General features: G+C 40.7%; 5 protein-coding genes and 2 long non-coding RNA genes across 8 annotated transcripts; 4 read left to right on the top strand and 3 right to left on the bottom strand.

The window, feature by feature from the left end:
* The first annotated feature begins 4,644 nt into the window (after positions 1-4,644).
* LOC145437479 (pancreatic triacylglycerol lipase-like) lies at positions 4,645-16,301 on the top strand. Its single transcript, XM_080314735.1, has 8 exons — positions 4,645-4,769; positions 7,043-7,172; positions 8,185-8,320; positions 11,016-11,165; positions 12,151-12,274; positions 12,339-12,548; positions 13,716-13,881; positions 16,101-16,301. The coding sequence occupies exons 1-8, from the start codon at positions 4,709-4,711 to the stop codon at positions 16,189-16,191; spliced, it is 1,068 nt and encodes a 355-aa protein (XP_080170861.1). The 5' UTR covers positions 4,645-4,708; the 3' UTR covers positions 16,192-16,301.
* Positions 16,302-27,035: 10,734 nt separating this feature from the next.
* On the top strand, positions 27,036-34,525 carry LOC145437478 (pancreatic triacylglycerol lipase-like). Its single transcript, XM_080314734.1, has 8 exons — positions 27,036-27,181; positions 28,410-28,548; positions 28,603-28,738; positions 29,737-29,886; positions 30,129-30,252; positions 30,319-30,528; positions 33,943-34,111; positions 34,329-34,525. Exons 1-8 carry the CDS (start codon positions 27,121-27,123, stop codon positions 34,417-34,419), a joined length of 1,080 nt encoding a protein of 359 aa, XP_080170860.1. The 5' UTR covers positions 27,036-27,120; the 3' UTR covers positions 34,420-34,525.
* Positions 34,526-37,715: 3,190 nt separating this feature from the next.
* On the top strand, positions 37,716-43,010 carry LOC145438273 (uncharacterized). 2 transcript variants are annotated; one of them, XM_080315663.1, is made up of 3 exons: positions 37,716-37,945; positions 38,706-38,797; positions 40,114-43,010. In XM_080315663.1, the coding sequence occupies exons 2-3, from the start codon at positions 38,719-38,721 to the stop codon at positions 41,085-41,087; spliced, it is 1,053 nt and encodes a 350-aa protein (XP_080171789.1). In that variant the 5' UTR covers positions 37,716-37,945; positions 38,706-38,718; the 3' UTR covers positions 41,088-43,010. The 2 variants fall into 2 exon arrangements, with proteins under 2 accessions (XP_080171789.1, XP_080171788.1); XM_080315662.1 differs by lacking the exon at positions 37,716-37,945 and having other exon boundaries at positions 38,087-38,797.
* Positions 42,611-62,780, bottom strand: LOC145438264 (uncharacterized). The gene is made up of 32 exons (XM_080315649.1): positions 62,392-62,780; positions 60,514-60,636; positions 59,411-59,533; positions 58,925-59,050; positions 57,837-57,959; positions 57,651-57,773; positions 56,056-56,196; positions 55,386-55,508; positions 55,064-55,186; positions 54,824-55,001; positions 54,358-54,485; positions 53,594-53,848; positions 53,397-53,531; positions 53,205-53,339; positions 52,927-53,055; positions 52,734-52,862; positions 52,481-52,606; positions 50,810-50,938; positions 50,172-50,300; positions 49,976-50,104; positions 49,668-49,796; positions 49,477-49,605; positions 49,275-49,403; positions 48,283-48,540; positions 48,096-48,224; positions 47,410-47,538; positions 47,208-47,348; positions 46,599-46,727; positions 46,409-46,537; positions 44,743-44,871; positions 44,555-44,683; positions 42,611-43,459 (listed from the first exon to the last, which is right to left on the bottom strand). The coding sequence occupies exons 1-32, from the start codon at positions 62,744-62,746 to the stop codon at positions 42,945-42,947; spliced, it is 5,037 nt and encodes a 1,678-aa protein (XP_080171775.1). The 5' UTR covers positions 62,747-62,780; the 3' UTR covers positions 42,611-42,944.
* Positions 62,781-87,997: 25,217 nt separating this feature from the next.
* On the bottom strand, positions 87,998-88,925 carry LOC145438288 (uncharacterized). The gene is made up of 2 exons (XR_013914906.1): positions 88,731-88,925; positions 87,998-88,254 (listed from the first exon to the last, which is right to left on the bottom strand). It is a non-coding gene; the product is annotated as an uncharacterized LOC145438288 (long non-coding RNA).
* Positions 88,926-104,702: 15,777 nt separating this feature from the next.
* On the top strand, positions 104,703-106,089 carry LOC145437477 (uncharacterized). Its single transcript, XR_013914674.1, has 2 exons — positions 104,703-104,852; positions 105,070-106,089. It is a non-coding gene; the product is annotated as an uncharacterized LOC145437477 (long non-coding RNA).
* A 1,660-nt stretch (positions 106,090-107,749) lies between these two features.
* Positions 107,750-112,867, bottom strand: LOC145437475 (epoxide hydrolase 4-like). The gene is made up of 2 exons (XM_080314733.1): positions 111,595-112,867; positions 107,750-108,341 (listed from the first exon to the last, which is right to left on the bottom strand). The coding sequence occupies exons 1-2, from the start codon at positions 112,369-112,371 to the stop codon at positions 107,895-107,897; spliced, it is 1,224 nt and encodes a 407-aa protein (XP_080170859.1). The 5' UTR covers positions 112,372-112,867; the 3' UTR covers positions 107,750-107,894.
* Between the last annotated feature and the right edge of the window lie 12,763 nt (positions 112,868-125,630).

Raw genomic sequence — 125,630 nt, 5'->3', positions numbered from 1 at the left:
AATAAACAAATGAAATCAAGATTGACCCACATCAGAAAGTCATCCAGCTTTCCGTTTGTGAATATTTGGTATTTCGAGCAACTTGTAACAAAGCAAGGTAAACGTTTGAGATTGTCAGGGTGCATGCTCCTTTAGTGTTGATTTTTTTTCACTTGCCAGCGCCATGCTAATGGTTAGAGTGGCCCGCAGTTGAAATACAATAAGAAGTTAGGAAATTGTGATATTGAAAAAGGTTCACAGTGCAGAAACTACTAAGATTCGTTTATGAACGTGAACCTCTAAATTTCCGAGGTTCACACCAGGGCTGTGGAGTCGGTAAATTTTACCACCGACTCCGGCTCCGACTCCGACTCCACACATTCTCAATATACCGACTCCGACTCCGACTCCGACTCCTGAGTCTTTAAACGTACCGACTCCGACTCCGACTCCGACTCCTGGGTCTTTAAACGTACCGACTCCGACTCCCGACTCCGACTCCGACTCCAGCATTATTACCAATTTACCTCGAAAATTATATGCCACATTGTCGGTTGAATGACTATCATACAACCATTAAACATATGCAAACATATGATTAACTGTGGCATGCGGAATTGTTTCATTGTTGCACAGCTCGAATTATCCACCATCTAATTAACATGAAATAAAGATTTGCTATTTTTAATTTTGTCAAATGGGAAGCATCGTTTGGTCATATTCACATATTTTTACAATTTTACAAAACCAGCCGATGCATTTTCTCTGTCACAGTATCATGGTATAATTCCAAAAATTGCATCAATTTTGACTGCATCGCGAAAACGCATCTTGCGAGTTTCTTCCCCTCCGCAACTGAGTTATAATTTGCAAGTCTTTTATCTATATCAGGGGTGGGCAACTTTTTCGGCGAAAGGGACACCTGAGATTTACGAACCATTGCGCGGGCAACGGGAATGTTGATAACCTTTTTTTAGTCGTCGATAGGAGCGAATCGAATTATGAAACATTGCAAACAAGACTTATATTACTACGCTCTAAAATTGATAACATTATGTCATCCGACTGTGCAGTGCACAATCAGGCCCTGGTCGCGCGAAGCGCGAAATTTTTTTGCAAGATAACGACTGAATTAGCTAGCTATAGCTATATCAATAAATATGTCGCTAACATACATTGGGGGTCGCATCTGTATACCACTGGGCTCATTTGGCAAGGACAGGATTATTCGACGTTTGAACATAGCAAAATCGACGGTATCAGTGAACATGCCTCTATCATTTTGTGCAAATGTTTTGTCGACGATCTCGCTGCGAGTGCACAAGCAAAGCCGTATCTCCTAATTGCGAATATAGTTAGACTCAATTCTGTGAAGAATATGTATTTATAATTTTCAAAAGGGGGCTCAAATACTGAATGCAAGAAATCTAGTGACAATGAATCATGCGTAGTACCGAGAAAAATTTCAAGTCAAATAAATCTGCTATGAAATATTCTACTTCATGGTCGTATACGAAGATCTGGGATCAATGTGGCTGACCCCTGGATACGTCAATGCCTCAGAACTGTTGTTTTAGTCATCATCAAATTTCTCGGCCATGCTAATCAAATTTTGGTTGGACTTGCAATTGTACCTGATGTCATAAATAATTTCGAGAATTACCTCGCAGGCCACACCCTAACCTTCTCGTGTGCCAAATTTGGCCTGCGTGCCATGGGCTGGCCGCAGCTGATCTGTATGCTTAATAATAACAGTGATTGGTGGCACATAAAAATTATATTGAAAATTCTTTGAGAGCAAATGTTTTCATGATAGAGAAGTTGGAGTCGGAGTCGAAATCATAGTCATTCTCACAAACTCCGACTCCGACTCCAGTCAGTATTTTCCCACCGACTCCGACTCCGACTCCGACTCCAGCTATTACAGTTTTCACGACTCCGACTCCGACTCCGACTCCATCAAGCGAAAATCACCCCGACTCCGACTCCGACTCCACCGACTCCGACTCCGACTCCACAGCCCTGGTTCACACACAGAACGCAAACGTGAACATCACGTTCACACCATACCTATACCGATTACTATGGAGCAGTGCTCCAACCCAAAATTATCACACAAACTGAAATTCTCCAAGACGCAGGCTGTACCGGTTTATCAATGACGCGGTTGCTACTGAATATCTGGCAATTCCAGACCAATTAGGCACAAATTCTTACAGGGATATACAGGAGCTCAAAAGTTCCCACCAATAGACCATCCAGTTTTTCACAAAGTAACCTCATCGTCGTTTTGCTGCCAACTAGTGGACAACTTCTAGTGCTTGAATCTCCAGGTCCTCATGCCCGATTACGAACCAGACTTGATTACGTAATTATAACAGTACGCAAATATTAATTTCGGCGTGAACATTTTTACAAATGCAGCGCAACAACAAAAATTTGGGAAGCCGCTGTATTTAATATCCTATCAAGTTTATTTCAATCATTGTACACCAGAAAGAGTAAAATATTTTCACAATTCTCATCCGCATACGCTTGTCATCCGCACTGCGATACTTTTCATCGGCACAGATGTCTGTAGCGTACCGCTCCCCGATTATCTTTATTACCCTCGCTGATCATCGATCTGTTGCTGTTGCGAACCAACGTTGGGTCAGTTGACGTTTGGTAAACACTGTCGATGGAGTATTTGATTGTATTAAGATTTTTCTCTTATTTGGATGACAGTTGAGAGATTGTCCGAACAAGAGATGGGCCTTTATACATTGCGCCGCCATTGCTCCAGTCACCTGGATTTATGCCGTGTACGGGCCTGTCATCCCAGCAAAACCAATGGTGGCGAGGGACTAGTGGCCGCAGACACGATCCCCTCAAAGCCTGATTGTTCAACTCTTTGCACCACAGGCAGAGATTTTACTCCGGGTACTCCGGTTTACCCCGACCACCTGACTGGACGCACCACACAAAAAGATCTGAAGTAAACAGAAGTAAACTGGTAGTAACCACGGGCTTTAAGTGCCCAATGGCACTATAGTAACCCTATTACACAGGGGGTGACTACACGGAGTGCAAAATCTTAGCTGTAGTCACACATAATCCCACGAGGGAGGTTGGCTGTGGTCTCTCCGGACCCATAAAAAATAAACACAGTCGTGATTTTAGCTATTTTAATAAAAGAGTTACGCTGACGTGTTAACTATATCTTAACCGAGCCGCGAACCGACAAGAACGCGCGCCGACGACAGAGCACGCTATCTGCCTCTACCATTCCACAGATCGGAAAGCATTGCTATTGGGCATTGGCAATTTGATCGGGATATAATCAAATAAATGCTATATCATGTTTATATCGTATGGCTATGGGGGCTTGGTGCATGAATGCTGAAGAGCCAAGATAGATCTACTCTTCATTGCTCTGATGCATATCCGTGGCGTGACATTTTAAATATTTTGGACGACATTCTTTACTTGAAGTAAAGTACGCCTGATATCCATCTTCCGATCTGATCATAGATCTGTAGACCGCATCACTACAACACCGACTGGTTGCGAGTCAGATACCGAAAGAGGTCGATTCCAGAATCTCTTCCTAAGACTTGGAGGTTTATCCAGGTTACTTCACGCCATCTCATCTGCGTGAGCGGTGTTCTACAACATGTGTGAAGCGAAAATTAGCCGCGCCTTGTCTTCTCCCCTACATGTTGCTGTGCTCACATAATTCTTACTAAAAAGCCGAGAGAAAGGCCAGATCAAGGTAAAGAATGGAGGGAGAGAGAGAGAGAGAGAGAGAGAGAGAGAGAGAGAGAGCGAGAGAGGGGAAGGGGGAAGTCTAAAACAAGAAAGATGAAGACCGACCACCGTTACATGGTGAGTTATAGGCTGTGTGACCGCAGTTAGTCATTTCGGTAACCTATATTATCTATTCATTATATCGCATTTTACATTGTGTGTCTTGGGCGGATAAAAATAGCACCGCCGATTATAACGATTAATATGATGATACCGATTTCAAATGCTCCTCGCTGTAAGTGGGTGTATCTCCGATATTCCTCGAATAGTAAGACACCGATGTTAATAGCACAGAGTAATCGGTACACGTCGGTACTGTGATCTATCTACAGCATTTCAGGATATGCGCATTGCTTCTTCAAAGACCGGTGCAGCATAAAACATGGGATAACGCTTATGTTCAAACACAGCTCCTTACTGGAATAAAAGCCATATGGGCCTTCCCACGCTGCCCGAAAAACAGTCTTGTGACTACAAAAGGTTCGTTTAGTCGTTTTCTGAAACATTATTTCGAGAATAGATTATTCAATTTGCTCTTTGGATATAATTTAATGATCATGCAGGCAAGGAGGAAAACACGGAACACCGACTATTCGTGTTGTACTGGGCTAATATAGCAAACAAAATACTCGTTCTATGCCGTAAAATTTGACCGTGTATCACTTCTAACTTCAAAATATACTATTTTGTAATATCCTACAGTGATCATTTAAAAATGACTAGCAGATTTCGCAAGCAGGTGTCAACAAGCTTTGAAAAGTCATATTATATACCTGGCATAGATAAAAATTCTAACGCAGTTGGCACACTGGCACAAATTTATATTTTGACAATGCAAATGACAGAAATGACTCAGAAAGCCCAAAATTGACTTGAAATTCAACCATTGCTTTCATTTTTCAAGCAGATACACTATAACGCTCCTGGATACAACTTCAACATGTACTCCACCGTGTTGCTGTGTCTCAGCTTTTTCGCCTTTGTGAAAGATATAAGCGCAGGTACTGAGATACATTGTCTGCACATTCTAGGGATGGTGCGAACCCCTAAAAGGTTCGGGTTCGTGTGAACACGAACTAACGACGATCCTACGAACTTACTACGGAACGTGATGGTAATGCTAATTCCAAACAATACATTTCCTCAGGGCATGTACAATAAAGGCCTATAACGAGACTTTAGCAGCAGAAGTTTTATAATACGCACGAACATCACAGATCCATGGTGAAATTCAATATGGTAACGTGGTGATAATCCAATAAAAAATCTAGACTCAACTCGTCAACCTCCGTCAGTCAAGACTTTAGCAACGTATATGTAAGTGTTTTGGAACAATTTCTGTCTATATCCAATCGAAGTAGTCAAAAAGTGTTTCGTTAAATTCTGTGTCACGCGAAATATAAATAACGATGTATGAGTTATTCGCCCGCGATGAGAGTATGTGAATGTGTACTATTAACACATAGCACCACCGGACACTAGTAGTTCTCCTGGGAGGATAATTTTCGGTCCTATTGATTCTATGCACCCGACACTTCAATCTTCATAGTGGTGGCCAATCTGGCCGACCCTTGCGTTGGGAAAGCCTTGTGTACCACCTTCCAAGGTTCATTTGCGAGCGCAAATCTCTGAGATATCGAGGTTCACATACCAAACCGAACCGTGAACTGAATATTCGCACCATTCCTACATATCGCACCCATATAGTTATATACTGCAATTTAAATATTAGTTGTTCATGTTCGGCAATTCCACGTGGTCATATGCTTTTACATTGATGCCACATATGTGGTATAGGTAGGCTGTAATCCAGGGGCGGGCAACTTCTCCAGTCGGCGGGCCGGATATAGGAAAATTAAGTACTTGCGGGCCGGAATGCAGAATCGATACATTATTCGCCCAGTTATCCATTTTATACACGGAATAAATCGTATTTAATGAATGCATTTTAGCGACAGCAATGTCACTTCAAAGTCACTTCTCGCCGATAATGACGAAGACAATGTGGATTTGAGAATCATAGTGTCCTATATGGTGAAGACAGAAGCAAATCTCACGGTTCAGTGAAGTTGGTCTACGTCACTCTTTCCATTTGGCTAAAGGCAATTTGACGGTAGTTTGTGACCAGCTTGCCGAGCGCGAAATTTGATAAAAGGGTATCTATCGAAAGCTATCGCGTTCTTGATTGCGAAAATATAAATTTTATTCTGCTCGTGACCCTGGAAACCCCCCCCCCTCCATCAAATCAGACTCGAATGCTGCAATGTAACGGCGTGTGGTATTATGACGCAACCATGCCGTCTGCAAGCAAGTAAGAGTAGCGCAAACCGCAAGCGCATTGGCCATTGTTGCGCAACCGTCTGAGCAGCTCAGGGGCAAGTTCGCACTAGAGTGAAAATTCTTAACCCTGTAGAATACGCTTGCGGTTTGCGGTTGCTTGCTCCCATACGGCATGGCTGCGTCACAATATCAAACTCCGTTACAATACAACATTCGAGGCTGATTTTGGGGAGTTCGAAGGCCACGAGCACAATGAATTTTATATTTTCGCAATCAGTAGCTTTCGATTGAAACCCGTTTTATCAAATTTAATGCACGTCAAGCCGGTCAAAAATTACCGTCAAATTGCCTTCAGCCAAATGTAAAGTGTGACGTAGACCAATTTCACTGAGCCGTGAGATTTGCTCATGTCCACACCATATAGGACACTATAATGCAAACTTACCAAGATATGAATTCGTTAGGGTTGAGTGTATGGGAAATGCCGATAATGCAAGTCTTCTCGCTTCCACGAACTTACGCGTAAGCTCCACTCTCGCACGCCGCGCCCACATGTATATAATTACATATAGTCACTAAAATTTGACGTTTATTCAAGTAGTGGGTAATCTCGGTAGACTGGGGCCGCGGGCCACATTATCATGTAAGACGGAAAACTGTCCGCGGGACGGAAAAAATCCCGTCGCGGGCCGGATCCGGCCCGCGGGCCGTATGTTGCCCGCCCCTGCTGTAAGCCCACCTCGGGTACATTATATTATCAATTAGAAGAAAACGCACCGATTTGGCATTATCAAGTGACGTACCAGACTGATTTTTTGATTTTGGTTTTGGGTACGCGCTTTATAATAAATCAGAAAACATGTAATCAAGGTAACCCCAATATCCATCAGAAAACATGTAATCAAGGTAACCACAATATCCAGCGTATCAGGAAAGGAACTCATTTTGTATTCGTGATGATCCAATATAATGGTTTGCAATAAATTATCCTCAGGGACGGTCTGCTACGACCATTTGGGGTGTTTCAGCGACGGACCACCATTCTGGGACGTTGTATACAGGCCAGTGCCGCATTTACCGTGGAGTCCAGAAGAAATCGGTACTGAGTTCTGGTTATTCACACAGTAAGGGCACTAAATTTAGAAGGCTATATGTTAATAACTCGTAGCATATACAGCATTTTGTTATATCTAGTATTCTATATATGATACACAAACAATATTGATGATTATTGTCTGGCGAGCGCGATCGAGTCGATGTGACTGTAATATATACCAACTTGCTTACGCACCCGTTCCATACTAATTTTGCCACAATTCCACACCTGCTTACTAAAAGGTTAACACATAACACGTACATAATTATTGCGAATTATGGTGTTTGTTTATATTGTATACTTTGGCGTCAAACCACTTAATTTGCTGTCATTATCCCCCAGTTTGCCCCATTTAACGTATGATTGCTGTTGGTGCTTGTAATCTACAGAAAACGCTTCACGATTTACCGGTAGGTTGAAATGTCCGCAGTGAGCACCCCTAGGCTGCATTACAGCATAGGGTTGCATTAAAACAAAAGTTTTTAACATTGCTTTAAAACAATGCCTTTAAAAAATTTATTAATTTCAAAAGTTGTATTATTATTACTATTGTGTAAATACTTTTCAAAAACATGGGGTATTACCTGACGGACGAATTGCACCCGATATAGTCGACGTATACGCTATGCCATGGTTAAAACCCTCCGAATTGTCGTCGCTTCAAAAGTTATAGCACGTAGATATACAGATCATTGGTTTGGAATAGCTGATCTGATGATGATGACCACCGACCGTAAAAATGCTGAATGACGGTGTACTCCTGGTTGAAGATATTTCAGGTCCGTTCAAGACCGGGCTCGGAATCCTTTTTCGACAAAGGAGCCATAATTACCCTGCATCTTCCATTGTCAATGTCAATCAAATGTGAAGTCAAAATTAAATTTTCGTGACGTCATGGCTAAAAACAACAACAAAAAAAACAATGAAGCTACATGTTTTGAACAAGGGCAATGTTTTGAACATGTGTGTTTTAAATTGATTTTTGTTACAACGTATTGAACTCTATATGTGTGCTATATTATAATATTCCCGCGTTACAGGAGTAACAAGAATACACATCAATCCCTGTCTTACAATGATAAACGGACGATTACGAACTCCAACTACAATTATAACAAAGATACCCGAGTTCTCGTACACGGTTTCAATTCCGCAGGAGAGTCGGCGTGGGTTTTGGTGAGTCGATTGACTGTAAGAAGAATTGGCTAAATGCATGTAGTTGGAGATCAAATTTATAATTTATTCAAATCTTCGAGAACTGAATTCCCCAGTACTGTTATCTATCTCTAAAGTTTGGTACGATCTCAGCGAAACTTCTATTGCATATCTAGATCTTCTGTATGCCTGTAACACACAGATTTTCTAAAGCGGGTCATGCGTCACATGCGCGGTGACACAAGGGCTATATACTATATCGACTAAGCCGGGGCATGAACCAGAGCCGGACTGGATGTTCGGCAGGATTTTTTTCATTTTTGGCCGGAGTCGGAACGGAGCTGGATTCGTACTTTTTTGGCACGGTCAGAATTGCTATTGAGACTATTGATGAGCCTCACAGTTGTAACTACCAACTAAACTTCAGTAGCCTCCGATACACATCTGTGTTCAATACAAACCTGTGGATTTTTATCGTCATGTTTCGTTTGTAGCAATATTTAGTATATAACACAGCCTGAACCCGTACCGTATCATCTATTGTTTTTGTGATTTACTAGAAATAGGTATTCCATTTGATTAATATTATCGGAGTTTTTCGGCGCGGATCTGGTTCATTTCAATAATCCGACCTGGGAGTCGGATCGGCATCGGACCACAAAATTGAAGAAACAGGATCCTAGTCGAATCAGAGAATTTGTCGATCATAAATTTGTCGACATAAATTATTATCGCATGTGACGATCAAAAAAATTATTCCGTTTCCGACAGTGTAGAGTAGTTGCCACGTCATATTTGGGCATCAAAGCTAGAATCAACTCATTAATCATGCGGATGTGGCCAGGAATTCGGTTTGTCCTGCAACATTACAAGTTATGGAATGTGCTGCTAACAACTTTTGATGGGTAGTTAATATATTTGGAAGCACTAAATCAAGCAGTCTTTCTGCAGAAAAAGAGGAACAGCTCATTGCTTTACGAAACGCTGTTACCACAAATACAGATGAATTTTGGCTGTCTGCTTTCAAATCCTATTCCATGATCGGCCTAAAAGCAATCAAAATGATATTATTTGCATCTTTACGGTCATCTTTAAACTTGACTTTTCGGTATGACTGAAATTAGAAGCAGCATGCGAGAGAAACTGCTGCTTGGGAGTAACGACGAAATGTGTGCGTACATTTGTAAACAATGCAAACTCGTTTAAGTTGTAATGTGTGTGTAAGGAAGTATTAGCGCGTGAAAATGGCTTCTTAAAGCCAATTTTCTTTTATTGTAAGTCTGCCGCGAGCGTTAGAAAAAGCTTTTTTCCAGTGTACCACAAGAGCTGAAAAAAATTGGGAACCACTAGCTTATAGCCTAGTAAATCACTCTCTTTTTTGGTCACATTACATCAGGGGTCTCCAACACGCGGCCCGCGGGCCGCATGCGGCCCGCGAGGTCCTATTTTGTTGCCCACGACCTGATTTGAAAAAAATTCAGAAAAACGCTTAGTAAATCATGTTGAAACGCTAAAATTGATTTCAGTTGAAACATAATGCTGTTGTTTTTCAAAGTGAGCCATTCTATGTGCCCACTATCACTATTACTCACTAGTTGATACGGCTTCGGCATGGTAATATCATTCCATGGATGAAGAATTTGCTGGTACGAATGGGCATATTGCCTTGACGTGCAATGGCCCACCACTGCCAAGACCGAGACGCCTGCAAAACGACTTCGGGCGCTCCAAAAGACCATGCTTTACGAGGAGATAGTTGTCTAGCAAGTAGGCCTACCGTGTATAGCTAACCCCAATATTGATTCTTCAATCCATGGGTGGCCAATCTGCAGCAGTAGAAGGAAAATTATGCGGCTGTCGACACTTGTAATAACAACCTTAAGTTTTCGCAGATACCCCCTGCATCAGCTGTATCTGGGAATCTGATCACATTGGCCGAGAAAGGATAAATATTTAATAGTAATATGTGAAACTATACTAATATTTATTGACGAAATTCACTCATGAACATGAAAAATTTTTCGCGCTTCGCGCGACTACAGATTGGTTCTCTGTGGCTCTTTACAACATAACTACTAACGATTTGGTGCGCATAGTAAGCCGATATGTGCATATAGATTAGTTCGGAGTGTACCGGCAATGGACATGGACATGATAACGTGGGTATTTGGCCCCAGTTAGTTTATCACGACTAACCACCGGTATGCGGCCGCAGGCTACATGAGTACGCGAAATGCGGCCGTGAATTACAAAAATGTTGGCCACCCCTGTTTTAGCGGCTAAAGAGTGTTGTCATTGTCAGGTATCGTGTACAGCTCATAGTCCAAAATATAATGACATTGATGATCATGATACTTTTTGTTGTATTTGTGTTTGTTCAATAAAATATTAGTTCTTTTGTGGTGACTATAACCGTCGCCTATGTTAGAAAGCACAGCGTTGTAATAACGTAGAGTTATCAGACGTGGTTGTTGAACTGCGTTGCCTACTTTTATATCGATATTGATGTCATGCGGCCCGCGGCCTCCAGGAATTTGGAAAAGTGGCCCGCGACCTATTTTGAGTTGGCGACCCCTGCATTACATCCAGTAAGGTTCGGAAACGAAACAGCTCATGGCAAATTTTTTTATGGCAATACGAACCGCACGGCGGAATGGGGTACCATCACGGAAGTTGGCTCTCAATTTACCAACTATAAAGGGACTCTGTTCTGTAGAATATGAAAGATCGATTGCTCGAAAGAGAAGATTTGAATATCATTGTCGTTAACTGGGAGAAGGGCGCGGATCCGAATATTTACGGGCAAGCCGCTGCGAACACAAGAGTAGTAGGTGCGGAAATCGGGTATCTTATCCAAGTCATGAAGGTAAGGTATCTCTTATAGTTCGATATGTGTTTGCGTTTGCCTGCAGTACTTCAACCGTCGATTTCGGGTAGATAAAGGATTCTTAGACTGTGGTGCGCCGACTGGGTTCAAGGCGTGCATAAAATCTTACTTTTGTATTTCAAGGTCAATGCAATTTTGTCATGTTATCGATAATAGTATTACTGAGAATAATTATTCTACTCTTGGTCCCCGTGCGGCCTTAATTGGAGGGATTGGATCACCCTGCTATATCTCAGTAGTGTAGGCATATGTTAGGGTTACCATATTTTGGAAATCTGAAAATAGGACACTTTTTCAAAGTTTTCGCAATACCGGAGGAAAATCCTGACAAAATGGTAAATGCTTTGCACTTCGTGTTCGGTTGACTAAAAAAAGGTCAACTTTCTCGCTAAGCTCCGAAAATACAGTTTTCCTTTCACATTAACAGTTGATTAACTAAAAAAGGTAAACTTTTCGGCTCAGCTCTCGCAATAGGCGCCGGTGCGTTACTTCAGCGCAGATTCCCTGTAGCTCAGTCCAATTTTGCCCTATATTTACTCAAAAGAGGACAAAATCTCAAAAAAAGAGGACAAAATCTCAAAAAAGAGGACCTTTGGGCGTCCTCCGAGGACACTTTCAAAAAATTCAAAAAACAGGACAAATCCTCTTTAAAGAGGACGTATGGTAACCCTAGCATATGTGGATGCAGTGGAGAGTAGCCTCATTTTATCGCTGTATAATAGTCACGATGTTTTAGGGTTCTTTTAAATAATACCAACGCTAAGATTTCCACGTATCCTTTCACATTGTTCCTTCGATATTTTGATTGTTTTTGATACTTTGATGCTTAGAAGCAATACTATAGCCACCGACAGCAATTCACCAATTCAGAAAGGGGATTCACATTTTCACACTTTACTACGCATTCACATATTTGAAAAAAGTGTGGCTACCATCACGATAATGCATCATCCCAAAATTTCAGGAAAACAATCGGGCTAACCCGGGAGATTTCCACATCATAGGCCATAGCCTCGGAGGACATACAGGCGGATATGCCGGTCAATGGTTATCAGCGAATCCCGGGCTCTCGTTAGGAAGAATATCAGGTTTACGCAATCATAAAATATATGATATTCAGGGTATACGTTGTTACGCAGAAATTCTGTATAGGTATGGACGCCGCTGGACCGTACTTCGAAGGCACCGATCCGATTGTAAGGCTTGATCCTACTGATGCTCTCTTCGTTGATGCCATACACACTGACAGCGATCCTATACTTGAACTTGGATTTGGGATTTATGAGCCTGTTGGACACGTGGATTTTTATCCTAATGGTGGCAAGGATCAACCCGGTTGTCCTGGTAGTGAATTTGATGAGGGTACGCTTCCTTGGCAGTTTTGAAATATTTCATCCATATACGGATCACATATAATATGGATGAGCATGTTACAGATATTATCCACTATGGTGTTGGGATCAAGTCACTACCTTCGAGTCACGAGTCATCTCGAGTCATTGCAGATTTTGACTCGAGTCAAGTCAAGTCAATCAATCTTCAAAGATGACTCGAGTCAAGTCAAGTCACTCGTTTTTTGGAGGTGACTCGAGTCAAGTCGAGTCAAGTCGAGTCAAGTCAAGTCAAGTCACGAGTCAAGTCACAATTCAAGTCAAATTGAATTTTCGAAGTATGAGTGATGATTCAAAGTCATTAAATTTTGCTAGCTGCGTGAAAGACGGATTAATTTATCATTTATCTTGAATCAAATAACGGATATCTAGTTAAATATACATGCAAAAAGACGTTGTATCCCTCCCGCACACGAAGTACTGGTAATAAAATACGTGAGTAATTGTACAGCGACATGATACAGTCAGTTAATATCAACCAAAATATGGGACCTAATACGAAGCTTCAAGAAGTTGAAACAAATTGATATGCCACAATAGACTACATTACCAATCTACACATCCGTGAGAATTTAAACGCACAAACCATAATTGTTCGATTTAAATCATACAAGAGGGTTGGTAAATGTGAGCACTGCGCAACGTAACCATCGAGCCGTCTAAGAAACAGAGACACATTGCTATTTAGATTAATCTTCTTCTACTACTACTTTGACAACGTAAGCTGTGATCGTTTAGTTTGCGGTCAATTTATTTATGATCTAACAATGGATGATAGTGTAACGTAGAATCAGTTAATGACTATGGTTGCCCTCACAAGTGACACAGGGGTATCTCGAACAATCCGAACATACACAAGATACAGTGATTTATTCAAAATCGTTTACTTGATGACTTGAATTGACTCGTAAATTTTGCTCCGAGTCACGAGTCAATGTACATTTTTGAAGCTCCGAGTCAAGTCAAGTCATATGAAAAAGTTGACTCGAGTCATCCCAACACTGCTTCTCTATAGGCAATATACCACATCGTTTGTTTAAATTTAAATTGCCAACTAAAATTAGGCTCAAGATGAAAAGTGAACGGCTTAAGCCGACGTGAGAGATTGGATGCACAACAGAACGAGTTACATTCACAGGTGCGTGGTGGAAAATCTCATGCAGTCATTCCCGTGTCCACGAGCTTTATATCGATTCGATAGTGAATTCAAACAAACCGATGAAAGGATATAAATGCAGCAGTTACGCGGCGTATCAACAGGGATCGTGCCCCAACTGCCCATTAGGAGGATGTCCTGCAATGGGGTAAGTTACAAGGAGCAAGGACACACACCTCGATTTCAGTTGAAGTTTCAAAACTTTCAAAAGTCATATATTTCATGATTTTACTTTGTATGATAATTATTCGTCGGCTACAATTAGTTTCCTTTACTATCAGATAGTTTTCGATAATTGTAGCTGTTTAAATCGCATATGCGATGTAATATTCCACCTCATGAGGCAATTTAAAAATTACTTGCCTTCACGATAGATCATAACTGAAGGGATTTGAATATGGCCATATCGTCCGCGTAAACTTGATCTGCCAATTATAAACAAATAGCCCAAACCAGTGTTGGGAGATTGTCACTGTCATCCAAGTCGCAAGTCGCTTATAGACAACCAGAATTTGACTTGAGTCAAGTAATTTTCAATCTCTTCAAAAGTCACAGCTCAAGTCACACAAATTTTGGAAGTGACTCGAGTCAATTCGAGTTATCTCAAAACTTTCCTATTTCGAGTCGATTTCAGGACACAAAATATTTTCAGTTTAAGTCATTCAAATTGGTGTACGGTTGCCGATACATATGCATTATGAATATATGGAGTTGTCAAATTGGGCAACGTGCTTCTTCAAAACTGGAATAAGCCATGGATTAGTTGTGTAAGCTTCTGATAATACTGCTCACAGGTTACGCGCTACTGCTAAATACTATAGGAGTAGGTTAAAGCAAGTGACGTGTCATACAATGCTGCATGCAATATCACATATCTCCCAAGATGAATTCAGACATACGTGATACGCAGAAATACAACTTTGCGATCCTCAGCAGATTCCACAAAAACGATAGTCGAGATGTGGTACCGATGGATCAAAAATCGGAAAATGATTGCTAACCCTGAAATGTTCAGCCGAAAACAGCAGATCTTTTGCTGGCTCCGCACTTTGATACAAGCTCTACCTATCGCGCACATATACATGAATATCCGTCTTCTCAAAAAATACGTTCAAAATTTGTTGCTCGAACGTGTCATCGGTCCCCACCCGGTGGGTCCAATGACACACGACCCGGGGACCTATGACACATATACCTTAAAAAACTCGAATGTGACTACTTTTCTTTCTCAGTATTATAATCTAAGCTAGAGCAAGCCAAAGAAGAATGTTTGGTCGCAACTGTCAACAAATAGAATAAATATTAACTCAAATGTTGTCATAAAATCACGTTTCGATTTAGGCTCGGACTTACAAATTTGAGGGTACATACATATTGCCTGAAAATCGACAGGGTGACTTCCACATACCTCGTTATAGCGATAAAACATCATATGCAATTATTACATAAAGATTTTCTATATGTAGGCATGTTTCATTTGTTTCGTGATTAGTATGCTTGATTATTTTGCTTGATTTGGCTATTGTATCATCGGTCCCCACCCTACGAATTTTATACATAAATCGAAAAAAAGTCCACTCAAGGAAAGTACTGAAAAAATAATAGGTGCCATTATATAGCCTGATACAAGCCCTACACTTCACAATAAAAATGATTGCTAGTTTGTTCGTGTTGAAGGTTACAAAGAAAAATGTATATGTCGACCTAAATTTAGTTTACACCCCCTAAAACAAAAATCATCTGTGAGAGACCCCATTGCCCGCGGACGTTTAATTTTTTTGTATGTGAGGAAAGATTTTGCCAGCATGCAATTGTGGAGAAGTTCACGGAGTGCAATCATGAAATGATCACAGAGAATTTTCAAAGTATTTTCGGTTCCAGTGATCCATCGGTACCACATCTCCCCTACTTATTAACTGAAGTTATGCATTTCCAGTCAAGACCATTATGACGGCAGCTACGTGCACATTATAGCTGTTTTGTATGAGATATCGCTGCTGATCGAATAAACAATAGCGCAAACTTTAATGGAATCCAGTACAAAAAGGCTCAAAATTAATAACGCGGTCACCGGTCACTTCCCAGTGTAGCTGAGAGGATCAGAATGCCTTGTGAATTCAATGACCTGAAAATTGATGCGAAAATTTGTCTCCGAGGCACGAGTTATGTCAGATTTCGCATATCTCGAATCCGACTGGACTCACGTAATTCTAGGATAGTGACTTGAGCCAAGTCATGGCATGAGTCATCCCACCACTAGCCGAAACTGAAAGTAAACAGATTTAGTGGAGATGAATTGAAAATATATATATTTGATGTAGATATATAGCCCGAATTGTAGTCTAATGTACTTATCCTTCATTGCAGATACTACGCCAACGAGAATGCAGATTCTTCTAAGGAAAATGTCAAGTATTACTTGACTACGGGCAGTAAATCACCGTATGCAGAAACTTAAGGCTCCGCTTGGCACTTGGCAGTGTATACATCTATATCATAATCAATCTACAATTACGACAGGTGCAATCACAGACCTTGGAATAAAATCATATATTCGAAACGAAACAAGGTTCATTCAGCTAATGATAACTCAAAGAGATTGTCGACGAGTTTGCCTCAAATTTTTATAGTAGAGACAAGTATTTTACGTTGGATTATATTCTCATATATGCGGTTTTGATTAGGGATTTGGAATGACGATTTACTTGAGTTAAGTAAGAAAATACTCCACACCAACTTGGAAGGGATATTATGATACCTGATACTTAAAGTCATAAGCTCTGTTGAAGTTTCGACTTATGTATGTGTGTTAATTTCGCACATACGGCACTTGTGCTTTTCGTCGATTAAGGTCATTACGCCACAAAATGACTTTCATTAATGTTCAGTATTACCCTGCATTAACACAATGAGGTCAGCGTTGAGCAGCCCAGATAAAAGACTTGCGTAAGAGATAGGGATGGAGTGGGTGGAGTTTTCTCGTTCGGGTATGACATGTGAGAGTCACATATCTACAGAGGTGGAGCCAACAAAGCTCTCCTACGTTTGCAGGATGGACTCTCTGATCCCCTTGAAAAAAAACACCAATGATGGCCTGCGTTAGGAAAACATTACCAACATTACCAAGTATATAGTTGTTGGCTATACCGTCAAATTATTAGCATTTCCGGTTCTTCTTGCTCGGCGTCCGATACGAATCCATCCCTAAACTCGACTTGATCAAAATCAGCACATATTATCACTTTTTGAGGAAGCACATCTATAGTTTCTACAATCCATTGCATACGAAATGACAGAAGACACTCAATTTTTCAACTAGACCACAGCATGAGTTGTTGGTTGACCTTGTTAGGTAGCTCAAAGTTGTCGGCTTCCGTTATACCTAAAACGATCTTGTCGACAAGTAGTCTGCTACCGACAGCGGTATCTGATTTCGAGGCTGACGTATACCGCTATCAATTTATGGGGCTACACATATATCCCATGGGGTCTCAAACATACGGCCTGCTGGCCTCATCCATCCCGCAAGATGCTTTCATCCGGCCCGCGAAGCAATTCTGAGTAGATTGAAAAGTACTTGTATTATCCAGCACATTTGTAGCAATTGTTTGGATTTTTTTATATGAAATACTTCGATTGAATAATCCCTCAAGACAGCAAATGTCGAGCATGTTTATAGGTCACATTATGACCGCCGGACTGCGGTTTTGCGGTTTCACAGCTGTGACATTGTCACCAAATTTCTAGAAAGCCGAAAAGTCCACACTCAGTTCACACTTTTATGGAAAGAAACCAAAAACCAGTTATTCACTGACGCGAAAGCGCCAATTAGGAACCTATGAAGGTTTAATGAAAAATATATTAGTTACACAAAAATATAATTCAAATATATGTGGTCGCACTGCTGTATTTCTTCTGACTCAACAGGTACCCGGCCTCAGAGTAACCCGAATTGCGATTTAATAATAATAATAAACCAAATTCCGACGTTCGCGTCTACAGTTACATCTATTTTATTCCTCACAACGCATATGCGTGGTCAACGCTAAATAATGACTGAAAAGGGAGCATGGAAATATGCCAACTTACATCGTGCCACCGTGCTCTATCGGCTAATCATCGCATTTTGTCAATTCCATCCTTCGCGAATTAAGGCAATGCTAGAATAGAACCTCTATGAATGTAATATACTATTATGTGTATATACGTGATAATAAAGCCTACATTAGGGGCATGAGGTAACATTTTGGAATCAGTTGTGAGTCCGGCCCGCGAGCGACATGAACGTTTGAATCCGGCCCGCGACGCAATTTGAGTTTGACACCCCTGATATAGCCGATTTATGAAGACCACCGAAGATAACATTCAAAATCGAGAGTCCGTAACAGGCATACAAAATGATGAGTGGTAAAACAGTGAGTGTCAAATGATGTCCCAATTGTAAAATAGGTATCAGTTTCATTAGCAATGACCGTCGGATGATTTGACTTGCTTTTCGAACCTATTACAAACTCTTCCGTATTCCATGGTAGATGCAGATATACTGGGCATTATATGAAAAGAAGAAGTTAAGACCGCTTGATGAAGTCAAGCAATCAACCACCGACCTTGGCCTATAGATTAGGGTTACCATATTTCTGTTACCCAAATTCCGGACACACTTTAGCGCCCACTAGTGGATTTAAAAATGAGTTATGACGTCACAATAGCAAAGCTTCGCTCATAGACCAAAGGTGATCCGGTTCAGGAGTATGTGTCTGTGTGTTGTGTAACCGGGACATGAACAACATTTTTCAGTCCCTTCCCGCCCAAATAAACAATGACTTTGAGCCCACCATGGGGTAATAGATGTAACTTCCGGAAGCGGGGCTTGCTATATGTATGTGGTCGTTAAATTTTTTTGGCTGAATTCTGTCAATACTATTGGTTGTTCCATATATTGCTATTTAGTTACTACTCTACGCCTACATGATCAGAGTTAGCGGTATAGCTGGTAGAGGATGACGAGTTCGAAAATACAGGGAGCGTAATTGTACATCGTTAAGTCATGTTCATGTTCATGTCCCACCGATAAGATTGTTTATCATCCTTATGCCGGTGCGTACCACAGAGCTTTATAAACACCCCACACACAGTGGTTTCCCACTGTTTATGGTCGCGACTCCATTTCCAATTTGAAAATGTTCCGTGGCCCAGATCAAAATTTGACGAGGTGATTACTAAAAGAAGTCAGCACCTTTGCCCAGACTTACTCACGGGCTATTTTGGAAGCTGATTACGTTCAACATATTCGCGAACCCCAGAATAAAGGCAAACGACCCCCACGTTTGGAACCACTATCTGCGAATAAAGCATTTAAACGGTATATTCCTAGAGATCGTTAAGCATTTAAACGGCCTTAACGATCTCTAGGAATATACCGTTCTCCTATAATTGCGATTACAATTAGGCTTATTCCAGTAAATGAAGGTTGTTTTTATTTATATTTTATTGCAGTTTTTCGAGGGTGGTAGTCCACATATTAAAATCAATAAATGTGATAGTAAATCGCGCGCAACGCGAAGAACAATATCATGCATCAGCATAAATATTCCCCAAAATAATGGTTTTATGTTGATTTACGGAAAAATTATGAGCCTACGTCAGGTCTTCAAAATTCCGGACATTTGGCATATTTTAGAAATTCCTCCCGGACGCTAGTTTGAACAGTGAAATTCCGGACATGTCCGGGAAATTCCGGACGTATGGCAACCCTACTATAGATATAGTAACAAAATGGAAGGACGTGCTCAAAAGATGCATGTACAATGTACAATAGTGCGTTAGGGTTGTTCAAAATTATTTTTTTCTCCCGGATTCCGGCCATTCACTGATTAAATTGTCAGGTTACCCTAAAGTATGCTGCACCCCAAATTTGGTTCAATTCTTGATCGGTGAATAATCCGAGAATTATCAACGAAAAACTCAAATAACTCCGCTTCTACTGGTTCAGGGGTGGCCAACCTTTTTGCCATTCACGGCCGCATCTCGACTACTCATGTAGCCTACGGCCGCATTCCAGGGGATAGTCGTAATGAATGAGCTAGACGCCAAATACCCGTGTTAAAGTGCCTATGTCCATTTCCGGTTAACTCCGGATTAATCTATTTATTGATATAGGCTTACTGGACGCACCGAAATCTCGATCGGTCACTGGTAATGTAAAGGAACCGTTTATGGTCGTGCGAAGTGTTCAGATTCACCGGTATAGAGTTGATGCAGGGGGTGTTTTCGAAAATTTAGGGCAAGTCATAAATTATGTTGCATCTTCGGGTGGGCCAATTGTTATTAGTCACTTTGTTACATGCTGTTATTTCTTGACCTCCAATCAGGATTGTCGGTATAGTGAGGAGCACATGATTCCGAGTTGGTATTCCATATGAGGTGCTTCATTTTCCTCTGCTGTTCGTATTTTTATTGTGGGGCTCTGATTGCAACGGGCGCTACTATATTGAAATCGAAATATGAAGCCATGTTGAATCGCACGCCGCGCGAAGAAAATTTCACGATTAATTAAAATCTTTCAATAAATTGGGAGTCAATTCGTTAAATTCAAATTGCATGTCGACGGCCGCCAACACATACACTAATTGGATTACGTGTCCATTTGTACGTGGCCGCACAAAGTTCCCTCTACGGCCGCAGGTTGGCCACCCCTGTACTAGTTGGAATTGAGTCAAATTTTGTTTTGCATGGTCTTTGAAGACAGCTCAACAATTTCATGGGGTTGACAGAAAAATATGAATTTTTTTTTAATTTTCTCTAATAAATTAAAAATTTCAATTGGATCTGCGGAGTCTTATACTTGGTAAATTTGAACCAGATTTGGTGTGCAACGTTTTAGGGAAACCTGACAATTTATTCAGTGAAGGGCTGGAATCCGGAAAGAAAAAGTTATTTTGAACAGCCCAATTGTGCATTGTGTAATTTTACATTGTAATCTCAAGTCTCAAAGATAAATATAGCTTATGGAATTATCAGAAATTGTGCAAGCGACGAAGGGGCGTGTTACAGGCTATGGTACTGGCGAGGTCGTTATGTCAACAATCGCTCTGGCAATCTCAATACATACAGTGTGGGCTAATTACTGTAAATGTTATTATGCAGGTAACAGTGGTATCTGGTATTCATCGGGTGTCAAAGCATACAACACAACCTCCAGTGACGTGAGGTGAGGTTCATGGCTGGTGGGGTACTGACACCCCCCCCCCGCGCATAAATACACGCGCGTAATAAGGTACCTCATAGAGATACTCAAGGATGTGAATAACAACGTCTGCAAGAGAAAGCGGGTTGACGAGAGCATTTTCTCTGGCCTTTGCTAGCCGTGACAATTTCACATCCCACTATAGTTATATTAATTGATTTATTACAAGTTGCTCAACGAAAAAGATCAAAAGAAAACCAAAAACTATTTTACTTATGGTCTTACGTTCCGTTCTTCTCTATTGCTCACACCGTATCAGCAAAACTAAACATGTCACTCACTGAAATGGTTGAAAACATCATTCAGACTGTGGAAAATCAGGGTATATCCGTAATTGTGGAAGCAGATTTCCTTAGAATAAAATTTGCGAGAATTAAAACCTAAGAGGTTAGCTAATTGAGTGAAGGCGACCTGTTTTTTATCACATTAGCCAGCTTCACACTAAGGCTATCTTCTCGCCATCTGATCCGGTGCCTTACAAAAGCCTATAAGTGGGTCGTGCTGCATGTCAGCAGGTATACGGAATCATGCCCAATTGCCCATGGAGTATCAACCTGGTGTAAATGACTATTGCAGTCGAAAACACCGGCCAAACACAGCGACAACGCAGGCTATATAAGTTGCTGTAACCCACTACAATCATAGGGCCGTATAGATAGAAAATACATAACAGCTACATCAATGGGATGTGTTTGCTCTGCATTACGTATTGGCCGTCGCTACAATACAGTTCATACAGTGAGTAATGTCGGTATCCGAAATCGATAGCGCGTTTCACTGTGTTGCAATTGTCCGATTGTTGGCGAATAATGAGCGAGGCAGATTTGCCGAATTTCATATTCACTGGCGATATTATGAGAGGGCTTGATTGTTAATATTAAGATTTTCGGAATCCGTGCGACAATAGCATTTGATTGATACCAGTTTATACGAATTCTGAGCTGTTTATGATGAATTGCATCGTCGCAGGTGAGGCGCGACCCACCCGTGCCTCATTTGTTCCTCACCACTCCTATAGGTTCGAACAAGAAATATGCATAATATTAAATGGATAAAAAGTGTTCAAATTTAGTTATTCATGAGCATTGACGTTAAAGATCAATAATCATTGGAGGTGTTCACAATTTCCATTTTCTTATCCTGGCGACAGGTGAGGCACTGCCTCCCTTGTTTCCCCTGACCGCACGTCACTGACAACCTCATAATCTCCGAAATATAGTTTAGAACAGGGCTACCGGTAACCAAATGAGTCGCCCGCGGTCGCAGTAGCAAATATTCAAATGAGATGTTTGAAAGTCGAAGGGAAGAAGGATTTCATATGAGCAGCAGTTGAACATGGGTCAGTCAACCCAAAGGAACATACGAACACATTTTTTGATCGGGGCGTAGCTCGTCTTCGCCCACGCGCAGGCTTAACGGAATCAGATTCATATTCTCGAGTCTCGACGCGGAGATTGACGCGCAGTGCGGCAACGCAACTGAACCCGGAGACGCAGTTGTTGTGAGTCCAGGTGAGTGAGAGTTTTCTTTTCTTGGTAAGGGGCGGAAACCCTGCCCAGTGCTTTGATTGTCCAAGTGAAGAAAACCAACTGAGCACAGATAAACGGCGGAAGTGAATGGTAGCCCGTCGCATTAATCAGGACCCAAGAAGTAGCACTTGGTTTCAAAAAGGTTGGTGACCCCCGGTTTAGAGATACTATTTATGGCTTAGATTTGAGTAGTAATTATTATTATTATTCTTTATTCACAGTAAAACTGGTAAATACACACATAATCCGGGGAGCAACCTGCACCCAAAGGAAAATGGCGAGATTGGAGTAAATTTTTAAAATTTCAGTAATACAGTCAAATTGTTATTCCTATGCAATACATGGAGAAGTCAGATTACAGAATTGTAGTAGATGAAGAACTGGCAAGGGTTACAGAGCAGAGGTAGAGATGATTGAAGATGAAGAATCGAAACTACAGAAATTATGCTGTGATTAACAAGTGTAATTTTAGTCCAGTGGTGCATTCAAGGCCTTCCGAAGAATATGCACAGTGCCCATCAATAACGTGATCTTTTGAATCATGTCGAATCGAACGTTACCCGGAATCTGTCGGATATGTCTCGTGAGTTTTTTGCTTACGACCCCTGTAGCGCCAATGACTATCGGTACAAAGTTCAAGTTTATTCATAAAATTTCATCACTTCAAAACATCACAAGACAGCAATACAATGAATGATAGGAAGATGCCAAAACGACTAGGAGTAGTCTTAAGATCAGACACCCGCCTGGGCCTAGGCGACGTAAAGAGGACGCATGCACACTGAATGAAAGTAAAAGAAGCTAATATAAAGTGGCAAGTGACGGAAGGCGAGATCGATATATGTCAGGTCGTGGTCCGGTAAATGGCGAGGGCTGACTAGTATTCACTCAGCAGAAATTGCTTGTATTTCGACTTGAATGTGGACATGCTCGACGACTGTCGGATAGCCGGTGAGATACTGTTCCACACTTCAGGTCCGGCATATTTGATAGAGCGATGATCTTTTTTGTCAACCATATGATAGTTGGACGACGTGGACTCGCGTGTGTCGTACTTATGCACTTTTGATACCGAGGTAAAGAAGTCATTGAAGTGTTCGGGGCAGTGGCCGCAGTGAAACTGATACATAAACTTTGCAATTTCTAGTTTTCGCATATCTTTTATGTTTAGGACACCGAATTTTTTGAGCAGTGATTTGTTGGACACACATCATGGTCCCTTTGGGGCCCTGGCTATAATACGGAGGACCTGATGGTGTAGTTTTTGTAGCGGCTTCAGTGCCGTTTTACTGGCAGCCCCCCAACAGATGATGCCATATTGTAACTTCGATAGGAAAAATGATTTAAAGAGTATCAGAAGGACCTAGACTGGCATGTAGTCTCTAAGGCTGTAGAACATACCACAGTTTCGTGATAATTGTTTTTCTTTCGACTGAATGTGACTCTTCCAGGATATGTTCGAGTCTAGTAAAACCCCAAGGTATTTCGCATTTTCCGAGTTGGAAATAGGTTGACCAGCGATGGTAACGGTTAATTGTTTTTCGGAGTTTAAGGCCAATAACTGGGATTTTGCGGCGTTGATGCAAAGATTATTGTGGGCTGTCCACTCATGCACTTTGTGCATTCGGTAACTGATCACGGCACCCAACTTAGTCTTAGAGGATGAGCAAGAGAGGAGGTGTTTATTTTGCATCGTCCCATTTTCTCACATTCCATTTTGAGGTCTTCGTATTTGGATTGTTTTTCTGATTCTTTTTGTAGTATGTTGTGATCAGCTGGGACAGCCAGTTCAATGAATAAGCACTCTCTCTTCTTTTTTAGTTTGATGATCCTATCCGGGTGGTTGCTCCTGATTTCGCGGTCAGTTATAACTGGTACATCCCACAGAATTTTTACTTGATCGTTTTTAATATTAATATTATTTGGAGAGTGGTGCTTATGACCGATTAGGAATGGTGCGGACGGTCGGTATATCTCGATAAGTGAGGAGAGTTTGGCGTTCGAAAAGGAGATTTAGCAGGTTCTCCAGTGCGAACATATCTGTACAATAACAGAAATTTATATTAATACTCAACAAATGTGACTAAAATTTCTTTCATTTCACTCCCTGTCGCTATAGCTGCATCACGGTGGTATACTACAAAAAGGAAATTCAACACACAAAACTTATAGGGCTTTACTGGTTGTGAATAATGATATGAATCTATTTCGTCACTGTTATACTTGCTGGATTTATATTTCCGCACGGTGACAAGGTCATCATGTCTGATGCGACCAGAGATGGTTCCTGGGTTTCGATGATTCTCTGATGAGCCCTGCGATGCTGGGTGCGAATACAGGGGCCCAATGTGTCCTGAAGTTGGATTTTTGAAAAGCGGGAATGTGCATTTGCACATACATCGATGTGGGCAGATTGATGAAGATGACGCGTCTTTTCGACATGATAGCGTAATTGGGGAGCGTCCAACTTCTTGATTGGTAGGTCGTGGGTTCAATTCTCGACCGGTCAGACCAAAGACCTGATCAGTTAACGCCCCCACTTTGCGCTCAGCATGTCGGGATAGATGGAGGGGCAATGCAAGGCTGACATCAAGGCTACTTCTGCACCGTCCTTATCAAGCGGTATATGTATAGTGTCCTTACGCCTACGCATGTGCAAAGATCATATGTATGTATTTCATGAGTCGGTGTAACATCAATGACAAAAGAATAAAACTTCCTATATTTCTATCCTCATATATAGTAACCTGAGTCCCACGTAATGTGTGGCTGGGTAGATATACTTAGCTCGTGGGTAGTAAGACGCACGTTCCTGCGTTAAGTCCTTGATCTGACAACTTCAACGTGAATGCAACGACAGGATTGCCTCAGATAGATATATTGGTCGAATATGCATGGAATATACAGTAGGATATCGCAGATGAGTCTGGTTTGTAATTGATATGCACGAGCTGAAAATGGTAAGTCACGTGGTAGCGAGAAGAAAGATATAAGTCACGTTATATACAGATATGAGAGAGAAGGGGCCAGAGCCCTACATCACCCCTTCCAAGGAGGCGTGGTTAGCGACAATACAAAATGACATTTACGACATGAATTGAATAGCAGTACGATTACGAAACATAGTAATTGGAACATAAACACATAGCGTGTGGTTGAAGGTGGTAAGGCCTAAGTATGCAGTGAATAAAGTATTGGTAGAAAGGCGATAACATCAATTTAAAATGCAATATTGTGGCCTAATGTTGCAATATACAACATTATAGCAATGAAACCGTATTAGATAGTGTGACGAAAACACGTTAAGGGTTAGATTAAATATAGTCAAAATGCCGAATTGGTTATCTGAGGCAAGGTTTTTATTTTATTAAAAGAACAATAACGAAGGAAAAAAAATATGTACACGAAGGAATTGACATTAGGTCTGGCGAATGCGTCATACGCTAGAACAAATTGGTGGTAACTCGAAAATGAGTGTCTGTTATTAGTAAATGCAAAATCCTATAAGCGGAATCCAGTGTATGGTTTGGGAGCATATTAAAGTCAAAACTACTTTTCAAATTAATCGAAACACGTGGTATTAGAAGATAGGAAGTAACGAAAGTAGGAAACTGATGTCTGGGTTTTCTAGCGACCAGAGACTGCTTTTATGAGTCAACGGAGTTGAATAGAGGAAATTATTCAAATAGCTATCTAGTAGTCGAACCGCGTGAAATGGCGAGATTTGTGGGAAATTTCTTGAACCATTAAGATTAATGACCAACGGAATAGTCACAAAGACCAGGGCCCAAAATTATGTGAGCCGTTTATATTCTCGGCAGAAAAGTGAACAGACTGCTTAGAGTCAAGTGTACCTGTTTGATGCTGGTGTGATCAGATTAGATGACCTTCACGGTCTTATCGATCATTCCTATCTAATACCGAATACTGTGCAAGCATATTTTCTGTACCACCATCACTGCCGTGTGTTATATATTTTGGTTGGATGAAAATAAAGACTCTCTCTCTCTCTCTCTCTCTCTCAAAAAGACAATTATAAAAGTTCATGTCACACATTTTCATATCACTAGATTCTAGGGCCAGCTATCTCAAAGGCGTGACATAAACATATGCCATGTCAGGTATACCGTTCTCGACTGAGTTGATCTAAGTCCAGCATTCGAGTCATGCTGTTATCGTTTGAAGTCCTGCTATCTCCTCCTGTGGAATTTTCGAAAACAATGTACCTACAGCAACCTACGATTGAATTCAATTTTTATTTACTAGCGAGGTATTATGATAACCGACTCGCGTCATCGGAGCACCCCTTTGTATGCCTTCTATTTAAAATAACTAGATATTTACAATACACGGTATCTATACATAGAATGATAGTGAAATACGTCGTTATCACATGTTTGGACCACTTCGTGTGAAGGTAGCACCATCACCTGGGCATTCTCATGCATGGCTATATCTGAAAAACCTGTATCCCTATTCACCATAATCATAGGCCGCGATAAAGGCGAGTACGTTTAAAATGCGATGTTCAAACGGTATAAATAAGTATTTGTGTTTCAGGTTGAATAGCAAAGCTTTTGGAATACTGAATAAGTCTTATAGTTGAGACAACATGTTTCGTCACCCAGTCATAATGTACGCTATTCTGGCATTCGCCGGCAAAGTAACTGCAGGTAATAGGAACATTCGATGCAGTGATGAATCGAATGCTATAATTTCATCCAATCCCCCCTTAAATAGACAAGCATTAGTTCAGGCTGATATATAGGCACATGAAAATCTTATACTTATGACCATGCTCGATATCACTCTCAGAAGAATCATAAAATCAAACTTGAAGTGTTGGCCTAATCTGGTCAGACAATATTTATGCCTTTGCCAGAATGTATCCGAACATAAGTTCACATGAGTCTCCCAATTTCGGTGATGTCTCAAGCGTGAGGGAAGTGACGTTTTCAAGACTAAATCTCATCCTGTATGATCGCTCCGTGCGGAACGCTAGAGCCGGCATTGTTGTGTAGCAGGGGTGGCCAACCTTTTCGGCCATAGGGCCACTTGAGATTAACGAACAATTGCGTGGGCCACTTGACTGTTGATGACAATTTATTAGTCGTCCAAGGAGCGAACCGAATTAAGTAACGGTCAAAGCATGACTTACCTTACTACGCATCAAAATCGATAACAACCATGTCATGGAAACTCAGCGGGCATTAATGTCCTAGCCGCACAAAACATATATTCCGGGTTGCTTATGTATACCGCTGGGCTGATTTTTTTTAAAGGACAGGATTATTAGACGCTTTAACATCGATGGTTTCGGTGAACATGCGTCGATCATTTTGTGCCAAAGTTTCATCGCCGACGATCTTTCTGCGAGTGCACGCGCGAAGTCATATGTTTGCCGGCACGTTCTTTCATAATTGCGATTATTGTTGGACTCAACTCTGGAGAGAGTACCAATACTACAAACAAGGACAATAAATCGTGTGAAATTCTAAGAAATCTATCAAGACTAATAAATCTTCCGCGAAATATACTACTTTATGGTAATATACGAAGATCTACAAAAACCCTTGGCTACAGCAATGCGTCGGAACTGATATTTTAGCCATCAACATCCCAAATTCCACGGCCAGGCTACTCAAATTTTTGATTGGCCTTGCATTTTTACATTAAATTACCTGGGTAATTTTTTTTTTATAATAAAACTAATTACGAAAATTATCTCGCGCGCCACTCAAAACTTTCTCGCGGGCCACGGGTTGGCCGCCCCTGTTATATAGTTATTGTCAGTTTTATCATGGACCCAACCATTTCGTTGGACAGCATACCAATGCTCACGGAGGACAAGGTGTAATTTTGCTATCAGCATCAACATAAATTGACTATTTTAATATTCAGAAGAAATATGCTATACGGAGCCTGCTGATTTGGGATGCTTCAACGACCGCCCTCCTTTCGGCTCTACCCCTAATAGACCTGTTGCCCATCTGCCATGGAGCCCGGAGGAAATCGGTGCGATGTTCCGACTATACACAAGGTAAGCGTTAAAATCAAGACGTTAAATATTACTAAATGTCCTTTTTGTGTCAAGATACAACAAATACACGATGCAGATCTTATCATACACCGACCAGTCTACGATATCTCAGTCAAGCTTCAGTGCATTTAGAAATACCAAAGTACTCGTTCATGGATTTAATTCCGAAGGCGATTCCAATTGGGTGATGGTAAGAGTGCAACTTGATATGTGTTGTCTCATGCCCACGTCTAGTTAAGCTGCTTGAGAACGTGATTCATATGGGTAGGGCGTATCACGCGTAATTGAGATCAATCAATATATAATTCTAATTTTGTTGAACCAATAAATCCGCAAACTAACTCTTGCGTCGAACGGTTATGGCAGGGTGTGCAGCGGGCGCCCAACAATAAGAAATCGTAACAGCCTGCACGGCATTCGTGAGCAGACTCAACTTCATGCATATAGCTCAACTTATGAACTCCTAAAACGCTATGTATATGCTAATATATATAATTGTGCGTGTATTACACGTCCGGAAATTTGTTTGGAGTTCATATTGACTTGGCGCATATCACCTGAAATCCGCCCAGTTTCTGTTGTACAATTTATTTGTACAAATTATTCACACAAATTTTTAAATTTAGCATCAAATTTTACTTTATCAGACAATTAAGTCAAATGGACCAAGAGGGGTCGCCAAAGAAATATTACTAAACGTAAACTTATTAATCTGTATCTGAAGATTTGTATTTGTGATATACTTCATCTTATATTACTTGGTCAGCCTTGAAGATTACCGAAGCACCATGTAACAACGCATCGTTCTCGCCTTCCGTCACATGCGACCTCATTTTGTCGCTTGTCCTTTTATGTTATATTCTTTTACTTTTCATTCAGTGTGCATGCCTCCTCTTTACATCACCTATAGACCCAGGTGGGTGTCTGAATTCAAAGACTTCTCGAAGTCGTTTCGACACCTTCCTATCTCTTCATTGTGTCGCAGTCTTGTAGTGCTTTGAAATGATAAAAGGATTAATGAACTGATAGTATGGTCCTAGATATTTTTTCGAGACTGGCCGAAATTTACAAACAAGCCCGAATGTAATCGTTTATAACACTTCCTGCTATCGCTGTGTAGAGTTTCGGCCACCGGACCTATTTAATGTTTTATGTACGTTTTTGCGTCATCCAACGTCGTTATTACAGGATATGAAAAACGCATTGATAGATGCTCAAAACGTGAATGTGATTGTGGTGGATTGGCGCATCGGAGCAGGTGCTAGTATCTACGGCCAAGCAGCGGCCAACACCAGAGTGGTCGGTGCCCAAATCGGATACCTCATCAAAACGCTGCAGGTGAATGGTTTTACTGTAGCTGGGTAATCTGGAGTAATTCATATCAGCTTGCGTTTAAATGTTCAGAGTTAATTTGGTGTTAACTAAATATAGTAAAAACCTATGATTGCTTGATTTGTAAATCGAATTGTAGTTTCTCTATTATATTATTAAGTACATGCCTCCTCCCATTCTGCTGACATGCACCATTACTGCTATGAGAGTGGATATTTGCTGTATTGTCTAATCACAACACGTTTTAGGAAGTTACAGGAATTCTACCTTGGGATTTCCATATAATTGGCCATAGCTTGGGAGCGCACACCGCTGGATATGCTGGTGCATGGCTAGACGCAAACAACTACCTACAACTAGGAAGAATTTCGGGTGACTACGTGTGAAACCAAGTCGTAGAAGGCCAAACATTGTAATAACTCGATGTCCCGTGTTTAGGAATGGACGCAGCGGGGCCTTATTTTGAAGGAACGCCAGCCATGGTTCGACTAGATTCCAGCGACGCGCGTTTTGTAGACGCAATTCACACAGACGGCCAGCCCATTACTAGTGTGGCATGGGGGATAAACCAACCGGTCGGACATGTGGATTTTTATCCAAACGGTGGCGTGGACCAGCCAGGCTGTCCGGGCAACGAAGTGGATAATGGTAAACTTTAACACTTTTATCATAAATATCTCCATATCTACAGCAGTAGGATCGTCCAAAATTCGGAAAATCTCAAAAATGATGTGATGTATCCACGTCTCATTCTATAGATTACACTGGAGAGCTTCTTGGAGGTACAGAACTTCAATATACAATTGAATAATATATTCATATTGAAATAAACCCGAATATTTTCGGCTGACACTCGTCAGGGGTAATCGTCAGCAACTAGTAGAGAATTGGAAAGAACATTATATATCAGCAATCGTATCACAACCAACCAACATGTCCCCAGATTTATCCAGAACACGTGCATCACGCTCAGTGAAAAGCTCACCCTTAACTCATCCGCTTAAGATTGATGCTGATAGATCAAAGGCCATTAATTCTGCCATCGGCAAACATCTGTTAGATAATCCGATTTGTGCGAATAATTATCGAGACGACCAATTTCGAATCGTTGGGCGGGGCCGTTCACAATTCCATTTGTGTGCCTTGGAGTCGACTTTTATCAAAATACACCAACCAAAGCTCTGTCAACAAAAGGAGTTCGTGTACCACCTAAAAATAGTACATTGAACGCTCTCTCTTTCATGCTGGTGACGTCATATTTTGTGATACGATTGTTGATATACAATGTTCTTTCCAATTCTCTACTAGTTGCTGACGATTACCCCTGACGAGTGTCAGCCGAAAATATTCGGGTTTATTTCAATATGAATATATTATTCAATTGTAGATTACACTGGGCAACAATTTTGAACGAAAAATTTGTTGACTTCGATTTTGGACTTGATTTGGGCTAATTTTGGCGTGCTGATTCCAAAAATGCCGCTGGTTCTCTTCTATCACGTCAAGATTTTGCTCTCGACATATTCCCAAAGTATGCAAATTTTCACGAATTTATCCATATTAATTTTTCATACCATATAGAAATCCACACTTTTATCATAAAATAAGTTATATATCCAAAGGGTCAATTGAATTACTAGGAAAAAAGGTACTGGTATCGATCTAGGCCGATGCTTTCATCCATTTTTGGTTAGAAGATGCAATCATCCGAGGATATTTCAGACACATATTTGATGCAAACTGCAGGACATGGAAAGAAAAATAAACATAACATTTAGTATCAGCTATAGGTCCAATGCCCCTTTCAGCTTACCCAGTGTAACTTAAAACTTGGGATCAAGATGAAGATCTTAGGGATAGCAGGCCTAATGATGAAAAATTTGAAATCGAAGATGATTCTAAACGTAGAGTTCTCCATCAACACAGGTTAAATGATCTAACATAGACTTTCGGATTTGGAAGAGAAATATTCGGAACTTTTAGCATCCTTGCGAATTGAGAAAAGATTACTTGGCAAGAGAGAGATATCACACTTTCGATCATGAGAAACGGCGTTTTCATCGTAGGGCTACTTTCGGTATAGCTCTGTGTATTGCCGTGACACTGGCATTGGTATAATACTGTTACCATGGGTTGCTGGAGGAGTTCGGAAACCGGAATTACAACTCAAAAGAATGGCAAATGTCTATTGGTAACTACAAAAGGATCCTATAGTGTGGCATTCTCCAAAATGGAAATATATTAGGTGCATTACCAATAGCACACTCAGTTAGTCGTCCTGAATGATATTGAAACATTGAGAATAATACAGAACATTGAATTGTTGCAATATCACAAGCACGATTGGATCATATGTATCAGCTTTGAAATATTGTGTTTCTTAGTGGTCCGACAATAAGGATGCACATGTAACCCTGATAGACATGTGCCACTGCCATATGTTTATGTCCGACAGCAGACATTAAAAAAATAATTTACCAGAAAACCTTGGCATAGTCAGCGAGGGGCAAAGAGAAAGTAGCCTACCCTTCCCCCAATATCTGAAAATGATGTGGGTAAGATGCCAGAGTAGATGGTAGCTTCGATATGTTGGCTGACTATTGCTCGAGACAACCCACAGAATTATGAGTTATTAGCGTAAATTTGGACCCTGAAATTCGAACTTTATTAGTCCTGCAGACGCAATATCAGTTTAAATCAACCAAATAAAGCAGTGCAAATGTTTATTTGGAGTCTATTGATCTACTTTCGACTACTCGTGATTTTTGAAACGTTTTATAAAAGAAATACAAAATACTGAAAGTAGTACTTTTAGGTGTTTATGAGCCTATGTGGTGGGTGCCTAACCGAAAAACTTGACGTGATAGAGAAAAACCGAAGTCATTTTTGAATTCAGCGTCCAAAAGTTAGTCTGTCAGATCGAAATCAACAAAAATTGTGTTGACCAGTGTTATTGATAAAAAAACGTCAGTAAGTCACTAAGTCTCCAATAAGCTAACAGGAATGTCGCTAAGATATGGCTAAAAGCGTTTGAAAGTTGCTGCCGAAGAGTGGGCGTGCCACCGACCATAGAAAGGCGAGAAAACCAGTAACCACAAAATGACGGCGCTTGGTTGGCTAATCGGCTATGTTTCAATGATCACGACTGTGGGGGTTGCTGATCAGCTGTTCAAGGAGTCTGCTAACGGCGGTGATTCTGTGAGCGCATTGTAGGTTGGTCAGCAGGTAATAATTTAGATTAATTTAGGGCATGTTGAGTTACGAAATACAAAAAACAGTCGCTTCACAAAAACTTGACTGGCTTGTTGTGTGTAGATCACCGTTGTAGAATGCATGCCTTGTTTTCATCGAGGGATAGCATAAAAATACGCGAAGATCTATAGAACGGGGCATGGATTGTGGATACGCGTCATCTTTGAGATTTTCCAAATTATGGACAACCCTAATATGCAGCCTGATTGATAAAATGCACCATCATTTATAATGTTAACATCTGTATTCTTTTCCATCATAATTATTTACTAATGACAATAATGAAATATATTATGACGTCACAATTGTCAGAGGTGGTCAAAGAAGTCATCGTTGCTATTCAAGTAGATGTGGAAGTAATGATGTCTCAGTTAGTGAAAATCAAGTATTCTAAGCCTATGGTTTGCCTATAAAACAAGGAAAAGTCAAGTAGACGAAAGATAGTTTATAAACATAACCACTCGAGAAAGTAGTGGAAGTAGGAAAAATATACTTGAAGTAGAAGTAGAAGTATGTTGTTACTGACCACCTTTGAAATTATTACGTTGATATGCCCCAGGTTTCTGAAACTGGCGAGGCTGAAAAGTACCGCTTGCTCGCGTTTGCAAAAGCTATCGGCTGTATTAGTAATATGGACACTGGACAGAATGTGAATACTTGAACCAACGTAGCCTACTGTACATTTCCAGTCAAGAGTAATTAAAGGGAAAGAGGATTTTGACAGGGCCAAAACGGAACTGTTAATCCTCATCTCATATCATCTATTAGACATTGCAACATAATGTTATGATGGACATTCACACTTCACAGGACCGTGGTGGAGAATATCATGCAGTCACTCCCGCGTGCATCAGCTATACATCGACTCTATTGTGAATGCCGACAAGCCCATGCTCGGATACCAATGCGACAATTACGACGATTTTAAAAGTGGAGCGTGTCCAGCAGTATGTCCAGCGGAAGGGTGTCTTACACTGGGGTAAATATATTTCGCATAGCTCTCATGATCGCATCGAAAGTATGAGAAATTAATATAAAGTGACACATCCGAGTAGTTGTAACTCCTTTATGTAATCGCTGAGTGAATGTGGCCTTGCACTAGTGAATGTTTGAAGTGCACCACTTATCCAAGGTACTAGGGTTGAAAATGTATGTTGAAAGCTCATAGCATGCTTACCGATCCCATTTCGTTCCAGGTATTACAGTGATATAGGGGCTGATAAAACGGAAACAGAGGTCCTGTACTATCTCTACACTGGAAGCGAAGCACCTTTCAGCCACAACTAACATGCCTGTGACGACGCACCAAGGAAGCAAACAGCTTACCCTTCTCGTTTAAATGACTGGTTTGGTGAAATTATATTATCGTGTTCAAATATACTTCTAACGAATATACGTAGTAATTTGCAATACATTCGGGTCGATATCATCGATTTAAGAGGCTATAATAGAATTGTGTGTCAGCATGAATGAATGATACGCCAGGATGTGGATAAGTAGGCCTACTCGACGTCACTGTGGCATTACGCCACTCTGAGCACTTCGTTGAAGCCCACTAGTGCATTATATTGTGTAATTGTTGTGAATCAAATACCATAGTAGCCAACAGGACGAGTGGCGAACCTCTTATGATTTGAGATGAGTTGCATGAATTCGCTTATGGATGAAGTAGCCTAGGTTGTACGTATTTAAAACTGTGCGCCAATGACTGCTTGATGGCTAAGATGATACTCTCACCGGGGGTCCCATAGTAATACCGAAAATGCTATTACCGACATAGACACGACTGAAAATGCTATTACCGATAATAGACATTACCGAGAACCCGGGTTGTAACCAAGTCACAAGTCATCCGCACTTTTATTATACTTTTGACTCGAGTCCAGTCGAGTTATTGTCAATTCACCACCGAGTCAAGTCCGAGTCCCAGTCAGCGAACAGAGGGTCGGAGTCCAAGTCATGGTATTATGACTCGAGTTCGAGTCTAAGTCATTTTGTAGTCTTGACAGTTTCCAGTTGAAGTCTTGTTAAACCCACTTTTTATAACTCTGTTTGGTGATATCGAATATACGTATGGTTCGCGTTTATAATATACCAATTTTCCTCACTTTTTGCAGTTTCTGGTCGCATTTTCAAGTACCAGTACTAATAGACGAAATCCCAATAGTGTGGTTACTTTACTATTCTTCGAAATTACAACGAAATGTCGGTCTTGGCCGTCTGAGCATTGAGTCATATGACTTGGTTCGAGTCATGCGCAATGACTCGAGTCCAAGTCGAGTCAATAGACAGATTGACTAGAGTCGAGTCGAGTCATTTTGGTATTTTGAGAAAATACCTCGAGTTAAGTCGAGTCACGTGAAAATCGTGACTCGAGCCGGACTCGAGTCATTACAACCTTGCCGAGAATGGACATTACCGAGAATGGACACGACAAAGAATCGACATTACCAAGAACGGACATTACAGAGAACGAGATCGATACCTGGGATTTGACACCGCATGTACAGTACACACACATAGGGTTTCGGTAATCTCAACATCTTTGATCAAAATTCCTTGAATTTCAACTTATTCTCAGTGGTTGTGTCACGGTGGCAGTAAAAATACAGTTTAACGCAAAACTGAGACTGAGCTTGCGTCATTGAGAATAACGCACCCGTTGAAGACCTTCGCTTAAAATATCATACTCTTTTGCTTGTGGATAACAGTATGACTCCTTCCCGCCCGCGCTACAGGCTTGGCCAGGCAACGAGCTAATTTTACACTAATACCGAAATCGACAACACCCGCCTATCATGTTACAAGACAACGCACATGCTCGCATTAAGAACTGCCTTCGCGTATACATAACCCATATATAGTAAAATATAGGTCCAGGGTCGTACGTAACTGGTTTCATACCTATAAACAGGGAAAGCGAGTTACGATTAAGTAAACATGAACAATTGAACATACATGTACAACGAAGCAGAAGATCTCATCGACCAGGACTCGATATCATAACAGTCAGAACCCGATTTCACCGATAATTATATGTTCAAAGCGGAATTGTGATATCGTGATAAATTTTGAAATGATTCCCTTCGCTTGGAAGAATAACGTCTTCCCGACGTTTTTATTCTCTTTTACTTCTGATTGTCCAGCTCAATTATTCTAGATAATGAATTATAGGCTCCAATAATCTTAACAATAGCGTGGGGAAACAAAACCCGACAGCACTGGCCGTGCGACGCATCTCGCGAAAGATTTAAATTTCATCGTTTTAAATCCCGGTGAATGTTTTTTTCTTCTTCTTTTTCTCGGCAATGTCCATTCTCGGTCGTGTCTTTCTCGGTAATGTTCATTCTCGGTAATAGCATTCTCGGTATTGTACATACATTTGGTGATGTCAAGTCTCGGTAACAGCATTCTCGGTGATGTTCATATTCGGTAATAGCATTCTGGCTAATGTCCATTCTCGGTAATATCATTCTCAGCCATGTCGCTGTCGGTAGTAGTATTCTCGGTAATAGCATTCTCGGTAATAGCATTCTCGGTAATAGCATTCTCGGAATTGACCGGACACGCTCGGCGGGATGTCTGCTTTTAGAAATGGCAATGGCATGACATGGCTTAAAAAGTAAGCAATCTGTATTTAAAAACCCCGATTATTATGGTTCTGTTTACCCGCAGTTCCACTGCATAGCATCACCATACCTCGGTGGTGTTACGGTCAACAGTTCTGCTCAGTTTCCGATTGGTATTACAGTCCGCAGCTCCATTGCTCCGCAGGGTGCAACGGGCAGCATGTGCGCAGCAGTCATCATTTTAAAACACCACAAGACTGCGGTGCAATGAAAAGATAGGAAGGTGACGACTTCGAGTAGTCTTAGGGTAGGTTGTTACGGTTAACTCGGTCCGTAGCTCCGCTCGGTTCGCTGTTTAACATTGCAAGTTTCACTTCTTCCACGGTCCGCTCAGTCTGCCATAAAGTCTTGGTCGAAAAATACTCCTAGAAACAACAGTGACGACATTATTCTAACTATAACAGGTATCAGGATACAACTAGGGTTGCATTTAAAACAGACGGTGCTTTAAAACATGTTTTAAACAGTGTTTTAAACCAAGGCCTTTAAAGAAAAGTTGGGTTTTTAAAGTTGTAAAATTATGCCATAATTGTGTAAATTTTTCAAAAACATGTTGTATGAATGAGCCATTACCACCATATTTAGCCGACGTATGGTTGGAACCCTCAAAATAGTCGGTCCAACAGTTATAGTACAGATATTTCGTCAAAGGAGTTATATTTACCCCATATTTTTAATTGTTAATGTCAATCAATTATGACGTCACAATTCAGTATTCGTGACGTTATGGCTTAAAAAGACATGTTTTAAATAAGGGCCTTGTTTTAAACATGTTTGTTTTTAATCGGTTTTTGTTTTAAATGCAACCCTAGATACAACTATCGAGAGAATGAATGACGTAGCACCACACAACGGACGTCCCCGCATTGCGTAGGCCTTTATGTATCCCATATCATGTTGCTGTACCTAATATTAATATTGATTCAAAATTCCACTCGCTGTCGAAGCGAGTAGATCCAATGTCCATTCGAATGGAGGAGAGTTCTCCATGTAATCACAACAACGATTCATCCAAGCAGTTTCAATCACTCGCAGCGCGTTGAATATTGGAGTATCCTCGGGCGAAATGAGTTACATGTGCTATCATGTCGCCAGAGCAATTGTAGTAACCCGTAACTGACATAAATCTAATTGGATGAATTGGTAAAGACAAGGCAGCGAAGGCGAATATTTGTACCGGTGAGGTGAGGTCAAAATTACGTCATAAATCGATAGTGAAGGCCTTCTCATAAACTCGTAATCAACAACTACTAAAACGGTTGTTGTCGTGTCTGGATAGTGGATATTGAAATGTGCATAGTGCATACGAACTAGCGATATCTAGTTTTAGATATCCCTGGTACGAACATATAGTCAAACGTGAAGGATTGGATATGTTCAGTTCATGGAATTGAGATTTTGTGTCAGTTGTTGTCGCTATGTACACTGTACAGTGAACGAGAGGGTATTTAGATCGAATAATGTTCGGTACCTGTGGGTGTGGATGTATGGGCCTTGGACCTATAGGCATATGAAATGAACCCGTCCAGTATAATCAGGTCAGTCAGTGCACACCACCTGATGACTAAACGGTATGTGAAAGGTACCAGACAGTAGTTCACCCCCAGTTCACAATATCTATGATTTTTCATTTCAATGTGGAGAAAAGCTGCCGTGTAAGCTATTATGGAGTCAGCTACTGTGAAAAGATTTATAACAAAGGTTCGAATGACGTCACTGAATCCTGTATTGTCATAATGTCCACAGTACCGATATCTTCAATGTACAGTTGAATTCTTTAACTAGACGGCACCGTACTGTCTCTTCAACTGGTTAGCTATACGTCAAGGAATTGTAATTGAAATATATATATATATATAGGCCTACAGCGGTAGATATCCAAGTCGACCTTGGAACTAGCTGCGGAGGTATAGAATAAGGTATACAATATCTTTATCGTTGCAGCATACGGCGTAAAATGGGGTTTCTAACTCGTAAAGAAGTAAAGAGACAAAGGAAAAAGTTGACCATTGACATGCGTGCGGAAGCATTGCAAGGTAGGTATTGTATGTGTAATTCTATATAGTTTAGACCGGCGATTCTTAACCGCCGGTCCGTGGCAAGTTTCCTGCTGGTCCGCCAAACATATTAGAACTTTATATCTCACGCTTGTACATTAACTAAAGAAATTAAATATCATATTTTAAATTAATTTAGTATAGTAGGGAACGTATTTTATTTCATGGTGTCGTCGTGGTCGTGGTCTACTGTATTTTGGTCGTACGTCACAATGGTCCAAGTGCGAATCTATTTAAAAGTAGCATGGAACTCGTTTCGAACAAGTTATATGTGAAGGCTACTAAGACCATATGGAACCTGAAAGCAATATTCAAGTTTATTACCGCCAGTCACATATTCAAACTATGGCATAATTTTACAACTTTTATAAATCAACACAATTGTTTTTTTCTAAAATGGCATTTTTTAAAAACACTGCTTAAAACGTAACACCATTTGTTTTAAATGCAACCCTAAATGTGCTGTTGTTTGCATCCAATAAGTGCCGCTGGTTTCAACTTTACTAGCGTTCGGGGAAATCACGATGTAGTAATAGTATAGGCAGAGGCATATTATTTTCCATCAATCAATCCATGTAAGAGCCGTATTTAATTGATATAGGGGCGGCCCCAACGTGCACGACACGTTGCCAGCAAGCATAACTGATTGACATCCGCTAAACCAAAACTATAGGACCTGATACCTCTTCAAATTTTGAAGCATATGGTTTCGGAGTGACTAGACCATGGTCATACGGCAGTGCTTCTTAACCAGGGACCCGTATTAAGGTTGCAAAGGTCTATGAGCGGAGTGTTAATGGACCGAACAGAATAGTAATATTCAATTATTTTAACTGTATGCAGGGCAGCAATCTGTCGGCGGGAAATGTTGTAGATGATAGGCTACGTACAGGTGTGTTAAAATCTAAACCACGATAACACTGTGCTTTCGAGCACAACAGACAGCAGTTAGTTTCAATTTTGTATAATTAATATTTAATAGTATTGAAAGCGTAGACGTGTAATGGTATACGAAACACTTCTAATAGTAACAATTTATCTTTTAGCTATATCTCAATATCATTCGATAACAAAATTACGTTTAAATTTATAAATACCAACGTATTTAAGCAACATGGTTGGCTAGAGTACATTAGCTGGGCGACATTTTGCGTGGACTCCGTGCGCATAAAAAAATAGCTGAGCACCGTGAAGATATACGGTGATTGCTTGCTATGTAATTATATTAGTCAACCACGTCGATGTAACATTGATGTATATGCAGCCCGGATGATCAACTAATTCGCATGTTACAGAGTCCATACATCACTACATGCGCAATTGCAAGTACCTCGAAGCCATGCGGGAAATTAAGGAAATATGGCTTCTCAAAACGAGACCTTGGATCTACAGCTCGTCAATGGAGACTTACATTGAATGCCTCGTTCGCGAAGGCAGAATAAGAGACATCGCGATTGTAGAAAATCAATTGATGGCATTTTATCGATCGGTGATGGACATGTCACCCAAGCTGTTGCTGGGTTTCGCGCAGGAAGCATTGACAAAATCCTCCTCCAGGCGAGCGGTTTACGGAGCTTTATTATCATACCACGCATCGATGCTGGCCCGTAATTCATCGAGAATGGAAAAGGCTATGCACATCGCCGTGGAAGCTGCTCATCTCATCAAACAAGCCACCCAAACTCTGAATCACAACGAGCTAACTGTAACTGAGTATTTACTCAAATTGATAGAGGATCTGCGTGATAGTATAGCCTCTCATCAAACAGCCGATGACAAGAAAATTGCCGCTCAGGAGCAGAGCATTAAAAGCGTAAAGGCTGCTTTTCGCGATGTTTCTGATTCTATAGAAAAGCAGAAAGCGCTGACTAGATCTAGGACCTTGCAGCATAACCGCAGGCCGCACAGTAATTACTACCACGACTCTACCCCCTCACACCGATTACGTGAAACAAGACGACAATCTTGCGGTAATCCGCAGAAAACTGAAAGATCAACTCCGTCTCATCATACCTCCGAGAACCGTAAGCGGCTACCACAAACTGCACGCTCTTCCTCTGGCGTGAGTTCGCGGGAAACACATAGACATTTGAGGAGCGAGTCTAGCTCGCCGTACAAAAAGCAGGACTCTTCATCCAACGAATCATCGCGGCGTCCGGAAACAGGAACACCGAGTTTACGAAGTGACGATAGACCAATACCATATGAAATTATAGAAAGACATACTACTGACCTTGAATGCTGCCACGAAGTTGCTGTCTCACAATAACCCTTACTGACAGGGCTGAAACAGCACTTCGTCAGTCCCCCAAAACGTTGGTGTTGCCCCCCACATCCATAGGATCATAAATCAACCCCCCTTTCGCGACAGGCCTTTTATGACTACCAGTAAGCGCAGTTGGACTGTTGCAGGGGATCTGTGTAAAAATAGCCAACATGTAGTCGCGCGAAGCGCGAAAAAATAATTTTCAGAATGGACTTTTGTCTATAATATTGGTAATTGCATGTAATGCTAATAATTTTTCATCCTCTCTCGGTCCACGTGATAAGATTTACTGACAGATCCGAGTTCGTGACTTCAGATGGCAAGCGCAGGACTATTCCGCGCCTATGCAAATGGACAATTGGCGATATATATATATATATTGATAGCTTCGGTCATAATTCGGCGGTCATTTTCGCCTAAGGTTCTATTTGGTAACACACTTCGCGAAGACGCCTGTTGACCGAAACTTCAGAAGTCTTAGTGTGTCGTGGATCGTAATGACCGCCGCTGAAATGCCCTTTTTTATTTATATATGACACGTAATTTTTTCTCGGGGTGCAGCGGGTGCCCATATTAAAAGTTGGTATTTCAGTGCGGTAGAACGCTCGCAGCCCAAAGAAAGTTTGGAAGTAGTAGGAAATCTCCCACAAAGTAATCTATAATGTATGTTGATTTGCGAAATAATTTTGGGCCCTCTTCGGGCTCGACACCCCGATTGGGGGGTTTGGAGTGCGGTAGTGACGGTCCTGCTCAAATATTGTACGTATATCGGTCGTCAACGAGGTGCAACCATTACCAGTGTGTTTTACGACTTAAAGATCGAATATGTGATCACTGTGTCCGCCTGGATTAAACTGTGATACAACATTATGCAACTTTTATGCAATACCTGTCGGTTTGTGTAGTTGTTGTAAGCTATAACCTTCTCCTAATTTAGACCCGCTGCATTGAATAATCCGGCTTCTATTTTGAGTCCACGCAGTCGCGGGATATAATGATTATGCCTATTTTGCTTACATGCGACCAGGAATTTATGAAGAATGAATCGCACATTGTCGTGTCCTACTCCAAGGCAGACTTGGACAAGTGGATAATTCTATATGTCTAATTTGAGCGATGTGCCGGTAATCTAATTCTAGTAAAATTTGTGAAATGTTTTTATGCTCAAATTTTAATACCCATCCAATTTCTGGTTTTCCTGAAAATGCTACAGGTGAACTGGTTAGTGCGAAACGAGCCAAGCCGGGTGTACAGATATTTGCAATTATCATGCTTATGAAAATGAACTAGCTAATTTGGCAATAACTGTGCAGCTTTAACTCAAAATCTAATCTAATTTGGGAAACCTGCGAATTGTTTGGCTGTCGGAATTTGCTGGAAAGTTCCATGTAGTGGCCAAGCGACCTTATCATGTATTGGTCGTTATATATCCCATGACTATCTGTCCTGTTCTTTAAGCGGTCTGCTTGGAGGGTATAACGACGATCACTGTCTGATACAATATTCAACTATCAACATAAAAAGCGTTGGGGCGATCTTTAAACATCTATTTTCAAAACCATAGAAAGATACAGAATGAAATGAGTGAATGTTACGAAACGGAAGTATCTGAAAAAGAAGATCAAACTCAATCCTATACACGGGACTTCATATAAAATATCGAATTGAGATATCGTCTGTGCCTCATAGTTCTCAGCCGTTGGATGAAGTGTCGCTGAAGCAATAACAGTCGCAGTATATCGGCGACGTTGCGTGACGAGGTATGCCTGCCTAGGCTTCGTAATCTCATTTGTTAGTCTGGAACGGCGTGTTCATGTTCCGGTAAGCTTGTTTCGATAATTGGTAGCCGAGACCTCATAACTACTGCGAGTAGTACCTCCTTCGTCCTCTGTAGTACCTGTTCAGTCTGGAACGGCCAGAGTATCGCCGAGCGCTGGCTTGCCGAATGCGAGCTCGCAGTTCTTGAGCCCGGTGGCTGAAAATCCTAGATCGACTTGTGAAGGCCGCGTTTGCCACCGGTACTTTCTTTGGTTCTTCCAAAAGTCTTACCGGCTTCCTTGTAAGTATTTTGACAGGCCTTGTTACGAATCGTGGGCGAATAGTAGACCTTGTGGTAGTGGGTCGTGTTGATGTTGTAGTCGTTTCGGCGGTTGTTGTGGTAGTCGTAGTCGGGACAGTGGTGGTTGTTGTCGTTGTAGTAGTGGTTGTGGTAGTTGTTGTAATTTCTGGAGGCAATAACCTATCCCCTTCGCTACATGTGGCTCCGTACCACCCCTCGCGACAAGTGCAGCTGCCGGAAGCGGGGTCGCAAACTGCCCCTCTTGCACACGAACAGGAGAACGCGCAGTTTGGTCCATATTTTCCAGTTGTGCAAACTAAAATAGGGTATCATAATTAGGAGACATTGTCATTATCCGCGTATCTTGGATTTGGCACTGCATACAACAGTTTATTGAGTCAAAATCACTTCTCCGCTGCCTATGGTATAATAATTTACCCAGTGGTACTCGTGTTAGTCCAGATGAAAATTTGGATATAGAGGGGTAAGGTATAGGGAAGTTTTTGAACAATATCGTTACGTCACTGATATATCATGACGTAATCATGACAGTTCGTATATCACTGGAAAATATCCTAGATTTCACACTGCAAAGCAGGGTTGTAATGACTCGAGTCACGATTTTCTCAAAATACGGAAATGACTCGACTCGAGTCAATCTGATTATTTGACTCGACTTGGACTCGAGTCATTGCGCGTGACTCGAACCAAGTCATACGACTCGGGACTTAGACGGTCAAGACCGACATTTCATTGTAATTTCGAAGAATAGTATAAAGTAACCACACTATTGGGATTTCGTCTATTATACTGGTACTTTAAAATGCGGTCAGAAACTGCTAAAAGTGAGGAAAATTAGTATATTATAAATGCGAACCATTCGATATCACCAAACAGAGTTATAAAAAGTGGGTTTAACAAGACTTTAACTGGAAACTGAGCAGTCAACACAATGACTTGGACTCGGACTCGAGTCATAATACCATGACTCGGAGTCGGACTCGACCCTTTGCTCGCTGACTTGGACTTGACTCGGTGGTGAATTGAAAATGACTCGACTTGACTCGAGTCAAAATTATAAAAGTGAGATTGACTTGTGACTCGGAACCTTGTGACTTGGTTACAGCCCTGGTGAATATACCGCTTTACAGAGTCCGCCGCCTATGATATAGTAGCTAAATTCACTTATAGTTGATTCCTCCCACAGTTACGGTGGTAGACAGGATGGAAATTTGGAGTTATATCGTGAGTCGTGACATAGTTATAATAACAGTTGACTTAGCAGTGTCGCATTCGAAAATTAGGCGGTGTAAAAGATGCCATTAGCCCGTTGGAATTGAGCTATGTGACACGAATGGCGTATCTAACTTGGTTAGTGGAGTCATGCGTATGTATTGTGTATTCTATATACCTTGTGCGCAGTTGGGACCGAAATATCCCGGCGGGCAGAAGCATTCTCCAGTCTCCGCGTTGCATTCTTCGTTTTCGCCGCAATTGCAAGTCTTCACGCACCCAGCTTCGTAACTTCCAGGAGGACAAGCTGAATGTAAGTATATATGCCAATGCCTGCCGTTGAGAGGTTTGATTTGACTAGTTTACCTGTTTCGCAATTGGCACCACTCCAGCCGGCGCGACAAAGGCATTGTCCCGTTTCTCCGTCGCATTCAGCGCCGTTCAAACAATCGCAAGCTTTCGTACATCCAACGCCGAAGAAGCCGGCAGGGCATTCTGAAATAACAATACGAGGAGTTTAAACAAACGTAACCGGAGCCCTCAATTCCGAACATTCTTCCAACGTAGCAGAGAGGCTCCGCGCGAAGTGTTATTTAAATGGAAATGGAAATTGTGGGAAATTCGAAGCGGGGTCTGTATACCAGAGATGAGCATGGATTAGGATCAGGTTTTGAAAAATCAGGATTTGTGAAATTTTGTCGGATTTGGATTGGATTAGGATTAGAGATTTTTTTCTGAACGGATTAGGATTGGATTGACCGATATTCAGGGAGATTGATATGTCGCGTGACGAATGGCGACAAACTTTATTCAGATCAGTTATTAATGTACTTATGGTACACAGGTATACACTCGATGCCAATGAGCATGAGAGGTGCAGCCACATGCCAAGTTATCGTAAATCAAGAGAAATGGTGGCTGTGAAAGTAAAATTCTCAATTCCTCCCTTGCACAAATTAGCATTTTTTCTGAATTTCAAGTTGCAATCTGATTAGGATTGGACATGGACTTGAATATACAAAAGTTCTGGATTAGGATTTGGATTAGGATTTGAAGCTTCGGATTTGGATTGGATTAGGACATAGAAATTCCAAATCCGCTCATCACTGCTGTATACATTATACAACCCTGCGAAAAGTTAATATCGCTTCGAACATGACCTATAGACAGGTGGTATTTAATCACGATTCTCTGAGAATGATAAATCTCACTAATGACATTGCTTACGGGTGCGATTTCATAAATACATTCACTTACGGTGATACAGGGGCTATTCCGTACAGTTTGTATGAAAATCGAACTCGCAAATGTGATGCAACAAATTGCAACATATCCTAAAACAGCTTTCTACTTTACACCATTCGAAGCGTATAACGAAAGTGGTCTTGCCGCCTGAAAACCACTAAATCGAAGTGGAAGCAGCCTGGAACATTACAATTTGAGCTAGTGGTCAAATTAGGCGATACCTATATTACATAAATAGGAAGTATGTCGTTACTGACCACCTCTGTACAATGCAAATAAGTAATAGAGCATTGTTCTTAATTACTTGACTTGACTCGAGTTCAGACACAGTGGTGGCTTTTGGGGTGGGCGAGGAGGGTGGTCGCCCGGGCTCCCCCCCTGGTCGAAGGCCCCCCTATTTGGATTTTGCGATTTTTTTAAGGAGAATGACGAATAAACATGGAAATCCGCGCACCAAGCAAGAATATGATTCCGTACACATGTGTCAATCATCATCAAATCACTGCATTTGTTAGAATAGTCCCGTATCCCGATAATCATCACGTCTCTGCATGCGGTAGAATTAAATAGTTTTGATGTAGTCTATCCTTACACACCTGCAACATAGACATGGCCGAATCCAGCACCTGGGCAAACCTTTGTGGTGGTGAAAGATAGATAATAATAACCGATGCGTAAGGGGGGTGGAGCTCCCCAGAAGTTACGGATAGATACTTATAGGGCCCCCCGGTAAGTCTCGCCCATGCCCCCCCCCCGTTCGTAGGGCCACCACTGTTCAGACACTAACCGTATTGACAGTTTTGTCCGTAAAACCCGGCGGAACATGTGCAGCATCCGGTAAGTCGATCGCATTCCCCTTTGTTGTTACATGAGCATTCGTGTTCGCAGCCGGGGCCCCAACTTCCTTGCGGGCATTCTAAATATATCAGGAGTCACGTATGCGATACGCTGCTGAATTGAAAATGATTCGCACAAACCCTGATCGCACAGCTCCCCAGTCCAACCTAAAGTACACTGGCATTCTCCGTTCTCTGGATTTGTTACAGCACCGTTCTGGCAGCTGCTAGTTCGCCGACACCCTTCGCCCCAAGTTCCTTGACTGCAACCTTTAATGTATATATGTTTGTCAGTGAGACATCGCGACATTGCGGCTGGGCACAATGATCGGACTACTAGAATCTGATGATTGACTCGAGTTGTGGTAAATGATTCTGAGTAATGGAAATATACGCTCCATGCCACTAAGAGTGAATATATAGTTTCGATACCAGTTTCCACTGTGAAAGCCTTGAAACCCCCATAGGTCGTAATGCAGCATACGAACAATCGATCACGCGATACAAAGCTATGCATAATAAAAGAAATGGCATATATGTGAAGTCGTGACCAACTTACAACGTAGTCACGAAGTGCGCGGTCGCATGAAAGGATCATATTTCAACTTTCGCGTCATTCATACTGATATATCGTTAAAATGAGCGATTCTCGACTACTCGGCACAAAGATTTATACTCGATTCAGAATTAAATCACTCAGGATCTTGATTTTACTCGGCCTTAATCAAAACGAGACATGTTTATACCCACCATGTAGGCACCCTTCCCCTGTCTTGCCAGCCGGGCATTGCGTGTTGGACAGACACAGTCCGGATGCCGCATCGCACGCGCCGTGTCTCGTGCAGTTGCATTTCAGCGAGCACCCGTCACCATAGTATCCGGTTGGACACGCTAGGTGCGGAATTCAGCATTAATTTCACATGAGTTAGCAGCAATGGTGAAGCGATCCTACCTTCTTCGCAGAAGGCTCCGATGAATCCAGGCCGACAGCTGCAGCTTCCGTGTACCGGATCACACCTGGCGCCGTTTTGACATTGGCATCTTTTCTCGCAGTCTTCTCCATACCTGCCGGGACCGCATCCTGAATTCAAGAGGACACGGGTTTTTAATAATAAACAACCACCGTCTGTATAATGCCATTTCTTTTAGGATTATTATCGCGAAATGAAACAATAATTCAGTATCTGTTAACAGTGTTCAGTGTTCACGGTGTACACATACTGACATACACCATTAGCCTACTATGTACAATACATTAGCTGTCTGGCGTGCGTATATTCTGTTGCCTCTACACAACAGACTGCGACACGTGTAGTCAACTAGAGACGCTTGAGCATTTTGTTACTTCATGCAATCGCTACGATCGCGCCAGGGTCCACCTAATACAATCCGCACATAGACATAATATTCCACTTTCGCTTATTTCGCTATTGAAAAGTCCTCACACGCTACAATCACTGTTAGACTTTGTTATATTGTCCATTATATTATCCATATATTGAACAAAAAAGGCATGGTGCAAAAGGCCTGAGTTAGCCGAGAAGCACCCCCCTCCCCCCTATACATACAACAGACTGCTCTACACATTATCTTCGAATTCCATAGTCTGCGTTCTGTAGTATTCCAACGATATATTACCTATTTGACATGCTCGCCCTCTGTAACCAGGTCTGCATATACACGATCCGGTGACGGAATCGCAGTACGTGTTTTCGGAGCAAGTACATGTGTTTTCGCAGTTGATTCCGTATCGTCCGTTGGTACATTCTGCACAACCGATCACAAAATCAGCATTTTGAAATATGAAATCCTTGGATGCTCATACTTAGCTGGCATCCGGATCCGGTGAAACCTGGTGCGCATGCACATTGTCCGGTCACGTGATGACAAGGTTTGCCCGCGGCGCATGAGCATCGTTCAAGGCAGTCTCGTCCAAAGTATCCTGGCAGGCAAGGCCGCTCGCATTTGTCCCCTCTCCATCCACGATTGCAGTGGCATTGCCCGGAGATGTGATTACACCCGTCCGAGTTTTCGCAGTTGCATTTTTCTCTGCACGATTCTCCGTAAGTTCCATTTGGACATGCTTAAAATAACATGCTCCATTAGTAATATGCGACCGGCGCGGATATTTGCATTGGAAGGAGCGCTCTTTATAGCATAATCCTGGCCCGTTATGAGCAATTTTACTTTTATCATAGCAATGTAAAAGGAGAAGGCAAGTGTTGTCATCAGGAATGTACTGACGTACTGTACATTATTGAAATACACAAAAATCTAAATCCCTTGAGCTAGGTAGCCTACAAATAAGGCTTATAGATATATAAATATCGCGCTTGTATATTATTGTGTAAGTTTCACATGAGTGCAGGCATACCACACCCCATCCCGTGACGCAGGTGGCGAACTTACATCGAGGTATTGACACATTGTCACATTAGTTCCAAATGCTCCGTGATATGAGTAGCGCGGAGAATGCGCGCTTGTTTTTACAGGTGCGCTAAATGACGACGGGCAGAACAGTTTAGCCTATACATATACACAGAACCATATGTCATAGCAATTGATAAAGTCAATCATATATTTACTACATCACAAAGAGTAACTTGAGGTGCAAAAGTCCGTGTCACATGCACGCTATGCGTAAGGTTTCGGGTTAGCAATAGGTTGTTAGCTAACGCATAAAAATGTTGCCATACTGTTATATGTGTATAAGACGCCGTTTGCAGCGACATGATTCAAACTTGTAGATACGCCATAGTTTGATTGATAGATATTTTGGAGATATATGATGGATGCGTACAGAGGTACGAGACATACCTTCGCTACAGTCACTTCCTCTCCACCCTGGGGCGCAACTGCATTCTCCTGTCACGGGTGAGCATGCTCCCCCGTTTCTGCATGCACACACAGTTTCGCAGCCTGATCCAAATTTCCCTTCGGAACATTCTAGAAATTGAGAATCGGATTCAGAATGGAAGTCCGTGTTTCATAATTTCCTACAGTTGAGCGAGAAACATACCCTGTTCACAAGCTATTCCGGTCCAACCGGGCGTGCATGTGCAATGTCCAGTCACAGAATCGCAAGTGCCCGAATTCCTGCAAAAGCACCTCTCTGCGCAGTTTGCGCCATAGAATCCAGTCGGGCAGTCTTGAATAACAAACACGGCCGTTAATGTTTATTGGATATGAAAATGGCACAATCACGCTTACTTCGAGTGCATTGCGCACCGTCGTATCCAGGCGGACACAGACAACGTCCAGTCACGTGATCACATTTGGCGCCGTTTTCGCAGTCACACGATCGCGTGCAGTTAGCTCCCCAATGCCCGGATTCGCATTCTAAACGCAAAGAGGGGTATGCAAAACTACCTTTAAAATCGAAGGTCAGTATTTATACGTCGTCGGTTGGCGTTTGAAGATTGCCGATCTACGTTTCATAATTAACGGCGATGTGTTGATTAACAACAGCACACCTAGGGGTAACAGTAACTCTATCTCGCGTTAATCGGATAACTTACTCTGATTGCACGCTTCGCCAACCCATCCAGCTGGGCATGTGCATTTTCCAGTGACGTGGTGGCACTTGGCGCCGTTTCCACAAACGCAAATATGTCTACACTCCTCTCCAAAGTAACCACCAGGGCAAGCTAAACGCGAAAAACACGCCCGTTCTAGGTAACAGCCTAAGCCGATTAAAGCATGTCGATATCTCACGTTTTTCACAAAAGGTTCCGATCCAGCCGTCAGCACACGTACACGCACCGCTGACGTGATCGCAGGATGCGCCGTTTCCGCACAAGCATTCCTGGGAGCATTGAGCGCCATAAAATCCGGGCGGACACGCTGTAAAAGATATATATCACACTTAGAATAGGATTAGACGCGACAGCAAATCCGTTTTTAAGGCTTATCGAAGAGAGTTCTAAAGACGTATACACTGGAATCGGAATAATATCTAATCTGAAGGAGCGGCCTAATTATCAAGGAGGGTATATGTGTTGTTCAATAAGCAACACCCGAGTTCATGCTGATGCATGTATGAGTTTGTTGTCGCATGCGATGTCATCAACTACTACGCCAATTACGGCGGTATCACGACATGGCTGACGACATCCACATATTTATCCATTGATTGCAGGCGAACTTGCTGTAGTTCATAGTGTAGCGATATCAATTGAATGATACTATAGTTTGCTGCCAATGTGACATCGGGGATCTATAGTGTTGGTCCTGATATACTGAACTTTCGGATGAACAGCACAATATCGATGCATGAATTAATAGTATTAAGCGAGTATAGGAATATTCGTTATAGCATCTTCAGGAATCCGCAGAACTCAAACGGAACCTACATTGATCGCATCTTCTTCCTTTCCATCCTGGTGCGCAGTTACATTCGCCATCAATTGGATCGCAGAATTCTCCATTTTCGCAATCACAGCGGTCGGCGCAGTTCATTCCCCAGAATCCGTATCCGCATGCTAAGTGCAGAGAGGGTTGTATGTTATGTTTGAGCTGACGACTCGTATCATCATTATCATCCTCGTAAGTTCATTATCAGATGCAGCAGTAAGGGCGGGTTTGTCCCACTCCCACATACATTAAAATGGTCGGATCACGGCTAGACTATTCTGAAACCACCTTAAAGCGTGTTTCCATAACACACACCTCCTCGACTTCGCACCCGCTGCAAAATAGGCCATTTAATCCATATATGTTAACCTATTGTTCTAGACCAGGGGTGGGCAAACTACGGCCCGCAAGACCGTTCTGTGCGGCCCGCGAGAGTCTAAAGAGACTTTTTTTAAATATTGATAAAATGCGTACTAAAAATCGAAATAATGCAGGGACTCGATTAAACTTTTTCTTAGTATATTTCAGCATGATAATTCAGTGGTTCTCAAACTGCGGGTACCCCCTTGGGGGCGTGTGAAGGGGGCGTTAATCTAAGCTCAACTGAAAAAATTTTCGCGCTACGCGCGATTTACATACAATTCAGCGTTTTTGCTCTGTATTAAGTATCAATTTCACATTTTCAAATCTCTCATCCACAGTCGTAACCTTCCATGTCATCAAACTATCCATTAGCTTTGCTTGCATCCTGGCTGCGTTTTGTGATATGACGATGAGGGATGCGCGCAATCTTTCACCATCATAAGGGGGGGGGGGCGTGTCTTAAAAAGTTTGAGAACCACTGTTCCAAGGTTAATACTTCCTATATTATTTTTTATGTTTAATTTTGCTGCGCGACAGCCCGATCTCAAGGCCCACACAGTTTAAAAGGTTTCAACTGCTAAACATAACAGAAATCCTAAACGAGATTGACATAACTCGGATCGCGAGTGAGATTTCAGATTGGCTACTCCTGTTTTAATTATTTCAGGGATGCGCGTATAAAAAACGATTCGCTCGAGTCTTAGAGGCACATTCGTTCTGTGTATGCGTATAATTGGGGTATTAATATTCTATCTACACCTGCGTGTTTGAAGCAAACATGGTTATGGTGCTGTCAGCATTGTGTTTTTTGGAATTTAGGCAAAAGTGGAATCAGTAAATCTATGAACAGATCGTTGCTCACAGATTTAAATTTCAATCCTGTTCTAAAAATCGGGATAACCGACTTTCATCTCAATAGTTTTGACAAATTGGTTATTGAGATCGGCCAGCCAGCCAATGAAATCTTGCGACTATGTTTCTGACGCGTGTACGATATCAACAAAGCACATATACTATCTTAATATCCTCACTATATAATCAAATACCAATATTGCGTTTTGGTTTATAATCCCAATTTTATATAGTGCGGCCCGCGAATGGATTCAGATGTTGAATGCGGCCCGCGAGCTCAAAAGTTTGCCCACCCCTGTTCTAGAATGATTCAAAAAAGACTTTGTATGCTCATGTTGCTGCGATCAGTTTACGTTACCAAACATGATTGTTAACAATTTCTTGGTAAATATCAAATATAGTTTGAAAATTGTGTTGATCAGTCACTCTACCAAACTACCTTTACAATAGCTTACTTCTTTGGCAGTTTCTTCCAGCATAACCAGGCTGGCATTGGCACGCTCCAGTAACAGCATCACATTCACCCTTTCCACAGCTGCACCGATTGCGACAGTCCCTCCCCCAACGTCCTTCCGGGCATCCTACACAAATACCATCAATCGTTAGTCATAGAGTGACATGAAAGCTGAATAATAGTTTACTGTTGAAAATCAGCCGCTATTGTAATATGAATAATATGACAAGTTAATATTTGCAGTTGCCACTTACTGCTTTCACATCGGGCACCTCCGTATCCTGATACACACCGGCAGCTACCGGTCGTTTTGTCACATTCCCCATTGTTCAAACAGTTACAAGCCATGCCGCAGTGAAGACCGTAAGTACCATCCGCGCACTCTAAATATTACCACTGTTAGTTAGTAATTCGAAGGAAATATCGATCAAGAACACAAATTCGCACCGTTCTCGCAGTGATCCCCTGTTTTTCCAGGGCCGCATCGGCATACGCCTGTCACCGCGTCACATTCGCTGCCATCAGCGCAATGACAGACCTCCAAGCAGTTCCTACCCCAACTGCCGGGGTGGCAAGCTGGAAAAACAATTTACGGGAAACACATAAATGCAAGACCTTTACTTGGTAGGTATTGGTACTGGTACAATACAGCGTTGTGCAACATTACTTGCGAAAGTAAGAATATTTGAAATGTAGGAATTGATTTCGTCAAATTATATACATACATTCTGAACAGTCAGAGCCTCTGAAGCCGATGGGACATTCCCGTTGACATATACCGGTAGCGTGGTCGCAATCAATGCCTTCAGCACATCGACACTGTTGTTCACAACCGACTCCGAATCTCCCAGGAGGGCATTCTGCGTGGCATCATAGGGATTATAGATTATACCGTAACGTATAGAGAAAACGGTTACCTTGGTCGCAATTAGGTCCGGCAAACCCTGGCTTACATCGGCACTGTCCGTCTCGTCTGTTGCATCCGACACTATTTGCCTTGTTACATTCACACATGTGGATGCATCCAGGCCCGTAAGACCATCTTGGACAAGCTGTGGTATGGAGTGATATTAGTGCACGTTGTTGTCCCGAACGTGATGTGTATTTCACTTACGTCTGTGGCATCGTCTGCCGTAACGTCCAGGATTACAGAAACACGTTCCCGTCAACCGACGGCACCTGGCGCGATGGCAATTGCATCGTCTCTCACATTGTACTCCGAAGAGTCCCTTCGGACAGCCGTCCTCACAAAATTGACCTTTTATATCCGCGGGACATGTGCAAGCACCAGTCACCGGGTCGCACTTTCCTTCGTTTTGACATTGACACTCCTGGCTGCAGTCTTTTCCGTATCGGCTCGGTGGGCACACTGAATATTGTAACGTAACATGCAAGTCGCTGTTTTTGAATATAGAAACAGTTCCATATAGGACTATACACTCGGGATTTTATTTGAACATTATTTGACTCAGATTTGTTAAATATTACCGGACAGGCAGTTCACCTGTTTGGTCTACTGCACAGGTAACACTCAATACACGCAAACAAGATAGAAGAGCATCAATATTGTGAAATGAAATTAAGAACAAAATTCACGTTTCCTGCACCATTACGTTATGATGAGCTAATGCTGTTTATTACAGCTACGGTGTGAATAGAAATTGTCATTATTCTCCAATTGTGTGCAAGATTGTATTAAACGATAAATGTTTCCACGAACTTTGAGATTGCTTGTAATTTTCAACAACTCAGATTTTTTTTATCTCATTATAGTACAGATTACCTAGCTGCTATAATTTATCACAGAAGGTGCGCAAATCGCACTAGATATGTCGGCTAGATTCTCACTGTATGAATATGAACAATGTGTAAAATTACCGTCTCCGCAAGTTACTCCCCGATAGCCTGGTTGACAGGCGCATCCACTTTCATCGCTATTGCACTCTCCGTTGGTGCAGTTATCACAGCTATATGCGCAGCCTGCGCCGAATTCTCCGGGTCGGCATCTGTAAGTGGTTTGAAGAGTATGACGCTATGATAGTAGTAAACAACTTTGCAATGTATTCTCACGATTAGTACGGTATGAATCTCACTCAATTCATGGCTAATTCATCGCGAATGCTTATAAGCCAATATCCTTGAATATCGCCGCACTCGTGACAAGTCCGGGATATAAGACTGGTAAAATTCACAACGTGTAAGAACAGAAAGTGACGCAAACCTAATGAGAAGGCTATCCAAATCTAGAACAAACAGGAGTACGATATGGATTGTTATTCATGATATGAGGAGTTTTCAGTCCGTCATATACGTCTTTCTAGCTAACTTTTTTGCATGTCCTTACCGGGTAACAGCCACGAATTCAAGTTCATGCGCAGGTTGATCATCTGTGTCCGACCGTAATTGTATCTGTGGCCTGCGTAGTATTACGAGTTGCGGTCTGCCTTTTGGAACAATGGCTTTCTTGGGAGATAGTAATTCAGGAGGCGCGGTAGGTGGAGCCAGAAATGTACGTTCGATCTCTATGGTCAGAGCAACCCCGTAAATCATACATAGAAAGCAGTGAATATAAATCATCTCTCACCGATGCACCCTCTTCCGTTCTCCTGAATAATATATCCTCCACCACAACTGCATTCATACGATCCTTGACTGTTGACACACATCTGCTCGCATCCTCCATTGTCAGAGAGGCATTCATTGACATCTATTACAGATAGATTATTATGTAGACTAGTGACATCGAAAAGGTATGGCCAATAATGGTCATTGGCAGGATAAGATTGCGATTCCACTGTTGTGAAATGCCGGTCGTTAGAGAGGATGGAAAATGGTGAACAGGTGAAAGTTGATCCGAGTAGTATGATTTAGAAAAAGTGCATTTTTCGCTGCATGAGATAACCTACCTTCACAGCCGCAACCGTCTGCTTTCAACTTGAAACCAACGTAACAGCTACATTCGTACCCGCCTGGTATGTTGTTGCAGGACTGTGTGCAGCATTTGCTTCCGTCGCTGCATTCGTCGGCGTCTGTAACAGGGAAGAAAATACTACAGGTTCGGCATCGTTGCGAGACCTGATTGATATTTCGCGGAAAGCGCACACGCATTGACACTGGGAGGTCATTGTGATTAAACACCAGCCTTTACGACAGGCGGTGGGAAAGTGTCCCGTGAGGATAATATCATAAAATCCGTTTGAAGTTCACACGGAGCGGAATGTGGTTACACTGTAAGCTTTACCTATGCATCGCTATCCGACCTGTTGATATTATATGTCTCACCACATTAACCTTTAACCCGACTTACGGGCAAGCGATGTCATGTCGATGATGTTTGTTGTGATGAAACAATCGCATTTCCCAAATCCAGTAAGCGGATCGCTGGGTTACATAGAACAGAACGTAATGATTCTGGTGCAGCGTGAATCCGGTGAATCGCAGACGTTGCGGTGTTTAGAGTAATTTGTAAATTTGGATATGATATCGGCGGTAATAATTCAAGTAACAAGGCTTCGCGGTAGTTGGTAACAACTGTCACTCGGTGTAATTGCGACAAGTTCCATCTTCAATTCTTACCTCGGCAACTCATTCCGTCGGCTTCCAATTGATATCCAGGATTGCAAGAACATACCGGCCCAGATTCTTTTGCATTGCATACGTGCATGCAACCGCCATTGTTGTTGTTATGGCACGATTGGATGACGGTCATTTCAACTCCTGAAAAATTTCGCATCTGATCTTTTACGCACAATCATTAATCATGCTCAGGAATTATGTAACATTTCACTATAATCGCTATTCACTGGCTACAGCTCTAAATTTCTGTAAGATAACCGAACATGGCAATGGACGGTACACATCAGGAAGGACATGTGCTTTTATTTTCAACGATCACTGACTATTGCATGATTGGACGTTGGCACGACGCAGGAACGGTAAGTTTTCACGTGAGTAGAAGTACTACAGATCTGTCTATAAACTCCTTATGCATGCTGTTACTTGATTATTATTCTTGTAGGATACTTAGAATGCGGTAATATTGTTTTACTTGAGGCCTGTGCTTAAGCCCTTGTATCTTTAATTGTGTGCGGTGTTTTGAGCGGCGTTCCCAATAGAATTCACGCCGTTGCAATGCGTTTTCGTAATCATGCCACACGCATTTCACCATGACTACTGCAGTGTGCAGGGTGTGATTGGCGTAACTACAACATATTCAACCAGCACATACAAATAATTTTCGATTACTTTCGCATAAAGCTTTGACGGGCATTTATCTTGATATGTCACGAATCAAATCACGTTGAACTTTGCATCGTACTGACATTACGATAATAAGCGGATGTGCGCAATACAGACGTCGAGTGTTATATATTCTGTGTAGTTACCATTTATCTTCATATAAAATCACCGTTATCAGGTTAAACGGCCGGGTTGTCATCAGGTGCATAAATCAGTGAATCTTTGTTATATATCTACTGTATAAAGTGTTGGTTTGCTTTTGCAATATTCTTTGCGAAGATAACATGGCTTTTCGTTCCAAGTCACTATGACTCTTACTCGGTGTACAGTCTGTACACTGTGTAGTTTGTACTAACAGCTTATGCATTTTTCGCGTTATTGAATCATTCAATTTCGCGAACAAATACTCTTCCATTCAATCGATAAGCATTCTTAGCCTCTGACTAATCGACATAACGCGGTTTCCGATATTGAAAGATGAAAAGACGTGCTTCAAATTAAATTACCGCGAAACTGCCTCGTGTTTAACGGATTTTGAACCCGACACGAGAGTAGTCTATTCACTAGGTCTCAATGTATCGCGCTCAAGTGCTGTGTTATGAATATTCTTTGTGATTATTACATTGACAACATACCTTAAGTCATTAATCCTCATACCCCTGTATTACTGAATATACTGATTACGAATTACATCCCGGTGGTAAGCAAGTGGGTGACGATTATATGCTTAGTTCTTAGCACTGGTCACTCACCGCACACTGGGATCCATGTATTGTATATAGTTCATTGGATATTATTCTCTACAATAAATCCTCATGTGGATATGCGCTCCTAGAGATGTAAAGCGTCTGCCCAGTATAACACTTACTTGACTATAGGCCGTATACCATCTCTAGGTGTATCTGCTCTATGTGACATATGACGAGACTCACGGTAACATGTTGTCTTGTCAACTCCAAGTTCATATCCCGGTTTACATCTGCAAGCGAACGACCCACGTGTGTTCAGACAGATATGAGAGCAGCCCCCGTTGTCGGTTTCGCATTCGTTGATATCTTGGAGACGAGCAATTTGAGTGAGTTGGGAGCTGATACTTTTCGGAAGTTTTTAAAAATTACCTTCACATTTCTTCCCATCGGCTTCCAGCTCGTATCCTTCGAAGCATGAGCACTGAGGGAAGATTCCTACAGCAGTGCAAATATGCCCACATCCGCCATTATTATCTTCGCACGGATCAATCTCTAAAGAGGCGATGTAATGTCATGTTTATGGCACTCAACTGCGTTTGATTCACACATGATTAAATGGGTTCTAACAAGACATTGACTTCTCATATCACCGATCAACGCAAGGATCGTCTGTTTTAGAAATAAACTCGTGTCTCATCGACAGGTATTTAGACGTATGATTCAGCAACAAAGCTGTCTTGAGTATATTTAAGAAACACTTTGAACAAAAGCATTTCGCTGTGGATGATTCAAGCTTGCGGATTTTTGAGGGGTTTGGATAGATGATTAGAATTTGTATGGTTCGCTAACTTCAAGTCATAGATATAGATCCCCATATCCATATCTTACACACAGTCCTGTCGGAGTACTGAGCTTAAGTATGACGGTTTATCATTTATCAGATTAACGTTCACCGATATGACAGGAAATTACGAATAGCTCTATATCCGAAGGTTTGGAACATATGCACTTGACAACATGATCTGAAAATGATGCCCAACTCTATGTAGTTAGAAGTAGCGCGATTGCGTTTCGTTCAAACCGTTACTCAATTGTTTGATCCGTTGTTATGTTGCGCACAGGTCACAGTATATCGTGTATGTAATAATTCATACGTTTTGGAAAACGCGTGAACTACTACAGCATACACGCACTGCATTAACGATGTCGAATTGGTTTGTTTGCCGTTACAACGGGTCCATGTTCCCACTATTGATGCGATGACGTTGTCGGCAGTAAAATCTCACACAAATGACCGAGTTACTCTTATCAATATGCTCATTGTTCAGTGCTTGTCATGGAATAAAAAATATTTAAATCGAAGGAAACATGAAATTAACATCTCTTTGGTATCTTATGTCGAGGGTGGATCAAAAACGATAATTTTATCAAACTTTTATTACTGCCTTGTTTACGGAAATGGGTCATATTTTAATTGCACAGGATGCGACATATCCTGCTGAAATAAAATAACTTACTGTCACAATCATGTCCGTTGGGATTCAATACATATCCAATATCGCAGCGACAGTAAAATCTTCTATTTCCTTGAGATTCACAGAAGTGAGCGCATCCACCGTTGTCAATCAAGCAGTTGTTGGAAGCTTCAGGACAAGGGGGCATATGGTTAGATGCTTAGATTTGGACTTTCATATTCAAACAATAAATAAATTGAAAAGAAGTGAAGAGTGCAGTTATACGCGAACTATAAAAGTGAGATATCGGTTGAAATTCCGGAATTACGTTATCCGTACTGCGGCCCTATCGATGTAAAATACGAATAAATAAAGTACTGTGGTATATAATCCGAATATATCCAAATGCTTCATCGCCATCTGATAGCCTGTAGGTGCGCAATGCGAATTAAAATAAGATACTATAAAGAAAGATAGTAAGCATGTTATCCGTTGCTTGAAATTCGCTATGCTTTAGATCGGAACAGCAATGTTGGAATTGTGACTTACGCAAACAAGTTCTGTCGTCCGAGTGCAAGTGATATCCGTGCCTACATTTGCAGTAATAGCCGCCCTGTACGTTGACACATGTCTGGGAACATCCTCCGTTATGCCGTTCGCACTCGTCGTTATCTGTCATAAATATCATGTAGAACAAGTACAGCAAGGACCGTATATGTGTGACGTTGGGCCATGACCTATAGCAGGTCTGTAGACATAACCGCAAACTGGAATCTCGCATTTTCCTTCTTATAACAGATACATTGACGACTGATAAACGACCTTAAAAGACAGGTTGTAACATTGATAGGCTGCAATTAACCTTGCCACGTGAGTATATGATTGGCTGTTTTTGGTCAACAAAAATACACGCACCAAAAGCAGCTCTACCACGGAAACTATTATACTTGTGTACCCGAATCACGAGAATGCTCGATACTCGTAAAATCAAAAGGCCAAGAATAAAAATTGGATTGAATTGCTCGCTTTTTAGGTTGAAAATATGTTTATCTCGCAACGCCTTATAATTTCTTCTCCAGCTGCTGATGCTGTTAATACTTTTACTCAAAATAGTGTTCTGTTGGTAGAAATTCACGCTTGTGTTTTGGAAACGACAGGTACTGAAGTAAACGCAACGGGATCTCCGCTGGGTCGAAACCATATACCCGCTCAGATCGGTCATCCTACACCGAATACTTTAAAAACAGATGTGACGGTATTCGTCGTGAAATGTTGCCAGATTATTACGGTAAAATTTGAGGTAAGGCGTAGCGCTTTTAGCACTTTGCCAATATATTTCCTCCACATATGACGTTAAATGTAATGCTGATACCTTGTGGAAGACTGTATCGATGTCGCGCTGCTCCATTAAAAACTCAACAGCGCAAGACATGAATGTGAGGAGGTGAAATGTGTTTGCGCATAGAACTGTGATCGGGTGACAATTGTAAGATGAAAACTCTGCTAGACATGATTAGTCTACAATGTATTCGCAAAGTGGTTATTTGCGAAGTCAATTGCATGTTGAGATAGGTATTCATTATGCTTAGAGTTGGGATAAGTGCCAAACCGATTCCATGACGTACATCGGATGAATTTCACATGCCACCCACCTGTACACGTTTTTCCGTCAGGGTTCAGCGTAAACCCCTGTCTGCATTTGCATCTGAAGCTGCCATATCTGTTACAGCAGATTTGGCCACAGCCGCCGTTGCTGGTTGCGCATTCGTTCAAATCTGCCAAAATATTTGCACCAACATGAAATGATCTATTATGATGAAATGTATTTTTTTCGTTGAAGACTAAAGTCATTGAGAAATCGAAAACAGAAATATCGGAATTTTGACGAATATTAACTACCAGATTTGCCCCATAAAATAATTAACAACGATCGCTTTGAAAATATTCGATCGATTCGAATTTTCGTGATTGATAACTAGCAAGAAATATAATTGAAATGAAAATGCAAGGATAACATATGAAAACAGAAAATATTGACGCGGCCAAGTCCTGTAGCATGCAGCCACATGACATGACTACAAGGATACAAATATTTGAGTGGTATATAAATCGGTAACACATTGTTGCTCGAAAATAGTTACTGGGTACTCTGGTAGTCATCCCCAAGCCCAGCGTTGATAAATATAGAACAGTTAACTTTTGTACCACGATTGTGTGGTAATCTGTCAAAATTGGTTTTCAACACAAATGATTTGCTGCTGTAGCAAATAAATATATTATGTAATATAGATTATCCTACATTTGCCATGTCTAATCTAGGCGTTGGCAATTGCATTTCTAAGAAAAGACAATCCCATCGTACTTGCAGAAGTCCAACTTTCACAAAGATCAGTAATCCTGGTCGGTAATGAAGCCTACAGTTGGTCGTTAAATATTTAGTTATTCCGGAACTGGCGTCTATCCGCGTAGGTACGCTTCACAATACTTGGATGGCGCCAGCTAAAGGCGAAATCGGTATTCAAGCCAAGGTTAATTAAAGCTGCTATACACACAAACCGAAATTCAATAGACCGGAATAGTATTGGATTTTGTCCCGGAAATCCAATCTCTATCCACCGACAAAACAAATCGAAATCTGTATTGAATGGAATCCCTTGTTGTGGGAGATCCATACTGGTAGTTCACCATAAGGATCAGGGGGTTCAAATAAATCATTAAATTTGGATTATATTCAAAATTTGGTGTGTATAGTTAACACTTTTTTTCAGGATTCACCTACGAGATAATCATGGAAGTGAGTATCACTTTGTTCTGTGATCTGTTATATAGGTTACAAGTTATGTACCGCTCTGTACGAAACGTCACAACTGAGTTAAAATGCAGGTTAAGCGCGTCGTTCCGGTTGGATCGAAATTATTTGTAATGACACGCGAACATGACATTTTGCATAACACTGGTTGTTGTACAACTCCAGCCGAGGTTGTAAAACCATTGGAGTGTGAAATATTTGATGGTCTGATGGTAGGAAATATGCCAACGTTAGTTGTGGTAGTACAACAACAACAGATGCTTACACGCAATGAGAATCAGAAATGTGGCCAGGATTCCATCCTCGATCATAACGCCACCTTGTCGGAAGCTTAAGATGTCATTTTATAGCATTTCTCGATATTCCCACCGCTCAATACCGCACGGGATGGGTTTGGATGTCGTTGATTTTCTACCGTTGGGGGTATACAGCTTATTGGCGATGACTGCCCAGAGTAATGATTAAAATTCCAATGGATAGCACACAGCGTACAACTTATCGCTAGTTCGCCAAAGTGAATACTTCTCCCAACGTGTAATATCCCAAGTATGCTCACACAATAGGCTCGTCAATCTTTGGTAAATTGTCAAATATTTACTCTTTAAGTTCAGTCCACTGGGCTGAATGCATTGCGATAAATTCTGTGGCATGCCGCTAACAGAGGCGCGCGCGGTGGAGAATATTATCCATCAGACGGGAGGGCACTATTTAGTATGTTTACCTGTGCGGGAGCGCTTTGTCCGCGCTCTGACTTGTCCATTGACGTTCGAAACTTGTGCGAATAGCGCGGTATTCGCTCGACGCGGCGGGAGTGGCACCACTACAGCCGGCCGGCTGGGTTTTCTTCGTCGGGACGGATTTGGCTGTGGGTTGTCGGGTAGTTCTCCCGTTAATGGGAGTCTTGTATCTGGCCTTAAAGCGCTAGAGTCTTCTCTTTCCATTCCCGGGAGTTGCTGTAAGGACACGTCCGGCCCGCATTGTTCCTCCGTATCATATGGCCCCAAATTCCAGTATTGAGCATTAGCACCAATGGAAATCAAGAGTAGAGCCGTCGTCAGACTTTGTACTGGTATCATGGTTACAGTACGTTGAAACACTTATAAATATATATCTGAGAATGTGAAATGCAATAAATCGTGAGGCTTTGACCGGCTCCAGACGCTTTCTGTGATCACAAAAGATGTAGACAGTCGTATACGCCCCATGCCCAGCACGATATGGGAGCGTCCCTTTATAAACCCGAACGTGTTTTGATAGTTGGCATACGGTGATCAATATGATGGATTACAGGTGGCGTTGGATTTCATACTTCACTTTATATATCTCTCATTTTCACATTTTAAAAATAGTACGTTGAATAAGGTTACGCCTACCAACATATTTTGCTCGGCATTGTGTAATAAATGCGCCCATGTGTGATAGTAAATTTGGTGCGCGTGATATTGATCCGCAAAACACATTTACGGTGTACCAGCCACCGCCCAGCAAAGCCATCGTAACTTTATTATATCCCTTCTGTGCCCACATGTTTATTCATCACCAGGTGCGCTGATTTGCACCCACTTTTGTCTACCTCAAGGGAGTGTGGTTAAATCAAGACCAATGGTTCTCAGCTAGTGTGTTATGGACCACGGGTCGACAGCAAGAGCATTTTGAGGTGGGCTCCAGAGCTACTTCGAAAGTTAGGAAGCTGGTGACAAGTTTAGTTTTTATAACCTATTATTTTATCAAACACATAATCATATTTCTAAATCAACTATACTTCAAACTTTCAGCTTTTTGGCTGTCCCTGATCCTCACTAAACGTCTATAAATAGCATGAGGTGAATTCGAAATATCGACAGAACTGGAAACCGGTACAACAGCAACCATGTATTCTCAGGGTCGCATGCCCTGTTCCGCTATATAATGCATTCAGTAACCTCTGCGCGGAGTCAATTTGGCCGGAAGTGTGTTTGATATAATTGTTCAAGGGTCCTGTTCTTTCAAAAATACCATCAGTAATTGCGCCGCATAAATTGACCGCATCACTAGATTGAGCGCTCCGGGACTGCAACACGTTAGTTACAAAGACTGTGCATCATTTGCAAGTCAACCCTCTGTCTCCACATTTCCCCCACTGACGTTTTACTGAAATAACATTGATCGTTGTTTGTAGCTGGCCCAGAATCGTTTCGCGACCACGGTCATGTTAAACCCCACCATAGTCGGCATTGAAAACGGACATTTTAAGGCGAGCCGTCCAGTCGGCAATGCTTTCTAAGATATTTGATTGAATTCAACTGAACTTAGCCGCAGATGACATTGAACAGTTATATATTTTAATGAATTGACTCCTTCAGATTGAGATTTTGCTATTGCCTTGTAAATAAAGAGAACGAATGAAACGGTTTTTTCCTCTCAAAGCTACTAAACTGTCGTAGACGAATCCCACTTAATGCGCTGATTCTGGAACTTATACCTCAATTTCCATTACACAATCTCTGTTGACTCTTTTAATATGCATCGGAACACCTGCCAATGAAACTTTTCAGCTATGCTGACTTGGATATTTCTAAGAATCGGACAAATTGACAGCATTATAGAAAATTATACTTAATGTGTTGGATGTCGTGATAATTAGGTGATGTTAAAATCATAGATATTTATCATGGAATCCACAAAACGAAGTATGGTAAGGAGAATGTAATAAATAAGTAGCCTATACGTGAATCTTTTAATCCCACGATGTTATCTATAATATATTGTATACCCGCTTCAACAGTGTAAACAGTAATTCAAATAAAAGTTTGGGAATGTTGATGTTTGCTGGCTAAGGATTGGCTCGGCAGGACCAACTGCACAGGCTTTGTTACATTTCTGTACCTTCTAGGGCTGCGTATCTTCCTGGATTACACTTTTAACAGACTAATTTCACAGGGTTTCTTAGATTGGGCAAGATCTTTCATTTCCATTATGTTATACAACCGACTGTGCACACTAAACAGTTGTACGATTATGTTTCCTATCTCGGTTGAAATATATTTGTATAGATAGAAATATAAATCCGTATGAATAAAACGGATTTCAAAGTTAGTGCCGCATGCGACAGTAAAGACTGCGCGGAGGAAACCTATACCTTGCAAATAAAATATCCCAAGGCGATACGACTGTATGATTGGTTTGATAGCAACGCGACATCGACAACGTTTTATCCACGGAATTTATCTAAACCGGTCGCAATTTTTTATGATTGATGTAAACAATGACATTTTCTCTGCTCAAAATCATCAACGCGATATCTCGAGTCATTTCTACCGCGTAGTAATTTTATTTAACCCCATTTGAGGAGTACAGTATATTATATGAGAATGTTACGCTCGACATTATCCTACATAACCCGCTTACTCAAATCCGCAAGTTTTCAGTCAGAGCCAATAGTTATCGTTCCATTTGTTGAGAATGTATTCATCAGCATCAAATCGATCTCTCTGCTTTTGTTGTGCAGCAGACTGCATAAAATTACGCATCAACCTGCCACCGGAAACCCAGAAACACCAACTTAAATATTCGATGCTAAATGATGTGTATTGTCCAAAAGTATTAGTATATCCCACGCACTGAAGACCAACGCCATAAAACAAAACTACCAGGCTGTACTGAACTGTTTCTTTTATTGTATTCTCATAAATGCTATTTGCCATGCCGTCTCTGAACCGTCACATTAACTCAGACACGGGCGAGTATTTTAAGGTCATAAAACATAATTCATCCTTACCGTTGTCTTATTTCTATGTTTACACTAGATTGCATGATTCATGTTGGACGCGTTAGCTAGAGACGGGCATCTTTTCATGCGTCTCTGATATTCGCCGAAAATCCGTCACCAGTTGGTTTACATTGTTGGCTCAAATAAATTCACCGGAATCCTAGGTTTGTCAAATCGACGATCGTATTTGTGACCTCAATTACGTTTGAGTAATTTGTTCAAACTTACTCATATTTCGAAGTCTTGAAACTATAACGAACCACGTACTGTGTGAATATGTCTCGCTGCACGAGGACTCATTCACAATAGCAATCTGTACATGAAGCTTGCGCTTAAACCTTTTGAAAACACGATCCAGTGATGATAATTGCATCAAACAGTAATCCTGCTACGATCATTACGTTGTTATTGCAAAACTCTGCTGACATTGACTGCACAGTGCACACTAACGCTAAGATCTTGTGAGAAGTAAAGAATCTGGATACCATGCAAAGAAACATCGCAAAAGTTCGAGATATAATAATACACTGGTCTGATTCTAATAGCGATGAATGAATCTCGTCGGTGAAAATATACCAAACTTAAACCATGAAAGATGTGGTCTTCATGAAATCCTATCACGAGTCGATGGTTGGCGTCGTTGCGAACCCGGTATAAACATGGAACGAGAGAGTACAGTTAAACTTTTTCTCGCGTAATCTGCGTCACTGTTCTTGAACAATCGTAAAAATGAAGCAAAATCTGGCGTATGTTTACCGGAGTAAATATTGAAGCATTTCTGCTACTATCACACATTGTAGAATTACTTATACGAGGGAGTGCACTGGTAGTTCACTCTGCGCCCCCTGTACATAAACAATTCGAATTATCCGCAGTTGTGTCCGTGGAAATTACGTCTATATCTCACTACCGATGGCGGAGACCGTTAGGACTCTGTCGACTATAATGGTAGACGCAGGATTTATTGTCTCATGAAGAAAATATCTCACTTATAGGATCAAATAGATGACGTCTAAATCCTTCGGGGTAGAAGTTTCCCCTGTGTTACGCCCCATGTTATTCGGTGTAGTCTTGGCAGCTTTTGGTCCACCAGGGAAGTAACGTCTCTCGTACATTGTTCCCGTCGCCCTTCGTAGCTGATACCAGTTGCTATTTGTTTGCTTGTTGTGGTACTGGAATACGCTAGGGGACCTAGCGGTATAAGTTAATTAAAATGACGTATAGTTCCCTTCGAGTGAATCGTTTTATTTATCCATGCCAGTCTCCATTCACTTATACAACATCAATTCTCCTAACGAACTGATAGTTATTGTTTCCCTGTGCCGAGAAAAGGAAAGAGATTATGTCCCAGATAGCTGAATAACTTGATATCCATAAACTTAATGTTGACCCATATCAGCGCTCTAATCGTAGTGTCGGAATAAAATGGCAAGACTGGGGGTGTTCAACCTTACTGCTATTCACTGATACATTTCGAACGACCGTCAACTATTGGAAAGCCGTAAAATCGACACTTGAGAGCTTACACAATATCTATAAGCGAACCCCATATCATGGTTGATGACTAGGCTACTTGGAAAATATAAGGTTGGCATATTAGACATTTCATGTTGTCTCTTTGTCGGTAGATGTTCAACTGATTTCTTCTAAAATACCTTACTGCATTTGCATATTGCTGAAAGCAATAGGGCAGCGACTTTCACACACGCGAATGCCTCTCGAGAGTGAAGCAAATTGTCCTAAACCGGCAAGCACGAGCGTCAGCATTTGTGGGCATCATCAGCTTTTTTATTTTATGGAAATTTCACCGAGGAAGCTTGTTTGTGTCCGCTTTCCGCATATTGCCCACTCTATCAAATTTTATGCAATGTAGCAGTTGTTCAGCATTTACAGATTACAGTGAATGTTTCGGTAGAGCGATTATCCTTCGTCAGTCATATTTCGATACCACACGACAGTAACATTAATTTACGGACCGCGACCGCCGTCGTCATTTACGCCGAACTCAGGAGTCGGTTTCTGATGCTGAAAACGAGTCTTTTGATTTCAGGCATTATTAATTGAAATGTATTCCGTTTAGAATTCCATGTATACTCTTTTTTGATACTCTTTCTTGATGGACTGCTTGTCCTGGATAGATATGATTTATTTGTCACCACTTTGAAACTTTGTGTGTCGATGTACAGAGTTAATGGAGCTTATGACTTCATAGACCAGATGAAGATGTTTGGAATTGAGGAGTTTTGAAGCGGGGACGATCGTAGAGCAACGCGAACTAGGCTAAGAAAACTCGCTCCTATGATAATTCAAAATAGCAACTATACCTCATGAAGTGTATCAATTCGCGATTAAAATATTAAAGGAATTCACCTTGGCTCTGTGAAACCAGATAACCGATCTATAAAAAGTAATGGATGTCGTAGAAATATTGGGAACAAGGTCCCACTTTTCGACGATGATCGCTAGACTCGCAAATGATCACAATGCCAGTTCCAGGTGTGAAGGTGGGTAGAGACTAGAGCAGAGGCCGGCGACCTTTCGTATGCAGTGTGCCAAAATATCAACAAATTGTAAAATATTACCAACTGGCGTGCCAACCATATTTAATTTTGTAATATTTAGCATTTCAAGCTAGGAATCACACCAACCACCTATCTGCAGCTGGTAACGGCATCGGTGACGTCAGTGATTCCTACATTATTGGTCGTGAAGGGTATAAATTTTGGGCGCTACCGCAGTAGACCTACCGTGTAATGTTGGTAATATGTGCATAATTTATATCTATAGTCGCGTAATGACCGATCTTCTGTAGTTGCCTTGATCGTTCCCAAGTCTACTGTGTTCGGAAGTGACAGGCCCATCAAACTCTAGATTTGTCTGCAAAGCTCCAAAGGTCGCGGTATAGCGGTGAAGGTTATTGTCGTAGCTCCGGATATATTGGAATCGCTTACATGTATAAGACGAAACTGAAGCAATATATCCTTTCGCGAGACAAACACAATTCCAAATTTGCATTTCGACACGAGACTCAATATTTTCGTCCGTGGGTATCATTTGAGACTCGCGGCGCAACCTGCGGGAGCTGGACTATTCGCGTGGTCATTTCGGCGCCTGGACAGTGGACATATCAATGTCGAACATTTTGGCCAACATGTAGCGGTTATTACATGTCAATGTTTTACCGCCGCAAATCATTTTGACCACGCACACAGCGCACGGAGTCGCATGCTGCCGAAACCTGTGTCTCCTAGCGCGAAAAGGCCCATGCAGCGCCAAATTGCTGGTTCATATAAAATATTCGCATACCAAAGGCTGCACAATGTACATTGTACACTCATAGCTGCAAGGCTGCTGGTTGATGACGAACACCCCTTTTGTAGGTGTATACTAGGGATGGTGTGAACGTGAGATTCACGTTCGCGCTCTGCGTGTGAACCTCTGGAATTTGGAGGTTTGAGTTCACAAACGAACCTTGTACGTTCTGTACTGTAAACCTTTTCCATGTAATATAAATTTTCACGTCATTATAACATCTTTGGTTGAAATTCTTTACATTTCAACTTCGAGCCATTCTCCACATGGCGCTGGCAGCACGAAAAGAAATTCAGCACTAAACGAGCATTCATCTTGTCAATTTCAGAAAATATTTGCTGAAAAGTTTTCTCACAATATTCGGCTTTCCGTTTGTGCATCTTTAGTGACTCTATGATGTGAGCTTTGCCCGCAATCACACAATAGCAAGAACGAAACATACATGTAGGAACTCAGTGCATTGTGCTTAGTAAACCAATCAGTTATTTGTATCAACAAAATTAATATAAAGAATGCATCGATATCTGATGTAAAAAATCTATCAGGCGTAGGGGATCTATCTTGATTTGATATTTTTATTGTTAGGGCTGGGCAAAATCGAGTACCTGAGTGATTCGATTCTGAATCACGCAATATGCTTCGAGTCGAGTCGAGTAATCGAGTATCACTCATTATGACGTCATAACATAGTGTAATACGTTTATGTTCAAATATGTACCGTTTATGCCACCACAAACAATATAATACCTGTTATCCATGTCATAAAAGATAATTTGGTATTTTGGGATCATCATGACTTCGGAGATGTGTTACGTCCAGTAACCTTCTTAGCTTTGTACTATATGTTTCGTATGCTACGATACCGCCAAGCAAGTTTTCAAGGCTGCAACTGTGAAAATTAGAATCGAAACTATAATTCTCGTTGATAAATTAACTTTCAGTGGTGAGAAGTGTATAATTCCAGTCTTCGAAAAAATCGTCTTTTACTACTCGACTCGAATCATTAAAATTAATACTCCATTCAGATTCGAGTACTCGAATCATTGTGCCCAGCCCTACTTATTGTATCATTAAAACCAAATCCGTCCGATTGCGGTGTTGGCTCTTGTATAACTTGTTTTTGAGAAAATATCTGGCGGAAGTATAGAAACCGTTGTTTAACTCTCAAGAATCGTCGCTACTTATCGTGTACATTAATATATAAATATAACTTTACGGACATGTAGGGTAGGAATTAGCAATATGACGTCACGTGCCGTCATATAGGTTCACGTTCGCGTTCACGCGAACCAGAACCTTTCAGGGGTTCGCACCATCCCTAGTGTATACGTAAATTTAAAACGAGATATTTTCAATCGAATCGACCGTTCTATTTATGAACGTCAGCCTCCAATCAACTGCGTTTTCACCAATTTGCGCTTCTACGAACTGCGATAGTTATTAGTTATCTTTGTCCTATGGAGGGAACGAGAAGAGTATGCTCCAGGGAGCGGAATAACTCGATACCCATAAGCCGACCGTTGGCGATTTGTAAACCTATTTGCACGGCGACGATCAATCTTCGCCGAAGACCCTTGTCCCGTGGTGTCGGGATGAAGTGACTGGACAATTACAATCACATCTATCTGCCTCGAATTAGAGCTAATTAAATTATGTGGCTGCGTGACAACTGCAGCAAGAGTGAGCCGTTGAGGTCGCCAAAGTGTATTACGTAAAATCTGAAAATACTCATACGCCACTGAGATGAAGTGTATAGCATCTTGACATGACCTCGTATTAGTCACATTTGACCTCGTGCGAGATATATTATTGTTAAAATTGTTCGGACTTCGCAGTTTATACCCGCGGAGGCTCTGTCCATATAAACAACGAATAATTGCGTTTGACCTCCATTTAAAGTTCGAAATTCCAAACCCAACCTAAACCCGAGTGTTTGCAGGCAAGGCATCTAAGTCAAGATAAATTAAACTTGCACGGTATGTCGATACACGTTTTTGAAAACTCAAAGCTCATGTGGTATTCAAGTTTGTATGTATTATAATGTTGTATGTCAATGCCGCACCTGTTTACTTAGATTGCCAGGTCAAATATGTGCATGTGCAGTAGGTGCACAACGCAATTTGTTCGATAACTAAGTCATCAATTATATCGCATCCCGGCGTTGAAAATTCATGGCGACATATACAAATATTTTTACAAACGCCCCCCAAAAACCTTTGGAGGGTTATACCCATACCTCTCAGACCCTGTTAGAGAGGTTCAACTATGGTGTTATGAGTTGAGATGAAACACGCTTTATTCCTGACGAAGCGCTATTTTAATCGGACTGATTTCTGTATACAAGAGACACCGCATCTACATTCTAAGCATCTCAATGCATGCCAAACGCTGACGTATCAGAATATGAATCGTAAACCTGGTTCTACTTCCGCCACAGAGGCGTTCAAGAACGCTTGTACGTTGCATTCACAACAAGCAAGTAAAAAGGAAAAGGCGACTTTTAGTATAAAGGTGTAACTTAGGTATGTTTTATTACGTAGTTGCAAGATGTCATTCATTTTGGATTTTACCGCATGTTAGGCAATCACGTCGAGAGATCCGACCGCGTTAATATGGTGTGAATCCAATGTCTATGACTTCAATTTTTCAATTCATCTTCATTTTGTGGTCACATACGTCCACAGTCTATTCTCGGTAATGGTTTTCTCGGTATTGGCATAGAGCCGGCTCATGGTATATTGTCATACTTCACGACAAAGATGTTCAAAATTGATACGGCTCTCGCTCTCTGTAAGATCAATTGATGATGACATGTATTATACTCGTGGCAGTTTGCATGTCCCCTTTTCTCCTGGCCCACGAACATATTCTAACGTCCAATATCATCGCCTGCTGCCCTACTACATTAAAACGCGCAGTTTCGTAAATATCGCTGGTCTTGTCGACAACAATTGCGAATGCTTTGTTGACGCTGCACCAATGAGATGAGATGACTGTCTTTTGTGGCAAATCCTGGCCGCCCTGTGGCTTGTTGATCTAGTATTTTTTTGTTTTGCAACTCACCCATTCAAGAAAATAATTCTAAAAGGTACAAGTACTTTTAACCTTTGCTATGGGCTATCACAGCAAACATACTATATTATAGGGGTCAAAAGCTACAATCTTATTTGAGGAACGCCTTGCCTCAAATAGATTTTGGATAACGTTGCTCCGTTTGGGGGTGCATTTATTGGATAAGCACGTACGGAAGGTGTGCTCGAATGCCAACTTCCTGGCATACGCATTGAAGGCATACACTGTACCAAGCACATATTATACATCCACTATATCCTCGGCATTCTATTGTTCAAACAATTCACACGGCGGAATGTTCTCATCAGTCAGGGAAGGTACGACGCAATCCAAACTTTCTTGGGATCAGTCACCAAACGTTTGGTGTGACGATTACTGCACCGCGTTGTAAAAAATGTATTTTTTTTATTCATAAGTAGGATTAACATCAAAATCTTACGTTCGATACATGTCCAAATGGACACAGATCCGAAATGTATATTATTGAACTGTTGCCGTGCTCGATAGAAATATTGGACTGGCTAAATTGCCCTATCTGCGCCGTAAAATGTTCCTCGTATGATCACTGTAAGCAATGATGAATGTCTGCGTTACAACTCCCCGTAGACGCTTCATATCAGTCCGACGATTTAGCAGAAAAATAAACCGAGCACATCTAATTCGCATATTGCGGCACTCGATGTAACTATTATTAATTCACACTAATCACGCTCTCTATTGGAAGTCTCATCTGAACTATAATATACCCTTTTGCTTATTTCATTATTAATCTGATTGCTGTTCTGTTCTTATCAACAGCAAAGCGAGAAGCTGCTTTTGGAACGTTCGTTAGTTTTCACGCCAGCAAAGAGTTTATTCGCTATGGCGGACAAACTTCGAATGGAGACGCTCGACCCAGACAACAATTACTAATAGTCCTGATAGCTGGTTTCCGAGTCCTTTTTCTCTCAGTCAAGCCTCTACTAGCCATAGATGTGTAGAACTTCATGGAACAAAAGCTTGAATAATTTACTTTATCACATGAGTTAACCTGAAGTAGTTACAACTGTTTCATTCAACTAAAAAAGCCCATGTGTATGCCCCGAAAATGGCACGCTTAGTTAGCCTGACTGTAGGGATAATATTATGATAAGCGTAGCCATGTTTGTTTTGATACGCTTGTCTAGAGATCGTCATCTGGAACCGAGTTACCGAATGCTGTTCAAACTATATTACTGACTAGAGTGGATGGAACTTCTAGGGCATTTATGCTCTTGGTGCTGATGCATAGTTCGGGTATCATCTCTAATGTGGTATCTATGAACTATAAATGCCATTACTTGGAGTTTCACCGTGCGTAATTAGCGTTCCTAGCGGTAATGATCGATATTTTCAACGTTCTCGTTCTTCTTTCGTTCAAATAAGCTTTCAAGCTTCGGGGATCCTCATTCAAAACTTGCAGTAGTAATTGAGCGTCTCTACCAATTCACCAGAATATGATGATTTGGACAGAAATTTATTCAAATTTATGACTTGTGAAGTATACTATCATAAGAAGACGTGCACCATACCAGATATTATATTTGCCCTAATGCTTCGAAATTGCTCTGTAAAGGTTTTTCTGGCTGCATGTGTAGCAGAGTTGTACAATGTACAGGAATGCACTCCACCTGCAAAGCAATCATCCTTGTTGCGATCATTGTCGGTTTAAGCGCATATCCAAAAAATGCGAAAGGTATACCTCATTAACTATAATATAAAATGTGGAGTGCACCCTAACTACACGGCTCATTACCCGTACAGTACTGTAATACAAACATGGAATGCCACGGAATTCCTCGTTGCTGTCATGATTGTCGTGTCGACAGGCTAGCGCAAATCTAGCGGCAATCGTGACAGAAGTATGCTCAGTCTGCGGACCCCCATGCTTTTCTAGTGCATTGACATCGGCATGATGGTTGCTATCTGAAACTGAGCGGAGGAATTCATTTGATGCTTTAAAAGTGTAGTTTTTTCTATATTTGAAAGGGGTGTATTCATGGATATATTATACTATTTCAACTAGCCATTATTCACCTTGCTAAATGTTAAAATAACATTGTGATATATTTTGGGCTCTCATTGATATAGTCGTTGCCACATTGGGTGATTTTGAGTAAAACAATATACTGGTGAGGCTGGTTTGCATATCGTTTTTACGATTGTGGAACGATTTCTATGCTCCATCCTAAACGACAGGGATATGAGGGAAGAGAATGTGAGGTCTGCAAAAGTCCCGGTCAGAGGTCGTCATAGATCCTTCATATATTTCTTTTACAAAGCTACATATCTGATATGCATACAAAGTTTTGGAGACACTGATTATGTTCAGCCCCATTACCCGCTCGTTTACTTTTGACCCTGCTCGTTGGGTTTTCGTACCCGACAGTGACCATTCTCATTTCTGTATTTGAGTATATTTTGCTAAATCTTTCCTCGTTTTAAGTCTTCTACAACCTATGCGTGTGTGTTCATTACTGATTACAAATTCGGGATTGCCTGAATCATCGAAGACGGTGCTCCAATTCGAATCAACTGGTTTAATGAGCGAGGGAAACCGAGGAATTAGCCCTGATTACAGCTTACATATGTACTATGAACAGTGAACACCTTCACAATATTGCTGGGCAGCACGTTTCCATTAGATAATTTTGGATCGCTCGTGATGTACCACGGTGCAACTGCGATCTGGTGTAACATTTTTATTGGCACACCGTAACTATATGATGAATATGCAAAGATGGTACGTCATCGCTCGAATAAAACGTCACAATATCAATGAGGTCACATCGTAAATATACTAAATATATACTTGAGTGGTTTTCAAGCCCCGGACATACATAATATGATTAACATGCAATATTGCAAATATCTCTGGCGCTAAAAACAAATGCAAACCATTGTTTCAATTCAAGTTCAGTTTCGACACCATCTCATAAGCACCGTTGTTCACCGTGTCAAAAGCTTTATTTATTTGTTTCGTACAATTCCATACTACTATGAATCATCAAAATATTGCTCACAGCGTCTTCATTATGTCGCGAGGATTGAAGAAAAAACCTTTTTATAATCCAATGAACAGACATATCTGTTCGTTTACAATCTTGAGAAGACATGCCTATGGGGTTTATCCATCAACAACGAAGGCTTTGTATAAACTTTGCGGTCTCTAACGTAACCTGAACGTCATCTGCCGTAACGACACAACATTCAAACTGCGATAAGATTAACGGGTGACGCAAGAGAGAAACGCATGGATCTTCATCACCATGCATCCACTGACCCTGTGTACCAACATCCAACATATTTCATATTGTCTATCCGCTTTCTGATTGGCGGAATGATCTGCGAAAATGATAACGATAAGTTATTCGCCTTGATGTATGGTAATTTCCGTGATCTTGAACATGGTATTCTAACGATAACTGCATATATTTTGGCGCCGTGAACACATGAATTAGGATTCAATATCCGCTAGGAATATATGATGGTGATAACTTGAAATACATATCGTGGTTACCGCTAGTTACCAGGCATCGACTGTTGATAAAAAGTGAGGTCACACCCGCTATTTCGATTTCAAGTATTACGGGATATTATGTGAACTGCGTATCAAGTTGGAACGACATTCCACGCATGGCTTCAATATACGATTTCGCGTGGAGCTGAATTGATCGACGGGCAATAAGACCCTAACAAGTCATATTGTCATCTTCAGTCGAAAATAAATTTTGTAAAGAAATCTCGAGTCAGAGAAGTAGCGCATATATATACCGAATTCGACTATGCTTCATATTCCGAGACATGGGCAATGGGCATGCAAGATGATTTCTATGCGCTCATCGCGCAGGTGTTTATCACAAGCACTTAATGCGTGGCAAATTCCGATACGTATATAGGTAATAGATAGCTTATGTGTGGAAGTCGCCATGTACGAAGGGTGCGAAGGAGTTTAAAGTAACTACTTCAGATGCTATTTCATTGCATATGTATCACGAGTGTATCTCGTATCACGAGATGATACGAATCGATTCATTAGCATACTTCCCAAGTTTCTATACTAACCAAATCTGAAATGAAGTATTTTGCAAGCAAAATCGGTGAAAGTATAAGGAGCCGGATGATAACACCACTTGAGATTGTGCAAGTAGCGTTGATCTTCTCAAGAAAATAATTCGTTACTAATCACCTTTGAATGTGCAGCATATGTTTGGTCGCATTAGTTGTGCATAGTTAGTTTAGGTTTCGGTTATATAATTTGAACTTCATAATGATACTTTGCTATCGACTCGGAAGCTGTTAAATTGCTCCCGTTGCGCGCATATGAATATTATACGTATTTACCTGAGCGTTAAGATTTGTGATGTATTCTTGAGCGTGGCGAGCGGTATTTGAGAACAAAATGATTGTAATTCTATCAAATAACCAATATTATGAGCCTCAGCACCCGTACATGTTATCTTCAATAGGCGTTTGTTCGTGCTGCATTTTTGAATCCCCATTCACTAAATTGTATGTGATGACGTCTTGATCGCATCTCATCATATCAGCAATTTCGCGACATTCCCACATGTGCTTGTCTGCTATCATTCGTCAACATATCCCGATGTTTTAATGGTTCATTGCTACCAAATTATCATCACATATACGATGTTCTCGAGTCCCAATTCCTTAAAATGTTCATTTTGCACGTCATATAGCTTCCAGTCAAGGGTTTGTGTACGTATTGAGGTACCAGTTAGAACCCTTAGAGATGCTGTAAGCTATATTTCTGAACGTATGTGCTCTGTAAGGAGCGTTCAAATATTATATTTAAACTCCCCGCAGCGTACGCTATCGCATAACTCAGGAATCCTTAATCAGCGTACTTGACGAACTCACGAAGTAAAGAAATGCATTGGACCATTTGCTTCCGCTGTATGTATGCGTACTGAAGAGGTGCTTGTCCGTTGGAAATGGATGACTATATCAACGTCACGATACTTGGGTGACGTCAAGTATTTTCGCATCTTTGTTTACCGAGTAAAACACATCGGTTCATGAGCGTAAGAATACCCGAGTGAAAGTGATGAAGGACTTATGAGATTAAACGTATAAGGTTTCCATCGTGCTGAACGAAAATCTGGAGAAGTGGAGATACTTCTGAATAATGACAATGTCAATAACGGCATTGTGTACCATCCTAATCATACTACGAAAGTAAACATGTTTTCAGTTAAATCATGGTAAGGTGGATTAACTGGAATAGAGTCTACTTTGCCGTGTTTGACCTTTTCCGCATTAGGTAATATGACTCGTATCCCTGATGTATTAAAAGATTTATTCGGAGGTCACTAATTCCCTCCGTAGTGTCCGTATTTCGTATACTCCGGGTATCGTTTATCATAATATTCGCTCTCGTGTAATCAATCTGAAGTACAAAATACCTCGGAAAGTCGATTGATTCGAGTAACAGTATAAATTCGGGTATAGCAATGGGGTAAAGCCACAATTTGAATTCTGCGTATTGCATTGACGAATGTTGCCGTAATTATGGCGTCTTCACAAAATAAACTGATCAATTGACCATTTATTGCTGGGTAGAATGTATTTTCATGCCTCTATAGATCAATACAGCGAATGGTTAATATACTCGTATACCGCTGGAAGATATCGATGTATAGAAAAATTTTCAGTTATGAGTGAATTTAGTCTAGGATTGGTCAAATGGTTATATTTTGCCAGTTGTGCATGCGCTATCAGAAGGAAATCATCGCAACATATGTATTGCCCGAGTTAAATATGGCGAAACTAATTTCCTTCTATGGGTGTGATCTTGATCGCATCGCCAATAATTTTCGCGAGACTGGAAGTAATCTCTGGAGATGTCATCAACTATGATAGCATTTCGAAGAAAACGAGCCATGAATTTTGTTTCTTTGTTGTGGGATTATTAGGTAATGCAGTCTCGTGTCGTAGCTAGAAGAATGAATGTAACCACAGACATCCGCTTTGTAATTTTAGCATACATACTCAAACTTAATCTCTTCGTTTGGATGTCTCGATTGCTAGGTAATACTTCTGATTGACTAATAGGCTAGGTATTGGCGGATAATCCAGACAAATAGCAACAGATACTTACGAGATCAAATATCGCAGGATTGTAAAGGTGTCACCGATTATCGTAATACTATTCGTAACATACTGACACCAGAATGATCAAATGCTGTTAAATCCAATCCACCAACCGCCAGAATGGCGAGACGAATAGAAATTTTTATAATGTGTGTAATCCACACGGAATTAATTAATAAATCAATCTTGGCGTGTGTACTGTGTGTGTAAGAGATTAGTTGGCCCCGTGAAAACGTGGACGCTCAGAGAAACTTCAGCCCCCAAGTAAACTTGTATCCCGAGATCCAATTCACCATAGGTCATGGTTAATACTTTCCAGAGTGGTAACCAAGTCTCAAGGTCCCGAATCACAAGTCAATCTAACTTTTATGGTTTTGAATCGAGTCAAGTTTTGAGTCGAGTCATTTTCAATTCACCACGGGGTCAAGTCCGATCCCAAGACAGGGAGCAAAGGCTCGCGTCCGAGTCACAGTGTGAGACTAGAGTCCGAGTCCAAGTTATTATGTTCACAGCTCAGTTTCGAGTTCAGGTCAGGTCCAACCCACTTTTTTACAACTGTGCTTGGGTGATATCGAATGCCTCGTATTCATATTATGCTAACTTCCTCATCTTTAACTTGAACTTCACCAACTTCATCAAGTTAAACCTCACCTTTCACTTCACCAACTTCATCAACTTAAACTTCCTCACCTTCCTAACCCTAATCCTAACCCTAACCCTAGTTCTGTCCCTATGTCCAGGTACTACTAATAGACGAATTGCTAGTAATAGGCTATGGTAACTTTTCTAGATACTTTGAAGTTACAGTGACATGACTAACTTGGCTGTCGTAGTCTCGAGCCACATGACTTGGTCGGGTCATGTGCAATGAGTACAAATCGACTCAAAACCCAAATTGACTCAAGTCTATAAGTCGGGTAATTTTCCGTATTTTAAGAGAATGACTCGAGTCTAAATGAGTCACTTAAAATATCACGTCTCAAGTCGTTACAACACTGACACTTTACAAAGTAGTTCTAGCAGTCAGGCTTGCCCCAGCTGTTGCAACAGTTGTGAAGTGTAGGCCTAAATGCTGCGGGGGTACCTGGATCATTTCCACCTCGCGGGATATATATGAATGTATTTGTATAATTGTATATATTCAGTGGCAATCGTTCAAGACTGACAGGTGCAATTAGTCGATTATTTTCAATTGAATGTATACATACATCATGTAGATTCGTCTTGGTTTAATAACGGAATAACATCCTGTCCGATTAGTGGTTACCTAATGGTTCATTCCTCCCATACCATCGAAGAAAAAGGCTTCGGCATCTTGCCAACTGCGTCGCGAAAATCCAGGTTGTCGAAAAACAATTAACGTAACGTGTGCCGGTGTTGGTCGGTTGTCAAATATCCAAATCTTTTCCGTAACACGCGGAGAGTTACTGTAATCACTAACTTGCCTCAGAAATTACAAAGCACTTGATACATTCCCAACGTGCTTCTTCAGTTTTTATAGACAACAGAAACCCGTTAATGAAAGTTTCGAAACGTTGCCATGACCATTTACGAGACAAGTTCCAATGATGTGTGAGTCCCAATATGGATTTTGCAGCATCTCTTGATTCGAAACCCAAGTAAGCTGTAAGCTGTAAGCCAAAGCATGACCGACCGATATTTTTGACGGAATGGGATCCTCAATAACGATGACCAATCGATTGGTCGTCGACTTTCTCTCATCATGCGCGATGTTTACACAATAATACCGACAATAAACCCATTTTACATTCAATATCGGTGATATTCATTACATATGGTACACTGGCATTGTCAGCGATGGTGCGTAGCCTTCAACACACACGGATTTTACACTAATAAATAATAATAATAGTTAGCTGTAGGTCCGTTATTTTACACCAAATGCGATTTCATATACGTACACAATGTCATTGACCGTGGTGCAAAAGATTGTCTTTTATTTTAATAAACAACAACAACAGATGCAAAATGTAAATGAATATTTCTTTAGTACTTTCTTCAAATAAATAATTACACTCAACGATAAACGATCTATTGAAGTTATTTGCTAGATATGGTGCCGTGTTACTCGGCCGATGTTCAAGCGTAACAAAATGTGCATTGTGCATGCCTTGCTGAAAAACCTCGATGCGCATCATGATGATAGGCATTAATATGAAGTGGCTCAATCAACGCGATTCCAACTTAAATTGGCATTTCTTCAGTTTTCTCAACAGTCTTTTGCACCGCCGTGACAGTTTTGAGATAAGCCAGTCTTTTCTGGCCTTAGGAATGCAATGAGAAATGATTAAATACAAGTTTCAAAAGTAGCACTATACATGCTTGTGGCGAGATGCTTTTTTGTCGTCGGTTCGTGAATAAAACTCCATGTTTCCTGTACAGTTTGGGTATTTTGGAAATTTGATATCATATCGCAGCAATAAATATTAGCGATGTCCCCACTCTGTAATGCACAACGCTCATATACGGAATCGACAGTATGCTGGTTACAATTACCGAGTTCCGATTCATGGATACATTATCATCACTTCCACGGATCATTCTTGATATTAATCAGAAATGAATAACCAGGATTTGAGAACTTTGGGGAAGGTGATGATTTCCGTGCGTTCGCGGAAATGTTGTGGTGTATGTATCTATCCGCTTGAGGTACTCTGAAACGTATCATTACACTAAAGGCCAAATCCACCCACACATGTGCTCAATGCGACTGAACATGTGGTTGCCATCGCTCTAATGGGATGAGGCGGGGGCTAATGCCGTGGATTACTTGAGTGCCGCTTGAGGTCATATCTAAAATTGTCAAGCTTTTATTCTGTAGTGAAAATTGAAATAATAAACTATGTGATTTCTGAATATATTTTCCTTTCTTCGTAAAGTCAACAAGATATGCACAAAGGTGGTCAAAGTAGTCAGGAACGCTACTCAAGTAGAAGTACTCAAGTAGAAGTCGCGACGAAAAATCTACTCAAGCACGAGTAGAAGTTCTTCTTTCATAAGCAACCTAAAACTACTTGAAGTGGAAGTGTAATTGACTGACTTTAAATCTACTCAAGTATGTGGTATTGAAAACGTAGGCATGGGCTGTAATTCGTAGGCATGGACTGTCAAAAGCTGCAAATTGAGCTATGCGGGAGGTGCAGAGAGCTTGATTCGTATTGATGCATCCAAGAAGGTATCAATTTCCGACAGAATATGCATTCGTCCTCATCATGGGATGCAAATTATAGTATTGATATGAAAATGCGATACTAACCCTTTGTTTATTCGAGCACCCCGTTTTTAGATAATATTATTTCATGGCGCCCTACCCCATATTATAAGGCCCCTATAGTTTAGGCGAAGAGCAATACGGAGAAGTTGTATCGGATACGGTTTCAACACTTAGCGCGATTAGTATACGTTAATAAAAAATATGGTGGATCGTAAAATTGTGTGTTATTATGTAGTGGAGCATCATTTTCAGAAAATATAGGCATTACCACACTTACTTTTATACTTCAACATGCATGTTCTGCAGATAAAAGAACTGAAATTAATTAAAACTCAAAGTATGATACTCGGAAGTGAAAGAGAAATACAAAAACGCGGAAAATATATTTCACGTCTTTTGCCCAGAAAGGTACTAAAAACAGGTGTAACGTTCAAATAAGCTGGAGTCCACTTTTCCAGATTAGGACACGTCATGGGCTGCTAAGATCATGATCTGATAGGCATTTTCTAGATTGCGAAACGGTAGTTTCGAGCGTCATTGTGGCTTGTGGGCCATATTTACTGTGATAAAATATTTGAAATGGGCAACAATGCGGTGTGAGAGGAACCGCACAATCCGGTGCCTAAATTATATTCCCCGCTACTCTCGTGAAAACATATATTTCACACTCCAAAACTACTGTGCGCGAGGCGCAACAAAATTTATGGGCTTTACTTGACTTTTATGAAAATTCGCCAGGCTAACTTTCTTATTGGAGGAATAAACTACTTCTACTTGACAATCTGAAAATAGCGGAAAGTAAATAAGTAAATCGCAAGATATTACGAAGTAGAAGTAGCGAAAATCAGATATACTTGAGTAAGTACTAGAAGTAGAGGAAAACTACTTGAGTACTTCGAAAAAGTAGAAGTACTTCGTTACTGACCACCTCTGGATATGCACCAATCTAAAAACCAGCCCTGGCGTGACACCGACTCTCTCTCTGCGCATATTTTCGTATTGTATCATCGAATAACGGCCTCAAACATCCCTGAAAATATATTAAATTAAGAGCCATGATTATAGAATCGATAGGGCGAGACTTTGGGAACAACGCCAGTTTAGGTCAATGGTTCCCAACCTTTAGACAAATTGTTAGTTCTGCGGACCCCTGCCTGAATTTTGCCTGAAACTCAATTGACATACTATTGACTATTGTCTTAATTATGCTACTTAACTATACTGCACTGTGTCAAATTATAATTTAATTATTGTTGTTGTTGTTATTGTTGTTGTTGAAACAAAAAACGAAAGAACAAAAGTTGAATACACCGTTGGCAAAATATTGAATAAACAATTGGCCTTACCAAAATGAAGAAACTTGAAAAATTGGAGGAAATATATATATACATAGACAGGCTGAAGACCTATCCTAAGGATACTATATTTTGGAAATCTGAAAAGAGGACACTTTTTCAGAATTTTCAGACTTGAAAAACAAGAGGAAAATCCTGAAAAATGGTAAACTAAAAAAACGGTTGACTAAAAAAGAGGTCAACCGGGGCCTACGATACTTAGTAGTATCGTAGGCCCCGGGTCAACTTCCTCGCTCAGTGCCCAAAATACAGCTGACTAAAAAGAATAAAAGGTCATCTCTCCGGCTCAGCGCCCAAAATACCTGTAGGAGGGTTATACTTCGGTGCTGATTGTCGGCATCTTAGTCGAATTTGGCTGTAAATTTGACCAGAATTCTTCTAAAAGAGGACAAAATCTCCAAAAAGCGTCACCCGAGGACACTTTCTAAACAGTCAAAAAAGAGTACGGATGGTAACCATACATATCCGCTACCTCTGCATAACAGGGGAAGAGGGCCAGAGGATATTAGCGGCGGTTTGTTTGTTTTTTGGGGGTATTCATGGTGTTTGTCGACTACTATGGTCATTTACACCAGGCCGATATTCTTCCTATTTTCCGTAACTGCCCACTTATAGCACGGCCCATCTCTAGGCTTTTTGTAAGACACCGCTGACGCGGATGGGGTGACGAGGAGGAGCCTAGGTAAACCTCCAACACTTAGGTATCGGAATTCGGAAGTCGACCTCGGTCGAACCCGCACCCATTGGTGTTGCAGCCGCGGATTATACCACTGCGCTATCTCGCCACATTAGCGGTAGTTGCGACTCGCACTGTTAGGACTTAGTCGCCCTTCGCCAAGAGGTTTTCCTCGGGGATATATAATTTTAAAAAATGTGTCCGGAAGGGCCACGCTGAAACTTTTTCAACGTAAACATATATAAATACAAGGCTGTTGTTGTATTTCCTGATCTAAACCGCATGCCTTCTATTGCGTAATAGACGAGCCAATCCTGATTTGACTGATATCGATATGCGTTGTGGTTAGGGCTGGGCACAATGATTCGAGTACTCGAATCTGAATCGAGTATTAATTTTAATGATTCGAGTCGAGTAGTAAAATACGATTTTTTCGAGTACTGAAATTATACGCTTCCCACCACTGAAAGTTAATTTATCAACGAGAATTATAGTTTCTATACAAATTTTCACTTTTGAAGCCTTGGAACCTTGCTTGGCGGTATCGTAGCATATGAAACATATAGTACAAAGCTACGAAGGTTACTGGACGTAGCACATTTCCGAAGTCACGATTATCCCACAACATTGTCACCAAGTGGAATGAAATTGATATGGTCGAAAAACATCAAAGTATTATTTATTAGATGGATAACAGGCATCATATTCTTTGTGGTGGCATAAACGGTACCTATTTGAACTTTGACATATTACATTCTGCTATGAGGTCATAATGGGTGATACTCGATTACTCGACTCGACTCGAAGCATTTCGCATGATTCAGAATCGAATCACTAAGGTACTCGATTTTGCCCAGCCCTAGTTGTGGTATATGTAGCATTGTCGTGTAAGATCAATGTACAATTGTACAGTGCACACATTGTGGGCAGCAGCATAGATTTACTTTAATGCATACCGGCACAGTTCATTCTCGCATGTTTGAGCTTGACACATGTACCGTTGAAGAGAGAAATGAAAGTAAAAAGGTCGCTTTCCGCTGTCCCAAAAAATTCATCAAGGTAATCACGGACCCCCAAATGCTCATTCACGGACTCCAATGGGAACCACTGGTTTATGTTATCTCAAGTTAGGCCTTCATATGCTGTTGAATTAATAGGAAATTCGTTGTTTCCATGGGCCATAATTGGACTAATCCTGTGGAAAACAGAGAAAAAAAATCGGCATTATGGTTCTCGATATAACGTATTCATGACGAAAATTGACAGGTGCTTCGAAGTTGTGCAGTATACACTGTACAATACATGTAGGATTAGTTCCCACTTCATGATTTTACGTCGTTCACTTTTAAATCCATGACGTCACGAATATTTAGGTGTGCCGTCATGATGTTTTGACATTTACAATTGAAAATATAGCGTAAATATAGCTCCTTGAACGAAATATCTACGTACTATAGCTGTTTAACCGACAATTTTGAGGGTTCCAATCATCCTACGTCGGCTACACAATTATGGCATAGTTATGCAACTTAAAAACACAATTTTGTTTTATTTAAAAAAAGCCTTTGTTTAAAACACTGTTTTAAACAATCATTTGTTTTGAATACAACCCTACGTATATGCGTGCGTACAGGTATAGTTTTTAAGTCTTATAATCCTATAAACCTATACGTAATACCGCTGGGCTTATTATTCGTCCTTTCGAATAAGCCACGTGTGATATTTAGTATATCTGCACATTATTATACGTATTACCTATACTACAAATCGCAATTAACGCGCATATTTATACGCTATAGAAGAGCTATTCAACTGACGGACTTTTTCAGTGTTGAATCCGGACCGAAATCCGGACTGTTACAGTAATTACCAAATGCCACTAGCTGTGACGAACAACAATAAATATATTTCGTTTATTACTTCCACTAGTACCTGGTTTTACCGGGTTTGTATCTACAAGTTGTGCCTTATTACATCTGCATGAATGTAAATTGTTTCATAAAGGTTATAAGGAATCTATGCTAATTTTAAAATTTTGCAGCGGGACATTTGCTCAAAACAGATGAGTATATAAATTCTATGCCAAATTACTGGTCTGGTCCTGACTATAGCCGTACACTACATTCTATAGAATGGTATACCGAAACCAGCGCATCATACTTGAAAACACTGTTGGGATGACTTGAGTCATGACTTGAGTCGAGTCACAGCCCTAAAATAACTTGACTTGGCAATGACTTGACATATGAAAATATGGACTGACTCGTCACTCGGGGGCAAACTTTCGAGTCAATTTTCATTTTATCAAGTAATATTCTTCGCAAAGCCCCGTTAACAACAGTAATCCTTTATTTACAGGAATATATTTCCGTTTACGTTTTCGATTAGGTTCCATTCATCAGTAGCGCCATCACAGACAAAACAACTTTGGCATGCCATTAACTGACGCCATAATGGTCTTGACTGAGATTACAATATCATTACCACCAAGGGCGAATATATTCGCTCAGATCCAGATGTATAAAAACTAAAGTTGGTCCCGTCTCCAGAATTTCGACGAAATTTGGTAACAAATCTCTGGTAGACGCTCAAACACTGTATTTCCTCTACACAAATATGAGCCCGTCGCTGCCTTTATAGTCTTCATGCAGACTTCCAGTTAATAAATGTCGATTACGTTGAATTATACTCCCATGCAATTTTAAATGGAGCATACCCTGTGGGCACCATTCTAAACAATTTACATAAATAACAGTGGTGACTCATATCGTTTTAGTTGTTCATAAATGGCATGGCACCAGGTTTGGCTAGTTTGCCATGGTTCATCCAGCCTATAAGTAATTTACTTGTGCAATTATGCATCATCCATGGCATCCACACGTTCATATCAAATAGCACAATCTGAAGATATTTGTTGATTTGAAAGCGACTCTAATTCTGAAAATTTCACAAGCTTTGACTGGACTCGATCCGGTTTCAAAATTTGCGTGACTTTACTCGTGACCTGATTAGCAAACCTTCGAAATTACTTGACTTGGCCCTAGTCAAAATTGTATATATTGCCCGTACTGCCAGTACTCTTTGAAACTAGCAATGCATCAATGCCTCATGGAAAGAAACTTTATGGTTTTCTGTCTATGAGCCAACAAATGATGCATGGTCGAAACGTCCAACCTGTTAAATGATTCATTGAATCAAGGTCTCTTTTCGCGACTTATTTTTTTCAAGTTATTCAAATGCTTGACTTCACAACTGCCATTATCTGGCATATTCTTAATCAGGGGTGGGCAAACTCCGGCCCACAGGCCGCATGCGGCCCGCAACACCGTTTTGTGCGACCCGCGAACGCCTGAATTACCGTTTTAGAAATATTGATAAAATGCGTAAAAAATCAAAATATCGTGTGTACTTGATTAAACTTTTTCTAAATATATTTCAACATGATAATGACAAGTTATATTCTTACCACAGTAACTTTTTTTAATTTTATTGATTGCGCGATGGCCCGACTTCGCGGCCCATATATTTTGAAAGCTTGTCCTTGCTAAACATCACAGAACGTGAATCGTAAATGACTTAATTCAGACCAAATGTGTGATTTAAGATTGGAAACACGAGCAAGTTTAATACATTTTGTTCTGTGCTTGGATAAACCGATTCGCGAGTGTGTTAGATAGATTCGTGCTTTTTATGTGTAGAAGTATTTATATATATAATATTAGTATATTGTAGAAGCGTAATTAAAGGTAATATGGTTTTGAGGCTGTCAGCATTTTGTGTGTGAATGAACATTAATTTTAGAGTATTTGAAAATTTATCCAACTTCATTACAACGATTTAATGTTGCCAAATAAAATTGATTTTTGGGTACCCTTTCCATAAGAAAAAATGCGCATGATTGATAGAAATGGGCATTTCATCGTGGGCCATTATCGTGCCACGACACACGAACGCATATGAAGTTTTAGGCCATGTAACATGCGACACCGAGAATTGTGCCAGAACGATCGGCAGCGAGAAAACCTAGGCCGAAAAGGACTGCCATATGTATAATTGTACATAGGCGCCTAAATGGCTGGTGTTGAATGTTCGTGGACTGGTAATCTTGCAGCAAGTCGCTCGGTATATATATATATAGGTATATATAGAGTTCTAGATATCCCTGAATCGGGACAACCGACTTTCGTCCCTAATTTTGACAATGATGACCAGCATATAAATTCTCTTTAATGTTTCTGAAGCGTTTACGTTTTCATCAAATCAATGTTTAGTTTGTTTTAAATATACAAATACATATATATTATTTCCATGTTATCAGTCACTATATAATGAAACAACAATATTGAATTTTGGCCTTGTAGCCCAATGTTATGTAGTGCGGCCGGCGAATGCGGCCCGCGAGCTAAAAAGTTTGCTCATGCCCACCCCTGTTCTAAATCATTACCGGGAAATGGTATCGAAGTATGTTAAATCTTGGTAAACAGTGCACTGTAAAAAATAAAAACCTCGATTTACCGCGAAATGTTTGGAAGCACGGTAGCCAGACATTTCGTAGTAATCTAACATTACCGTTAGTCAATGTAAATTTAACTTACACTCGTCCGGTAATCTCACTTTACACGCCAGACTGTAATGTTACAGTCACCTCCGGTATATCTAATCTACATGCTCTCCTGTACATTTGCGATCAAGACTGTCATTTTACCGCCTACCTACCTACATGCTGTCCCTGTAAATCAGGATTACATACCAGCTTGCAAATTCACGTACATCCATACCTATCGCAAAGCAACCCGATGCAAAAATATCGCAACATTTTCTTCACATCCCCAAAACGACATTGGAACAAACTGTATATTCATTCATGATATCACGATGGAGTGGTTATCGATGGAAAAATATTGCTGCCGGAGGTCTAATTCTTCTTTAGGAGACATGCAGTAACACGAGTGGTCTCAAGAAAACGTGAATTAATTCCACCACCGGCCAAACTTCCAATTTTTTTCTTTTTCTCGTTCTCATTCCTTCTGTGTAAGTAGTATCTTGCAGTTCCACTAAAAAGAATTCATGCGGAAGTCGCTATATAAAGCAAAGTTCCTAACGTTGACAGTGGACATGACATTATAAAGACTAAGACAAATGGGCTAACAAAAATATAACATGTTTTGAAGTACCGGTACTGGCACATTGTGTTATGACGGCTCCGCCTTTTACATGACATAGCAGAGATTCATGACTTTATCTCTGTATTGAAGCAAAAGGTTCCTAATTTAAGGTGGCTTGTGTGGCAAACAAATCCAGCAGTGGATGAAAACATATCTATGCTATGGCCCGAAAATGACATTACCAAGCCAACAGTTTCAACTCCTCCGCAGCGGAGTATGTGGTCACTATATAGGTCGACAAATATCCCAAAATAGAACAGAGAATGCGGCGAATGAAATATATCAATCATGAAATCTAAGTCATCGGGGGCTGGTGTGCAGAGTCAGATATTCACGGTAACAAATACTATGTAGTACTGTATTACCTTGTAAGATGCGTATTCCATTCAGCATTCCTAGGAATCTTCAACGATCGTGTCCACTTTCTTCAAGCACAACAAGCTTCGCTCCACCCTTTGCTCAAATCTCACTAATGGCCAGTGGCCACTGGCCAGACGACACTCGAACGATTTCGAAATAAATGGTATTCATCCGCTGACACATGACACCAATAATATTTACTGACCCATGGCCTACTAGTAGGCCATGACTGACCACGTTATAATGTTCGATCTGGGTCGTTTTTTCCATACAGAAACATTTAGCATTGCATATAGTCCCTTTTTTCATCTAATTTCGTATAAATTGATATATATTCCATGTGTTGTTCACTACTTACTGTACTTACCTAACCAGACGCTGCTTGTGATGTCACAGTTGTGCGTTGGTTGTTTACTACGAATCTCAGAAAAAGCAGTCACCTAATGAAACCTATTACAGGTCGCCTTGTCCGCCATTAACAAATGGTCAGCTGAGCATGCGGTGTTGATATTTCTAGTTTCCCCGAGCAATATTATACATCCTGAACTAATTTTCTAACTTATCAGCCTTATCCGTGACAACGAATGTAACCAGCGAGACTGGCCGTACAGCCATTGCCTTATAATATAATATGGCTACGGTGTACCACATTAGCTACGATTGTCAGTTATTTCTTGTACCCGACTAAGCTTAAATTGATACTAGGGCCAACAATTTCGGTATGACAGACCCCAGTCTCGCAAACGAGGTTCAATCAGGTCAAATCACCTCTAGAATGATATATCAGTAACATTCAGTTCTACGTATACATTGGCTGCATCGATGTTGATGCTAATCAATTTTGCCAATAGCCCGGTAAACTGCAGTAACGAGTAACTGTCAGTAATTTTGCGAAGAAATTCTGGTAACTTACTTTACAGCTATATTAAGGTAATATTACATATCAAAATGTAAAATGACAAGCTATGCACAGTAATTGGCTGCGACCGGAAATTCGTGGTAAAATTTACAGAGATTTCCCAGTAAATCTACCAGATTTTTTACAGTGTGCGGCTGTCTGTGAGATTGAGGTACAGCAGGTTTCCTTTACGAATCTCTCGGACATCGTCATGCATAATTGAATTGCAAAAATTTGTTTTTAATGAATGGATGTGCACTGCTGTGTCGAAAATCGAATTTTAGTTCGGTCTCTTAATGACACGATAAGCAAATAAACATGCTTTCTATAAGGAAATCAACACCAGAATGGTTTATACGCTTGAACGTTACCAGTCCGTGGGGTTTGTTACAACATCACCTGTTGAATATCGTTTCACTAATTCCAGAATATTTTTGTATCGTAAGAATCACGTGTTGCGATAAAACACTTATCTACTCTCACATAAGGTCACGCTTGATGCTGGAAACAAATTAATTTGATGCGGACCCCGTGCGGTGATAAACAATGTTATTATCAAATACCATGAAAATTTCGGATTCTTCCGTCTGGAGGTACCTAGTGCAGTCGTAACATTGCAAGAACTTCGTCTGCTTATGGGCTGGTTATATCGAACATGCCGACATATTGACGATTTGCAATTGATTGCATTAGCGGGATTATAGTTCCCTCCTGACGTCAAATCTCTATAAAATGCATGGGATCAATTTTTGGATAGAATTACACTGGTCTACAAATTTCGAAAAACATTTTGCGCCAAAAATTCTAATGATTAATTTTGGCTAATTTAAGGTTGCTGAATTCGATTCTGTGATCAGAATTTCTCTATCACGTCAAATTTCTTCCGTAGGAATTTTTCCCAATTTCGCAAATTAATCAAATTTCGACTTTCGTTAGTGACATCACGGTTAGCATACAACAGCAACAGATCAAATATTGTTATTAAAATCATCTATCACGAAACCTGGGTTGTTGTAGTACAGAATATGTGAGTTTTCGATGAACTTGAACCCAGTGATTTTTTATCTTCGCTCAATCAGAAGCTCTTTTCGACCCATAAAATTACACTAATTTACAAATTTCAAAAAAATGTTGCTCCAAAAATTTTATTGATTGATTTAGGCTAATATTAGGCTGCTGAATCAGATTCTGTGCCCTAAATTTCTCTATCACGTATATTTTTTTCAATATATGTATTTTTCTAATTTTGATAAATCAATCGAATGTCGGCTTTCGTTAGTGACATTACGGTGAGCGTACAACTGCAACAAATCAAATATTGTTATTGAATTATCTATAGTGATGAAACCTGGGTTGTTGTAGAACATAATAACTGAGTTTTCGGTGAACTTAAATCTAGTGGTTCTCCATCTTCTTTCGATCAGGACCTCTTTTCGACCAATAAATTCATTCGTGGATGTAGCTAATTTTAGTAGGTAGCAGTCATCATCTTTATATACCACTTTTTATTTAAAGATTGTGATTAGTAGCTCCGTACCTAATTTAGTTCTCTACGTTATCTTTCTTTATAACTCTGTCCTGCAGACCTAATCGGTCAATGCATTTTGTGACGTCACACTGCTCTTTCGTAAACGTAAAAGTTTGCCAACAACAAACATTGTATTGTTGGTATATTATGTAGAAGAGAATTGTTCACTCCGGTACATGACCTAAATATGTGGCCCGTCAAGCTTGTTTTGAAAAATTAGAAGAAACTGTCTGCTTTTTCAAAGAAAAAGGGGCTTATCGTGATAACTTGAAAGAATTTATCATCAATAATCTGCGCCTTTACTTATCATGCTAATTCTTCTTCTCCAGTTTTCATATTCTGTTACATTTTATCGGAATCGAGGAAAGTTATTCCCGAACGCTTTATTTATTATTGCCATGGTATATAGGGCTTCTTTTGCATTGTCTTTTATAGACAACCAGCTGCTTACTAACAGCTCAACACGAAACCTGAAGTGCGTGTTACTTCACAATAGAAATAAATATGCATCGGTTCTATGGCAGTCGATCCGTCTCGACCTAGGACATTTTGTGGCCTACAACAAATACCATGTGTTCTATGCTGGAAGATAGCCAGAGAGGAGCATTGGTTACTTTCTAGTGATGTTTTTATATGGTTTCGAGGTTTTTTCCTAGTGTTATGCGGGATTAAATGCCAGTTCTAAATGCAAACAGCTTATATTTTGATGGTTTCTGATTTGCCGTTATATTTTACTATGAATTAGAGTTGGTCAAAGGGATCGGCGTTGCTACTCAAGTAGCACAAGTAACGCCTTACACTTCTACCCAATTAATAGTAGAAGTAATAATTTCCAAGACATCTGAAAACTATTTCAAGCGGAATACGAAATGAAAGGTCTGAGGAAGTCAGTAAATATCTAAGTAAATTTGGTCGGTGGAAGGGTGGTCGCATACATTCAACAGTTGGTTGGAGGTGGCTACATACGAAATCGCAAGATGCATCGTTGTAGCTAACACAAAATGACTATGATAACGCCACCTAAGGATAGAATCTTTGAAAAATATATTCAGTTACCGTGATTCAGTGGCTATTTCAGGTGCTTGTTATGATAATTTAACTCATGATAGTGGTGGAATATTATCCTGAACTACTTTCTACTTTACAAAAACCTAATTGCAAATGTAATAAGTTAATCCAGAATACTGTTCAGGTAGATGCTGAAGTAGTTGTAAAACATTACCCCTGCAGCAAGTACTGCAAGTAGCCCAAATCTACTTGGAGTAACTCGAAAAAGTAGAAATATTCAGCATACATAATATCTCAACAACGTGATGTGATGAAGAAAATATAACGCCAGATTCGTATTCAGCGCCCCCAAATTAGGTGTAATTGACCCAAAGAAGTCCTGGCGCAAAAATCGTGTAGACCAGTGTACTTATAGTCTGACAACCTCAGATACTATATGCGAAATGAAGGAGGATGCCAGTTTTTCCTAAAATTATTTTTGGGGCAACAGGTTGTTTGCTATATCATCGCATTTATACAGTCCAGTCGGTGGTTATTCATGATTGCAAGTCGATTTCAGTGGCGGCTTTAACGACTCGCTAACACCGTTAATCAGAAAGTGTGAATGAGGTTACTGGGGGATTACGATCCTTATTCGAGACACATGAGATTTCATCCGACTGATGTCGTGAAATATCAAAATCGTCGCTCGCTGATCGCTACAGAGTACCGTCTCTTATCAGATCTGATAAGGGACGCATAAGTTTCGTCAGTAATCGCTATAACGTTATTGATCCAAAGTTCAGCTTTCAGTTTCGCAACACCAACGCCCCTACCACGTTTAACTCTGACAGACACATCTATCTCCGTATCTGTTTGGAAGAGGGGTTCGATTGGATTGCTCGGGGCCTACGATACTTAGTTATTACCCCGGATTGCTACATTAAAATGTATTTGGAAACAAAAATACTTGACATCAACAAAACGGATAATATAGGTTTGGTGCTGAAAAGGATTTTTTGACAAATGCATACGCAGACTGTTATACCTATGTGTATATACAGTCATAAACACAGTCTTTCAGTCAGAATTCACAGATGTCATGGTATAATTCAGTTCAAATCGGAGTGATTTGACTGACAGTAAAAAACAGTCAAGGAGGAAAATTCCGGACACAATACAATGAGTGACAACGACACCTATATACGTCCGACTGAATCAGTAAACACGTTACTAGACTTGTCACAGGAAATCTATCACAAGTTCGCACTTTAACATCTTAGATAAAGCGATATCCTTGCGACAGTTTCAGTCGGCTGTTCGCCAGTTGTCAGCGCAGACACTACAGATCCGTACAAATAAGCGGAGGCATGGCCTACTAAAATGAGTTCGTAGGCCATGGTGGAGGTAGGAATAATTTTATTCCGTCTCGTGATGATGCATTTGGTACGCCGCGAGTTTGTATAGAAAATATGCTATATGTATTCTCCTGACGCCAGTCATGAATCCGATACGACAATATTAGCTGATATGCCGGAAATCTTATATATCAATGATAGAAACTCAACGGCGGGAAATATTATCCGAAGCAGACGATCGTGCGTTTTCTATTACTCTACTCGCAAGACAGAAGCCATTATACCCCGCGCACAGTGTACATATATCATGTAACGCAATGGTTGAGATGTAACCTAGTTCCGACAGGCAATCCATTGCGACTGAAAACATGATCATCATATAATGGAAATTAGAATGGCAGGATAGACCGACTGAAGGTGATATACTCACGAAATCTAACGCTCGGTCACGGATTTGAGAAAAATACTACGAAATGTCACGTTGCTAGAACCGCGCCGGATACGATTTGGATTTTGCGTTTTTCTGTCAGTGTGACTTTGAGTAATTTCAAGAGTTCAAATTACTTGTTTTCATTCATGTCACGGCCATGGCAGACATATCATATGCACATATATATATCAAACATGGTGTCATCCAATTGTAATTTGCCATATTAATTTAGCTTACTTTTTTAGGACTTATTTATAACGATGCTAGTATTGTTCAATAAGTAATTGGGGCATTTTTTCTGCTTTTGCATTATGAATAAAATAGGTTTTAGAATAAACACGTACGCTAAGTATGCATAATATGGTGATAGATATTAGATGTACCACATCAGTATCTGAACCAGTATCTGCTACCTTTAGTATAAATAATGGTTTCGTTATTGCATCTTTAGATATCTGCTGGGGCCGTTATTGTACATGGAAGCGGACCCAATTTAAAAATTCTTCGTACATCTTCTGCGTCGTGACTTTCCATTGATGAGTACCGGCGAAACTATTATCACTTATCAGTGACTCATGAATTTGTGACGGCTGGTGCCGGCCACCCATCAGTTGAATGCTTGTTCTGGGGATTGTTTCAAGTTTAAGCCCTCTCAAGGTACTTTCCATCGATTCGTTTGGGTAGTAAGTGATAGTCTGGTGATGATTGTAATATTTAAGTTGCAGTTGCAGTTGCTGTAATGAAATCCAAGGAATGCTCGTGTTGTATTATGATTTACTAGTCCCTTAAAGTAGATTGAACTAAATGCATCGCTTGACGCTTGGGCAATGAGCATTACACGCGATGACCCATGTTGTGAGTATACAAATGTTATCGTGGTAAAGTCACCCTTTCTCTATCTCTCGCTTATTCACTCTCTCCCAAGCGATCCCATCAAAGCAAGTGGATTTACCACAACACAAATCGTAGATCTAAAATGAGTTCGTGTTCATCGAGTGTACATCAGAAGATTCATGTGGAATGGACCTCGTTTTTCCTGAAGCAGTCCAACCCGCCAGAAATCGACAGCCTTATGAAAGGCCAATGATCCCAGCATATTAAACGTTCATCCCCCAATAAATCCACATAAGTACTGGCCTTAACTCATCCCGTATTCGAGGTTCGAGAATGATTCATGCCTCGGGAGAATGTGATATCGTGTTTCCTATCCATACGTTATCGTAATCGCTTGGAAAACTTCCAAATTCCTTGCCTTGCTAAAGAATCTTAATAGTGATGGACTGATAAAGGGGCGACTTCTGGATAACCTCAACTGACCAGTAAATGCCACCATCGGCCGTGATGATGTATATGGAGGATTTATTTGCGCGATCCTTTCTTGCCAATCATATACATTACTTGCAGCTTGAAAGGATTATAATTTGGAAAACTTTCGATAGCTCTGTCGGTTTAGAAGATTTCAACAAAATCTCTACAAGAGTTACCAGCAGAAAGACGATTGCCTGACGTTTTTAAAGAAAAGATCTTCTAGCAGCATTCAATTCGGTCGTCTACTAGCTGGGAAGTACCCATTAATCAAACCGAAATAGCCTAATTTGACGATTATACATAATATAGCAGAAGGAATGTTGTGATTGATTAATGCGAGTTCGCGTTAAACATATTGCAACGCATACATGCCTAAATCACACACCTCGTGTATGCGCTACCTATAATTACGCGGTTTCTTGTGTTTTGACACTATATAGTTCGGCTCAATTGCGGTACATTGTTGACGTCTGGCGATAAATCTAATTATGTTATTTCTCGGAAGACAATCCCGTATGTCCCTTATCATTTCGTTTTAGGCTAAAAAAATTCCCGGAGAAGGTGCAGTAGATATTCTCGAATCAAAGGGATTTGCTGTCTTTGTTCACAAACAAATGTTTTCTTATATAGTCGGATCACCGCACTTTCACATTCACCTCCCTTTTGAAAGTCCTGCTATTTTACAATGCCAATCGGTAGAATCTCTGTATAATTGCGAATACGAGAAGATGCAGTAAACCTGTCGGATGAAATTCGTACATAGGCCATGCATGGTTCCTTCATACTAGGGCTATGAGCTATTGGTTGTAGTTGGTACATATGGAAGACCTATAACGCTTACATGACCTGCCACTATGGTTTGTTGATGACGCAGATTTATGCGTTGCAAATCAAGCTTTAGACCTGCATGGTGAATGCTGAACCTGTTTTGTTTTATAAAAATGCTACAACCTGTTTCTTGGAATTCTACTGATACAGATATTAAGTACGCTATATTTGAAATCCGACATGTAATCGCTTCGATCGTAGTCGGTCGGTCACAGTCTACTTGTTTTCCCCCTCTGGACCAGTTTAACTCAATTCATTTTAACTCAGAGACTGCTATAAATTCAAATGTACAATTCCAGCAGACATGAGAAAATATCACCTATACCTTTCCCTTTAAACAAGAAAAACGACACAGGACGCAAACATTTGAAAATGTCAAATGATAGATATTGAATATATTCATATGTGTACGACGTTGCATGGCTTCTAAATAATTTATTTTTATAAGTGAACACTTCTACATTTTAAAGATTTTCTGCATTTTAATTAGGTGAACAGGTATATTACATGGTAACTGGTTTTGTTAATATAATATGTTATATGATGCCATATTTTGTGAATTATCCAGATACAGCAGGGCCGGAAGAAGCAAATTAAATTTATATACGCCATAGAAGTCAACCGCTATAGGGATTATTCAAAAATTAATTCCGGAGTAATGCCGGAAACAATAAACTGTTACTTGTAACTCCTATCTTATTAGTAACCATGATTTGATGGAACACCACCTTCAGCGCTCGTCTTATGGCATTCTAGCGGTAGACACTTGTCACTTCATTGATCTAAAAAACAACAATATACCGGCACCGCATTTGAAGTTGATTCGCATAGGCGGATAATCTTTTAAGACTTATTCGAATGGAACATCGGTATGTCAAAGTTAAGTTACCTGAAGATATTTTAGATAAATCATCTATATGTGCGAGTTATTACGTAGAAGATATCGCGCTATGTCATGATCTGCGAAATAATATTAAAGGTTATGCATCTGCGGTTTCATCAGAATGTACTAAGAGAGCGTCATAGCAATCATAAAGTTCGAAGTTGGTTCAAGATCGAAAAGTGTGGTTCGTCTCTTGACTGTTTGTTGGGTAAATACAAACCTTTTGCGTATTAGTAAACAAAACCCTTTGAAGTCACGATATACTGTGGATGCGTTATATAAATATAGTTACCTTCAGTTTTTGTTGCGTTAGCATCAAATAACATGTTGCGCGGATTAGGGTATTTCGGATTATGGTATTTCGATTATAGGCATTGCTAATGTATGAACGTTAATAGGAAATTTCTGTCTCAGTGCACTGTTGACGCTCGCTTTAATCGAGCGTCTGTATTAGGAGCAGCAAAATTGCGGTGAACTTCGTAAATGCACATACAGAGTTCACGGAACATAGAGAGTTAACATGAGCAGTTTGAGCACTGCTGGCCAAAAAGTTTATAACCACGGCCAAATGTGTTGATCAGCACTTTCATTTATCATGGACAAAACTTTCTGAGAAAATTAAAAGATGCTATGTGAGTCATCGGTCGCTGAAATACCATATGGGTATATTGTATACGGAAGAATGCGAAATCCTTCATAGCGACCGAATTGTGAAAATTCTACTTATACAATGGGTAATGGGTTTCGTCCCGCCATTACTGATCCAAAATAAAGCAGTGTAGAGCCCCCTTTTCTGCCAATGTACAATTGTAGACATGATTAATCGATGGATATTCAACATATTCGTATAATCCACTCCGAAACCATCTCAATAACGTGTGCGATATAATTTAGATTCTGACAAGTTGATATGGAAGATCGAATCCTGTACGTACATCTCTGATTTATGTAGATAACGCAACGATGGCGCATGTCGACACCAATCACAACAGTGCGACTATCAGGAATTCTTCTTGGATTTCTGAAGTATGAATGCGTCCATTGTCTGCCACCTCGAATGTACGTTCTCTGGCTGTTCCGCGGCTTCTCTCAGATGCTCAGGGTGATCGAATATGGGAATAGAAGCCCTCGGTCGACATCGGGATCGAATGCCCCACTAAACTCCACTGGAAATACAGCATCGGTAACGTTCAAGTAAATGATATATATTTTGTTAATCTAATATCGAATCGTCGACTTTCGCCAAATTTAGCCTGGTGTAAGCAACAAATGAATAGCAATGCCAGATTTACATCAAATACCTGTTCATAAAATGTAATTCAATGATTTTTCTACTTTGTAAATATGGCACCTCCTCGATTCCAGTTAATCAGATAAGTGTTATGCCCTTGTTTCATTTTCTATCGTACATTCCAGCTGCGTTTTAGCCTTCTCGGAATCAATATACACGCAAACAGTTGCTTTCAGATGCGACGGAACGTTATCCACTGTTGCCATGCAAAGAATGCATTTCTCCCTCGGCAAAATGCACGTCCGCCTGCCGAATGTAGACTCCAGGAGGAGACATAAGGTCAGTAAACATCAAAATATGATCAACAACGCTAACAATAAAAACAAAAGCAGCACCAAGCGCAGATGAATCAAATCAATTTTTGTCATCGATATGTGGGGTTGTATCAAAACAACATCTCAATCTCAATTACGGGAGTGGTGATACTTAGCTAGGACTATATGGTCATGACTGCGTAGTTACTTCATTGTATTTTCTGACGCGAAAACAACTATGACAATAATTCGTGACTCGTCTGATAAATATGCAACATTGGCGATCCTGTATCCGTACCGTTTGTTACCTCGTTAGGTGTTCCAGTTGTACAATCTTTCGGGAAGTTTCTTTGACGTTTGTAATCCAAAGTCTGATTTCTGAATAGGCATAATACTGTCTCAGCAGATTCTGTACGTCTGTATATCTAAAGAATAGCGTTGAAACCGTTATATAGTGGTATAGTGGACCTCATGATAGCGTTTCAAATTTGCATTGTTGATCATTATTGCATGCAGGTGAATAACGTCGTTCATATCAGTCCATCTATGATTATATTATATATTTTACATATTGGCTATGTGACAGTATGGTGGAAATGTGTTCATTGTGATTTTTCGTGATTTTGATTTTCCGGGGTCACGCGACTCAGACACTTGCTGCATAACAGCGCGGATTTATTCCCAGACAGGAATTTGACAGGAATGCGGATTTGTGTGTAATTCCTTTGTTTTTCATTATTTTGCTGATGCTCAGAAATGTTTGATGCCACCATTGATTGGTTGCCTTCACGCCGGTAACCTTACATTACGGCGATACCTCGAATTTATTCCGGAAACCGTCGGTCGTTCGCCCTAATTAACCCTGGACAACCTTGCCGGTGTATATCCACATCTAGCGGACACGAATATTAGCTACTATATATTGGACGCTGTTGTTTGTCGGAATGAAATTGGGCTTTGCCATCTGTAAGTCTTTGCATACGAGATACGACCAATGCTGACGTGCGTGAATGAAGATATTTCGATAAATAACATTTCGGCTCAATTATCATGTATGGAAAAACTTCAAGTTTCGAAGTCATAAATAAAGGTTACTGGACAACACAAACTGAACGGTATACATGGGGTAAGACCGGGATCACCAAGAAAGGTCAATTTGTCAATGCGGAATATACGGCGAAGAAGGTACTTCTGGCAACGGTGTATCAGAAGTGTTAGTGACCATGGTTGGTCTTTGCTGAAGCATCTCGGCGGCCAAAATCCATGTAAAGAGGGGCCCGATGTCCTTTACTTATGGATTATTATTATTAATTCCACGTTTTTTCGTGTCCGTTACTCATGGGGAAAATTAATATATTCGGTGACGTAAGGACAATCCATTTTATGTTCTATAATTGCAAATATTTTGACCCCCTTTCCCAGATTGTGGTGTTTTGGATGCGGCAGTTCCAGCTCTTCTTCCATGCGCTGTTGATGAGAATCAACTAAATTCATGAAGCTACGTGTAACGCGTGAGTGCCATCTATTGGCTGTAGGCCATTTACTCGCAGCATCGTGCAAAGGCTTGAATAATATAAAGTATACGAACCACTTTGGTATAATTGGTGATATCTAACAATCAAAACAGCCATCTCGGCCTTCAAATAGTTTGGTTATACTACACAACAGTTCACCGTCGTTTTGAATTGGTGGCAGGGCGAGATGTGCGAAGAGCATTCCATTGGAAATAATTCATACAGTGGCGATTGTAATTTTGTCTATACTTCCGTCTTGACGACACATGCAGGACTTACGTTCCGTTGATTGATGCATTCGACCAAGCATATTTGTAGAACGCAACTTTGGGCGTTCGTTCTTGATTCACTAGGTCGCCTCTATGTCACTTATCTCTGCCTTCTACATAACTTAGTATTTATCGAATCGTTTTAACAAATACTTGAATGTACATAACATCGTTGGGTTATTTTTTATCTGAACAAGTCACACACAATGTACAATGCGATATCATGAACAGATAGGAGGATGTTGAACGACACGCATCAGTAGCGATCCTTTACTCTAACCCAGAGTGCCCGATGTCACAGTTCTTTTCGGTGTTGATCTTTTTTTTGTCGCCGTAAGAGCGGCATCGGCAGCCGGCAGGGGAAGAGGAGCCCTGATAAACCTCCGACGGGAATCGAACCTGGTCCGTGGGCGCTTATCGTAACCACTACACTATCCTCCCCGCCAATGAATGAACAGAACATGAAACGGTTTTGGCAGTGCCCATACTGAGACCTGCATGTTTTGTTGCATGGATCGTTCATAAAAGGGTTGGAATTGATTTACAATTTGGTCGGACTCGGGACCTTATTTAATACTGATAGTCAAGGGTTTTCCAGCCACATTTTAAGTGCCTCGGATCACTCCGTGTGCATTATGAACTTCTCGCAGAACACTAAATCGGATTTACATCATCATAAATTAGAGAAAGTCAACTATTTCTAGACTAACAGTCTTTAATTTTTTTTTTCTTCCACCCCTGCTATTCAGTCAAAAGTTTTGACTCAAAACTTGCGAATTTCCAGATCTTTCGCGACAAAAACTGAATCGCAAGGCGTCTAAGCTTAGAACCATTAGATTCAAAATATACAGGCAGTGCACAAGTCGCGCTCTATTAAATCCGTGGTGTATGGTCAAAATTCGATAGATGATAGGATAAAGGTAAGTAATTTGAGGATTAGATTTTACAGAAACTATAGGTATATAGTTGATGTCTAACTGGCAGTGAAATTTGAGCAAAAGTTTTGCATGCTTATGAGACCTCTTCTGAGTTGTGAGGGTAATGTGCTCACTAACTTTGCCGACTAAGATAAATAAATAAACTAAATCGTTGGTTTATTATTTGGCATAGGTGTATGGGAGGGGTATGCGACGGATGCGGCCGCATCCCCAAATGTTTGGAATTTTTTGCAAATTGATTATTTTGGTTTCACTATAACTTCAAAAGAATACTCTAATCTGATTCCTTACTATATTACATTAGCATTGACAGAAAATTGTACAATATATGTGGAGTAGGTATATATTTATAGTAACAGGTATATTTTCTCCAGGCAATACATTCATTGCAGTATATGTTATTAATTCGAGGACTGCCCTTTATCGAGTTATACGCCAACAGCACCATGACAAGCGTATGAGCCGAGCATCAAAATTTCCATTATCCACATATTTTGATTGGTTTCAGCATATTATGACCGTATCCGCATATCCGCTATGTAATTGATGGACATTGGGCAATCTTCCCCCAGATTAGCTTGGAACTCGCATAGTTATTGGCTTTCCCAGATCTTCAGAAATGGTTTCCACATATTTATGATCTTGGTTTCTGCTTATTATGACCGTATCACTGTCCGCTATGTCATCGATGGAGATTGGCCAATCTTCTGTCAAATTAGCCTGGAACAAGCATGGTTGGTCTTTCCTCTCCTTAGAAATGGTTTCCACATATTTATGATCCTGGTTTCAGCATATTATGACCGTATCACTGTCCGCTATGTCATCGATGGAGATTGGCCAATCTTCTGTCAAATTAGCCTGGAACAAGCATGGTTGGTCTTTCCTCTCCTTAGAAATGGTTTCCACATATTTATGATCCTGGTTTCAGCATATTATGAGCGTATCACTGTCCACTATGTCACCGATGGACATTCGGCAATCCTCCATCAGATTAGCCCGGAACTCGAATGGATGGCGTTCCCCTCTTCAGACATCTTTTCCACTTACTTAGATCTTAGTTTTAGCATATTATGGCCGTCGATGGACCATCTGGACCAAATTCTCCATCTTCTTATGGCCGTAAAGTCGATATTTTACGCTTCTTCTTCTTCTATGGCATACACCAACCAAAACTCTGTCAACAAAAGGAGTTCGTGTATCACCTAAAAATAGTACATTGAACGCTCTCTCATTCGAAATTTCATGCTGGTGACGTCATATTTTGTGATACGATTGTTGATATACAATGTTCTTTCCAATTCTCTACTAGTTGCTGACGATTACCCCTGACGAGTGTCAGCCGAAAATATTCGGGTTCATTTCAATATGAATATACTATTTAATTGTATATTGAAGTTCTGTACCTCCAAGAAGCTCTTCAAATATGGCATAAGATATTCATATTTCTAAATCATACAAACTGTTATGAGATAATAATGATTGACACCAAACTTGCAATCTAATTCTTTAATAGAATAACTTCTAGATTTGGTCAGCCCAACGTACTCATAGAAAATGTTACCGGTACGGTACGTAACCTGCATTTTTATTTGAAACAATAAATGTACCTACATTTTCTTGCAAAGCAATAAGTTTAAAAATGTAAAGAAAGTTAAATTCATGGATTTCCCTACGTACTCATAGAAAATGTTACCGGTACGGTACGTAACCTGCATTTTTATTTGAAACAATAAATGTACCTACATTTCTTGCAAAGCAATAAGTTTAAAAATGTAAAGAAAGTTAAATTCATGGATTTCCTAAGTATGCAGCTTTCAGGATGCTAAATTTCTTATTGCTCATCAATGGTTTTTGGTCATCGCCAAAAATAACACAAGCCGAACGTAGTAGTATAGGTAAACCTTAGTTATCTATAGTAGTAGACTCGTCAGTAGTGGTCACTGGGTTGGAACAAAACATTTGAGGTCATAGGTGAACGAACATAATTTATTCAGTCTATCAATCCGGATATGAGATGAACACGACTGACAGAGATAATAGTCGCATAAACTAAGCGACAATTTCTGCATATAGTAAAAATGATATCATATCGTTAAATCATATTTTGGAAAAGGCAATCTCACAGGCATTATTGCAGCTATGGTTCATCGCACACTAATCCAACAGAATGAATGTTTGGTTTGTTATTGTTGGCTCATGTTATACCCAAAGAATGTAGAAGGACAAGAAGTGCGAGGTCATTGTTGCGTCACGCCACTGTTACGCAGCGGCATCCATTTTGGTCTCAAAAGACCACAAAAACAGCCGAACCTATGCGTGCGGCTGTAGTTTTCGGTCATGTTGGCAGTGATATTTATGGGATTACGCTCGCAACTGGGATATTGGACATAGAAACCAAGCTGAATTTAGGTATTTAGGTTGTCTGCTGGTCGTTTTTATTTCAGATCACCCCGGACTACCACAGCAAAATTCCTTTCTGGGTTGCACCGAACTGTAGGCCTACATATGGCGATATATTTAGAATCTCAACCTAAAGACTTCTTGTGAGGATTGTATGCTGTTGAAGCAGGAAATGGAGCTAGTAAGATTCAATATTGCCGATAGGAACTTTCCGCATAGATACTGTAACAGCATAGACCACCCACTACGATATAAAGTCGCCCATCTTACAATTTGCAGCTACAAGGCCGGTGTCAGGAGAAAGATGAAGAAATTGCGCGTTATTATTATTATTAGAAGCTTAGAGTCACCCTTATCACCTGTTTAGGTCTTGTGTGCCACGGAATACAGTGCAAACAAATTCAGGGAGAAAGACGAAGAAATTGCGCGGTTGAAATCAGTGGTAATGCGAAATCCTTGTGAAATTAATTGTAGCATTTTGACGATACAAATACACAATGAAAACCATACAAGATACCCAGATGTGATTAATAGCGGAATTGTAAATTTATGATCGTTTTGGTACTTGCATGTAAGCTCGGATGACTAGGAACAGATGGAGGAGGGTAGGAAGGTTTTATTCAACAAGGATCAGATTCAGGCTTTGAAAAGAGAACGGCAGGCCTCTGGATGCAAATGGGCCGGTGATACAATTATGTCAGCACTGAAAATCAAGTTTTCATTTGGAAAGCATGGGTAGTTTTTGAGCTCCAACAGTGTTTTTATATCAAATGTAAACATTCGATAGTGTAGATATCTGAGTAAATCCTCTGATACCACGAACACTTTTTTTAATATATTCTCGGGTTGAGGCTCGTTCCAGTCTCTTAGTAATGATTAATTGGAGTATATACTAATCACTCATAGTCGGACTTTATAAATAAAGTGTGAAATTACCCAAAAAATAAATTTTAATAGAACCGGCGAGCGCGTCTGTAGGCAAACCGAAGGCAGATCGCTGCAGCTTTTGAGACCAAAATGGCGGACGCCATACGTAACAATTAAATGACGACGCAATGACCTCGCACTTCTTGTCCTTCTACATTCTTTGGTTATACCTAGCTCTGCCACTTTATTTATGCCGATTTGCAATGAAAAATGTCATTGTCTTTTGTGTTAGCTGAGGGTGTGTTGGTTGAGGGAGAATAAGAAGTGTCGCGCTGTCGGAAATTTGTTGGATTTAAAATTTATACAGAAAGCAGGTGAGCTGTATATTTCTTTCAATTGGGATTTTGCATGAAATTATGTTAGCTTTGATGATAAGCAGTATCCAAACTAGTTCTTGTAGTTTTCGCCTATCAGGTATACGGTATTCTCCACCATGTAAGAGGAGATCGGTTGCTCGTTACATTGAGAAATAGTAAATAATAGTGTATCGTAACTACTAAAAAGTCGGTAAAGGTTTTGAATTTTACCCAGGTAATCCAATGGATAAGCATCAAAAGAGAAAGTTTTCGGACATCAACCGACATGCAAAAACTGCCGCCATTCCCTATCTGCATGCTGCATCCTACAAAGAAGAGCATATAAAGTCTGCCAATTGTTGAATTGAATTTAGTGCTGAAGATAAACTTGAACAAAGAAAGTTAACATTTACACCCATTTCTCGGCCAATTGGAATGGAACACTCATAGCCGTCAGTACTGATACCCATTGACAGTGCACAAGCCCATGGAAACTCCTGCTCACGATATAACTACTATTGCAGCGATGGTTTTGCAAGTGTCTCTTTTTTCAGTCAGTGCCAGAAACGAGTGTGATAGCAAATCTTGAAACAATTGCAATGTCAAACATTGATCCGGCAATGAGCAATGATTTCAAAACATCTGCTGGCGACAACATTGAGCCTCATCGACAAATTTTACAATGCTACAATCCAAAGAAATAGCCTACGGCGATGAGAAACAGGAGATTTCAATCCAACTCTTCAAAACGAAATCTCAAGTCTTATTCAAAACTCATCCCTGGTTAACTTGTAACAAAAATGACAAGACTATGAAACGCTGTCCATGCCTGAAATTCAACAAATCAAATGATGGATGCAAGTATTCGCAATGGAGGATGCCTCATAAATTGGTTAATCATGCAAAGTGCAAGACTCATCTTACAGTGATGGAAAAATTCTGACTGCGGTTCTGAAAGTGCACTTTCGAAGTTGAAAAGACAAAAAAACATCTCAGATAGACTATGGGTCAAGCATGACTTACCAATATAGCGGTATTTTACCTATCGTCAATATTGAGCACATCATTGATGTAGGCGTATTTGGGTATGCATCATGGCAGTGGCAGAGACAAATACTTTTTTTGAATCGGTGACACTGACTGCTCAGTCATAAATATCCGAGCCTTGAAATAATTTTGGATTTCGCTTCAGTGATGGGTTATCTTTGCTTTGACTGTATTGCAGTTTGTCCTAAATATAGGTAAGTTCTTCCCAGCGCGTCATTTACACTATTAGGTGCTTTTTAGCGACTTTTGTTGCTCACCGTCTATTTGAGCAAAAAAAAAATTCGCATCCCCAAAAGTTTTTTCTCCCATACACCTATGTTATTTGGGAGAATATAAAAGTATATATGATCGCTACTGGGGCAGGAAAATGTATACCCGGGCTAAGCAGTGACGAGCGCAACAGCATACCGCGATATTTGACGCAATTCCGCTCTTCCATTGCTCTGTGTCTGTTAAACTGTTAATATCGTTATAGACTTATAGCATAGAATTGTTGGCGGGCCAATGCCCCAGTTTTTTTATGGCACGAGTCGCCAGTCGTCTAACATGATTTCTCGCAACTATTGATAACACTGAGCGTTTCCAGACCTTTATAGCGGGCCTTCATTGTCTTTATATCCAGAGCTCGTTACAAAAAAACTGACTAACAACATACTACCGTCAATAAAGGTTAGTCATAACACAGCGGATGGCGATGAAAGTTTAACCTGCCTAAGAATACCAAAGCCATGTGATTAATCGATTGTCGTGCGCGATGCGCAGGAACGCGTATTCCAATTTCGCACGAAATGCGTTTGTGTCGTCGTTCACTAAAGTCGTTAATCACTAAATTGTGAAGATGGCGTTACTCGGAACTCATCGCCGACACCATGTATACACGATCATCCTTCGATATATCAAGATATAGGCGGTATTTGTGAGATGTTACTTAAACTGCATCAAGGGCAATCTTGTGACATAGTTCGGATGCATCCATCGCTGAATTAACGACATGTCATGATCATTATTTTCAAAATCACTATGTTCATCTATCCTCACGATAAGCACTATCCGGTGTGCAGAATCCTTCAGCAAATTCTTGGTATCGACCAATGACATCTATTGCAATAGCAGTGCGTGACTGCTTTTACCCAAAACTCCAGAAATCAAGCGGATATCGTGGATTTTAACAAAAAACCTATAGTCAAAATGTCTTCAGGTTAGGCACCACTTTTCGCCCTAGCACTCGGTGATAGCCATCAAGTACTTCAGGATGGTGAGTAATCTGAAGGCCCTGTCCGGGTGGCGTTGAGAAGTAAATGATTAATATGTATATTTTTATTGGTTAAAAGGGTATAACGATTCTCCTTCAGCTATACAGTGTGCTGAACTCACATATAAGGCAATTCAAGTATGCATGTACTATGATCTTTTTTGACAGCAATGTATTTGCATTTCAAAAGGAATATATTTGTCGAGATAGCTGTAGATGTAGCTCTATGGTGACACTAGGGTGTGACGACATCGCAGGTGCTTCGGTGCTGCTTGGTCGTCACTGAATACATGGCTGTTTGAGAATATACACGTCTCGCGTCAGAAGGACCATCAGTCACGTTACTACAATAGCATCAGTCAAACAAATCCATATATATTAGGATAACCAGCCTATACGTTTTTGGACATTGTTATCAGAGATTGCCAATGTCATTCTGTCCCTAAATCATATACGCTGAGTCTTTGTGTTAATGGAGCATGCTGGTTAGCTGGAGATCGAATCTATTGAATTGTTTTCATATGGTAGGCCATGTAATTTATACCGTTGTCTTTACATTGCACTTAAAATATTATTATAAAAGCTTTGTGGGTTAAATGCGCGCTATCATATCGAGAGTCTTCTTGACTGTTCACATTTAAACTGTCATATAGCCTATGCGCAATCTATTCATATATGTATCGCTGAAACTAAATCTTTATTTTTAAACTATAAACCTACACCTGATATTGTAAAAGAAACGGCACAGTATTATTTCATAGCTAAGCCTTCAGAAATTCGGATAGATGTCGAATGACTTCATCCGGCTCGTCTTGTTGTACCCAGTGACTCGACGTCTCGATACACACCATCTTGCTCCCATTCGCGGTGTTCAGTCTCTTTGCGGTAATTTCTGGAATCACCTTCGACAGAAAGGCATCTCGGGCACCCCAAATAATCAATATCGGCGTCTCACACAGAGGGTCGCCCGAGGTGACATCCTTCGGGTAAGGTAAATCGGGACCAGGTTCCGCAAATGGCCAGATTAAAGCGCGGTAATAATTGTTCGGGCCGCCTATCGAATGCCGGACGCCGTATTTGACCATCTCCAATTCTTCGTCCGTGATTCGATTCTTCGGATTTCGTATTCCGCCCACGTCGCCTTTTATGAGCTCTGTCACGAAGCCAAAGTCGGAAAATCGTATGAACACGTCAGCGGCCCATGATATCTGAGAACAGCGAAACCAATGAGATTCGATAATGTTGTTTCGATAGGGCCTAGCCAAATCGAGAACCTGAGTGATTCGGATTCGAATCAAGTGTTATGATTCGAGTTGAGTATTCGAATATACAATTCAGTATGGCGTCATAAGAGACGGATTGTATGAAAAGTTCAAATATGGACGTTTTACGCGACCACAAGAACAACAATGCAAGTTCTACACCCCATAAATATATTTTGGTATTTTGACCATATCTACTTCATTTGACTTTGTAACAATATTATAGGTTGATCAGGACTTCACAGAAACGTCAATTCCGGTAAGGTGCGTAGCTTCGTACTGTATGTTTAGGATTCTGTGATGTGATCATTGAGGTTTCAAGGCTGTCACGTCGGGGAAAACACCGAAACTAAATTTCTCGTTGATAATGCACCTGTTTGTGAAAAGGGGCATAAAATTTCATCATTGTGGCCGTCCCTAGTTGATCAGATTTCTTTACTAAGACATTCACATATCATAGGGTTACCATACGTCCTCTTTCATGAGAATTCGTCCTCATTTTGACTTTTTGAAAGTGTCCTCGGAGGACGCCCAATTGTCCCCTTTTTTTGAGATATTGTCCTCTTTTTTGAGAATTTTGTTTAAATTTAGGGTAAAAATCGAGTGAGATACAGTAAATCAGCACTGAAGTAACGCTCCGGCGGCTATTTTGGGAGCTGAGCCGGGAAGTTGACCTAATTTTTTAGTCAACCGACCACGAAGTGGGAAATATTTACCATTTTTCAGGATTTTCCTCCAGTATTGAAAGACTGAAAATTTTGAATCATACACATAAAAATCAGGTATCGTAAAAGTCATGGGACGAAAGCAAGGTAATTTTTTTATAATCAATAATCCTCGAATACACCTGCCCCACACCTAGTTTGGTTCTATTGAGCTATGACAAAATATTATATTTAGAATACTTCATATGAGAGTTTCAGCAGTGCTTCCAGGGGATAACCAATCTCGCGTGAGAGTCTACAGCAATGTTCCCTCTCATTTTTGGCTAGTCTGCGCACACTCACTAACTCACTGCGCAGACCCTTGGACAACAAATTAGATTTTCTGTGCGCAGAGACCGTGTCAGCACTGCGCAGTTGCGCGCGTGCGCAGCTTAGAGGGAACATTGGTCTGCAGTTGTGCAGTTGCACTCAAGTGCCGCGACGTATTAGTATTAATAAAGACGTAATACGAGTTGGGTATCTCAGGCGTGACTGACCAATCAGGGACGAAGAGCCGCATTATATTGTGTTACTGGAAAGAGCCGCATCATACTGTAAATATGGGCAGTGGACACACAAAAACAGCACGCCATCTCTCCGCCTACACACAGAGCTGTGATTTATGGAAAATGTGACCACAGGCGTGACCAGGACTGAAATTAGCCAGGGTTGGCAGCTGTCGATTTTTGAGAGAGAAAATATGCAAGAGCACTGTGACGTCCAGGATTCGTTATCGGAAAACCAACACAGGTGGCGTTTCAATGACCATGTCTGAAATTGAGGGAGGGTCAGCAGTTTTCCATTAAAAAGATGAACTCTTCCATTCTCTTAAGAAAGGTTCCATGTCCTATTGTTTGTCTTCATATTTTTATGTTTCCTCTAACATTCCGAATGCAGTTTACGTTCGTTGGACGTTGGTATGAAAGCGGTGTTGCCCAACTACAAATCTGGATCAATTGCTAACATTAGGCCAATTAGCTACCTAATCCCTTCGCAGTATTGGAGGTTAAATTAAGCCCATTCTCGCAATCTGATCCGCGTAAGTGGTGTCTCAAAAACGCCTAGAAGAGGACCGAGCTACAAGTCGTTGGTTACGGAATCATAACAAAGAATCGGCCTGGTGTAAATGATCACTGTGGTCGAAAAACAGCATGAATACCTACTACCCACTACCCAGATGGGGTTAGAAATGAAGTACTTCAAGTTTATTTTGCTTACTCACACTACTTCATCAAGTGGTTATAATTTTAGACTATAAGTCTACTTGGCAGTTTTCAGATATTCAGGCAAAACTAGGCAAAGAATACTTACTTGTAAATCGCTACTTGCACTTCCACTTGAGTAGAGATTTATGGCGTTACTTCTACTTCTACTGGAATAATACTTCGACTGCTAATAATCCCTTTTGTTTTATATCGGTAATCTTACGCTAAATTTATATAAAAATGGCAGCAGTCACCTCATTCGATCTGCAGCTGAAAGATTTTAAACGGTTGTCCTATGGCAGTTCATCGATATCAAAGGTATCGGGGTAACGCGTCCTCACTTCTTAAGCCTTCGCGAAATTTCTGACACGCAGTACTTCACTGTTGCGTGTTCTTGACGCGATCAAGCAGGGAATTTTAGATCGTTATCTGCCGATATTATGAAGGAAGTGTGTCTTACGAACCAAAGTGGTCTAGTTATCGTAAGCATGCACAATTTCACAAAAGGTTACGAAACGATGACACCAGATATGGCGACTCGTGAAAATCTCTCAGGTGCCTTTGGAATACAGTGGCTTTCTGATGGAAATAGCTACTGCCAAATTTTTCACCCTTTCTACTTTAAGTCGAGACCACGTCATATTTAGAGCGCAGTGCCCATTTAGTTCGTCCCCGCAATGGACTTATGAATGTTCAATTTTATTCCTATACATGACATCAACGCAAATTGTGATACTTGTGGTACTTTCGGGACGTTCCGTCAATTTAACGAACATATGCATAAGGGATACTCAGCGTTCATAAAACTATTGGTACCATTAGTTGCACACGGCTTACAAAAAGCTTAACACACAGATTAAGGCTTGTACCTCAAAAGCCGCACGAAACCACGCTGATATCCACGGGTTGGCTAGCCCTGATCTATCGAATCGGCATGCTTTGTAGCCGATGTTGACCGGCAGTGAAAAGCGATATTAACTGCCAATACGGTGCCGCGGTTCGTGGGAATTATCGCACACGTATTAATTAACATGTCACAAACTAGATGAGCAACATTACCTTTCTCAAAACGGACCGTTACACGTCTGACTCGGATTGAAATGGGAATGATTGGATTAATTGGATTAATTTTGCTGTCTTGCTAAAATTCCGTTTATGTTGACGGAAAATATGAAGTTGACATAGATACGATTTAGAGCTGTCATCTAGAATCACAAGAAGATTCGATGCAGCGGTCATAGCAACTTAACAAAGTTTTTTTTTAATTTTGAATGTGCATTGTTGCCTTACCTGGAAAAAGAACATATACCAGCTCCGTAACATTTGTAGCGGATTTTTCTCTACAGATTTCCAAAGCGCTTTTACTTCCGGTCCATTTAGAATAACAGCCTTTTCCAGGGACTTCGAGTAGTTAAGCGCCACCTCCCAAGTCACCGCCGCCCCCCAATCGTGCCCAATCATCGAAAACTTGCCATATCCCAAAGTCAGCGCGATGCCTTTGATGTCACCACAGAGAAGGTTTCGATGATAGGATGTGTAATCAGATGGTTTGTCCGAGTCACCATACCCTCTCATATCGACTGCTACTACGAAATATTCACCAAGGTCAGGCCGTGGCTTGTCGAAAAAGCGAAGAATATATCTCCACGTGAACCAGTTCTCGGGATACCCATGTGCACATATTAAAAGTTTCGGTTTGTTCGTGGAAACATTATTATTATCAATGCAACGAGTTGTTTCACCGTCGATATCTGATATCTCAATATCGTTCGGCACCGATCCGGAGTAGACGTAATGAAAACGCAATCCGGATTCAGGGACTGTAACATACGCATGGTTCCACTTTTTAGCGCTGGAACTCGGTGCCGCTCTGGACTCCACATCCCAGGCGGTATAGTGCAGAGGCGGGGCTTGTAATCCTCTGTCCTTCCATGAAAATATATTCCGGTAACCGTCGCGGAAGCACTGCAAGAACGTTATCACATACACCAAGACGGTGCACAGCAGCCCAATAACGTATATCGCAGCGGAAGCCACAAATTTGATGAAGTAATCTTTAACCTCCATATTCTAAAATGGTAAATACCTTCCGATTAATGAAAAATGCTTTGTTGCGTATAACGTATACGAAGCGCTTATAACTGCATCAGTAAGTTGCGGTGATGCATCCCATTATCATCGGAGGAAATAGGGTATGTGTGCCATACTACACACAGCGACGTAGGCACCAGTCATATTGGAAGGAGAATTGAATCACGATTAAATGAGAAACCGCATTTTCGCATATAAAAACGGTTGTCCAACGATGCTGAAAATCTATCATTCAATGCCGCAACTGATACTGATCCTGACGAAATTTCGTTGACGCGACTTCTTGATAAAATATAGCGCTTCGCAAACTTGAAATGAGCCATATTACATTACACAGATAGCATCAACGTACCATGCTGATCCAAGAATAAATTGACATTCTGCTTCCACTAAGGGGAACTACGACATAAGCGTTCGCGTGCAAATGCATTCATGTGATAAAGGCATGCTGGAGGTATAACAACCGAAGCCGTCAACCGACGAAGTATAAACTTCCGTACCTAAATCATTGCTCACTGTCGCCCATTTCGCTCATACTGTACGCCCAGTTTTGTAAAACATTCTACGTGGTGAGATGACTACATAGGCAAACTATTTACTCCTAGGAATACTGGATCCGGCTGCCGTCCTGGGGTAAAATGTCACGCACGCATCTCCCTTAATAGTCATATTGAAGAGATGAGTGTGACGGTTACACTATTAGATTTTCCACACGTGACACGATCGTTACGTAACTTCCAAATCCATAAATATTCTATCGTTGGGAGATATTCAAGTACTATAAAACACTGCAACCCACAGCCACCACTTACATCTACCTTCTACATAACTATCTTCCATAATTCTGAAGATAGGCTTTCAAATGATTGCAATTCTAATTGAGTAAAGATGGAGTCTGTTGAATCTTATTTTAACGTTATCACATCCTTGCATTGTGTTTGTACACTGTGATACAAAGAAATATGTTACTAATGTAACTACGTTTCATGCAATGAACCGTTCTTTCGATTAAGTGATACCGCAATCCGCTTTGTGACAGAGAATATTCTCAACTACTAAACGATCGCCCTTGGGAAATTGTTATGCATAAACTCAATGTAACACTGAGCAAGCTAGGCAAATCACGCATAAAGGCGAGCTGTAATCTTCCTGCATCAGCAGGGGAACACTAGATTTTGTCACCCTGACTAAGAACACGTATTGGCATCCCCTTTCTAACTTCCGTTGTGAGTATGTGAGTAAGACGTTTCCGATGCGCTACGTTGACGATTAAGTGTAACGTCCATTCCCTTACTAATCGCATTTCATCGAGCATTTCAAAGTTGACAAAACTATCTTCTCGCTATCCATGGTCATGTCTAGGGCTGGGCACAATGATTCGAGTACTCGAATCTGAACCGAGCATTAATTTTAATGATTCGAGTCGAGTAGTAAAAGACGATTTTTTCGAGTAGTGAAAATAAACGCTCCTCGCAACTGAAAGTTAATTTACTAACGGTAATTATAGTTTTCATACTGTTTTCCAGCGACGAAGCCTTGAAATCTTGATTGGCCGTGTCGCAGCATACGAGACATTGTACAAAGCTACGAACGTTACTGGAAATAACATATTTCCGAAGTCATGATCATCCCACAACATTGTCACGAAGTGTAATGAAATCGGTATGGCCGAAAAAATATCAAAGTATCTTTAATGTAACGGATACCAGGCATTATATTCTTTGCGGTGGCATAAAAGGTACAAATTTGAAATTTGACATAGTTCATTCTATTTTGACGTCATAATGAGTGATACTCGAATACTCGACTCGACTCGAAGCATAAAACGTGATTCAGAATCGAATCACTCAGGTACTCGATTTTGCCCAGCCCAAGTCATGTCACAGTCATTGTCGCAACAATTAATTCCTGGTCTTCGTCCGACAACAGGTAATTTCGACTGCTATAATCAAATAAGAAAGGTGATGCCAAACCCCTACGCACACTCACGATCTTATGTGCTATTTACATAAAATTATCCTCCCTTTGTCCGCATGACATGGATAAAAGTATAAGGCATGTGAGGCTAAACGCATTCCTGACTGTAGGCTTACTGACGAATAGAGCTGTGATTTATGAAATGGCGTGTGCCCCCTTTTAATGTACGTATAGTAGAGTGATAAAGAGTTTAAGGTATATATGTTATATGATATGACACAATTGCATATTCATCTATTGTATGACCAATACAGCTTCCTCATTGCTTTACCGCGGAGCTGATCTTGGAATGATAGCGCCATTTCTGTTCTCCCAATATAGACAACTAACCTACGTTGGGTTAGTTATCTATACTCCCACAGCTTGAAATTAGCAGTCAACTGTAGTCATTCTATCGTATTTTACCTTTCACAAAAGCAAAAATACACGAGGTATGTGTAGTCCGTGTGTAAATCCAACCGGGAGATTCGTTTCGGGTATAGTCACGATCAATATACGAAAGCCATAACCGATTGCAGTTATCGGATATAGCAGGATCAGTTTGGGGCAGACACGTTAAATCGACACATCTTGACACCGCGATTCCAACGTAAATCATCTCTATATACGACTGCTTAGCATTGGCGTACCCTGGAGGACGCCTAAATGTCCTCTTCTTTGAGAATTTGTCCTCTTTTTTTTAGCAAATTTTGCTTAAATGTACTTGGAAATTGGACTGAGATATAGGAAATCAACGCTCAAGTAACAGTCCGGCGGGTTTTTCGGGACTTGAGCCAGAAAAATGACTTTTATTTTAGTCAACCAACGGAAAATCTGAAAGAAAGACGAGTTGAGACTTTTTTGTTTAGTCACCCAACCACAAACTCGGGAAAAATTTACCATTTTTTCCAAATTTAACTCCAGTATTGGAAGTTCGAAAATTTTGAAAAAGTGTCCTTTTTTCAGATTTTCAAAATATGGTAACCCTACATTATAGGCACCAGCTTTTCTGCGCCAAAACACACTTAAGGCAGATAGGTTTTAGCCAACACGAAGTGCGATCCCAGAAATATCGCCGGCGACAGAATCTTGGCCGAAGATCGCGCGGGATGGCCCTGTCCTTGCAACCTGAGTCCCGCGGTATGAATGCGACGAGCAGAGGTAATAAGTATTGCGCCCCGTGAATAATGCAAATTGAGAATCGTGAATGAGAATTGATAAATAATTGGGTGCGTTCTAAATCTTTGGAGGTACCGCTTTTACCAGCTCTACCGGTAAATTTTATAATGATAACGTATATGCAGGACCGTAACAGAGTCGCACACCAAACCCCCAATCATTAACGCGCCCTAAACTTTCGGAGACACCACCTCCCTTAGCTCTATTGGTAAATCTGATCATATGATATGCAATTACTAATATTATTGACAAAATTCAGGCGTGAGTTATGAAATTACTTCGCGCCGCTATATTAGCCCTCCTCCCACCAGGAGTTCGGTTTATCGCTCTATAGGGTGCTCAAGACCAGTGTAAGAAACAATATTGTTAACCAAATTCAACCACTGACTTGGGAAAAAATTTCGCGCGGAAGTGCTGGCACTCGTCCCTAACATTATGTCTGCGGATGGAAGATGACCTTAACAGTCGTGTTATTAACCCATTAAGGGCCCAAGACCATAATTTTTTACTATATTTTTTCATATCTTTAAAAGGGGGCGTCTTTTACCTTTTCGAATTTTTTGACCTCCCCAAATTTTTTCTGGCTACGCCCTTGCTGCTTAGTCGTTTGTGGGAATATCTTGACAGAAAGTTATAAAGTAACCTAATGTAGGAGCCACCAAGGGGCTGAGCATATCATCGATGTGTGTTGGAGTCGATTTCTTCACGCCATATCAACAATTAACCTTGTACAGTGAAGGACGACTGTCACCAAATCAGACTCAACTCAAAACGTCGGTTCGGGGCCCCAGTCGGTTGGAATTCGCAATACTATGACCACGTAATTGCATCGTTATATAGACACAATGTTTACGTACCAGTATAACGGACTGTGGTACATTCTGAACTGCATCGGTTCTGACCCAACTGTTTATTCTACTAAATTTCGATCCGATAATGTATTCATCCCAAGGTTACTGAGGACATGCGACAGTGGATGCTACGAAAATTGTTCTCGTAAATGCTCCATCTGTTGAAATGTTCATATGCTAGCACCACTATATTCAATTAATCATTCGTTCATCTAGTAAGAATCATGGGTACCTGACTAGCATTTAAATGGAGAGGTGTCTCGACGTGCAGTGTACGGTACAACATCATACATCACGCCTCTTTTTACTCACATTAGGAAAACTTGTATCATCTTTTAACGTGAACTATGCATCTAATAATAAGTCCACGCAGTAACGGAAGAATGGTGTTAAAATATATGAGTGCCTTCATATATATTACTCCTCACAATTAGTGGGTTTTATACGCCTGTAACAGTAGTTGTAGTTCGTCTACAGATTACAGAAATGAGCAGCACTTATCGCCTATATTGCCTTGGGAACCGAGTGTACCATGCGATAGTTAAGTATCACCTGATAGCCGAATTTGTCTCATTCTCGTTCACGTTTAATTAATTACTCGTGTACACTTCTTACTTATAGTAAGGGAAACTTATGAAAATCTGTGAACTATATTGTTACCAATCAATTTCTTCACCAATATGTTTGTTAAGGTGTGTAATAACACGTGTTAAAATGTTGAAGTTCAACTCTTGTGGGAAACTCCCCAAAAAAGCTGTTAAATTTGACGAATTAAAAAAAATTAAAAAAATCTTTATCGCCCATAAGTAACTTGGGACGGGTTTTCCATGTTTCTCAATTGATTGCTAACACTTATATTTCACTACAGGCTCTGCTTTGCGAAAAACGCCACACCCACTTCTATATTCATGCGCAAAATAACCTTTATTTCGCATAGCCATGTTCACTAAAGACGTTGCTTATTTCTCATGCACAATATCAGATATTTCAACGGGCAATGCCTATGCCTTCATCGGACTCAACATCATCGTGACTGCAATTTTTTCATTATAAGGCCTTTACATACTCCAAAGGCCGAAATGCATGGGACCTCATTCTTCTTGCAGCTGTACATTCGGTCTCTGCAATCTTTATGACAACTACAGCTTGTGAACTGCAATAGCTCATCAGGAGCCATGGGTTTCAGTGTTGGAACTGGCTCATATCCAAGCACGTCTATTGTCTATCCGTAATCGCTGGGATCCGGAGACATGTTCTGTAAAATAATCCAATCCCGGGTCTGCAGGTACTCTCAGAGTGAACGATGTGCAGCTGCACCCTCTGTTAGTGGCAGTGTCTCTGGTTTGATCACTCATGCCGCTGTCTTCCTCGAAAAAATGTTGTATCTTTCGGTGAGCTGTTGTAACTATCAAAGACCACAATGACATTCTGAAAGCAACGTCCCAGAGCTTGGGTAATTGTTGGCAATAGCCTACCCTGCCATGTCTGACGTTGTTCCCACTTCACCATGTACAGAAGCCATCCACCATCAATTATGAGGGTATAGCATGGTTGGTTAGTCAAGTCAAGTGGGTCAGTTAATGCCTGCAGGGTTGTATTCAAACATTCTGCCTTGGTAGCCTTGTTCATCTTCTGATCTTTGTTGCTGAACAGGGACAGCGGGAAAGGAGTGAACTCATACTGTAAGCTTGTCGCAACATCCATATCCCACTGGGTGAAAATTATCAGTCGGTTGAACAACTTCAATGAGTCAATGTGAATGTTTTACTCGTAAATCTTTAGACATTTTCTTTGCGATGACAGGGCTTTCATCTTTGACATGAAAACCATGATCGACATCACTGACTTTCCATCCAGGTTGATTTGTATGGCCATGGCCATCCTAACTTCAGCTGCTCCCTCAGTATTTTGACTACGTCATCACCCGTTCTTGTGATTCCAGTTGAGAAATACATGAGCAACCCCTTTTATCCATCGTTGACGAATGACTTCATTTCCTCAAACCATTTTGGGTCAGGTTCAATGGCCCCTGCATCTCGCTTCATCTGTGTCTTGGTAAGGTCTCTGTGAACGAGTAGGCCTACATATCTACTGACATCCTCCTATATTCGCCGGTTGACATGACAGATGACTGAGAGTGATCACCCAACATCTGTGCCTGGAAAAACTGTTGCTCATTCTTCCTCTGCTCGGTTCACCAACGTGGTTTCCGTGTGCCGCAGGGGTGGGGCGTCGTGAAGGCATCTGAGGGGAGGGACGAAGCAGCCTGAGAGAAATGATTTTCTCTAACTCGAATGGGTTTAATTTGTGCTGAAACTTCCAAGTTTCAACAACGGCAATCATCCTAATAAGGCCTATATTTCGATTTGAAATGTCATAATTCCACCGTACCATCCAAACACTGATGTCAGATTTTGAGTGATACCGAACCTTGCATTAATAAGAAGATGTCCCTGAATGAAGTGTAACTGGTAAATGCGTGTAGCTGCCATTGGTTTTTGATTTAGGTTGTGGTCAGGTCCGTTCGAGCTAAGCTCAAGTGCAATAGTAGGGTTTAGGCGCCAAAATCGCTAAAATACCAATGTGCTACATGTTATCATTGCACAATGCACAAGCACATGGTAATGTTTAGTCAATTATTTGGTGGCGGGATAGGGCAGTGGTATAATCCGCGGCTGCAACGCCAATGGGTTGCGGGTTCGAGTATGACCGAGGTCGTCTTCAAAATTCCTATACTTAAGTGTTGGAGGTTTATCTAGGTTCCTACTCGCCACCTCATCCGCATAAGCGGTGTCTTACAAAAAGCCTATACAAGTGGGCCTTGCACGGAATAAAAATGAAGAATATCGGCCTGTTGTAAATGACCATAGTAGTCAACAAACATCATGAATACCACGAAAACAAACAAATAAATTATTTAAAGTATTAAACTGGAACTCCATATTTGAAAAGTGTCTCAATAGCCATAATACCTCCCATGCCACCAAACAATGCGTTGGGATCGCAAACATACTGGTTGCTCTTTTTCATATTTTTCGATATGACGATAAGAAGATGGGCGAATTTTTTTTACTATCATCAAGTAGCGTGTCGAAAAGACTTTGACAACTAATGATGTTGGCCTGCAGGTGGGAAGCATATTGGTAACAATGCAGGACAGATTCCCATTATGGTCTGCGAGTCACTCGGTTCTGATAAAAACCTTAGGCATCTACCCTGTAGTGATACTATACCCAGGGTGCAGGTGTTCTTCCTCTTTTTGCGAATCGATTGAACGTTTCTTCAAACGTCCGCTCAAATACTTGCACTATTGGGTCATAGTGTCTGGCTCCCATTTCTCCATCAACCACCTTTTCCATGAATGACTTCATGTCACCATGCTTATCCTCAGCTAAGGCAATTTCTATGGTATGTTGATAGATAGCTGCATCGATGAGGAGGTGAGCGTGGATTGCCCTGTCAAAACATCCTCCATCGATGATGTGGCTGGTTGTTATGCTTCCAGCATAGATCAGCTGTATCACGTATAGTAGTAGCTGAGAATATTCCATGTTGTAACCAATTGATCCCAGATAAGATTTCAATAGGTGAAAACCACCCAACCTTGGAATGACTGGTAAATTTATCTACTTCATTATATAAATAGCCTTCAGCCGACTTGGAAGATCGACGGTCACCATAGCGAGCCCAGCGCGCTGTGTGCACTCTTTAAGAGTGGTGAAGAAGGTTTTGAGGTCATCAGGGTCTCCTTCAATAACTGGAATGAACTCGATCTGTGTGCGCCGTTTTGCATCTAGCATTGATTCTCTTCATCCAGCCATTCTAGTTGGAATGTTGAAACTCAGGGTCGTTGGCTTTAATAACCCAAACCGCCGCTCATAGTGTGTTACCTGAATAGATGAGAGGCTGATCCATGAGCCAAAGATCAAAAATTATGGTGAAACAGCGACGATGCATTCAGTAACAATCGACGATGAAGGTTCTTATTCGCTTTTTTACTTCGGTACAATTGCGTCCACCTTACATCTTGCTGCATGGCTCAGTATTGTATTTGAGGAATTACTGTACTGGTTTTAAGCCTATATATGTGTGTTTTATCCAGTAATACCGTATACAGAATTTGTTGAATCTTTCGGTATCGAATTACTGAACAGTGTACTTATGACAGTATAACTATGCCATCAGTGCCATTACTTTTACATATATTTCCACAAAACACTCTGTAGTAAAATGTAAATTTAACCAATCAATTGAGAATCATGAAAAACCATTATTAAACCCATCCGTAGTTACCTATAGCCGATAAAAAAGAAAATTTCAATTTTTTTTATTTTATTTTATTTTTTAAAAATTGTCAAATTTAACAGCTTTTTTTTCTGGGTTTCCCACCAGAGTTGAACTTCAACATTTTAACACATGTTATAAGAGACACCTTGACAGACATATTGGTGAAGAAATCGTTTGGTAACAATATAGTTCACAGATTTGTGAAATATTTCATAAAATGCCCTTACTATTAGTCACCTTCTGATGAAAAAAAAACGAGATGAGCCTAGTTTCGCTACGCTAGATGGTGATCATGAGCATGGACTTTCGCATTCATTGATACCCATTTCCATTATAATGCATTCAGCATGCAGTGCTGTCGTAAAAAGTCACTTTTAGGAACGGTGGTTATTCAAGTAATATTGATAATAGTGACGGTTAACGAACTCAGAAGCTTCCGGTCTTTTGGTGTATGGTCTGTTGTTTTCCCCGCGACACAAAGTCGCGAACGCAGGACAAATTAACGCATCATAAATAAAGCAAAAGGAATAGAACGATAAGCAATATGCATGCCCTCAAGATATTTACGTAGTTCGTCCGTGATCAGTCCTCAGTCGTTTCAGTGCTCAGCCAGAATTCTAGATATTCCTAGGTAGACCTTATCTGCATAGGCACATTAGATTCAACTTTTGTTCATATGACATTAGCCTGCAACTTAACATAGGGTTACCATATTTTGGGATCCGGAAAAAAAAATTACAAAAGTTAGTTTGCCGGACCAGAAAAATGCCGATTCTGGAATTTTTTGCTGTGTTGACTAAAGAAAGGTCAAAGTCCGTCTCGACGCCCGAATGACCACTTTATCACAATACTGCTGGGGTGTTGAATAAAAAAATAGTTCTGCCTGTACATTAGCCTGACTGTCAAAGCTATAAAAGAGGACGTAGGCCTATTCCCAAAAAGGGAGACATTTAGACGTCATCGGAGGATATTTTCCATTTCCTGGAAAAGGAGAACAAATCCTCATAAAGGAGGACTTATGGTGACCCTAATCAACCATGATTCTGGATCCGTCGGACTCTGAACATTTCCCTCGTAGATTGGCCTACTGTATAGGAAGGAAGGCTGTTTATTCTCGTCTGCACTATAGCGGTTCTTTGGCTATGGATATTCGAAGGAACCACTGTAGGTAATCGAGTCAGGGCCATTATTTTCCTCCCGAACGTACAATCCCGTGGTGCCGCAGGTCTAAGGGGAAACCCATGGCACTACGGGAGAGCAAGTTCCGGCCGGGATTCGAAACCACCGATCGAGAGGACGACGCTGTACCAACACGCTGTCCCATTTATACGTAAATGGATTCTCCATACTGCAACATAGTTTCCTTACTGCCAAGCACAACATATTTTGCATCACCCATGATCCTTTTGGTCCATTACAACTTACCGGTGACTATGAATTGACTCACTCTCTAAAACACCGGACTCAACTCCAGATGGTGAAATATTTGACTGCGGCGGGCGCGCTGTATTTACGGTACCGGAGAAACTAGATATTATAAGAATCCATGTATCAGCTCGATTTTGATCTACGTCATGGTGTATTTACTTACTATACTTTAACATCTTCCACGCATAACTACAACGATCGTGCGTTTTCACCGTCCTATAGGCTAATACGTTCTGATTTTGCCACTAACTTGGTAACACGGCACGAACAAGATTTCTATATCCACATTTATTGGGAAAAGTCGCTATTAATCACATGTATGTCTGCTCGACTCTCAGAGCATATTGCTCTGGAGTATCAACTAAACTTACAAAAGCGTACTGATATGCGATATGAGCCCTCGGAATTTACCACACGCAATTTCGGAGGTGCGAATGCAACTACTGTCTCCACAATACTATACAATTAGGGCACGTTTTAAACAATATATAATTGCAGACTTTCCTTGTCCAATTTCAACGTTGTAAGCTGGATGTGGTACGGCCTATTTTCGAACGATCAGTATTTAATGGGTTGAAAATCACGGGACTACGCAATCGTGTCTAGGTCGCGTTCTTGTCGACTTTTATAAAGCCTAGAATGAGTTTGGAAAAGGAATTGTGTATGGGATCGTTCTAAATCAAAACTTTTGCGGAAGAATACTAAACCTTGTAACCGGGTATCGTCTTTCGATCGGAAAATCGACCTAAATCAACATTATTTATTATTTAATGATAATTTTTTTAATTATTCATTTCGCTTATACGGCAGCGGTATTCATGAGATGTGTTCACCAGGTTTGCATCAAATTCAGCAGTGCGGGTCACTTTTCGTACATTTCTTGTGACATGATGACTGCCGGTATACGGTTTACCTACAGAAATCATTTGATTGATCGTAAGTAATAGTAATATAAAACAGCACCGTTTCGACCGAAAGGGTATTCACGTCCTGTTGTTTTAGGGCCAGGTTGCAGATAACCGCTTTTCAGATTTCATGGTATCATTCAAGGTACAATGGTTGACGTGTTTCTGGAATCTGATCGCATACTTATAGTAAGATAAATCTAAAGCAAATATGTATCGCGGGATCGTGGGTACAAGCAGCGGTGACCCATCGACATGTTTGAGAATATTTTGATTGATATCTATATTTCAATATTATGATGCTAATAATACGTTCCATCTCGGAACTATATCGATTTCGCTTTTGTGAACGCATATAACTTGATCCTTATCGTACAATGGTAGCTTATGTCAGTTTAGCACATGATAATCAGTTTTGCGACACTGAATTTTTCATGAAATCGCTGTCATACCGAAGAATAATTCGTCATCGCACTTCGATTTATGTATCTCATAGCAGCGGTTCCCAAACTAGGCGCCGTGAAGACATTTGAAAGTTCCACCACATTTCACTGTTCCCCTCTTCAGCGCATTGGGAGTGCTAACACAACCTATTAATCAAACATGGTGACCCAATGTACTACCAAGTTAAAACTACTAATTACCCTCGGAAATATCAATTGGACAATTGACTCCGAGACAGTACATGAGCGCTTAAAGAATATATTCTGTTGTATGTTTTATGACCTATAGTTAGCCCTCTGGTTTACCGGACCACGACCTGACATATCGATGTCGCCTTCCGGCACATGTCATGCACCTTTTTTGTCAAAAGTCCTTTTCTATGATCTTCTTTTACTTTTCATTCAGTGTACATACCTCCTTTTTTACATCCCCTAGGCCAGGTGGGTGTCTGATTTCGAAGACTACTCCAAGTCGTTTCCACACCTTCCTGTCTTACAATGTATCGCAGTCTTGTGGTGTATTGAACGGATGAAATTTTTAGCAATAAATTGAAAAAAAGTTATCTCATCTCCGTATAGTCTTTCTTACAGATTAAGGACAAACAATATAATCGGGAAACTTGGTGATCCCAATTTTCGGGTTAACGATCAGTCTAATATTCATTATTAAAATCGTATTATGCTTCTTATAACAGCGAAGGTCTTTTGTAACACAAGCAAATTAATTTCACAGGCAACATGAACTAATTGATCAATTTTGTAACGGACTGGAGCTATTCGCAATATTACGGTAATTGTCGAATTATATACGTCGTCTTGATGCGACTACAAGATCGATCTGAATTCCAACCTGTTGGCTATGATGCTGTCCGCGTCTATCGTCTTGAGTGTGCAAAGCCGGTTTACAGCAGTTTTGTCTAATATAGTCATATTCTTTATTTTTCCCTGTTATAACTTAAGAGGAATACATTTCATGGCTGTGAAGTGATTTGGATTGCATGTGCCTGCGAAAACAGCGATGTGCTCGCTGTAACTACTGCGTCAAGTAATAATCACGTACTCCCGATTGATGTTTATCTTTTGTCCACTTGATGACGTACGTGAGGGGATCGGTGTTCAATGCTCATTGCAGCAAGCATTGATTTAATCATAGTTTATAGAAATTAAACATGGAACGGCAACGACCGTTTTTGCAGCTTCGCCGAGGCTGGAGTGGAGAATTGTTTTGCGTAAGCGACTGTGGGATTTTTGGCAATCCAAAAGTTATCTTCCCGAGTGCAGCAATTATTGAATTTGGTGTTGATCGAAAGCTACTGTTGCTCCGATTCCGAAAATATAAATTAAAATTATGATCAGGCACTGATCCTCCTAGAATCCATCCTCCAAGTCTAAAATATCGGCATTGTTCGAACAATCGGAGAGTCGCAACGAGTCATTGTTATGGCCATTGTGTTGCGGTTACCCGATTGTTCTGAACAATTTCAGACTTGGAGGACAGATTCTAGATGGATCAGCGCCTGATCAATATTTTAATTTATATTTTCGGAATCGGTGCAACAGTATCTTTAGGTCGAGACCAGATTCAGTAATTTCTGCGCTCGGTAAGATAGCTTTTGGATTGCCAGAAATCCTACAGTCGCTTACCCAAAACAATTCTCCACTCCAGCCTCAGCGGAGCGGAACGAAGCTGCAAAATCGGTCGTTGCCGTTCCATGTTTAATTTCTATAATCATAGTGTCCTATATGGTGTCGACACAAGCAAATCTCACGCCTCAGTGAAATTGTATCACGTCACAATTTCCATTTGGCTACAGGCAATTTGACGGTCATGTTTGACCGGAACTCCCACAATCAGCCTCGAATTTTTCATTGTTATGGAGATTGGCATTGGGACGCAACAATGCTGTCTGGCTCTTTTTCTCTTGGGCTACTCTGTCGTTTCGCCAGACAGCATTGTTGCGTCCCAATGCCAATCTCCATAACGATGAAAAATTCGAGGCTGATTGTGGGAGTTCCAGGACCACAGGCGGAATAGAATTTATATTTTCGTAATCAGTGCAGAGTCAGCTTTCGATTGATACCCGTTTTATCAAATTTAATGCTCGGCAAGCCGGTAAAAAATGACCGTCAAATTGCCTGTAGCCAAATGGAAATTGTAACGTGATACAATTTCACTGAGGCGTGAG

This window comes from Botryllus schlosseri, chromosome 4 (genome assembly GCF_051294905.1).
Source record: "Botryllus schlosseri isolate E-star chromosome 4, Bs_hap1, whole genome shotgun sequence".
Classification (NCBI taxonomy): Eukaryota; Metazoa; Chordata; class Ascidiacea; order Stolidobranchia; family Styelidae; genus Botryllus; species Botryllus schlosseri.
Note: the sequence above shows the minus strand (reverse complement) of the source record. Positions and strands in the feature narration are given on the sequence as shown.

What these genes read in the sequence shown, in the direction of transcription:
- LOC145437479 (XM_080314735.1), top strand. Translation starts at nt 4,709, where the DNA reads ATGTACTCCACCGTGTTGCTGTGTCTCAGCTTTTTCGCCTTTGTGAAA. An exon ending in TGTGAAAGATATAAGCGCAG is followed by an intron (nt 4,770 to 7,042) that starts GTACTGAGATAC and finishes AATTATCCTCAG; the next exon opens with GGACGGTCTGCTACGACCAT. An exon ending in TGGTAGTGAATTTGATGAGG is followed by an intron (nt 12,549 to 13,715) that starts GTACGCTTCCTT and finishes TTACATTCACAG; the next exon opens with GTGCGTGGTGGAAAATCTCA.
- LOC145437478 (XM_080314734.1), top strand. Translation starts at nt 27,121, where the DNA reads ATGTTTCGTCACCCAGTCATAATGTACGCTATTCTGGCATTCGCCGGC. An exon ending in CGCCGGCAAAGTAACTGCAG is followed by an intron (nt 27,182 to 28,409) that starts GTAATAGGAACA and finishes TTTAATATTCAG; the next exon opens with AAGAAATATGCTATACGGAG. An exon ending in ACAACTAGGAAGAATTTCGG is followed by an intron (nt 30,253 to 30,318) that starts GTGACTACGTGT and finishes TCCCGTGTTTAG; the next exon opens with GAATGGACGCAGCGGGGCCT.
- LOC145438273 (XM_080315663.1), top strand. Translation starts at nt 38,719, where the DNA reads ATGGGGTTTCTAACTCGTAAAGAAGTAAAGAGACAAAGGAAAAAGTTG. An exon ending in GCGTGCGGAAGCATTGCAAG is followed by an intron (nt 38,798 to 40,113) that starts GTAGGTATTGTA and finishes CGCATGTTACAG; the next exon opens with AGTCCATACATCACTACATG.
- LOC145438264 (XM_080315649.1), bottom strand. Translation starts at nt 62,746, where the DNA reads ATGATACCAGTACAAAGTCTGACGACGGCTCTACTCTTGATTTCCATT. An exon ending in CGGAATAGCTTGTGAACAGG is followed by an intron (nt 49,404 to 49,476) that starts GTATGTTTCTCG and finishes CTCAATTTCTAG; the next exon opens with AATGTTCCGAAGGGAAATTT. An exon ending in CGGATCCGGATGCCAGCTAA is followed by an intron (nt 48,225 to 48,282) that starts GTATGAGCATCC and finishes TCGGTTGTGCAG; the next exon opens with AATGTACCAACGGACGATAC.
- LOC145437475 (XM_080314733.1), bottom strand. Translation starts at nt 112,371, where the DNA reads ATGGAGGTTAAAGATTACTTCATCAAATTTGTGGCTTCCGCTGCGATA. An exon ending in GGTATATGTTCTTTTTCCAG is followed by an intron (nt 108,342 to 111,594) that starts GTAAGGCAACAA and finishes CGCTGTTCTCAG; the next exon opens with ATATCATGGGCCGCTGACGT.